This window comes from Lepisma saccharinum, chromosome 12 (assembly GCF_977018435.1).
Source record: "Lepisma saccharinum chromosome 12, izLepSacc3.1, whole genome shotgun sequence".
In the NCBI taxonomy this organism is placed as follows: Eukaryota; Metazoa; Arthropoda; class Insecta; order Zygentoma; family Lepismatidae; genus Lepisma; species Lepisma saccharinum.
Genome location: NC_139240.1, coordinates 63809110 through 63948206, shown reverse-complemented (window position 1 = coordinate 63948206; position 139097 = coordinate 63809110). Strand labels below are relative to the sequence as shown.

Sequence of the window (139097 nt, the reverse complement as noted above, 5' to 3'; positions counted from 1 at the left end):
TTTGGAATTCTTTTAGCATGAAATCAGTCACCTACTATTAAGCATAGTTCCAAATAGGCGGGAAATACGTTCAAATCAGAATTAGAGGCAAAAGAATGTGCTAGAACCAAGGGGGGCAAAAGAACCGAGGAGTTAAAAAGGAGACGTTAGAACCAATGGAGCAATATTACATGTTAGAACTGAGAGCTGGTAAAAACCTATCGAGATTTGGGAAAATGTGGGAATAATAATGGAGTGCATGAACTTAGGTGAGGTAGGAAATAATGCATATAAGTTGAAAGTGATGGTGTTGGATCTATTGGTGCCTGAAGATTGAAACCATATTGTACCCTTTGAGAATATGTTACAGTGTTTGAATCAATAGGGACGTTAAACCAGAGTAATTGATAAGAGAAATGACTACTAGTCAGAAAGGATAAAGTGTTGTTATTGGAGAAGGTGACACTGTTTTGAAAATTTCTCACAAATCTCAGGGTTCAGTTTCAGTGTATTGTTTATCGGATCATTTCTTTGTCGCTGAGTGAAGGCTTCAGGGGCTGACAGCGAAAATAGTTCTACTAAAGTTTTTTTATTTCCTGCATTTGGGTCAGTAGCTATCAGCAGCTGGTAATTCCTATAGCGCTTTTCTTCTTTTTGTGATTTCTTCCGCTTTCTCTTTTGTATCCTGTCCTTCACATTGCCACACTGCCATTCACTAATTGTAGGTGGCAGCACGATTGCGCTTCAGACAGGCAAATGTTCTCCAATTTAAATACATGGGGAAATCGATGCTGAACGTGAGTAGTAATGGCAGCACTATGTTCCTACGCGTCAGCAAAAATTCGATGCGGATGGTGTTATGTTACATCCGGTGGTAGCGGGGTACGAGCGATTTTAATGTTGAGTCAGCAGAACGTGACTGTTGACATTGAAGACATCGGAAGCGGTGGGGGGAGGGGGGTCAATGGATTTGTCACGTTGTTTCTTGATGTATGCTAACCTAGCACGTGCGTATGTTTGTGTGTGTGTGGAGGAAATGCGCGCGCAACCATTGCGTATGATTCAAAGACATGAAGAAATGATTTAAAGATGGCGCCGAAGGTGCTTTACCCCGAAAGCTTAGCGGCTAAGGTTATTGCTCTGTAAAACAAGAGGCATCGAGGGTTCGATTCCTGGTAGAGTCAATATTGATTGATTGATAGATTGAGTTAGTTTTTTAAGTCCGTTTTATGCACGGCAAAACTAATCAGGATTGGAGCTACAGTTGAAAAGTGGTGATTCGGACCACTATGTGCCTCCACCGAGTATCGAATCTGGGACCCCTTGATTACAAGTCGACGATGTCAATATTGAATGGTCTCGATTAGCCTGGGTGTAAATAAAGGCAACAAAATGTTTGAGTTCGAAAATCGAGTTGGGTTAGTGGTTAATGTTGTCACCTGGCAATGAAGAGGTCGCGGGTTCGATTCTCTAGGTAGTTAAATTAGGCCAATTGTTTAGTCCCGCCATTATAGGTCCCCGATTAGTCCATCTGTGCATAAATAGTGTTTGAATAAAATCAATATGGCGGCCTTGGGTTAGTGGTTAATGTTGTCGCCTGGTAATGAAGAGGTCGCGGGTTCGATTCTCAAGGTAGTTAAATGAAGCCAATTGTTTTGTCCCGCCATTATAGGTCCCGATTAGTCCATCTGTGCATAAATAGTATTTGAATAAAATCAAAATGGCGGCCGCGTTTTGTGTTTAGCGGCGGCGGCGGCGACCGGGGCGCGGCGCGGCGCGGGGGGCGGGGCGGCGCGGCGCGGGGCGGGGCGGGGCGGGGCGGGGCGGCGCGGGGCGGGTGGTGTTTTTTACTCCGCGAGATGTTTTAACCAAGTGGTTGAGGGTTCGATTCCCAATGTTAGTGAAAATTGGATATTCAATTGTATTTGTTTAAAAGTTCCGATTAGCTTTTTTGTGCACAAAGAGAAAATGAACTAATTGGAAATAGGATGTTTATGCTGTAATGAAAAGGTCCCGGGTTCGATTCACAATGTCAAATTGGCTGATAATGATGTTTTTTTTTTAAAAAAAAAAGAAGTGTGTTGAGTCCCCATTAGTATTTAGGCAGGAACAGATATTAAAAATCAAAACAAAATGCCTTTTGATTACAACGCAAAGACTTTACCGCTAATGTATAAATATAAATTAGAATCTGTTGTTTTGCCGTGTGGGGCCCCAGTACCGATTAGCTTAAATGCATAAAGAGTAGGTAAAATAAGCAAGATGGCCGTCACTATTGTTTTGTGATCAAAGAGGAGTCACAGGTTCGATTCAATCAAAGGAGGCAAGATTCTATGTTTCAATTCCATGTAAAAGTCTAAAGTTATGTTTCGATTAACCTCAATGCATAAAGAGGAATTAAACAAAAACAAGCAAAATGGCGACAGATGTGATAAAAGAAAAATTGAATTAGTTTTTTATAGTGACAAGAAAAAATAGCGAATCATTGTTAGAAATAGAATGAAAATAAAGATACTTGCCTTTGCGTGTCCAGCGCTGTGCAGAAAAGCTCTCATGCTTTATCTCCGACAAGTCCACAATACACATTTTTTTTATTGTATAGTTAATTATTAATGTTGTTATTAACACAGATTCTTACCAGTGTGAAGAAAAGCTCTCATGCTTTATCTCCGACAAATTCACAATACACACTTTTTTCATTATATAGTTAATTATTATTGTTGTTATTAACACCGAGTTTTACCAGTGTGAAGAAAAGCTCTCATGCTTTATCTTCGACAAGTCCACAATACACACTTTTTCATTATATAGTTAATTATTAATGTTGTTATTAACGATTGTTACCAGTAAAAAATATAAACCATGAGGATTTTTAAAAGGGTGATAAGTGAAAAAAGCCAAGACATATATTTTATCCCTGTTTATTACCAATATTTACAAAATTCAAAAGAGCCGCACACACACACACACACACATACATATGTAAAATGTTTATATTGTGTCACCAGTTTATCAGCATGTTATTTAACAAGTTTTTATTCTTCAAGTTTGTTCACTCACCCACATAAGGAATTGTGTCACTATCATATCCATTTTCTGCTGCAACCACTGAATTAAAATGTTTCACTATTTTTTCCACAAGCATGTTCTCGCAAAAAACAAACACTTCTTTGGAAAGTCTTTTTCCGTCGATGTTTTGTATAGACAAAGGCTCAGGTTTTGTACATCCATGTAGATGGGAAAGCACAAACTTCTCCTTATGACATGCATGGACAGGGGAAATATCTGTGCAACCGAAACATTGTTCGCGAAGGTCGAGAATGCAAGATTCCACACAGTTTCCAAAATATGATTTCAGATACGGCGACACTGTTTCACACATAACTTTCGCATGCTCGATGCACACAAATATCTTCATAAAGTTCCGCCACGAACTTTCTGCGATGAACACTATCTCCAGGGAACCGTAAGCTGGTTTCTTCCTTATAATGATCTGACGGCGATTGTACAGTGTGGTTATCAGCAATTCATGTTGCTCACTTAGTGGGTAGGAAACACGAGGCTGCTCACCTGGAATAGCGATGTAATTGTCGATTACTGGAAACAATTCCTGAAGAGCGTGCCACTCCTGCAACTGTAGTTCAACACCTGCCGCCCCGCTTCTGTGTAGCCTGACCACAGGTTGGAAATCCAGATGAGAGGAAAGTCCGATTGAGATAACTTTTGTTTTCGAAGCATTCAAATAGTAGACGTGATCAAATAATAGCGACTGGCGTATAAGACTAGTTACTTGTTTTTGTTCTTCAGGTAAATGCTGATCGCTCTCTTTCTGAAGAACCCCCTTGAAATTAGTGTACGGTTGAAATCTTTTTTTCAGCGGCATCGAAATAGAGGATTCCATGACTAAGAACTGCGAGATACTGCATGTCGCAGCGTGCAGGTATACATTTGAAGAAATGCGTGGGTGTGTTTTTGAGACGCATGCGCGCGTAGCAAACCAAGCATGTGCTGGACAAAAAAGGTGGAGGGGGCGGGGCATTACAAAGATCAATGGTGAGAGAAAAATCAGCAGAATATCATAAACGTCATATTGAGAAAATATTGGATAACAAATATTAATTAATTTAATTAAAACATCAACCGCATTGTCGATCTGAAATTAGGTTTATAGACAGGGGGAAAAATGGAAAATATCGACGATGTTCTAGTATTGGATTGTTTCTGTATTTCCATCGGTATAATCCTCCACCACATTTGAAGCATACTGTTTTATCCTCTTTTTGAATGTAAAATAATCCTGCTTCGGACAGAGCTTCTACAAACGGGAATTCTTTTGATTGCCAGTTTCTGAAAGAGGACAATCTAGCATTGAAAGATCCCATCTCTGGATATTGCGTCATTGTTCTGTAAAGACACAAAACAAGATAAATATTATAAGTAAGCTGTTGTAAACTGTAACGCTACAAAATTATTAATATACTATTAGGACTATATGTAACTTGTATAAAATTTCAAACAGTATTTACTGTCAATATTTTCTAGTATACGTACCGAGTATTATAAATTTAATTTACGAGTCAGCAAATAAGTTGTTATAATATTGTCGTTTTTTATCGGTACTGGGAATAAAATTTGAAATTTATGCATGGGTTTACCAGAGGCTCTATGGAATAAATACAGAAAACAGTAATGCCCACAGTACACAGACCCGTAACTTTGTATCTGATGAGTGTTGTACGTATAGAATTTAGAGTTATTTTCCAAAAATCGCAAATGGTTATGCACATGTGGAGGTTTTCCGTAACTATCAAAAAATTCCCCCCGGGAGTTACTGTCTATGTAAATTGCTACCCAGTGCTTCCCGGGGCTATCTTTGGGATCTGTATTTACAATCAACGCTGCTGGTAGTTCCACATGTACAGGTAATTCATTAGCTGCGAAAACACCAACATGATGATTGTCAAAGGCTCTATTTGATATTAACCCGTGAAGCAAATTTAAAGTCGACAGCATTGCTGGACACTAAATAGTAATATTGTGCAACTCACCTTGTTATACAATTAATCCAGATGAATATCTCTTTGATTATTAATTTCCATGAGAGCGTCAAATTCAGAGTAGATAACACAAGTCACAGTAGATTCCAAAGCCGATTTGAAGTGGACTTCCAAGCTAACAGCCCCTTGCCGTTGAAGACTGCAGTGGGATATGGCACTTGCAGCTGCGTCTGGTGTTATATCGAAAACAAGTAATGCGTATCCCTGGGGGTATTCCTCACGCGATATATTGTTTCCTTCATCCATATAGTGTATCCCTGTTCCAGAGAATAATGTGTGATATGCTGTTATGTACTTGTTGTTTTCAAAGTCTGGTTGAAGTGGTTTGCCGGGAATTTGGACTCCATCAACATATAAAGTAAAGAAGTTGTAATTGAAATGTTGAAAATTGAATGGGTTTGTAGACAGTGTGCCGTTGAATGCATCGTTGGTAACAAACCCCACAACTAATCGTTTCGGAAGACGTCCAAGTATCACATTGTCAATTGTTTTTGAAACAATATCTTTTGGAATAGTTACAGCTTTAAGTTGTACTCTTGTTAGAGGGTATTTTGCTGTATGTTTTTGCAATATGCGATTGTGACTAAGTTTGATGGATGAACTGACCGATACTTTTCTCACATATAGTGTAGCATCCAGAATTTCCACTTTGCCTTCACTGTCATCTAATCCCATCAAGCAGAAAGTGTTTTTCGAAGGAATCAGTTTTATTCGCATTTCCACTCCATTGATCAAAAATTTCTCTTGATTGAAAATATCAGAATGTAAGTAACCAAACATATCAAATGTTTTACTCTGTTTTGTTAGTTGGTTACGTTTTGTAAAGCCTTTGTTGTCTTCCGAAACGTTATCAAAAGCGCCTGCTGTATCCTTGTACCACAATGCACTTTGGAGATGAGATGATTTTGCAGATATGTCATAATTCAGTGCTTTTTCAAAATAAGACCTGTATGGGTGCATGTGAGATGGAAACGAGATGAGTTTGTTATTTAAGTAGATTTGTACTTCGCTGAACATTGCATTGAGAAAATCATTGACAGGTCCAATTGTTTTATCTGTGGGTAGCAATAACTGACCATTCGCTTTTACAATTCTGGCATCTATATTCAACATTGTGTGTGCTAAATCCATATAATCATCACCATGTCCAGGTATTACAAACTCGGTGGGGGCATTATCTGCCAGAGAACTAACAGGTTTGTATCCGATGGTGTGGTGTTCTAAGATGCTTGTCTGAGTAGGTTTTACCGAGAAAATATCCAATTCACTTTTAAAACACTCACATGATTTCTCCCTAATTAGCGCCATATCTAATCAAAAATATCTGATGTTATTTGAATTTTTTTACGGTTGCGCTTGGTTGTTTTCTTGGTGTTTGTATTGGCACTGGATCTCTTTTTTCTCTGAGCGATCCTTCCAGTTCGCTGTCCCGAAGCAGAGTGATTCCTTTTGAAATGTTTATGCCCCTGATAACCTGAACCAATCATTTCCTTTAGCTTTGTTTCAGCTTTTCTTTTAAGATTTGATCTGGCATCCGAAATTCTGGATTGTAGTGACTGTTTTAGGGGTGTTTTGTCTACAACATCACCTAACACATTTACCCCTGTTTTTAACATTTCTTTCCCTACAGCTTTCGCTCCTTTTTTGATAAGAGGCAAAGCTGACCGAAAAAGTCCTCCAAGAAAACTTCCAATGCCATGTCCTTTTTGATAGGCAGCACCGTAATATATGTTACCCACACCAGATCCAGCTTGTTGATGGTAGTATTGAAAATATGGGTCATTCATAATCAGAGCTTTTCACCACAACGTCTAAAATGAAGTTTCAAACACACTAGTCCGAAGGAGAATGGGATGTGTGCACCAGTGCTATCCCTTAAGTCAATTTCTATTTGTTCGAAATTATGTTTCTGCACTGGGATGTAATGTGGTGAATCGAAAATTTGCACACCATCACTTCCAAAAGTATGTTCCATAGGATTAATGTTTATAATACGTAATAGAGGGGCGACAGCATCTCCCACCATATGTGATTCCGCAATATCTGTGTAAATATACATCTGGGAAGGAATTTCTCTCACAACATTTGGAGGCGAGCGTCCAATTTTTACTTCTGATAGATCATCGGTCGGTTTAAAACCTAATATCCGAGCCAGTTGAGGTGACAATCGTACATTTATGTTTCTCTGCTTGGTAGATATATCAACAGTCACATGTTTGTACGCAGGATGATTTCGGAGACTAAAATTTAATGTTTCAGAATATTTATTGATTTCTGCAACAATGCTGTTTATAGATGCGTAATAGCCTTCGGATATTCGAAGTTCGTTCCATTTGACATCATCCATAGATTTATATTGAATATAGTTGTTAAATCTTGTAATGTTTAGTATTGAATAAGGATAATGCACTTCTACCAATGCCATCTCCCATTTGTTGGTGTCCAACTCCACACGGTTCTGAAGCTTTGTGGTGTAATTAGTTAGAGTATTACTTGGGAAATATTTCATGGAACTGTTACTAGGCAAAGTAAGGTAGAAAGCGTTTGCTTTTCTCATGATGTGTTATGAAGGTTATTTGTACCACTGATGAGAATACCTACAAAAATTTATGCCTCTCTCGCTCTTTTTTTGACTCCAAAAACGATGCGCTAATCCAACTGTCAAATAATCTGGAGTAACCTTTCCAATGAACTAACAACTTTTTACTGGCTCCTTTACCTTTGGTCGCAAGGATTTTATCAATTTCATGCATATCCGGTAAGCGGACCAATTGCAACTCTTCCGTATAAAATGTTCCATCGATTTTATGTCCTTGTAGATCTTTTAATTCATACACTTGAGGATTTCTTTTCAAAATACGTTCCACCACAAATATTTCTCTTGTCCAATTTTCCATGTAACCTTTGTCAAAGCGTTTTTTGGTTTTTGTTATTCTCACTGTATCTCCTATTTTGAATGGCATCTTCAATGACAATAGTGGAGATGAATCAGATTTGAGTTTTTTGTCATACATATTGTGACATACTTTCAAAACCTTCTCAGGAGTAACATCTGCTGGTGCCATTTTAATACTCGAGTGAATTTTATGATTATAAGCTTTCAAAAGCTTTGGGAGTACATTAACATAACAGCTGGTTCTTTGCTTAGTAAAATACTTCCACATGCGTTCCTTTAAAGTTCTGTTGAATCTTTCAACAATACTAGCTTTAATATCAGGATTCTTTGTTGTAAAATAAATTACATTTTGTTTTTTGAGATATTCCTGCACAATACTGTTGGTAAACTCACGGCCTTTGTCAGTTTGTAATTTCAAAGGTTTTCTTTTGCTTTGTTTGAAAATTTGCTGGAAAGCCTTTTTTATACATACACCAGTTTTATTTTTTACAGGGACAGCCCAAGCATGCCTGCTAAAAATATCGATAACTGTGAGTATATATCTGTACCCTTTGTTGTGATTCCGCAAACTCTGCATGTCATTCAAGTCAGCCTGCCATTGGTCATCGATATTATGCACAAAATAAAAGTTTCTCGGAAATCGACGCTTTACAGGTCTATGCAAAGTGTATGCAGTTTGCTTTGTCAACCAATGTTTGATTGTTGACAATGGTATGGATTTTTTTACAGCTTTCCATAGTGTTGAAGCTGTAGAATAGGATGCTGGATGAGATGGATTGTACCAGATATTCTCTAATATTTTTTCGCTCATGGTTTGTATCTTGACCAAACTGGAACAGTACGTTTACGTTTGTGCCCTGGAAATGATGATACAAAAGAAATTGGTTCCTTTTCTTCTTCTTCTTCTTCTGCTTCTGTTAATTCTTGTGCCTCTTCTTGGTTAGCTCCGGACAGCGGAATATGGCGTCCGGGGTTGCCAAAAACAATCTGTTGAATAAACTCCTGTCTCCGGGGGTTACCTATATATTCTTGAGGAATATTAGATAACGCCAGAGCTCTATTGAATAGTTGCCACCCAACAGGATTGCTTGTTTTTCGTGAGTAGTGGTATTTGTGGTAGGGACAGTGCGGGAAAGTATGAACCCCCCTCAAGCAGATTTGCTTACACTTAAAACTAGCTCAACATGCCCATATGAGCTTTTTGCTCAAGTATGGAACCCCGCCTAATCCAAGATTTTTGTAAAAATGCCCTCATGGATTCCATGAGAAAGTATGACCCCCCTCAGATTGATTTGTTTACACTTACAAAAGGCACTTCTGTGAGATTGTTGTCCATAAACCTGTCAAAAATATGCCCTCTTGATATTTTTTTTGGCCACACTTAAAATTAGGCCACCCACACCCACCCATACCCACCCACACCCACCCACACCCTCATATATTCACTTCCGGTCTACTTCCGGTCCACTTCCGGTCTACTTCCGGTCCACTTCCGGTCCACTTCCGGTCCACTTCCGGTTTAAGTTTAATTGGACACCAGGCTTATCTTGCATATCTAGTACTAAGACAATGCAATATGCAGACTCCTCTAGAATTGCTCCGTGACTCTTTCATTTCTTACATCATAAACATATGATTTTTCCCCTATGAGAATAACACTACATATGGTGTCATCAGGTAATGCCTCATGAAATTCACAGATAATTTTAATGTTTGTCCTGTTATTAACCACAACTTGTTTCCTTTTTGAAGTGTTGATGACAAACATGGGTCTCTGTGTTTTGAATTCATCTGGAGTGTAATACATGTCAGTATTGCCTGTAGTGACCCTTTTGAAAGCCGAAAAAGCCTCATATAATTTGAGAAAATCATCCTTGGAAATGTCTAAATTGTAATTTTCTCTAGGAAATACCTCATTTCTGCCATTTTTAAGATATATGTTCTTGATGTTGCAGTTATCAAATTTACTTGAATTTTTTTCCTGATTATTGTGTCTCCCAGTCTGAAACAGAACCACCACAAAATCAGGCATGTCGTATTGAATACTGGAGAATGAATTTGTGGCATCAAACTCATAATAAGAACCAGATGCGGGCTTCTGTACACATTGATATGTATAAAATTGCAGAGGAACGTGTGGATTTTTTAGGATGTCAGCTTTGTATTTAAGAGCATAGCTGGCTTCATATTCAACAACAGGGATTCTTAACTCCATAGTCTGAATAATGCATTTGCCTGCATCTGGTAAGGTATTAGGCAAAGCTTCTCCTGTAGAGTTTATCGCACTGTACCTCATCAAAGCATTGTTATCATTGGCAGCTCTTCTAAATGTAATTCTTAAACCACCCTTCCACATGATATCTTTGTAATCTGAGAAGAATCCTGGCAACAGGCGCATAGGGAACAGCACTGTGTGGTTCTTGGTTAATATCTTATCACCAGCTTCAAATCCACCTATTTTGTAGTATGAAGCCTCTGTTTTGGATAATTTTAGTGTGGCCAAAGCTGTGGAGGTAATGCCGGGATAATCCACTCTGTTTATAACAACACCATGTTTTCTGATCTCAATTTCAGAGAACAGATGCGGCACAAAATTATCCACCAATCTTATGTTTGAATTTGCCTGATAATCTGTTCCATCGAGCTTTACAACATCAAATTTGATGTATAGATCTGCTCTGTGGGGGTGTATAAAGCCATCCCCTACATCAAGATCAACCTCGATTTCTGTGTTGGGTTGATTTAAATTTGCAAATGTCCTCCTGTTTGGGGGGAATGATTGTAGCTCATAACTCTCAATATTTTCCATTGTATGTATTTTTATTTAAATATTAATCTCTATGATTGCAGTTGTTGTGGCTCCAGCAAAATCAACTAATTCTTCTTTTTCATTAGTGACCATCAATTCAATGTAATCTATTCTATTATGGCACACAGGAAAATATAATGTTGGGGATGGATTGTAGATGATTGGCTCCATGAATTCGGAATTAGGTTTGAATGTTGCAATGATGCCGGTTTGTTTGTGAGTGCCTATGCCATTTGATTTGGTGATCATACCCTCAGCCACATTACAGTGAATATTCAGAGTCTCTATGGCTAAGAATTTAGGTATATTCATAGCAGTGTGTTTGATGGCTGCTTCAAGTTTTGTGTTGTTCTCAAAGCCTAACAGTTCTCCTATAGTACCCAGATCCACTGTTCCTGTAGCAGATACAATCTCTACTCTGTGAGTGACAGAATTTTGACTTAACACTACACCTCTGGGTAATTGAGCATTTAGAGTGGACAGATTATACTGCCCTGGAGTGATGACAATTTTTTGATCCCCTACTGCAATTGTGTTGTTGTGGTGAGTAATATTAGGTATCAAGTACATGCCGTAAAATGCTCTGAGAGCTATTGTTTTGGGATACACTATGTCATCATGCAATTTGAGTTTCAATATTGAATTTTGGCTGGTGAGATGGAATACCCCCATGATGTTTCAGATACCACAAGGCCTTTTGAAAATTTTCAATTGATGGTTTATTTATTTGAGACATATATCTGAGAACAGATAAACACAGATGTCCGCAATTAACATCTTTGAAGTTTTGAATACGGGCATTATTGTAATAAAGATTAGCTGATTTTAAATATTTTATTAAATTTTCAGGTGGAACACCTCCAAATGAATCAAACACAAATGCCTCATTGTTTAAATATTTAAGATAGCAAATCCAGTGAGTGCCCTGATTTTTGTACTTATCCAAATTAACAATGCCACACTCTTTGTTGAGTGGTTGTTCTGGCAAAGAATCAGACATGTACACACCTCTAAAATTTTTGATGCCCAGTGGCTTGATTAAAGCTTCAATATCTTGGTTTGTAAGCGGCTCTTGTTTTTTTTAAACTTATTCATGGCTCTCTTAACACCTTTGCCTTGTTTCTCCATGGCCAGGTTATGGCGCCTCTGCTCATCTAATTCTGCCCTATTTTTCTTGGCATCTATTACTGTTTTTGCTATGGCAGCTGATCCCCCAGCCAAGCTCCCAACAGCCCCGAGAGCAGCTAAGATGGCAGGGATAGTAAATATGAATCCCCCCACATGTGATTTTTTTCTTGATTGCTGTAATTTTTTTAATTGGGGGGTACTAAGCAACAATTTCATACCATGGCCCTTTGCAATACAAGAGCTTTTTTTCTTGCGCTGCTTTTTGGTCAAAAGGCTATCAATAGGCCCAAGAGATTTGAGACCTGCATAAGGTATTTGATACATAACACCCTTGGCCTTCATTGTAGGTTTATTATATACATATTCACAACCCCCACCCCAGTTTTTGTTTGGTGCTCATAGCTATGGTGGTTCCCAATGCTGCTATTTTTTCACTCAAAGAAGCATCCTTGCTTACAAATCTACCAAATGCAGCCTCTTCTAATTTTTTGTCTGCAACATGTCTCTTGTCAAGATCAGAATCTGTGTTGTATGCTATGTCATGGTCTCTACAAGCAGCATCTAGGGGATTTACACCAGGGTCCCCTCTGTTTAATCTATGGTCTAATTTTGTACCGGGACCACAATACTGATAGCCTGGAATGTGTAGTTCAAATGGCAACTTGTTTATAATGTCATTAACCAGGCCCCGACCCTCAGAAATATTCCAAAATTTAGGTGGTAGAGTATTAATAATTTTTATAAGATATCCAATCCCCTTAGTGTCATTCACTATAAAATTAGACACTTTTGTGCTTATCATGTCCATAATTCCAACCTTTTCATTGTAAAAATTGTGGTTCCCAGCATTTTCCTCCCCAGCTATCACCAATAACCTATCTACAAGTTTCCTGACATCATCAACCCACACAAATTCTTTAGGCAGGGTGTTGTATTGTTTGATTCCACTGCCAGTCTTAATTTGTGACCATATGGGCTTGATCAAATTGTTGTATTTTGCTCCACTGCTAGACTTGACTCTTTTTTGTGTGGGATCATTGTTCTGGTATAGAGCATCTGATTTTATTAATATTTCTTTGTAATAATCATAATCTTGATCTGTATAGCTGCCAGGCCTTTTCCTAGTCATCAGTTCCCACAATCCAGGTGTGCCGGTGTACTTAACAAAAGCACCTTTTTCTCCAAGTCGAGATTCAGAATATACAATTATATCATCCCCCATAAAAGTTACTCTGAAATTGCCAATTCTATGTATGATACTGCCATCAAGCTCTGTGTCAGCATATAAGCCAAAAACCTCATCTTTGTTGTCTTTAGGTGTGGTTAAATATTTTTGAGCAAGAAGACCCAATTCAATAGGATCCTGAGTAGCTTCAATTCTTCTAGGAGCAACAGGACTAGGTGTATGAATGCTGGAAAGTGGGGTGAATGGATAATCTAATATGTTCCTAGCAGCTACAGGTACAAGCTCTGTGATCAAATTTTGATTCTGCTCTGTAACAGTTTTGATATTTTTACCTAAATTATTAATAGCATCAATTACAGGCTGTTCTGCTTGTTTGTGTTTTTCATAAATTCCACGGTTCTCTGATTTCCATCCCTTAAATCTTTTTACAAGATAATCTCTTAACTTAAGATCATCAATGATTGGCCTTTTCATGGTTATTTATATATGTCTCAACGTCTAGAAAATCGTTGATTTTATTTCTGTATTTTCCAGTATTAGGTGTTCTTGTCATATCAATAGTGACAAACCCATAACTGTCCTGGTTCCAGCACCTGCTGCAAAACTTGGAAAAATCATTGTAGCTCAAGTCCCCACCTACATATTCATCATGTATGTGTTTGAGGTTGGTATGATCTTGATGAAACACACATATAAAATTGTTGTTGTCTCGGATCAGCTGCTTCGGTATTTTAGAAAAAGTCTGTGCCAGGTAGAAGCATTCAATGTTTTTGTGTCGGCCCTGTGTAAAGAAATTTCTAACCTTGTTTTGATTATCCAGTATAATGTCATCAAACACAACAACAGAATTATCGAGACATTCATGAAGTGGCTTAACATCTGATTCAAAAGTGGCAATATCCAATCCATCATATAGCTTCATCAGCTGCTGATATTTTAATTGTTCCAAGCTCTTAGAGAAGACATACAAGTGCCTGTTTTTCCAGTCTAACCAGTTGGGTGCCAATAAAAAATTATCAATCATTAGTGTAGTTTTACCATAAGCAGATGGCCCAACAATAAGACATCTAATATTTTCAGGCAGCAACTTGCCATTTCTCTTAATCTGTTGTTCAGGTTCTGGCAGCCTCTTTATAACATCCCAGGTGCTCATATTATTATTTTGTCTGCATCGATCCAGCTGTTTTCCGGATGACCCAGCCATTTGACAAGTAACTTGTTGCCTTTTCTGCGGATGATTTTTTCTATGAGATATGTGTCAGGCTGTTTAGTTTTGCTGAGCTCTTGTTCATAAAACCTGCCTTTGAGAATTTCTCCTCGATGATCTTTTATTATATATGTGTTAAGAGTCCCGGGTTTAATTTGAACCACTGTAAATAATTCAGTGCTCCAGTTTCTTGTAAAGCCTCTTTTGAATAAGTGCTTATATTTGTTGATTCTTACTTGATCGCCCACCCTGTATTTGGCCTTTCTTGTTGTTGGCTGGTATCTAGGATAATAAACAGTCCTGATCAATTTTTGCTCATCAGATGAAGTTACTTCAGAGGGTTTCATGTTGATTGTGGAATGGACCGAGTTGTTATATTTATGTAGAGGTTCTGGAAGAATATTAATCCATTTATAATTACCTTGAAGTGTAAATTGTTTATACATAAGATTTTTTAGGGTTTTGTTGAATCTCTCTACAATTGAGGCCTTGAGATCACTGTAACTCGAGTAATGTTTTATTGCCTGGCTTTTAATAAATTGTTGAAACACTGAATTATAAAATTCTTTGCCATTATCTGTTTGCAAATAGCGCGGTGATCTTCCACTCTGATTGATGATTGTCCTGAAGGCTTCTGTAACACATTTTCCAGTCTTGGATTTGAGTGGCACAGCCCAGGCAAATTTTGAAAATGTGTCTATGACAGTGAGTAGATACTTGTAGCCCTTGTTGATTTTGTCTAAGTTTTTCAACTGCCCACTTGCCATTTCAATCAAGTCGCTCTGCCATAAATCATCTATGCCTTTTGTGACTACTGGAAGTCTCTTAAAATTATGTCGGGCCTGTCTGTGTAATTCATCAACAATAATTTGTCTAGACATAATATGTAAACAAGAATATTGCAACTATAGGGTGTTCAGCAGCTGATACTGCAGGATTTTCTAAATATAATTTGTCCCCTATTTGTATTTTAAATTCCAGAGTGCCATCATCTTCAGTATAGGCTGTTTCTAATGTATTGGGGTCTGTAAAATCCTCTAACTCTACACTGGTGATTTTTGGTTTGTTCTCAGCATTTGTTATTGATAATGTGGGGTAGTGGTGTGCCTGTGGCTGATGCCAATATTTGATCTTGATTGGTCTCAGTGTGCCCCCAACAAAAAATTGGTAATAAAATTGTGCAGGGGACAGCATATATATTTTGCCACCTGGTGTAAATGGTGAATCATATTCTTTGTTGGGGATGCTGTACAATTCAAGAATTACTGTATGTTTTGGATTCTCGATTATGCCTGTTATTTCCTTTTCTGCTGTGAGCAATCTGCTTGTTACAGATTCAAGGTGCTCATTGATGGTCCTAACAACATCATCATGGCCTGACTTGATCTTTATGTCCACAACAAGTTTCTTGTATTGTTGCACAATCTCTTGTAGCTGGGTGGCAAAAACAGACAGAGCACTTGCTTGATTGGATTCCATGGTTCCTAGCTGGTGCTTGATATTAGCTACAATTTGTTGCAAATTTTCAACAACTGCCAATTTTGAATTTTGAGCAGTAAGATCATGGACCTGTCTTCTGATATCCTCAAACAGGGCATGCAGTTCATTAATATGTTGATTGGTTGGTAGAGTGGCCACTGTCTGAGTGAGTTGTTTGATCTCTGCCTGGATATTCTTGATATCTTCTGATTTCAATATGCGATTCACAGCTCTCTTAATATTTTTAAGTTCCTGTGATGTAGGAAGATTTGAAACAGTATTCTGCAAAAATTCAAGTGCCAATTTTACATTGTTTAATTCAGAAGCATCAGCCACATTTTGCATAGCATTTTGGAGCAGGGCTATATCTGTCTGAGAGGGTGTGGATTGCTTTAAAATTTCAAGTTTTGTTTGGATATCATCGATCAAGTGATGAAAATGAGATAGTTCAGATTCAGTGTTGAGGTTTTCAAGCTTTGTGATCTGTTGCTGGACACTGACAAGGGTATCTACAATTCCAGGCAGGCGGGATTCTAGTACATTTGCCAAATCATTTTGCACTGCTGCTATTGTACCTTCAAGATGGGTTATGGTACTTTGAATTTTTCCAAAATCTTCATATGTTTCAAGTTGCAGCTTGATGTTTGCAACACTCCGAGTTATTGCACTCAAAGCATCAGAAGATGGCAAGTTGTTCATAAAATTTTCAAGTGTCTCAATTTTTTCTTTAACCTCGGCTATGGCATTGTGCAAGGGGTCCAGATTAGGTATTCGGAGTGATTGAATCTGTTCTTTTAGAGTGGAAATCACTAGATCAAAATCTTCTTGTGATTTTATGCTTTTGACAATTGTTTGGAGCTGTACCTGGACATTATTTATCTGCTCTTCCAATTGTTGTTTCAATTGCTCGGAGTTGGTAGCCTGGGTCTTAAATTTGGCTTGAAGAGCTGCTACAGCTTCTTCCAAACTTTGAAAATTATCCAATGTCGCCAGGTCAGTATATTTCTGAAGCAATAATTTGAGTTCAGAATCAATTTTAAGAAGAGGGTCCATGCATTGTGATTGTAAATTTGTAATTTCTAATTGAAGACTGGCATTGAGTGTGGTTTGTAAAGCTTGTAAATCACTTCTTAATTTCTTGACTCTGACATCAAGCATCAAAATCTCATCACTGTGATCTTCATGTCTTGTATGGCCAAATATATCATTAGGCATTTTTATTTTAATGGTTATTTATTATAGAGTATCTGATTCTTAATTCTATAAAAAAGGGTATAAGCTTGTCATAGGATCCAGGGACCTCAATATATAAGCAGTCACCAGCAGAAACAGTATAAACAGTGCCAGAAATCATGTTTGAGTGCTTAATTCTATAAATATTTCTCCCCACTGAAATCTTGACATCACCCTCAGGGGTTGTAATAAATTGCAATTGACCACCTACAGGTAATTGGTAATGATTTAAATTATTGTTAAATATGTACAATGTTTTACCTGTTTCATCATCAACATCTGTAAATATGCTGTTGAGATGAATAATTAACAAAGCACTTAGTTTAGACAGCATATCAGAAGAGGGTTGTGGTGTTGGCAGATCCATAATAGCCTGTTTTTTGAACCCAAATAAGTTCATAGGCATGTTTATTTATTTCAAATCATGCTCTGTAATTGGGCATTGATTCCCATTTTTCAAATCACAATGCCCCCATGGTAAAGTATGTATGCCACATGATAAAATGCATCTCTTATTATCATGTGGGTCCAGGGCTACTTTTCTTACAATATTTGAAGTCAGCAAGTGATCCACACTCTGGATTCTGGATTCTGATGTTTTGATTAAACTCTGGGATTTGATGCAATTTTTATAATCTTCAAATTCAAGATCTTTTTCAACAGCTACTTTGCCAATGCCCTTGGCCTTTTTGACAACAGCACTACATGTTTTAAAACTATACACCTTGGCACTTAACCCAGCAAATTCTACAATAGCATCACCACATGTCTCATCTTTTAACTTGCCAGGCACCTTTTTGTTGTGGGGTTGAATTATTGTATGTTCACTGGTATCAAAATATTGAAACAATTCAGGCTGTGACATATCTTGATAAACATCTTCTGTTTTAATATCAAGAATAAAACTATCCGTATCCATGAACATCAGTTTTACACGATCACCATAAAAAGGTTTCAACACATCATAATACAATGTTAACATATGTAATTTGGACAATTCCAATATCACAGCCCCTACATAAATAGGTTTATCAAACTTGATCTTTGTTTTTTTCATGTTGAAAAGTGCCATGTGCTCATCATAAATTCTTCTGTAATTGAAGTTGGGCTTTGCAATCAATTTTTTGCTCAGGCTGGGGTCAGTAATTATTTTAACATCGGTATGTTTTCTGACATTTTCAATAGTTTTGCCATATACAGAATTCACCATCAATTTAAACAAGGTCTTATCAAATTGGCTCTTTGCAGATGTTCGAAGCTCTGTATTTGTATCAATGTATGGTTGCAACCATTCTGAGTGCCTGAACCTCAAAACTTTTCCAACTTTGGTCACTTGGACACCATGTTTCATCAGGAACTGGAGGTTTTTGTAATATATGACATAACCCTGTTTCGGCTCCAGAGTCATCATCAATTTCTTTTGTTTAGAGCCAGGTGAGCACTGAACCTCGGAAATTGGGGGCAGATCAGAAAATTTATTGTGCAAATCATCAGGAATTATCAGATCAGCCTCTAAGAATAGGCCATAGTCACTGTCATCAAAATCCTGAAGATCTTCAATGTTGAAATCTTCAACCCACTCAAGCCCTGCATATGGCAGTTTTTGCATCATGGCATGACCATAGAGGCTGTTGGCATCTACATACAGTATATAATTTGATGGCCGTGCTGGATCATAATCAGGAATATATTTGTTATTTGCTCTGGCATATCTCTGAGAACATTGCACCATCCCCCCTCTTTTACATTCCTCCATAAACAGATACTTATCTTGATCGTGGATCAGATCCAAATGCATTTTAGTGTTCAAAAACGTTGCAGACCATGCTAGGCCCGGGGCACTGTAAAAATATATTGGGTCCAGTCCATAATTTTGCATAGAAGATTTTCTGAATGCCTGCATTATACGTATCAGCTGAGAGGGTCACATCAAGTTTTAAATATGCCATGTGATAATCACCAAATGTCTGGCATTTTAAATTGTTCCACATCAATTGGGCATGGTGATAATCTTCATCAGTGATTCCAGATCCTCTGATTCTGCTGTAAAACTCTTCTTGTGGTGGCAGGGAACACTCATCAAATTTAGAAAAATCTGTAACATAGTCATATGGATATACACCCTTCCGCCTAATTAATTTCAGGTCCAGATTTGGAAACGAGGCACTTGTGATTTTGAATTTATCATCAGATAATTGATTTGCCAGTGTAGCCAGGCTAGCAGGTAAAAATCTGTAAGAATCAAGAAATCTTATGTGAATAGGAACACCATCAACTTTAATTATCTTGCTAATAGATATATATTTCTCATCATTTTCAGCTAAAATATTTAAATTCCCCTTGTCAAACCCCTCATATCTGATCAGATGATGAAAATCATAATTGGATGCTCCATGGCAAAATATGGGGATAAATCTTGGTCTCTTGATCTTAATATTGCAGCTTTTACACAGGGCCATTAAGAATTTACCATCTGTATGAGAATGGTGATGAACCTTGATATTTGTATCTGAAAATTCACAATCACATACCGGGCATTTTTCTGCATTGTTGAAATCTTCAATCTGTTCCTCTGTTAAAGGCAACATAGGCTTTGATTTTAATAAGAAATTAGATGCTATGTCACGGCACACATTTTTTATTCTATGTGCAAATATTTTGATGGCATCTGGTCCCATGTATGAATATTCTTTAATAACAACACCATCCTGTACAACCACACAACAAAAACTGGAAGGTTCATGTCGCTGGTACGGTGTAATTGAAGATTCTTCTGGATCTGGATTGCAGAATGCAAGAGGTTTGAGGTTCGATTCAAAATCACAGGCAATATATGCGGGGTGTTCCGACAAGGCTTCAAACTTTTTGAATTTGCAATTTTCACTTGGATTGGGCATCACCATATGAACAGGTTTATGGTTCCCACAGTATTTCAGATGCTCAATTAACTTGTTTTTAGCAATTTCTGCATTCTCTTCACAAACACCATTCACCATTTTTCTACCATCAAATACAGTTAAACATCTTCTGCACAACTTGAATATTGTATTGGATTTGTCTAGTTGTGTTCTCACTAAAGCTTCAAGATTTTTTATCAGAGTGTAATGATATGTGCCATCCCCTTCAATTAAGAGCAGATCAATCGGAACAGCAGATTCATCATCAAGTGTACTGATTCTGAGAGGTGCTATCGGGCAATTGCCAGTGGAACAAATAAATACATTAATAGATAATTGTTTGCCATTGATGTGCTTGGTTCTTTTTTCAAATTTATCAATATTCTGAACAGACATTGGATATTCTAAACCCTCCATTGCATCGTCAAAATCATGTTCATGCTGTTTGTAATAAGTTATTCTCTCAGGATTTCTTGAAACTGGATACAGAGCAGCTAAAATACACCACAAAAAGCATTTCTGGTCATTATTTTTTATATTAACCACGGCTCTTTTGTTTTTGATATTGGCAGGTAATGGCAAATATGTAGATCCTCGCAATGGGCTGAATTCAGAAATATTAACATATAACTTGTGCGGAGAGCCGCATAGGCTCCATCCAGACTCTTTTGCTGCAAATTCAGAGTGTTTAATATTCAATTGATCCATCAATCTGCTTATTATTGTGTCTGCATTTGAATTTGAATATACAGGTACAGTTTCTGTTATGTGGGGCTGTGTAAATTTTGTGCCATTTGGCTTCTTATATTGTACAAACAATTTGAGGGACAGCTTATAAGACCCATTTTGTGCATTTAGAATTGCCTGCACATTAGGATTTATACTGTTCAAAAAATTCTCAATTCCACATCTTGGCTCTGATTCAAACCGGTGATCCCTTAATTGACCGTTAAAACTGCTACGGATGGGTGCATAGCGTGGCTGCTTTGCAGGTCCAGCATTAACAGGTGCTTCGTGCTTCCTTTTCAGACCAGAAGTAGATGGTTGTGTTGATGATTGTGCAGAGCAAGTACCTTTATGTGTATATGTGAAATATTCCATGCTGTATTTTCTTTTGCATTTGGGGCAAATTTTTGTGGGAGTTCTGTATTTGTCCGGGTTACAAATTTTTTGGTGCTTGGCCCAATTGGGGCTGGATATATTTTTATTGCATTGATTACAATATTTTTGACTTGGCATTTTTGTTGTTGTTTATTATATACAATTTCCTGGGATTCAATTCAAAACTTTATACTGAATAAAAAATATCAGGTGGATTCAACACTGTGCTGTGTGTGTGTGTGTATGTGTGCATACACTTAATATTTTTGGCTTTGGTATTTATATACAATTTCTTGGGGTTCAAATCAAAACTCTATGCTGGATAAAAATATCAGTTGGATTCAACACTGTGCTGTGTGTGTGTGTGTATGTGTGTATGTGTGTATACACTTAATATTTTTGGCTTTGGTATTTATATACAATTTCTTGGGGTTCAAATCAAAACTCTATGCTGGATAAAAAATATCAGTTGGGTTCAGCACTGTGCTGTGTGTATGTGTGTATGTGTGTATACACTTAATATTTTTGGCTTTGGTATTTATATACAATTTCTTGGGGTTCAAATCAAAACTCTATGCTGGATAAAAAAAAGCAGAAATAGGGCACAACTTGGCCACAAGTGGACCGGAAGTGGACTGGAAGTAGGCAAACCGGAAGTGGACCGGAAGTGGACCGGAAGTAGACCGGAAGTGGACCGGAAGTAGACCGGAAGTGGACCGGAAGTAGACCGGAAGTGAATATATGAGGGTGTGGGTGGGTGTGGGTGGGTATGGGTGGGTGTGGGTGGGTGTGGGTGGCCTAATTTTAAGTGTGGCCAAAAAAATATCAAGAGGGGCATATTTTTGACAGGTTTATGGACAACAATCTCACAGAAGTGCCTTTTGTAAGTGTAAACAAATCAATCTGAGGGGGGTCATACTTTCTCATGGAATCCATGAGGGCATTTTTACAAAAATCTTGGATTAGGCTGGGTTCCACACTTGAGCAAAAAGCTCATATGGGCATGTTGAGCTAGTTTTAAGTGTAAGCAAATCTGCTTGAGGGGGGTTCATACTTTCCCGCACTGTCCCTACCACAAATACCACTACTTTCGTGGTCGAATTATATCCGATACTAGATCGACAATATTTGAGCCTTCAATTTTATTATTGTTAATAAAAACTGCCCCATATTTATCCCAATCAATATTACTATTATGTAAAAGACGTTCATACAACAGTTCGGCTTTTCTACGATACATGCTAGGTGTAGCAGCTAGAATTTCTTCTTTCATATCAGTCAACTTCTCAGTAGATTCTGTAATCGGTAGCGACACAGGTTCTCTTTGTTTTCGAGTAATAGACAGAAATTTTTGGAGCACAATACTGTAACGATTCCATTTTTCATCATCCGAAAGACCTTTGAGATTCAAAATTACTTGCATATCCTGATCCAATTGCGATAAGGATGTAGACGGTGCAGACATAACAGGATGTCTCATGTTATCCATAAATTCTTGAGGTATTATAACCATTTTTTTGGCATGCTCCATGTTCAGATTTTTTTTTCACTTAAATAAACTTGATAACACACCTCCTATTAAAGGGGCTAATAACGCAGGTAAAAATCCTCCGTGTTGCACTAGTATCTGTTTCTTCTGCTTTGTAGAGTGTCCTTTGGCAGAGAGATTACGTATCACCTTCTTGTACCGGCTCAATCTTGTTTTCTGAGGTGTTGAAAGAGGAACATTCCCTTTTAGAACATTGTAACAACACTCACAGATTGAATTAACTAAGGAAGAATCAGCAGCTTGTAATATCGCTGTGCGAAGAGCTGGTTTAGCATCCGACAAAACTTGGAGCACTTTAGCGTGTTTCACTCTTGGAGCTATGATGACAGAATAAACGACTAGTGATTATGCTTGCTTTTTTTGTAGGAATATATACATAATTGATATCATCGTCGGGAAATATCCGCGACCGAAAACGTACTTCTTCCGGAGTGTTCTGCTTCAGATCAAACAGCAAATATCCATGGGGTTCAGCGGTGGCATTGTAATATGCATCTTTTATAAAATTTGGATTCTCCGGGTATACTTGTCTAGATAAATAATTAATTTGGGCTCTGTCTCTTGGATTTTTGAAGCATACAATATAATGACTATTTAAAGATATATCCCTATTCCCTTTTCCCTGATGGAATAGTTTTTGAGTGATAAAGAAAAGACTAATATCACGATGATGACACCCTTTTGTAAATAAATCTGTGACTCTTTGATCGCATTCCCTCATCTGATCATCGATAATAATAAGATGAGGTCCAGAATTTGGCACAAATTGGTCAATATTAGGCATTCCTTCCCGAAATTGTACAAAACCAGGGAAATCATTGTATGCAGATTGCCATTCCCCGTAGCACACCAAAATATTGTTGAATTTTACATTTACCATTTGGGGTAAACACTGGAGAAAATGCTTCACAAAATATGTCTTTCCACATCCTGATGGACCAGCCAATATTGCAGAGAACGGGTGTTTCCACAAGCACTCCATTTCTCAAACTGTGAAGAATGTTTTAAATTACATATAATATAAAAGTCGAATGTTATGAATATTTTTCTAGTTGTTAGATTTTACTGATATGTTCTATCTTCAAATTACATATATATATATTATATTGTATTGTATTATATATATATATATATACACTTCATCAATAAATAAATATGCGTGTGTGTCTGTATATATATATATATATATATATATATATATATATATATATACACACACACATACAGACAATTTTCTTATAGTACAAAATTCATTTTACAACAGCACATCAAATGCCAGATAGCATTGTACGCATGCGCGTTTGTAAACCCCGCCTACATATTCCGAGCATCAGCGTTGTGTTAGATAGCTCTCCATTGTTTCAACAACGATAAACAGCTTGGTGGCCCAGATCAAATTGGTTCTGGAATCTACTGTGACGTGTACCGTCTACTTTGAAGTATAAAAAGGTGAGTTGCACAATATTACTATTTAGTGTCCAGCAATGCTGTCGACTTTAAATTTGCTTCACGGGTTAATATCAAATAGAGCCTTTGACAATCATCATGTTGGTGTTTTCGCAGCTAATGAATTACCTGTACATGTGGAACTACCAGCAGCGTTGATTGTAAATACAGATCCCAAAGATAGCCCCGGGAAGCACTGGGTAGCAATTTACATAGACAGTAACTCCCGGGGGGAATTTTTTGATAGTTACGGAAAACCTCCACATGTGCATAACCATTTGCGATTTTTGGAAAATAACTCTAAATTCTATACGTACAACACTCATCAGATACAAAGTTACGGGTCTGTGTACTGTGGGCATTACTGTTTTCTGTATTTATTCCATAGAGCCTCTGGTAAACCCATGCATAAATTTCAAATTTTATTCCCAGTACCGATAAAAAACGACAATATTATAACAACTTATTTGCTGACTCGTAAATTAAATTTATAATACTCGGTACGTATACTAGAAAATATTGACAGTAAATACTGTTTGAAATTTTATACAAGTTACATATAGTCCTAATAGTATATTAATAATTTTGTAGCGTTACAGTTTACAACAGCTTACTTATAATATTTATCTTGTTTTGTGTCTTTACAGAACAATGACGCAATATCCAGAGATGGGATCTTTCAATGCTAGATTGTCCTCTTTCAGAAACTGGCAATCAAAAGAATTCCCGTTTGTAGAAGCTCTGTCCGAAGCAGGATTATTTTACATTCAAAAAGAGGATAAAACAGTATGCTTCAAATGTGGTGGAGGATTATACCGATGGAAATACAGAAACAATCCAATACTAGAACATCGTCGATATTTTCCATTTTGCCCCCTGTCTATAAACCTAATTTCAGATCGACAATGCGGTTGATGCTTTAATTAAATTAATTAATATTTGTTATTCAATATTTTCTCAATATGACGTTTATGATATTCTGCTGATTTTTCTCTCACCATTGATCTTTGTAATGCCCCGCCCCCTCCACCTTTTTTGTCCAGCACATGCTTGGTTTGCTACGCGCGCATGCGTCTCAAAAACACACCCACGCATTTCTTCAAATGTATACCTGCACGCTGCGACATGCAGTATCTCGCAGTTCTTAGTCATGGAATCCTCTGTTTCGATGCCGTTGAAAAAAAGATTTCAACCGTACACTAATTTCAAAGGGGTTCTTCAGAAAGAGAGCGATCAGCATTTACCTGAAGAACAAAAACAAGTAACTAATCTTATACGCCAGTCGATATTATTCGATCACGTCTACTATTTGAATGCTTCGAAAACAAAAGTTATCTCAATCGGACTTTCCTCTCATCTGGATTTCCAACCTGTGGTCAGGCTACACAGAAGCGGGGCGGCAGGTGTTGAACTACAGTTGCAGGAGTGGCACGCTCTTCAGGAATTGTTTCCAGTAATCGACAATTACATCGCTATTCCAGGTGAGCAGCCTCGTGTTTCCTACCCACTAAGTGAGCAACATGAATTGCTGATAACCACACTGTACAATCGCCGTCAGATCATTATAAGGAAGAAACCAGCTTACGGTTCCCTGGAGATAGTGTTCATCGCAGAAAGTTCGTGGCGGAACTTTATGAAGATATTTGTGTGCATCGAGCATGCGAAAGTTATGTGTGAAACAGTGTCGCCGTATCTGAAATCATATTTTGGAAACTGTGTGGAATCTTGCATTCTCGACCTTCGCGAACAATGTTTCGGTTGCACAGATATTTCCCCTGTCCATGCATGTCATAAGGAGAAGTTTGTGCTTTCCCATCTACATGGATGTACAAAACCTGAGCCTTTGTCTATACAAAACATCGACGGAAAAAGACTTTCCAAAGAAGTGTTTGTTTTTTGCGAGAACATGCTTGTGGAAAAAATAGTGAAACATTTTAATTCAGTGGTTGCAGCAGAAAATGGATATGATAGTGACACAATTCCTTATGTGGGTGAGTGAACAAACTTGAAGAATAAAAACTTGTTAAATAACATGCTGATAAACTGGTGACACAATATAAACATTTTACATATGTATGTGTGTGTGTGTGTGTGTGCGGCTCTTTTGAATTTTGTAAATATTGGTAATAAACAGGGATAAAATATATGTCTTGGCTTTTTTCACTTATCACCCTTTTAAAAATCCTCATGGTTTATATTTTTTACTGGTAACAATCGTTAATAACAACATTAATAATTAACTATATAATGAAAAAGTGTGTATTGTGGACTTGTCGAAGATAAAGCATGAGAGCTTTTCTTCACACTGGTAAAACTCGGTGTTAATAACAACAATAATAATTAACTATATAATGAAAAAAGTGTGTATTGTGAATTTGTCGGAGATAAAGCATGAGAGCTTTTCTTCACACTGGTAAGAATCTGTGTTAATAACAACATTAATAATTAACTATACAATAAAAAAAATGTGTATTGTGGACTTGTCGGAGATAAAGCATGAGAGCTTTTCTGCACAGCGCTGGACACGCAAAGGCAAGTATCTTTATTTTCATTCTATTTCTAACAATGATTCGCTATTTTTTCTTGTCACTATAAAAAACTAATTCAATTTTTCTTTTATCACATCTGTCGCCATTTTGCTTGTTTTTGTTTAATTCCTCTTTATGCATTGAGGTTAATCGAAACATAACTTTAGACTTTTACATGGAATTGAAACATAGAATCTTGCCTCCTTTGATTGAATCGAACCTGTGACTCCTCTTTGATCACAAAACAATAGTGACGGCCATCTTGCTTATTTTACCTACTCTTTATGCATTTAAGCTAATCGGTACTGGGGCCCCACACGGCAAAACAACAGATTCTAATTTATATTTATACATTAGCGGTAAAGTCTTTGCGTTGTAATCAAAAGGCATTTTGTTTTGATTTTTAATATCTGTTCCTGCCTAAATACTAATGGGGACTCAACACACTTCTTTTTTTTTTTAAAAAAAAAACATCATTATCAGCCAATTTGACATTGTGAATCGAACCCGGGACCTTTTCATTACAGCATAAACATCCTATTTCCAATTAGTTCATTTTCTCTTTGTGCACAAAAAAGCTAATCGGAACTTTTAAACAAATACAATTGAATATCCAATTTTCACTAACATTGGGAATCGAACCCTCAACCACTTGGTTAAAACATCTCGCGGAATAAAAAACACCACCCGCGCCGCCCCGCCCCGCGCCGCTCCGCCCCGCCCCGCCCCGCCCCGCGCCGCGCCGCCCCGCCCCCCGCGCCGCGCCGCGCCCCGGTCGCCGCCGCCGCCGCTAAACACAAAACGCGGCCGCCATTTTGATTTTATTCAAATACTATTTATGCACAGATGGACTAATCGGGACCTATAATGGCGGGACAAAACAATTGGCTTCATTTAACTACCTAGAGAATCGAACCCGCGACCTCTTCATTACCAGGCGACAACATTAACCACTAACCCAAGGCCGCCATATTGATTTTATTCAAACACTATTTATGCACAGATGGACTAATCGGGGACCTATAATGGCGGGACTAAACAATTGGCCTAATTTAACTACCTAGAGAATCGAACCCGCGACCTCTTCATTGCCAGGTGACAACATTAACCACTAACCCAACTCGATTTTCGAACTCAAACATTTTGTTGCCTTTATTTACACCCAGGCTAATCGAGACCATTCAATATTGACATCGTCGACTTGTAATCAAGGGGTCCCAGATTCGATACTCGGTGGAGGCACATAGTGGTCCGAATCACCACTTTTCAACTGTAGCTCCAATCCTGATTAGTTTTGCCGTGCATAAAACGGACTTAAAAAACTAACTCAATCTATCAATCAATCAATATTGACTCTACCAGGAATCGAACCCTCGATGCCTCTTGTTTTACAGAGCAATAACCTTAGCCGCTAAGCTTTCGGGGTAAAGCACCTTCGGCGCCATCTTTAAATCATTTCTTCATGTCTTTGAATCATACGCAATGGTTGCGCGCGCATTTCCTCCACACACACACAAACATACGCACGTGCTAGGTTAGCATACATCAAGAAACAACGTGACAAATCCATTGACCCCCCTCCCCCCACCGCTTCCGATGTCTTCAATGTCAACAGTCACGTTCTGCTGACTCAACATTAAAATCGCTCGTACCCCGCTACCACCGGATGTAACATAACACCATCCGCATCGAATTTTTGCTGACGCGTAGGAACTTAGTGCTGCCATTACTACTACGTGTTGTCAGTATTTTAATTGCAAGTTTAATTTAATCTTAACCTCTGAAATTATGTCGAAAGACGACAGATGAGCAATCAGTACTGTAAAACTAGGATTTTAGGTGCCAACTGATGCCACCAGGTTAGAGGAGCATCTCACCAAGTGTCATCGAAGTAGTGTCCTTGACATTTAAATGTGTATCTCTGACCATTTTATGTTCCTCAGGGATACCGATATAAAATCCGACACAGAGCAACGAATCCAGATAATAAAGTTCGAACTGAACACGTATATTTGCTAAAATATCTCTCGGCAGTATTTTCACTGCTGGCGTAGAAAATAAGCTTCCCATTTCATTCGCTGTTAAATCTTCACTCAGTGACTTTTCACTAATTTAGTGCGCCGTAAGGTCATTACATAGGTTCGGTGGATGCACATGGTTGCGATACCACTATAAACTTTCGGTCCATCCTCGATTAGCCATTCGGTGCATAAAAGGACTTAAAACCAAAAGCTAAAAGCCCATCGCCTACACAGAGCATGTACCGACGTGTATGTATACTTTCTCTTCAGATTGTCTTAAGTTCATGTTATATCTCTAATAGAAGCAGGAAAATTACCGATTTAGTTAGCTTGATGAACATACCTTATATGATTTGATTTGGTGTTTTAAGTCCACTTTATGCACAGCAAGGCTAATCGGGACTGGTCCTACAGTTTAAAGCGAGATCCGAACCGCTATGTACCTCCACCGGGTATCGAACGCGGGACCTCTTGATTACAAGGCGACGACGTTACCACTGCGCCATCGCGGATGTCCTCAACACACCTTATCATCTAAATTGTTATCACACAGAAGAACTTGCCAATTATCGTTGAAGCGAACTGAGCATGCTGTATTAAGAAACAAACTCTCACACAAAAACTAACTTTTTACTTACGAAACTCACACGAATTGAATAGAAATACCAAATCAAGTACTCAACTTAAATTATATTATGCATAGAATTAAGTAAGCATTTCTTCAGAATTTAGGTGGCCGCTAGATTCGTTTTCATATGTAAGTGATTGATTGTGATCAATTAGATGTAACCTTCGACTACTGAAGTGGTCGAATTTGTAAATATCTATCTAGGTATGTATGTAATTGAAAAAGAGCAAAACGGTAATACATGGCACCGTATACATTTAGTGATGAATGAAATGAGCATTAGGCACATCATGTGCAAAGGCAGCAAAATGTGTATCGACAAGCCAAAGTTTACTTCAGCAGGGACACACTTTCCTAGAGTATAAGTAGTAGACATGGGAAATCTAGGAGTGTTTTTCATAGCGTTAGGTAAGTGTACTAATTCCTAGTGTGTTTGTACTAATTAGGAAAATAAATTAGTTATCAAGCTGGTTTCCCTGTTTAACAAGTGCAGTTTTGATGCGCTAGTTTCTTGCAACTTAAAGCCGAATCACACGGAACTGGATTTTCAGTAGGAATGAACTACTTGGCGTTGGACTGGCTACCTTGTTGCTGCTTGTTACCGTACATAGGACATTACGCAGAGCAGAGAATCTAAAAAGATGAAAGAGCAATTTGAATAACGTTGTAGGAGAATTGCTGTTGTATTAAAAATTTTAAAAAGAAAAGGATGGACTAGAAATTGGCTCGAATGAAAAGATGGTAATTAATGCGTACTGAACAAGCTTTTCAATGAACTCGGGTATGGATATTCATACATGAGATTCGCAGGATTCATTCATAAAAGAAATATATATTTTGTTCAACTAAATATATCAAACATTTAATACACTTGTAATATTCAGGATTTTCATTATCGGCTAATCATGGGTGCGTTCCGAAAGTCTTAACGAAACGAACGCATTCAACGAAAATAACTGGGCTCGTGAATCTGGTGACACCAGTTATTTTACAGACTTATGGGACACTCTAGGCGAAAGCGCAGGCGCGGAGTTTGTTTAGAGAAAGTTTCCACATGGCGTCAGCGGAAGGAATGTCCTTATGGCAAAAATAAACTCTACTGTGGGCATTGTTACTCATTTTAATCACATTATAAGAACGGTTATAGACACTCATCTTGTGCATGTTGCTTCATTTCTGTTAAAATTATATACATTTTCCGAACTATTGCAGTTTGAATCCATCAGCGCCGTTGTCTGGAAGCAGCAGACGATTCTCACGGAACAAACCAGCCTCCTGGCCGTGCGTTTGGTGAATTCTCGTTCTTGCACGAATGCGACTTTTGGGAGAGCATAATGAAACTCACGAAACGCACGGAAACACTTACGGGACAGCCAGTTACCATAACTCGTTTAACGCGTTAAACTCGTGCGACTCTCGGACTTTTGTCTAGTACAACTCATCGCCTTGCATAAATATCTAAATATTAATGAACTGAACACGAATGCTCATCATCTCTGTTACTTTTTCTTTTATCGAGAAGAGAACAAAAACAATCAACAATCGGAAACCACAGACAAAAACTTTCCTTTTGCGAACTCACAGATTATCTTCACATGGTTAAACTTTCGCTCTGATTGGCTGTTCCACAGAATCCAGTCGAGGCAAGCCAGTTGCAATTAGAACATGTCCTATTCTTCAAAACCACTCAAAGAGCCAGCCCGGCGGCCATGATTTCCACCTACCAGGTGGCCAGTTCAGCGCCAACTATGACATTCCTACTGGATATCCAGTAACGTGGGATTTGGCGTTTAGTTGAGTTATGGTAAGTTTCACAAAACTTCAAACCTGGTCGAAATATGCTGCACAAGTAAGTTCAAACCATGATTTTCAATTTGCACCAGATCAGAGTGTCATCTCACCAAGTGGCATCAAAGTGGAGTCCTTGATTTTTAAGTGTGTATCTCTGACCATTTTTTGTTCCTCAGGGATACCGATACAACACTCGATACACAGCAATGAATGTATCCGGACAATAAAGTTCGAACCGAAAACGTACATTTGGACTGGACCTACAGTTTAAAGTGGGATCCGAACCACTTGTGCCTCCACCGGGTATCGAACCCGGGACCCCTTGATTACAAGGCGACGACGCTACCACTGCGCCTTCGGGGAGGCCATGGGGAACTTGAGACAAGTTGACGATGTTAATATATTTTGCCTCATAACTCCGACATTATTGTATGGAAATGGACCTAATTTTCCAGATACATACAGAGTGTCCAAAAATGGTGTTCACACTCTTTAAACAAATATAACAGAGTGTTTCTTAAAGTTAACATGACGGGACCTTTTGTATTTGAAACTGCAATGTCTACGTTGATTGTGTGATAACGCATGTAGGCATTCTGTGTTTTTTTGTTCCGTCACAGCCTGCGAGGCAGTAGGCATTAGTGCATACAGAGTGGCAGAGGTGAGCAAATCTTCTCTGGAGCAACGTAAGTGTCGAATATCCACCCAAATCTCCCGATTTAACACCGTTAGATTTGTACCTCTGTGAAACTGTGAAGCCACGGACAGAGACCTGGGACAGACCCGTTTGCGAGAGATCGCTCCTAACACGTCAAACATTCTGCTCAACACTCGCTCGAGCACGTTGCCTTACCACCTGCCCACATGGCACTTGCCAGGTATTGCAGACCCGTCAGGTACCCGAACTCCTGGGCTGCCTTGCAAGTTCCTTCAATCAAATGCACGCCCCTCTCACTGCGTGACGTACTTTCATCGCGTAGAAACTGTAGTGTTGCCAAGTGAAATGAATTTCCACTACATAGAAAGAGGAATCAAAGCTCCGTAAGCAGAAATGATTAAACGATTAACACATTCCCAAATCCGTTTTTGTGAGAATTATTCCCATCTGTCACTTCGGTGGCCGAGAACGTTGAATACTGGACTCAAGATATCATCACCTACAATCCCACATTCTAATGCCTTCCTGCGCATGGGCGTTCTTTGAGTGCGTCCCTTCCTCAATTTCATCATCATCACTCATCCTCATCGTCTCGATTAGCCAAAATGTGGCAGAAAAACGACGCAAATTAAAAAGAACAAAAAAATTAACCAATACGCCGCCACAAGTGTCTTTATTGGTAATAAATTTCAGTACCCTTTGACATGATGAATAAGGTTAACTCTAAGAAAATCCCAGGCCAGGACTCAAACATGTCACGTTCGATGCCGATATCATGAGTCGACCATTTAACGCGCTTGACCACCAAGGATTCAAAATACATCCTTATTATCTCGCTACCAACACTCTGTTGTTCTGTGAAACAGGTTAAGACACCGTGTAATAGAAGCAGTTTCGATACGGAGTTTTCTGCATGCTCGATCTTTCAGTAAATGAAGCTGTAAATGTGATGTGCATTTCCTGGCAATTAAATAACTAAGTAACTTTATCTTCCTCCGATGAGATAGCTCCTCTTAGCACTTAGTAATTTAGGAGCTACGTACAGTGGCGTACGCAAGGGGGGGTTACGGGGTTTAAACCCCCCCCTTCAGCTTGTGAAATATTATGAAAAATGCTGTGGAAAAAAAATTAAATGACCAATTTTCACAGTCAAAGATCTGGGACAATAATATTACTATTACTACTTTAATAATGATAATTTGCATTATTATTTCCATGCACCATGGAGAAAAGCACAGCATTCCAAACACACGCGTCTTTCAGAGTGATGCTTTGAAAATAAACACGAGTTTATGAGGTTAGGTTAGGGTAACTATGATTTAAAAGAGAAAAAAGTTGTTTTGTATCTCAGTTGCAACAATGTTCAATACACTGCCGTACGCAGGATTTTTATTTTCGGGAGGGACTGGAATAGTAAATGTGGATAGCTCATGGCTTCGTTTTGGAGGGCAGGATGCATAATAAAATATTTCGTATTTTTGGAGCTTTTCAGTCTATTAAAATTGTATTCAAATACAAAAATGGTAATCGGGATTCACTTTAAAAGAGGTTTCGCATTTACACATTTCGATATTTTAAAGTTCTTAACGGATTTTTATTTGAAAATTCTGATTTTCTCAAAATTTCGGTAGGGGCTGGAACACCATCGGCCACCCCTCTACGTACGCCAGTGTTCAACGAACATGTATTTTTTTTGTGTGTGTGAACAATGAGAATTAACTAAATAAAGTTATTGGTACGTTGTAAGAGGCTAATGTATAGACAAAGGCTAGGCGGACAAGAATACAGTCACCAGTCCGCCTTCCCATTGTATTGTTTACCGCAGCACGTTTGATGTCTTATCTCTTTAAAATGTCTCACCTTGTTGACTAGTTATTCAAACGACAATAAGCTTAACTATTACAAAACGTTTTGTTGGTAAGAACAGCGAGATAATTCAGATGTGAATTATCAGGGACATTTATGCGGGAAAGAAGCCGGAAAAATTCCGACTAATTCCGGGAATCGAACCCGGATCTCTCGCGTGGTTGTCAGATGCTCTACCAACCCGACCATCGCAGCTCCTTGGATGAGTTCCATACCTTGAATATTTCAATTTATTTTAATATATTTTCTTGTTTTTATGGATTTTCTTCACACTTAAAATGTCTCACCTCGTTGACCAGACAATTATTTCGTAACAAAGAAACAAAAAAAAATGCTCCCAGGATTTGATAAAAATCGAATGACGAGAAAGTAATTTCGTTCTAATGTTTTCATAAATACTATATTTATGTAGATCTCTACTACTTAATAGTAGTAGTAGTGGTATTAGTAGTATTATTAGTATTAATTTACCTAATTAATTAATTATAAGTATTATTAATTAATTGTGATTATTATTATTTAATTAAAGTATAATAAAACAATGGCAATGTGAATTTGGAAAAAAGTTTTAGAAATAACACCCCCCTTGATGAAATCCTGCGTACGCTACTGGCTACGTAAGTAGGCAAAACTGGCTGCAGGTGTCCAAGTGGAGAAGAATCGTCCAAAGCAACACTTTTCGCAGGCCTTCGGGTCTTGTCGAATGCCCAGTTATCTTGTAAGCGCAAAGAGGAACCCGGATAAAGACGCAAGTCGACTCGTTGGCGCAGGCAAGCCAGCAGGTAAACTTGTTCTAAGAGGCGGGTAAGAGTGGGTAGGAGAAAGAGCAAAGATTGTGCTCTCCACGGACATTGGATAACATGTGACATGCGAGTGTGGCTTCTCATGCCGTGAAAACCATATCTGCTGTTTGTCGACCTGGCCATCTCTGCTCCGGTATCCCTTTCTACACCCTCGATTTCAGGCACATTTCAAATATTTTCTTGAAAATATTTAGTTCCTCATAACAAACAGTGTTTACAAATAACGCGGAAGATAATTTTTTCCTTCTACGTGCTACGAAACTTACGTTTCTTTTAAAAAAAAAAATTCCTTGCGTAACGTCAAAAAGGTTTTTCAGAGCTTCCATGGTGGCGGATGATGGATTCATGTCACAGGCGCAAGTCTGAAGATTTCGGATCATGGATTCATGTCACAGGCGCAAGTCTGAAGATTTCGGATCATGGATTCATGTCACAGGCGCACGTCTGATTTTCTTCCATTTTCTTCTTATGATTGACTTGTGCAATGGGAACATTTGAGATTGCTATATGTTATTTGTGTGATATATTGGCGGGTTGGACATTTCAGACATTGGATTTCATTTATGCGACTTCAGAAATTGGAATTAATTATTTCTCTTTGGCAACTGCAGGCCGTAAAGGGGAGGGTTGTTTTTTTATAAATGACTTGTGGGATGGGATAATTTGCGACTTCTTATTTTTATGATGGGAAGGGAGTAGAGGGTGGTATTCTGTGGAAAAGGACAACAAGGACTTTCAACTTAGGAGTTACTTCATTTTTGGTCTTACAAATTTAACTTCGACCCGCAATTCAGTGCCTGGCCTTGGTAAAAAGAGGTAAGTTACCTTCTTAGGTTTAATTTTAGCCTTCATTTTTGGTATCTTCTTGTGTCAATGCGGAAAACAGTGTGAAATAGTGTGGGGGGCAGGTGACTGCGGCCAATTTCTAGCATGCCTTTAAAAGAGACTCTATAGATAAAGGCGGGGCCGCGGTAGCGGTACGGGGCGAGAGGTCAATCGCCCCAGGGGTGGAGCCCGGAATCGATGGAAATTTAGACTCAACAATTTCAAACGACAATATCTCAACTTCAAACGGCTGTACATTCGTAAATACTTGTTTCCGCGCTCCAAAGTTTTGTTCTTCATAATTAGCATCACATAATCTTCATGATGATATTAAAAAATAAGCCTAAGAAATCGAGGGTGTAGAATGGGATACCGGTCCCGCCATCTCGTCTGTAGCGTTGCAGACGATGTAATTATGCCAATGATAGTCTATAACTTTAAGATATGTGACATAAAAAAGTTCATACTTCCTGTTATTTACATTCAAAGAGTGTAAACACTATTTTGGGACACTGTATAGCTAGAACTTGTGCTACAAGAATAGAGTACACCCGATCATGGCAACAATGTTATGTAAAGCACACTCAAAGTGGGTGGTTAAGTTGACGAACTATGCGGGGCAAAATGAAGAACAGCCAACTCTGAGCCAATCAGCTGCTGCTATAATCTGTTACGTTCCCGGTCTTTATCATTAAATATACTTACTATTACTCCTTTTTGGAGAACACAAGACGTTCCGGCCTACTATGAGGCCACCTCAGACGTGGGAAGCAATTAAGGGTTCTTTAAAAAATCTTAATCTTACACAATCAGGATTCCATTAAACTTCTGCTGATCTTAATTTCACACAGCCGCACTCACTAAATTCGTCGTGAAAAAACTATAATAATCTTCAAAACATTGCTTGAGTACACTAACTAAATCATACATTTTTTAAAAAAAAATTACTTACATCAGCCATAAAAATCAATAGTTCACATGTTTTTAGGTTAGTTAATAACCATCGGAACAGACTACAAACTTGCGCCAAACAAATTATGACGTCATACTGTGACACATGTGGTTGCAAGCGTTTCTTTTTATAATTAACATATCAAACATTGAATTTTGTAAATTATGTGCGAGTGTAACAAATCAGACACATTTTTTTTTCTGCTGAAAGTTTTTCTGTTCGATTTGTTGAGAAATACAAAAGGCAATTTTATATTTCTTCAGATAGTAGGTAACATATAAATAGCTTCTTCTTTATATGTACGTCAGTATCAATTGCCTTCATCCTCGATTCTGTTATCTAACCGGAAGAAGCTGTGACCTTCAATATTCTAGGCACTATTGAAATCGTCAAATTTGCATTTTTTTTTTCAATCTATGTAATTGAAAAAGGGCAAAACGGATATGCATACATTCAATTGCTACCGGATGCTTTTAAGGATGAAAAATATGCATTAAAAACAACAAAATGTTCACCACTTGAATTACGAGAGCACCAAGAAAAGCACTCAGCAGCCACATCCTTTACTAATGTTAATGGTGTTTGTAGGCAAGTCTTCTTTTCTTGAGGAGTGACATAGTTTCTCAGTTGTAGCCATGGGAAAACCAGGGGCGTTATTCCTAGAGTCAGGTAAATATATGAGCTGCTAGTGTATTTGTACTAACTATAGTTAGTACATAGTATAGTTTCTATAGTTAACGAATACAAGACAAGCTGTTATCCATGTTTAACTAGTGTACACTCCAGTCATTTTCGGTTCTGCTGAGGTTCTTTTCTTGCAACATAGTAGTTATGAGACCATTACATAAAGTGTACCCCTGATCTAGATATGCTGTACAAGCAAGTTTTTAAACATTTATCTATGACTTCATTATTGGTGTAGATTGGAAAGAGAGAAGACTTCTAAGCAACTTATAGATGAATCAACGAGTTAAAGTGAGAACAGGAGACGAAATGACAGAAGGCTGTGAAATTGGAAGAGGAGTACGACAAGGATGCTGCCTATCGCCTACTTTGTTTAATATCTATTTAGAAGATATAGTGAAAAATTGTTTCCAAGGCACAGGAGGTGTCAAATTGGGAGGAAGAAGAATAAACTGCATAAGATTTGCTGATGACATGGCATTATTCGCTAAGGATGAAAGAACCATAAATACAGTGCTCAAAAAAAGTTTTGCATATTATGATTGCATGCAGTTTGAGTCACGATATCCCCAAAAGGTATACAATGTTCATTATGTGAGCAATGCCCAAGACAGAAATCGACATAATGCTCCAAGTGAGTTCGATATTCAGCATATAGAGGGCAGTAGTAGTTATTCACCCCCGTTGAAGTCGATAAATCAATTGATTGGAAAAGATCGATCAAAGATCAATTGATGACCAAGCCGTGTGGGCAAGCAAGGGTGTTGGTTTTGAGTGATGACGTCATAAATGGGTGGGGTTTATTTTGTTAGGAGTGATTTGATTGGTGTGACGTCATTGAATGGGTTGTGATTAATTTGTGAGGAGTGTTTTGATTGGGGGGAGAAGGAAAAGTCGGTTGGGAATTGATAAGATGGTTTCCTGTTAATGATGAGGTGACGGTTTGGGGGGAGGAGGAAAAGTCGGTTGGGGAATTGATAAGATGGTTTCCTGTTGTTAATAATGAGGTGACTGTTTTCTGGGAATGTTGATATGGGTTGAGGTTTCCTGTTGTTAATCAGGAGGTGACTACGGTTAGTTTTCTGGGAATGATGATAAGGGTTTCCGTTTCGGTTGGGGGGTGAGAAGATAAAGGAGTTGGAAAGGAAATGTGTTGGGATGTTGAAGTGATATGGAGAGATTGTGGAACACGTGTTGGGACATGTCGGATGTTTCTTGGAATGGGCGTGTGAAAGTTTGTGGGAACGCTGATAAGGTATGACTGTGTGCAGGATACGTTAGTAGGTGGCGGAATGGAGAGCGGGCAAATAGAAAAAAAAGTTTCCGAGAGGCAGCACGTGAATAGAATAAAAAAAGTTGTGTTCTCGGAGGAGGTGGAGATTCATAGTATACCGGGAAAAGAGGAGGACCGACGAGGCACGTGGGCGTTGGATGCCTTGCGCGAGAGAATGCGCAGAGAATATCAGGGAATTTGAGGAGGGGTAGGTAGGTATATAAGAAGTTTTACCGTGTTTCACTTACACAGTTCGACAGACTGTACGCTATCAGGTAGTAATCATCTGCGATTTTGCTGATACTTGTTCCTGGACGCCCTTGCTGCCACTTGTTTCTGGACGAGCTAGGTATAAAATCTGTATTCCGAGGTGAGTACGATGGGTTTCGTATCCTGGATGCTGTCATTTGTCGGTGGGATGATTGGAAAGTCATCCCCACCTGAACCGGTAACGGATGGTAGGCAGCTACCTACTTCTCAATGTTCACCAGAGCCGCCGATACGTCCAGGTGTGAGTACGGAAAAGAATACGGATGTGCCGAGCTGGATCAGTGAGGAAGAATTTCGTAAATCGTGGGAAGAAAAAAATGCGGCACATCATACATACGAGAAAGTAAAAAAACAGCGTAAGCGAAACTGTATCGACGGTGCTGGTGAACCTTTGAGAAAAAGGAAGCAGTCTGTGTTCAAGAATCTAACGTGCAATCCCTTATATGGATATACGGAACGTCCTCCAGGTGAGACGATGTGTCTGGCATATCCTGTTACGGTTTCTGGTCGAGGAAAAATGAAGTCTGGTAAACCAGAGAAGGCTGTAAATAACGGTGCAAAATTATTAATTTTCGATGCTCCTGTAAGGTACAGGGAGTCTCTATTGGTTACTTTTTATAATAAAGATTTACCATCGGAAACATATATGGAAATGGAAAGTGACGGTTTTCCGATCAACATGTATTTTTGCAAGAACCGTAGACATGGATTATGCGAGACACATTTTATTTACGAAAAAGCACCGGTATATTGCCACCTACCATACGGTGTGTGGTCGAACCGTGTGGTAGATGAGATAGTTGCTCACGGGTACAATGCAGGACCTTTCGCCGTATTGTCAGGAATTTCGTCATTTGACTGTATATGCCAAGAGAACGAATCGGAATTAAATTCGGAACATGTAAATATAGATTATCTACATGTTCCTCCAAAATGTGAGGTAAAAAAATATCTGATGATGGCGGATGAGAGACTGAATCGTGTTGTTTCAGGAATCGAATTGGTTCGATATGAAAATTTGGAAGAATTGTTAAATGACGAAATTCCACGTCTCTATCGGGTAGGATGCCACAGCCTGTACATGATTGTAGATTACTGCGATGTTTCGACGTTGATGCAGATGTTCCGAAAACATTATCGAGAGTCTGTGTTGACGTTGAACGAAATTTTTAAATGGTTCAAGAGTGGCATAGGTTTGGAAGACCCGACAGGCGTAATGTTGGGGGTGAAAGGTCGTGTTCTGGACCCTGAGGAGCTATCAGAGTACAGTGTTAATCCTGTAAGAAGAAGTGACCTAAGCAGAAAATATGATTTTCTTTCTAGCATCTTCAAGGTTGAAGATCAATTCAGTCGAAGTTTGAGTCCTCCGACACGTCGATTTCCGACCATCATAGAGGAGACGGATATCTGCGACGGCCTGTTCCATTTCGGTTCTTGTAACATGTCTCAAATAATTTATTATGAAATTCATCCATTGTTGCTGAAAAGAAAGATATTTCGATGTAAATTGTATAATACTGACGTGTGCATAAATAACAGTTTTTCTTTTATTTTCAGATGGCATTGTTACCTTTTGATTTCGACCTTTTGTATGCTGACCTTAAGAACGAGAATCAGAAGGGAGAAAGAAGAAGCCTATGGAATAAGAACCAGGCTAAGCATGCGGAGAAACATATTGCGTGTTACGTCGACTTTTGCGAAGAAAACAACTTAGCGGAAGATCTGTTAAAAAATCTGGAAGAAGTGTGCAAAGATATGGAAGTAAGAATCGACAATCTCATAAAAATGTTTTCATGTATAATCGGGAAAAAAGAAAAATCTGCGGCATTCGGGGATTTCGTCGAAAATATAAAACGTGGGCAGTATGTACCTTCCCATCTATCTCTTCGAGTGTGCTTTGAATTGATGGAGTTATTTAAAGGTGTCAGACAGCAGAAAGAAGAGGAGAAAATGGGGGACGAGGAGAAAGGAATGGAGAAGAGAATGGTGGAGCTTTTGAAAAAGAGAAAATTGAACAGCTAGAACTAACATTACTAATACACTAACACACTGTTCAATTTTCTGCGGTGGAATGCGAAGAGATAGATGGGAAGTTTATTGATTTGTTGCAATACAATTATTCACCTGTAGAGTTTCATTATGTGTAACAATTTCTGTGTATATATTTTGTAAACTGATGATCGGCACTATTGATTTGTTGCAACACTGATATTATATAATTACTCACCTGTAGAGTTTCATTACGTGTAAAAATTTCTGTGTATATATTTTGTAAACTGATGATCGACACCAATAAAGATTGCGATGTGTAAATATGAACTTATTATTTGACAAAATGAAATTAATATAAGGTACTTACATCGTCCCCGTTCTCCATTCTGATTCTTCGTTAACAATTTCAAAGTGTGAAATGATCGTAGAGAAACATATGCAGCTGCCGCAAACACAGATTCCAGTATCATATCGCCTTTCAAGATAGTAAGTTGATTGCTGAATCTGGCTAATTGGTATATCCGGTAAACTCTGATTGCATTATCATATCAAATTGGTGTCAACACTTGCGAGATGAAGTCACTGCTGGCTAATTGGCATATCCGGGAAATTTGGACCGCAGTATCATATCAAGTTGGTGTCAACAGTTGCGAGATATCTAATCGCTGCATGTGGTTAATTCCTTGGCAGACTCTGATAGAAAAATAATAAGGGTCTAATTAAATATACAGCTCTCTGACAGCCCTGTCGAGAAGTGTTGAGATAAACTGTTCTAATATAAAGTTCCTTCTTTCTGTTTCCCCAATGTAATGTTATGAACCGATCGGCAGGAAAAGTCTACAAATATGGATGTTATTAGTTGAGGCAGGTGTCTCCCATAATAAAGATGTATTTTATAATATTGGTTATATATGTTTCATAATGGGTTTGGGGGTATAAGTCCACTTTATGCACAGTAAAGCTAATCGGGATCGGACCTACAGTTTTAAAGGGGGACCCGAATTTCTATAAGCTTTCACAGGAAAATGCACAGTAAGGCTAATCGGGATCGGACCTACAGTTTGAAAGTGGGATCCGAACTTCTATAAGCTTTCACAGGGAATATATATATAAGTATAACATATATATATAATATATGACATATATAATTTTTGAACTTGACCTCGATCTTTGACCTTGACCTTAACCTTCGACCTTAACCTTAACCTTAACCTTGGCCTTAAGCTTTGACCTTGACCTTGGGATTGACCTTGACCTTTGACCTGACCTTGACCTTGAAAATTTCAAATTCGAATATCTCGGCTTCTAATTGAGGTAGAGGGATAATTCAAACGCTATTTTACTCAGAAAAACATGCTCTTTCAGATGAACCAGGTTTCATTCTCCGCCAGTTTTCTATTTTCTTTATTTACGGTCGGAGACTTTTGATGTTACAATCAAATGAAAGGTCTTGCCGTGCAGATTCCGAATATGTCATAACTTCCGGTCTAGCTGAATTAGGACCGCCAGGACGACTGTTTAAATTTTATTTCCGGTCGGAGATCTTTGATGTTACATTCAGATGAAAGGGCTTGCGGTGCAGATTACGAATATGTCATAACTTCCGGTCTAGCTCAATTAGGACCGGCAGGACGGCTGTTTAAATTTTTCGCATTTATATAAGTAGTTATGCACCCATGTTGAGTACGATATTTCAAATTTGAATAGCTCGGCCCCTAATCGAGATAGAAGGATGATTGATATGTTGTCGGACTCGGAGTGAAGTCCTCTTTCCGGTGAACCAGGTTTCATTGTTCTAGGACCAGCGGTTTCCTAGTTTCTTTATTTTCAATCGTAGACCCCCCTTCCGACCACTCTAATGAAAGGTCTCGACGTGCAGATTACGAATATGTAATCAGATTCGCTCTACGTCAATTAGGGGAGGAGGTAGAGCCTTTTGAAAAATTCCGTTTTTTTTTTTTTTTTTTTTTTTTTTTTTTTTTTTTTTTTTTTTTTTTTTTTGCGAAAACTTAAAATCGCTGTAACTCGGCTCCTAATTGAGCTAGGAGGATGATTGATAGCTTGTCGGACTCGGATTGAAGTCCTCTTTCCGGTGAACCAGGTTTCATTGTTCTAGGACCAGCGGTTTCCTAGTTTCTTTATTTTCAATCGTAGACCCCCCTTCCGACCACTCTAATGAAAGGTCTCGACGTGCAGATTACGAATATGTAATCAGATTCGCTCTACGTCAATTAGGGGAGGAGCTAGAGCCTTTTGAAAAATTCCGTTTTTTTTTTTTTTTTTTTTTTTTTTTTTTTTTTTTTTTTTTTTTTTTTTTTGCGAAAACTTAAAATCGCTGTAACTCGGCTCCTAATTGAGCTAGGAGGATGATTGATAGCTTGTCGGACTCGGAATGAAGTCCTCTTTCCGGTGAACCAGGTTTCATTGTTCTAGGACCAGCGGTTTCCTAGTTTCTTTATTTTCAATCGTAGACCCCCCTTCCGACCACTCTAATGAAAGGTCTCGACGTGCAGATTACGAATATGTAATCAGATTCGCTCTACGTCAATTAGGGGAGGAGCTAGAGCCTTTTGAAAAATTCCGTTTTTTTTTTTTTTTTTTTTTTTTTTTTTTTTTTTTTTTTTTTTTTTTTTTTTTTTTTTTTTTTTTGCGAAAACTTAAAATCGCTGTAACTCGGCTCCTAATTGAGCTAGGAGGATGATTGATAGCTTGTCGGACTCGGAATGAAGTCCTCTTTCCGGTGAACCAGGTTTCATTGTTCTAGGACCAGCGGTTTCCTAGTTTCTTTATTTTCAATCGTAGACCCCCCTTCCGACCACTCTAATGAAAGGTCTCGACGTGCAGATTACGAATATGTAATCAGATTCGCTCTACGTCAATTAGGGGAGGAGCTAGAGCCTTTTGAAAAATTCCGTTTTTTTTTTTTTTTTTTTTTTTTTTTCGAAAACTTAAAATCGCTGTAACTCGGCTCCTAATTGAGGTAGGAGGATGATTGATAGCTTGTCGGACTCGGAATGAAGTCCTCTTTCCGGTGAACCAGGTTTCATTGTTCTAGGACCAGCGGTTTCCTAGTTTCTTTATTTTCAATCGTAGACCCCCCTTCCGACCACTCTAATGAAAGGTCTCGACGTGCAGATTACGAAATTGTCATCACTTCCGGTCTAGCTCAATTAGGAGCCGAGCTATTTCCTTATCTACGTCCTTCTTCCTTTGTCGATAGATAAACATTTCACACGTTCCTTCGTTAAGAATTTATCTACATCCTGTTTCCTCTGTTTACAGATAAACAAGAAAACCGTTACATAGTGATATCAACGAGGAAAACATGTGGTGAAGACTGTTAATCATTTCCGGGATAACCACATAGGGTCAGTAGAACCGTTAGGATCGGAGATAACTGTTGCGTCATGTTTGCGTATATAAAGAACAGCGTTCTCTCCACAAAACAGTCTTCGTGAAATAATCATTGTACGATCATGGACGTACACTTATCCGCTGACGATCTGTTAGTGCTATATCGTGACGGATATTACACAACATCTGCACAATTACGGGAAGTGTTGGCGATTATTGCGCAGAAAATCATCGCGGGAGAAAATATCTCTTTGGTCGAGGAGTATGACCACTTACTAAGGACAGTGACAACATCCGCACCCGATCTTTCAGGAGGAGGATGGACAGATATTCCCGAAGAGTCCCCCGGCCCCCCGTCGACACCTGATTCTGTATCCCGAGTCACCAAGAAGGCGCAGGCATCCGACACAGGAACTTCTACAAACGCTGCATCCAGATCACACCCGGAGCCTTTGCCAGGACCGTCATGGAGACCGGACCCACCAGCAGAACAGCCATCAAATGGGAAAGGTAAGAAAAGGAAACGTGCTTCAGTGTCTCGTGAACAGATAGGGAATATAACATTACATAACATTCAAGAACGTGAATATCCTAAATTCCGTTCCAAGGGACGACGTGTTGAATTCAGTTTCTCACACCCGCCAGAAAATGTCGATCCTCACACTTGGATTCGCGAAGGTGTTCAAAATCTTCTCACCTACGTTAAAAAAGACAGCAAGGATGAAGACAAAATAGGTTTAACTTTGTCTAACATATCTGACCCAACTGTGAAAGATATTTACATCGGGTGGCATAGATGTGATCAGTTGCATAGTGATATGGTGTGGAACATTATGTACAAAATACTACAAAGTGCAAAAACCTTCACTGCTACAGATCGCTTAATTTTACGAGCAGACCATGTCAATATACCTGTTGGAGGTGGGGGTAATCGAACATATTGTTTACCTAATTATATGTTAAGCACTCAAAAAAGAAGTATCGTCGGTGTGCCGAATAGAAAAAAACCACTCTGTTTAGCTGAAGCTCTGGTCATAGGGAAAGCCCATGCTGATAAAGACCCGTCCTATACTCAATATAGAAGAAACAGAAATCTTCTTAAACCTGTTTTCGAACTGATGCGAAAAGCAGATGTAGATCTGACAGACAATACGTGTACTGGAAGTGGAATTCCGGAACTGAGAAAATTTCAGCAAGTTCTCCCTGAATATAAGATTATTGTATACAACAATCTTCGTGATGTTAAAGATGTTTTGTTTGAAGGACTGGTTGAAAACGCTTCCAAATTTATATACCTTCTCTATGATAATACCAGACAGCATTATGATGTAATAGTGAACCGTGTTGGAGCATTTGCGGCAAAACAAGAATGTCGCGGGTGTAACGAACTCATATTTCAAAAAGCTCATAACCATCTGTGTAAACAATTGTGTTGTATGTGCCGTTCAACTCCACCGTGTGTACCTGAACAGGGGGTTCGCAGAATATGCCAGACATGTCACAGAATTTTCAAAAATGAGAACTGCTTCACAAATCATGTTTCTACACCGTTCCGAAACGGTACTGTCTGCAGCGAAATCCAACAGTGTCCCCGATGTTTCAGAATTATTCTCACGAACAGTAGATATGAGAAAGTACATAGATGCAACATGAAATATTGTACGGTATGTAATTGTGTGAAACCTGTAAATCATTTCTGTTACATGTCTATACCGAAACCTAAACAGAACTCAAAATTTCTATTTGTGTTTTACGACTTTGAATGCTACACTGACATTCCTTATTTTGAGAAAGAAAAAACTTTTCTTCACGTTCCGAATCTTATCGTGGTGCAGACGGCCTGTCACGCATGTTACAAAAAAGAGGATTTAACAGTTCCGTGTTCTGTTTGTGGAACAAGAGAGTTTATATTCTGGGATGACCCTGTAGACACATTTCTGTCCTATTTGGAATTGCAGCATAAGTTTTCCGACATAATCATCTGTGCACATAATGCACGAGGTTACGATTGTACATTTTTATTACGGAGAATGTTGGAGAGAGAAATGAAACCTCGTGTCATCTTAGATGGTACCAAAATCATCAGCATGACATACCAAAATCTTCATTTTGTGGACAGTCTCAACTACGTTCAGACAAATCTTGCAGGCTTTTCGAAACTTTTCGGTTTGCCTGTTCAGAAAGGATATTATCCGCATTTGTGGAACACCTACAAGAACAGAAATTACATTGGACCGATGCCTCCTCCTTCTGCATACGGTTATGAATACATGAAAACAGTTGAAGATCAACACCGTTTCATGTCTTGGTATGACGTCGAATGCATGCGAAACATACCTTTCAACAACAGAAACCAACTTCTCCAATACTGCATCAAGGATGTTACCCTGTTGAGACAAGGATGTCTGAAGCTGAGACAGAATTTCCTAGACATATGCAAAATAGACATTTTCAAGGATTGCCTCACAATAGCATCAGCCTGTTCACTAATTTACAGACAGAAATTTATGCCTGCTAACACTATAGGAATAATTCCTAAAGGAGGTTACCATCATGCAGATCAGATGTCGAAGTTTGCATTGAAATGGCTAACCTACGTTGAAGAACAGAATGATGTAATACTTCTTCACGGCGGACGTACTCGTGAAAAATATGTCATAGGAGGACGTTACAGAGTGGACGGTTATCACGAGGAGACGAAAACAGTGTATGAGGCCCTGGGCTGTTACTGGCATGGTTGTCAACGTTGCATATCCGTTAACAGGGATATGTATCCGAAAGATGACGATGAAACCGATCAGGATAGTAACAGTCAGAAACACAGTGACATGTTGAACACTGCAGCCTTCAGATACGAGACAACATGTCGTAAACTTGCGGCTTTACGTTCTGAAGGATACCATGTCGTCACTATGTGGGAATGCGATTTCAACAAAATATTGAAAGCAGATCCTGAACTGAATAGATATCTATCGACACATCCTATTGTTTGCTGCATTCCTTTGAATCCACGAGACGCCTTATATGGAGGAAGAGTTGAAACAGTCAGGACTTATTACAAAATCAAGGAAAACGAGAAATTGCAGTACAACGATTTTACAAGTTTGTACCCTTATGTTAACAAATACTGTGCCTATCCTGTCGGACATCCTACAATATTTCTAGGAAATTCTATTCCTCCGGTAAATGAGGTTTTGAACATGGAGGGACTCATCAAATGTACTATTCTGCCACCGAAAACCCTTTTACATCCTGTTTTACCTACAAAAATGCACGGAAAACTGATGTTTGTATTGTGCAAGGAATGTGCTTTTAGATTAAAATGTGAAGGTACATGCAGCCATTCCGATGATCAGCGTATACTTTCAGGAACTTGGGTCATAGCCGAGGTGCGTAAAGCTTGCAGTTTAGGCTACAAAGTGCTGACCGTGTCGGAAGTGTGGAAGTATGAAACATCCATGTACGACCCTGTCACACAAACTGGAGGACTTTTTTCTGGTTATGTCAACACCTTCTTGAAAATAAAACAGGAAGCGAGCGGTTGGCCTTCATGGTGTAAAAACGACGAGGATAAGCAGAAATACATACAGGAATATTTCGATAAGGAGGGTATTCTCTTGGAAGAAAACAGAATAGAAGTTAATCCTGGAAAACGTACTCTGGCTAAACTCTGCCTTAATTCCTTATGGGGCAAGTTCTGCCAACGGGACAATCTTTCCCAGACAGCCATCATCAAGGAATCGAAGGATTTCCTCGATAAAATGACAGACCCAAATATCATAATCGGAGGAGTCGTATTCATCAATCAGGACACAGTTTTAGTGAACTGGAAATATGTTGAAGAAGCAGTCAGTCAGAACAGGAAAGTAAACGTTCCTATCGCTGCTTTCACAACATGTCATGCTCGTCTGAAACTTTATGAACTTCTAGAAAAATTGGGTGACAGGGTATGTTATTGTGATACCGATTCAGTAATTTACATAGATAGTGCTGAAATGGAATACCATCCCCAGACAGGTGACGCACTAGGAGAACTCACAGATGAATTGGCAGATTTCGGCACCGATGCGGTTTGTGAACAGTTTGTTTCAACGGGACCGAAAAGTTACAGCATGAAAATAACAAAACCGTTCTCCGAAGCACAGTATATCTGTAAAGTGAAAGGGATTACATTGAATACCTCCACATCAGAATTGATTAATTTCGATACCATGTGCGACATGATAAACAATGAGAAACCTGAAGTTATGGTCGAAAATATTTTCAGAATCAGAAGAACAAAACAGTTCCAAGTCATCAGTACAAATGAAAAAAAGCTGTTTCAGCCAGTATTGTTGAAACGACAATTCGACCATGAACATTTATCGTTTCCTTTCGGATACTGTGCACACTAAAATATGTCTGTAACGGTCCAGAGTTCGAACCCTTCGGGGCTGATATAAAACGTGTTCGCAGACTGACAGACCTTCATTTTTCTTCAGAATCTGTAAGACGTTTCTTCAGCATGATTCCTAAACTTTCTCATCCTTTCACCATGATGGTTTGCGGAGCATCAGGAAGCGGAAAAACTACTTTTGTGACAAACATGGTCGATTCCATCGTTCATCTTGTAGAAGGATCCGTCAAGAAAATCATATGGTGTTACGATCAGGAGAACAGTATTCCACAAAGTCTTCGAGATGTGCAATATCATAAAGGTATCGTCGATTGGCAGTCGTGGAACGGAAAAACTCCTACACTCATAATCCTGGATGATCTTATGATGGTTGCACAAGGGGAAAAAGTCGCCGACCTTTTCACAAAAGGCAGCCATCACAAAAACATTTCGGTGGTGTTCATAACACAGAATCTTTTTCACCAAGGAAAAAATTGCAGGGACATTTCGTTGAACGTGAAGCACTTTGTTATTTTTAAAAATCCTCGAGATATGAACCAATTCACTGTTTTTGCAAGACAACTTCATCCTCATCGCATGAAGGAACTCGAAAAAGTATATATAGATGCTACCACGCAACCTTACAGTTATTTGTATATTGATCTCTCACAGTCAACACCGGATCCTTTACGTTATCAAACAGACGTTTTCAACCAGAATTACTCAACTGTATATCTTCCTCAGGAATGTTTAAAACATCGAGATGAGGAAAACGAGGAAGACACGTACCAACTCACGTTCTAACAGGAATAGACATTCCACTTCTTTCAAGAAACATTCACCTTTCTTGCACGTGTTGAAAAATTCGCCGCCCAAAATCCGTAAATCATTATTGAAAAGTGCTCCGAAAAAAACGATACGTTTCATCAGCGAATGCTGCCTGAACGTTTTAAAAGGAAACGTGAAAATTAAACCGTCCGCAAAACGTCGTCTGACACCTTACAAGTCGGTCATACGCAATCTAGTGAAACCGAAAGTGAACATCGAGAAACGCAGAAAGCTTCTTGTTCAGAAAGGAGGATTTCTACCTTTACTTCTAGGCTCCTTGTTGTCGGGTCTTCTCGGTACTCTCATTCCTCATTGAGAAATGACATCTTCTTACAAAAAAATGATCGTACTTTCACCGGAACAGTTAGCACGTATTCGTGGTTCCGAATTGTCTGTGACTCAAAAATTATCCGTTCTAGATAAGAAGATGAATGATATTCTAAAAATGAAAAATATATCAGACGATCAAAAATGGCGTCTTTACAGAAAGGAACTGGACGAGTATTTATGGTTGAGTCGAAAATCCAAAGAACCATTACAGATTCCTATTGTGCAAGATAACGACGGTTCTTCTACTATTTCACCAGAATCGACGTATTTTCCTCAGAATCTGGCAGAGACATTACCCCGTAATACACGTCATCAGTTACAGAATATCATCGATGAGTACCAATCCACGGCACAACATTTGATAGACGAACGTCAGGAAAAAACACTTCCGGATCCGAAAACATTGAACTTCTCATCGTCGCCAACGGAAAGCCCTGGACCGTCTCATCGACAGAAGAAGAAGAAGAAGAAAGTGACCGTCCGTGTTTCCAGGAAAACTACACCTTTTCTGAGAACACCTGACGCTTACAAACTGGTTCCTCTGAGAAAAAGCCGTAGACAGAGAGATCGGTCATGGGAGTCTCTAAGTTGAAACACAATAAAATTCTCACCAAAATATATTACGATCCCCGACACCATGCTTCATTCTCATCTGTAGATCGTCTGTGGAAAGCGGTACGGGATAAAAATATATCCCGCGATACGGTGAAAAAATGGTTGATGCATCAGGAAACCTACACTCTCCACAAACCTGCGAGAAAAAAGTTTCCTCGAAATCATTACAACGTATGGAACATAGACATGCTTTGGGAAGCCGATCTCAACGACATGACATCGATACAAAAACATAACGACGGATACAAATATCTTCTGACAGTGATCGACGTATTTTCAAAATATGCCTTTGCATTACCGCTAAAAAATAAAACAAGCAATTCGGTAACCGAAGCTTTCAAAACTATTTTCGAAGAAAACAAACGGAAACCTGTTACACTACAGACTGACCAAGGAACGGAATTTACAAATTCTACATTCCAGAAATTTTTAAAAAATGAACATGTACAGTTCTCGACAGCAACAAATTATCCTGTGAAAGCGAGTGTAGTGGAACGTTTCAACAGAACATTAAAAGAACGGATGTGGAAATATTTCACCTCAAAACAGACAAGACGTTATGTAGATATTTTACCGCAACTTCTCGAAGGTTACAATACAGCAATCCACAGTTCCATAGGAATGGCCCCTCGAGATGTCAACGAAACAAACGTTTACATTGTGTGGAAACGTCTCAACAAACCTGACAAACATGTTTCACAACCGTCTTCAGATCTTAATGTAGGTGATATTGTACGAATTTCTGTCGTCAAAGGACATTTTGAGAAAGGATACGAACAAACGTGGTCACGAGAACTTTTCAAAATCCATTCCCTTGTTCAGCGAACACCTGTACCTGTATACATATTAGACGACTTAAATGAAGAACCAGTAAAAGGTACATTTTACAAACATGAACTGCAGAAAGTTTATTCGGATCCTGACGAAGAGTATAAAATTGATAAAATTTTGAACACCCGGGGAAAAGGAAAAAATTTGGAATACCTGGTTCGTTGGCTCGGATATCCGCCTAGTTTCGATTCATGGATCAAGGCATCTTCCGTAAAACAGTTATCGGGAAAATAATTTCCAAAACATATTTATATAAAAATATAACGGTACTGCGATCCAGTGAGTCTTCTGTGTTCGGCGAGAATGGATGATAATTTCTACGTTTACCTCCTATCATCTGCATCGGAGGAATATTTTCCAGACAACACACTCACCCATTTCACCGTAAAACTTGCTAAACGGATCGATCTGTCTCCAGAATTGTGGGAAGTCGGATTGGCAGAACTACATTATTCAACTCTATACGACAATGTTTTGGAAACTGATTCTGGAATGTTAACTCTTCCTGTTCGGACATATGCAAGTGCTGAGGACCTAGTCTCTACCATCATCGAATCTCTCCCCGACGACCTGGAAATAAGGAGATCCGTTCTCGAGAAATTCTGGCATTTTTTGACGGAACCGCAATGGGGAACATTTGGATCTACTACCTGTACGGATAACACACTCTATATTAACGAACAACCATTTTATTTTCCTGCAACAACATATACGATAGAGGATCTGATTTATTTCCTGAAAACAGACCCTGCTAATGTAGCTGTTCCTACTCATCTCAGGTTTTTCTTCAAACAGGCCGTGTACAAACATCTATCCGTGATAGGGGTTCCGAAGCCTGAACCTGACGATGCTCCAACAAATACCGTTACACCCATAGACGAAACTGATGACTATGCTAAATTTCGATATGACATATTGAAATCTATTTATTCTACGCACGCAATGTCCAATAGTGTTGTGGATAAAAACCCATACATATTTATTTACTCTGATCTGGTGAAACAACAATTGGTCGGGGGAGAAATGGTACGTCTCTTGCGTCTTACCCGAAAACAGTGTTCGGACACAAATACCTCTTGCACAGTACCCGTAGCCCATCAAACATTCGACCCGATTCATTACGTTCCTCTGGATAAAGCCTCTTTCGAAACAATAGAAATTGCGTTGTACGATAGAAAAGGAAATTTCTTACCTTTGAGAACTGGGTCCGTACCCACAATCGCTGTTTTACATTTTCGTAGAAAAGCAAAGTCCTTTTAAAAAACAGTAGACAGCTATTTCTCTCAGTCTTTGTCGAAAAGCGAATGAATCACCATGAATTCGCAGACCGAATATTATAGTAACCAAATCCGTGGAGGAATTGGGCCCATCTACCGTTCAACTAGAAATCAGAAAGGGAGAGGATTGGGGTCACTTTTCGCAGGACTGTTTAGAATGGTGAAACCTCTACTCTGGAGCGGTGCAAAGACGATCGGAAGAGAAGCTTTAAAAACAGGAGCTAACATTATCACCGACATTGCAACAACCCAACAAACTCCGAAAACTATTGTTCGTCAACGGGTACGTGAAGCAGGTCAAAATCTTCAAAGTAAAGCACGACGGAAAATCGACTCTCTGGTAGGTTCTGGTATAAGAACCAAACCTGCAACAAGAATTGCTCAGTTGATGTTAAAACGTTCAGCCACCCGTATTAGAACATCTACGATCCGTAAAAAACGAGCATCCAAAAAACGAAGAAAAACATCTGCAAAATCTAGGAGAACACGTAAAAGAAAAATCAAACAGAAGGTCTCAGGGAAAGATATTTTTGGATAATGATGGCGGATAACATGTGCATGATCTCGCAGTTCGACCTCTTCCGGAAAAAACCTATTCAGCAAAATGTGGAAAAAACGTACACAGCCACCTACAAACCTATCGCTTCCATCGATAATCAGAATATAATTCAGTTTGTCATACCGGCGGCAGGAACTGATTTTCTCGATCTTTCATCTGCCTATCTTCGTCTGCAAACGCAAATGGTTAAACAGGATGGAAGTCCCATGAGTGCTTCCGAAACAGAAAATGCCCTCACAAAAAACTGCGGGGTCGTGAATTATCTTCTCCATTCACTCTTTTCCCAATGTACAGTGACTCTCAACGGCATTGCTGTAACAACCGCCGATAACAATTACGCATATAAAGCGATCTTCGAAGCAGCTATCAATTACGGAAGCGATGCCGCAAACACGCATCTCACGAATGCCCTATGGTATTTGGACACACCTGAACATCAAGATAAAATCACTGCCGACAACACAGGTTTCACCACAAGAAAAAAATTTTTCCAGTATGTTCCGACGATCGGAAATCCTACGGAAGTGACAGCCGTGGTCGACCTTATGGGAAAACTTCACATAGATTTCTTCCACCAGTCTAAATACCTGATCAACGGTGTTGAAGTACGCATCGATCTAGCTAGATCACGTGACGCTTTTTACATCTGGGGAGACCAGACATCACCTACAGTAAGAATAAAAATTTTAAAGGCTGTTCTCGAAATAAATCACATCATTCCTACTCCTACCACCAGTTTGGCCATAGACAGAGCACTCACTTACGCTCCTGCTCATTATCCGTTCACCAGAAGTGTCATCAAAGCTTATTCTTACGTCGCCGGAACGCAACAGATTTCGATCGATAATGCTTTTCAAGGTCCTTTTCCGAATGTTGTTCTTTTTGCTATGGTATCCACCGCCAGCTTTCTCGGAGACAGTAAGAAAAATCCGTTCGACTTTAGAAGTTTTAACCTATCTTCTTTCCATCTTGTGAAAAATGGAGAACTCGTACCTTCCGAACCTTTACAAATCACCACAGGAGGAAACAGCGGATTGATAACACGTGCCTATCAAACTCTATTTTCCGGTACAGGCATTCACCACGCCAATTACGGACACCAGATCACACGGAAAATGTTCGAGAACGGATTCTTTTTCCTGATTTACGACATAACGCCTGACTCTTCAGGAAACGACACGCACACCAGTCTTCAGGAACAAGGCATCATCGGAGCCGAGATGCAGTTTTCTCCTCAGCTGTCGGAAAATATAACATGCCTTTTGTATGCTGAATTTGAATCTGCAGTAGATATACCTAAAGATAGAAGTGTCATCCTCCATCAGTGAGACCGAATTTTCCATAAATATGTGTGCCTGTGTTTCTGACTCACAGTGTTACCGAAATAGCTCTTATGTAAACATTATACTGCTTGTGATGGAAAAACCCACCAAAGTGATAACCCGTACTATTAAGCATAGTAGTGTTTCTTCGAAAGTGACAACTTCAAAACCTGTGAACATACAATTGTTTCCCGAACTATTTGACAACAGCCCAGGAAGCATAGAAATGACCAAAGACAGACACATTATTATACATTATTGAAAACATAAGCAGCATGAACACGTCGCAGATCAGACAGATTCTATCTCGAAACTGTTCCACCAGAAACATTTTTTACGGTGTTTACCCGAGAGATCTTTTACCTCGGACGTTTCCTAAGCCGGCCTTGGTCATTGCAAACACTGACAAGTCCGTCTCCCGGGGTACACACTGGGTGGCCTTCTATTTCGACAAAAACAATGTGGCCGAGTATTTCGATTCATACGGATTTCATCCTTTCTATCAAGAATTCGTAACTTTCCTGAACAGTCATTCCTCGGTCTGGACTTACAACAGTATTCCCTTACAGGGGATATTGGCCACAACATGCGGTCATTACTGTTGCGTGTATGCTTATTACAAAGCACGTCACGTTACAACCAAGGATTTCATCCAGACATTTCCACCAGGTATCAGTAAAGATGGATATATCCTACACCGTTTTCGTCAGATCTTCAAATGTCTACCACATTCCAAGTGTCCCAGAGGGGAACAAGCGTGTTGTTCTATCCACACGATCCAGACTCGTGTCATGAAGAAATCTATTTAAAATGTGTGCTGCGTATCTTTCTCTCAGTGCCATCGAGACAGTTCTAGTGAACACATCATGGAACCTCCTGCTGTTTCTATAATGGAGAAACACGACAAACTTGTGACGCGCATGACTAATCAGGATGATGTTTCCAAACGTAAACCTCGAAAACGTGTGCAACCCATTAAATTAGAAACCATTACTATCAAGAACGAGGCGGCTGACGAAGGAATGGATGTGACTACGGACTGTGATTTCATAAAGAGACGTAGGGAAATTGGTTTTTCCACAGACAAAATCGAGTGTCCTAAACTACATGACGTAGATGCATGTTTAGATCTCTATCTTGCAAACACATATTTTCTGAACAAGGAAAAAAACAAATACGTAGCCATAGGATTCGAAAAGGAATCCCCTTTCAATCTGGTGTGGGAGTTTTCGCAACAGGGGAGATCGCCCGTTCGCATCCATTCTAAACAGATTAGAGAACTGTGTGCTTCAAAATCTGACTTACTGAATTACGTCGACACTGGTCGACGATTCAATTATTTGGTTACTGGAAATATCACCGTTAGTGGTGTAAATTTTTTCGGGAAACGTTGCATCTCGATGTATCAACATCATTCACCGGATGCTTTCATTTTCACAGCCTCTGAACTACATTTATTTATGTGTAATCTTTTCAGACCTCTGCAAAAATTAATGAACGAACGTTATCATAAATTACAACCCGAAATGGAGGCTTTTGTATATTGTATAAAAAAGAATATGGTTTCAGAAAAAAAAGAAGTACCCGATGTATTGAACTATTTTTATGTACTTTGGTACAACGAACTGATGATTGAAATATATCTTGAGAACAATCTTGGACACACATTGGTATTGTAAATAAAATCTGTTATATATTTGCTGTTGTAAACTATCCATTGTATTTCATATTGTAAATAAACCATTGTTACTTTTATGTATTATGTAAAATTACCATTATCGATGTCCATATGTAAATATATTTCACATCGTGTTCGAATCATATTGTTAACCTATATCTACAATTATAAATAAAACATTTGTAAATGTTCAAAAAATCTTTTATTTCTTGTATTTATTACAATAGAAACTGTACATCTTCCAGACATTTTCAACTGCACAATTTTTTTTCACGTTCTCACATTTACTATGTTCTCTGCATTTTCCTGCAGTCTTTTTCACACTATCCAACTTTGGACATTCAAGTTCTTCGATGTTGCGCACAGATATTTTACCCATACGTTTTTCTCCAAGTAATTTTTCCAACCATTTAATTTTCTCCATACCTTTGACGTACACTTCCTGATTCACAAGCATAAAATATAAAACGTCTCCTAATTTCTCATACGGTAGCCACCCATCTCCCCAGTTCAGACCGTGTTTGTTGGTACGGAGCCAGTAATTCACCCGGCGATACTTTTCACTCAACAAGTGAAAACCATATGGAGATTTCACTAAACAGTCAAATGCGCTGTCGAAAGGAAATTTTAAAATCCCCACTTCTTTCCACACAAATTCTCCTCCTGCTGCGCGAAGACCTTGAATGTCCAAAAAACAGGCATCCATTTTGTTCAACAGGTGAAAACAGTTAAGGTATCTTCAATGCTGCCCCGGCATACGGCACACTTGTCCAATTGAGAGGCACAGAGACCACAGGCTACAAAATGTCGACACGGAAGAATTACCACACTGCAAGAGTTTTCAAAACATATTTTACAGAGTAGCACAGAATCCACACTCTGATTATCGGATGTTTTTTCAGTAGTTTCCACACTGTCGCAATATTTGCAACTTTTCGAATCACTGTGTAACGCTGCAACACTCTGTATGTAACTACAGGCTGGTATTGCCCGGTAATGTTCTAGAATCGGGCAATCTTCGGATGTCCAATCACACACTCCGTACCCACAATGGAAACATATTACCCTATCACTGAATCCTGAATAATAAAAACCTGCAGTGACTAATTCTTCAGCAGTCTGACGTAATCCTATTGGCCACTTTCTGTAAGTCTTGTATCTCGCATTCACCGACATATAATCGGTGGTAAAAGGACCGCCTGCTATCAGACGAGTATGGTAAGTATACACTCTCATATGTCGAACAAAGAAAACTCGTATGATACTGTAGGTATCGGGTATGAAGGTTCAGCCAGAATATTCTCAAAATCAGATACTGTAGGTGACGGGGTCCTCGGTATCGGCGATAAAGGTTCAGCCAGAATATCCTCAGGATCGTCGGGGAACAGCCGTCTGCGAAAATCGAAACCTTCGGGAGGAACCACAGGGAAACAAGGATGACCTTCTAAGTTAAGTAACAATGGACGATCACAGCCAGAACACCACACGGAATTTCTGTCTGCCAGCAAAGAAAGCCACTCTTTCACTCTCTTCTTCAAAGCTTCGCCCAACTCTTCCTTCCTGCGACGTAGTTCGCAGATACACCCGTGACTCGGAAATCCTGTTCTCTCGTAACCTCTTCTTTTCCTCTCTTCTATCTCCTTCAAAGTCTCGCAGCGACGGTGAAGTCTTTTTCCTGAACCGTTGACCACGTGACATCCACACCAGGGAGATTCAGGTATCGCTACATACATAAACGGGAAATAACTCAGCAACCGATCCAGGGTCGTTCGATCGCTGTCCAGATCGCCGCAAGACCGAACAAGTTCCCAGAACTCTTCGTAGCTGATCTCGTAGAAATTCACACCATTATCAGACAAACGTGTACCGCTTACATCCATCCTCACATGACACTAAGATCCTCTTTCCTTTCTATTTATACCCTTTTCCCTCCTACGTCACCATTTCCGTTAAACAAACTTCAAACTACAAGGCTACGCCCAAAACATGTTCGGGCATGTTCACACAGAACCGTTACACCACCCAGAAATTGCAAATTCATCCAAACCTACGCCCGAAACATGTTCGGGCATGTTCTATTCAGACAGAAAAACCACATCAATCACTCATTAACAACACATCAACGCCATCTGTTTTCAAACACCGGAAACACGTACTCTAATTTATATATGACGTCACACGCCAAAATAGCGTAACAAAAAACAAAATGGCGTCACAGAAATTAAAACAATTCATAATAATAATATTATAATATTTAAATTAATAATAATTTAATAATATAATCTGGTCACGTGACTTCCATTTTGTGACGTCACAGTCACGTGACTCTCAGAAATTGCAAATTCATTCAAACCTACGCCCAAAACATGTTCGGACATGTTCTATTCAGACAGAAAAACCGTTACACCCATTTCCAGGAATCTCAGACTTATCAACGGTCTCAAACGGGAAACGCCCCCCAAAAATAGCCACCTATCTCATCAACACCGGAAACCCTTATCAAGTCCTCAATAACAACAGGAAACCCGCAATCTTATCAACGCCCCGAAAACCCCACTTATCAATCTTCTCATTAACAACAGGAAGTCCATATCATTAAGCCCCGCCCCTTTTCCCTCATCAACCAATCAAAACGCTCAAAACCCCCACCCTTGCTTGCCCACACGGCTTGGTCATCAATTGATCTTTGATCGATCTTTTCCAATCAATTGATTTATCGACTTCAACGGGGGTGAATAACTACTGCAGTATTTGCCATATGATCCCTGAGCAGATTTGAAAGCAACCCGATGGGAGGCATTGTCCGTGTCTTATCCGCACTTGTGAGTTGGAAACTGCACAGAGAGTGGGTGGAAAACGAAGGGCAACATGCCTCGAGCAACCGTTTCTGCTATGGACCGGATTCGAATTGTAACGCTGCTGCAAGATGAATATCGCCAAGTAGACGTCGCTGCATTGTTGAAGTGAGCCAAGGTGATGTCTCTCGAGTATGGAAGAAGTTCAGGGAGTCACAATCAGTTGCTGATCGACCAAGGACATGGCGACCACGCAAAACAACATGCAGGGGAGATCGCTACGTGGTGATTTCGGCACGTCATAGACCCGCTGCAACTGCTACCAGTTTGTGCCAAGATCTGCGGAGGGCCTCAGGAGAGAATGTTTCCAATCAGACAGTGCGGAATCGACTTCATGAGGAAGGATTGACGTCAAGAAGACTCATACCCAAGGTTCCTCTTAATCCACACCATAAGAGAGACTGTGTAAGGTGGGCAACAATGCACAGTGAATGGAGTCAGGAACAGTGGGAGCTCACGCTCTTTACAGACGAGGTCACCATCAGTCTGCGCCCGTTAAGCAAAGCATAAGGGTTTGGAGACGATTAGATGAGAGATTGAACCAACCCTTCATCCAGGAATGTCACCAGCAGCAGTTGTGCTCGATCATGTTTTGGGGTGGTATCATGTTTGGTCGATGTACGCCCCTAATTCCTCTCCAGTGTCACGTGACTGCTCTGATGTACAGAAACGCTATTCTCGAACCCGTGGTAGCAGGTTTCTCTACAACTATGGGCGATGGCTTCACGCTGGTGGATGATAACACTCGACCACATCGAACCAGAGTGGTTCAAGAGTTCCTTGATGTGCATGGCATTCGACGCATGGTGTGGCCTGCATATTCTCCAGACATGAACTGTGTGGAACATGCATGGGGACATCTGAAGCGAGCAATTGTCAGCCACGAAAATCCTCCTGTGAACAAGGTGCAATTGTGGGAGGCTGCCATTCAAGAGTGGGACAGTCTTCCTCAGAAGAAGTTGAATGCTCTTATCCTTCGCATGCCCCGTTGTGTTCAAGCAGGTCTTCGGGCTCAAGGTGGCTATACACGGTACTGAACTCTCATCTGTTGATCCCAAGCATGCCTGCGAGCGGTAGGTACACGGTATTGCACTGCCTTTCTTTTGTGTTTCGCATCCCACATTTTCAATCTTTTGCTTGTGTTGTGATTCTGGTATGATTTTGTTTCTTCTGCATGACTGCACTGTTTTCTTTCTGTCTGTATGTCTCCCCTGTACTCTTGAATATGATTCCATATATCTAGTACAATAAAATGATCACAAACCCTGAATATGCAAAACTTTTTTGAGCACTGTAGTATGTTAGAAGAGTTAAACATCAGCTGTGAGCAGTATGGGATGAAGATTAATGTAAAGAAGACAAAGGCAATGGTTATAGGACGGAAACCAAGGAATATTAATGTGAGAGCAAACAGTGAAAGAATCCAGCAAGTGGATAGCTTCAAGTACCTCGGATGCACTATAAGCAGTGACATGAGCTGCAACCAAGAAGTGAAAATGAGAATCTCAACAGCAAAAGAAGCTTTCAATAGAAGAAGAAATGTTTTTGTGGACCCTTGGACATAGGTCTAAGGAAGATATTAGTGAATTTTTTTGTGTGGAGTGTAGCACTATATGGTGCAGAAACCTGGACGTTGAGAAGAAATGAAGAAAAAACACTCGAAGCTTTTGAAATGTGAACATGGCGAAAAATGGAGCGTGTAAAATGGACGGACAAGGTAACAAAAGAAGCCGTACTGAAAAGAGTTGGTGAAAAAATATCTATATTGGAGACCATCAAAAAGAGGAAAAGAAACTGGTTAGGACACTGTCTAAGAAGGAACTACCTGCTAAGGAATGCCTTGGAGGGAATGGTTGAAGGAGGAAAAGTCCGCGGAAGAAAGAGATATCAGCTTATAGATGATATTAAATTAACTGGGTCGTATGCTATTACGAAGCATAAGACAGAGAATAGGGAAAGCTGGAGATTGCAGTGAAAAACCTGCCAATTAGGAAGAAAACAATGAATGAATGAGAGTGTATTTGTAGAGTAATATGGACGTGGCAAGGAAAATGCACCATGAAACATGGAGATTTAGCCCAACACTTCAAACAACTATATTAAAGTTAACAGTTAAAATGCAAAAATCAACATCCCGTTTCTTCCTACGTAGGTGGTCATAGAAAAACCAGAGATGGCCAGAAAATCCGGATAGTACGGATACCCGGATAATCTTAATATTCGGATAATTCGGATATCCGGATAGCACAGATAATATGTGGATAGCCCGTAAAACGGATAATCGATAAAAATGCCCAGATTATCCGGATAAACATGCCCACTTGCTTTGGCGAAATACCTAGCAACGTTATAAAATATTTTTCTTGCAAAATATATTTTTACTCTTTTGTTGGAAGTTATATAAATGAGCAAAGGAAAAAACAATCATATATATTTCGTTACATTTGTATTATGATTAATAATTCCCGTACCCTTTCACAAAATATACACCACACAATAAAGTTGACGTTACAGTATCAAATGTAGTAAAATTAAGATAATATGGTTGTGAAAAACGTCCAAGGTTCCCATTTTGATAGACGTGGATCCCATTGTTGATGATTGGATATTGAAATGGGTGAGCTAGCTGTAATAATTTCGCTCTATTCGCGAAATGCAGAACGCGAGACTCATAACAACATGAACACCTAATTCGAATCAGTGAACGTAACTGAAAATAACAAGTGCTCTTAGTTTTGATATGGAAGGAGACTCTTGTCAAAGTAAAATATATTTCAGAACTAAAATTAAACAAAAACTTGATACTAAACGACAATGTATAGATATGCAAAGCCTCCTTAGACGAGGAAAACAGTTTCAAAAATTCACTCTAGTGGACGAGAGAATGCATGGCATTAGAGTGTGTTCTGAAAAAGTCGATCCTTATACTCCACCAACATAAGGGCAGAACTTTCTGTTCTAAGTGCAAAGGGCATTGCTTTCGGACTATATATTCCCTATGTATTTATAATGTAATTGAATATGTACTAACACACGGCAGAATGTTGTGCTGAGCCCATAAGCACAACACATCTCGAAAAGAGAACTTTCACGTTCAGGCACATAGACTTTCTCTATCAAACAAAGCACCTCAAGTAGCAGGAATAAAATATTATAATTAACTCCCCATACGCATCGAATTACTGATACAAAGCAATACGACAGTACTTAACAGACATAGATAGCTCTGTACAATCTTCATGAATTGAAGTAGTAAACTCTATCATTGTACTATTTCGTTTCCATGTTTAAATTTTGTATTGTACTTTTTCTTTTTACAAAATTAGCATTGTAATCCTGTATTGTATGACGTTTTCCATACCTATGAATATAGGTCAACGGAAATTATTATTATTATTGACATTGGCATCACTTTCCTTTGCAGTGTAAAATAATTACAGATAGTAACATTAAATGTCGAAAATATATGTTCTCTCTTTAGTTGTAGCAGCATCGTTGGCACCCCGAGTACACGATCTAGCAGAGTTTCCATCCCCCAGATTGAGAAGAAGCCCAACCAAAACAGAAGACGATTTTGTTATTTAGCGTCTTCTTCCACTTTTGGCTAATCGCGACGAACAGGATGAGTGATGATTAGTTTAAATTGATGAAGGGACACTCGCAGCAGGCATATATCCTAGGGAAGACTTAGGGGGCTCGAGCCCCCACCGAAAGTTTTCGGTTTACAATAGATAAAATGAGGTTTTTTGTTTCTTGTGGTGTGAAATAAAATAATGTGACGTTTAACAAGAGAAATAATTATCGAGTCAAGCACGTATCCAAGGTGGAAATCAGGGGTATCCAGCAATTAGGTTCATTGCTTCTTGAATAAATGATTGATTGATTGATTTAGTTTATTTTACTTCGCGTTTTTTGCCTCTTGGCAAATTTGTGAAGATGGGGATGAGTGATGAAATGATGAAATTGATGAATGGACATTCACAAACAACCAAGCCCGAGCGGGATTCCAACCCGGGACCCTTGGCATCGCAGCGCGATCTGCTAACTACTCTGCCACGGATGCTGGCTATTAAATCTACATGGAAAGAGTTTCTGCAGTATGTTTGAGTTGAGTCAAACAAATTTCATAATGTGTATTCTCGCGGCATGTATTCAAATGTGTACTAATACAGGGCTAAGGCCTAACTACCGACCGCCGGCCTCACTTCCACCTGCCGAGGCGGGAGATCATCGAATCTGTTACGAGGTGACGTGTGGTCAGCACGACGACCCACCACAGTCATTTTTGTAAGTTCCCATGACCGGATTACGCTACTCATTTGTAGCTCTCCAATTTCCTCAGGTGGGTGGTCACCGGTCCCATACACAGTCCGAAACATAAGAAGGAAAGTTGTTACGCTTCCCCTAGGAGACTCGAACCTGCGCGTTCCGTAGCCAAAGCCCAAAGCATGAAGTCTTAGACCGAACGGCCACGGTGTGCCACTAAATATCCACTAAGTTTTAAAAGCAAAAGTACCTTCTGCGCGTTGCAACATGCCATGAATGAATATAGGGATTATGATTCACTATCCCGTGTGAAGGTGGTGTTAGCATCACGCTCCGTCCCCCAAAATACTATTTCTCTTAGACCCCTGGTGATCCTCAACGCAGTTTTCATGCAAGGACGTTGCTGAGAAAATTCCCCTCGAGACCAACCACCCTGGGAACAGAATCCTCGTCTTCATCGTGACAGTCAGGTTATTTACCGACTGAACGAACGAGATTTTTTAAAGCACATATAGAATAAATTAAAGCCAGCAAAATAGTATTATATTTGTACGATATCTTTAAATTATAGTAGAACAGACGTGTATACAACATACTATATTGACAAATACAAAAATCATTGATAAAATTTTCCTTGCTTTGATAAGTATGCTTTACATTGAATAGCTTCTTTGGGCGTTAGTTACATGACAGCTGTTCTCATTGATTGACGAGAAGATTGAAAGGATGTGCAGGGGAGAAACGTCTGTCCTGTAAGTCGTACATTATACAGGGTGTCCCACGAACGGCGCAACTGGGAATTAAGAGTGGCGTTACTTTGTAACCGAAACCTGTACATACATAAGTCATACACCAAATGTTAGCCCTGTCCAAGTAGATATTTTTAAACATAGAAACAACAAACGGGGTGCAGTGTTGCCAAATGTAAGTGAAAGTGTAAATTTATTTTTCCACAAAGCATGGAAAATTGCATGTCAAACATTCGTACGGAAATTTGGACGTCAATTTTCACCTTGGTTAGGTGGACTATTTCGCCATCTATAGTTCAGAGAAGAAAACCGATCGTTTTCGCGTATAGCCAATCCTGAAATGCCTCGTAAAGGCGTACCGGTCCAAATGGGTGTTTTAAAAAAAATATGAGGTATAGTGGCAACACTGTTGATGTTTGAAGGCAACAAAAGGTGTGTTTAGTGATGGTCTATGACATGGAAATACTGGAAACAGGAAAAAAAGAAAATGAAAATTATGGTGAAAAAAGTGTTACTTACCTACTCCTGGCAACCATGCAATGCGCGTAACAGGCAGTGTAGCTTTACAAAAGATGTTGAAAATGACAACCATTTTCCCTGAGGCATTCATCAACACGTTTTATCATGTTGGAAGCAACTTTATGCAAGGTTGATTGGTTTATATCGTTAATGGCTTTGCAAATGTTTATTTTTAGATCATCAAGTGTTCTTGGGTTATTAATGGAAACGGTTTGTTTCAAATAACCCCACAGAAAAAAATCTGGAGACGTCAGATCCGGGGAGCGACTGGGCCATAAGTTTTTGCTTATAATGTGATCGCAAAAAACTCTGCCAACATGTCTAAAATTTCATTAGACGTCTGACATGTTGCGGAGTCTTGTTGAAACCAACAATCACGTTCATCACGATCCAACAGAGAAATAAACTGTGTGATAAGGTCACGATAAACTATTCCGTCAACTGTTGTGTTGAAAAAGAATGGACCGATTATTTTTCTCCGCGAAATCGCGCACCACACACCGATCTTTTGTGGATGAAGTGATAGTAGAATGACAGCATTTTGTTCCTACGCGTCAGCAAAAATTTGATGCGCCTGGTGTTACGTTACATCCGGTTGTAGCGGGCCACGAGTGATTTTATTGTTGAGTCAGCAGAACGTGTCTGATCACGTTGAAGACATCGGAAGCCGTGGGGGGAGGGGGGTCAATGGGTTTGTCACGTTGTTTCTTGATGTATGCTAACTTAACACGTGCGTATGTTTGTGTGTGTGTGGAGGAAATGCGCGCGCAACCATTGCGTATGATTCAAAGACATGAAGAAATGATTTAAAGATGGCGCCGAAGGTGCTTTACCCCCGAAAGTTTAGCGGCTAAGGTTATTGCTCTGTAAAACAAGAGGCGTCGAGGGTTCGATTCCTGGTAGAGTCAATATTGATTGGTTGATAGATTGAGTTAGTTTTTTTAAGTCCGTTTTATGCACGGCAAAACTAATCAGGATTGGAGCTACAGTTGAAAAGTGGTGATTCGGACCACTATGTGCCTCCACCGAGTATCGAACCTGGGACCCGTTGATTAAAAGGCGACGATGTCAATATTGAATGGTCTCGATTAGCCTGAGTGTAAATAAAGGCAACAAAATGGTTGAGTTCGAAAATCGAGTTGGGTTAGTGGTTAATGTTGTCACCTGGCAATGAAGAGGTCGCGGGTTCGATTCTCTAGGTAGTTAAATTAGGCCAATTGTTTTGCCCCGCCATTATAGGTCCCGATTAGTCCATCTGTGCATAAATAGTATTTGAATAAAATCAAAATGGCGGCCGCGTTTTGTGTTTAGCGGCGGCGGCGACCGGGGCGCGGGGCGGCGCGGCGCGGGGGGTGTTTTTTATTCCGCGAGATGTTTTAACCAAGTGGTTGAGGGTTCGATTCCCAATGTTGGTGAAAATTGGATATTCAATTGTATTTGTTTAAAAGTTACGATTAGCTTTTTGTGCACAAAGAGAAAATGAACTAATTGGAAATAGGATGTTTATGCTGTAATGAAAAGGTCCCCGGGTTCGATTCACAATGTCAAATTGGCAGATAATGATGTTGTTTAAAAAAAAAAAAAAAGAAGTGTGTTGAGTCCCCATTAGTATTTAGGCAGGAACAGATATTAAAAATCAAAACAAAATGCCTTTTGATTACAACGCAAAGACTTTACCGCTAATGTATAAATATAAATTAGAATCTGTTGTTTTGCCGTGTGGGGCCCCAGTACCGATTAGCTTAAATGCATAAAGAGTAGGTAAAATAACCAAGATGGCCGTCACTATTGTTTTGTGATCAAAGAGGAGTCACAGGTTCGATTCAATCAAAGGAGGCAAGATTCTATGTTTCAATTCCATGTAAAAGTCTAAAGTTATGTTTCGATTAACCTCAATGCATAAAGAGGAATTAAACAAAAACAAGCAAAATGGCGACAGATGTGATAAAAGAAAAATTGAATTAGTTTTTTATAGTGACAAGAAAAAATAGCGAATCATTGTTAGAAATAGAATGAAAATAAAGATACTTGCCTTTGCGTGTCCAGCGCTGTGCAGTAAAGCTCTCATGCTTTATCTCCGACAAGTCCACAATACACATTTTTTTTATTGTATAGTTAATTATTAATGTTGTTATTAACACAGATTCTTACCAGTGTGAAGAAAAGCTCTCATGCTTTATCTCCGACAAATCCACAATACACACTTTTTCATTATATAGTTAATTATTAATGTTGTTATTAACACCGAGTTTTACCAGTGTGAAGAAAAGCTCTCATGCTTTATCTTCGACAAGTCCACAATACACATTTTTTCATTATATAGTTAATTATTAATGTTGTTATTAACGATTGTTACCAGTAAAAATATAAACCATGAGGATTTTTAAAGGGGGTGCTAAGTGAAAAAAAAGCCAAGACATATATTTTATCCCTGTTTATTACCAATATTTACAAAATTCAAAAGAGCCGCACACACACACACACACACATACATATGTAAAATGTTTATATTGTGTCACCAGTTTATCAGCATGTTATTTAACAAGTTTTTATTCTTCAAGTTTGTTCACTCACCCACATAAGGAATTGTGTCACTATCATATCCATTTTCTGCTGCAACCACTGAATTAAAATGTTTCACTATTTTTTCCACAAGCATGTTCTCGCAAAAAACAAACACTTCTTTGGAAAGTCTTTTTCCGTCGATGTTTTGTATAGACAAAGGCTCAGGTTTTGTACATCCATGTAGATGGGAAAGCACAAACTTCTCCTTATGACATGCAAGGACAGGGGAAATATCTGTGCAACCGAAACATTGTTCGCGAAGGTCGAGAATGCAAGATTCCACACAGTTTCCAAAATATGATTTCAGATACGGCGACACTGTTTCACACATAACTTTCGCATGCTCGATGCACACAAATATCTTCATAAAGTTCCGCCACGAACTTTCTGCGATGAACACTATCTCCAGGGAACCGTAAGCTGGTTTCTTCCTTATAATGATCTGACGGCGATTGTACAGTGTGGTTATCAGCAATTCATGTTGCTCACTTAGTGGGTAGGAAACACGAGGCTGCTCACCTGGAATAGCGATGTAATTGTCGATTACTGGAAACAATTCCTGAAGAGCGTGCCACTCCTGCAACTGTAGTTCAACACCTGCCGCCCCGCTTCTGTGTAGCCTGACCACAGGTTGGAAATCCAGATGAGAGGAAAGTCCGATTGAGATAACTTTTGTTTTCGAAGCATTCAAATAGTAGACGTGATCAAATAATAGCGACTGGCGTATAAGACTAGTTACTTGTTTTTGTTCTTCAGGTAAATGCTGATCGCTCTCTTTCTGAAGAACCCCCTTGAAATTAGTGTACGGTTGAAATCTTTTTTTCAGCGGCATCGAAATAGAGGATTCCATGACTAAGAACTGCGAGATACTGCATGTCGCAGCGTGCAGGTATACATTTGAAGAAATGCGTGGGTGTGTTTTTGAGACGCATGCGCGCGTAGCAAACCAAGCATGTGCTGGACAAAAAAGGTGGAGGGGGCGGGGCATTACAAAGATCAATGGTGAGAGAAAAATCAGCAGAATATCATAAACGTCATATTGAGAAAATATTGGATAACAAATATTAATTAATTTAATTAAAACATCAACCGCATTGTCGATCTGAAATTAGGTTTATAGACAGGGGGAAAAATGGAAAATATCGACGATGTTCTAGTATTGGATTGTTTCTGTATTTCCATCGGTATAATCCTCCACCACATTTGAAGCATACTGTTTTATCCTCTTTTTGAATGTAAAATAATCCTGCTTCGGACAGAGCTTCTACAAACGGGAATTCTTTTGATTGCCAGTTTCTGAAAGAGGACAATCTAGCATTGAAAGATCCCATCTCTGGATATTGCGTCATTGTTCTGTAAAGACACAAAACAAGATAAATATTATAAGTAAGCTGTTGTAAACTGTAACGCTACAAAATTATTAATATACTATTAGGACTATATGTAACTTGTATAAAATTTCAAACAGTATTTACTGTCAATATTTTCTAGTATACGTACCGAGTATTATAAATTTAATTTACGAGTCAGCAAATAAGTTGTTATAATATTGTCGTTTTTTATCGGTACTGGGAATAAAATTTGAAATTTATGCATGGGTTTACCAGAGGCTCTATGGAATAAATACAGAAAACAGTAATGCCCACAGTACACAGACCCGTAACTTTGTATCTGATGAGTGTTGTACGTATAGAATTTAGAGTTATTTTCCAAAAATCGCAAATGGTTATGCACATGTGGAGGTTTTCCGTAACTATCAAAAAATTCCCCCCGGGAGTTACTGTCTATGTAAATTGCTACCCAGTGCTTCCCGGGGCTATCTTTGGGATCTGTATTTACAATCAACGCTGCTGGTAGTTCCACATGTACAGGTAATTCATTAGCTGCGAAAACACCAACATGATGATTGTCAAAGGCTCTATTTGATATTAACCCGTGAAGCAAATTTAAAGTCGACAGCATTGCTGGACACTAAATAGTAATATTGTGCAACTCACCTTTTTATACTTCAAAGTAGACGGTACACGTCACAGTAGATTCCAGAACCAATTTGATCTGGGTCACCAAGCTGTTTATCGTTGTTGAAACAATGGAGAGCTATCTAACACAACGCAGATGCTCGGAATATGTAGGCGGGGTTTACAAAGGCGCATGCGTACAATGCTATCTGGCATTTGATGTGCTGTTGTAAAATGAATTTTGTACTATAAGAAAATTGTCTGTATGTGTGTGTGTATATTTATATATATATACACACAGACACACACGCATATTTATTTATTGATGAAGTGTGTGTATGTATATATATATATATATATATATATATATATATATATATATATATATATATATATATATAATACAATACAAGTAGATATAAAACGGGCATTTAAAAACAAACCGGTTATAACCGGTTATACAAGTGTCATGTGCCATCGGGCACTTAACAAGTGCAATCAGGTGACCCTGTGTCGGGATGTGTCATGTGCCCATCTTGCATCTTGGAACATGCATGTTAGAACATGTTATTTCCCAGTAGGGAACAGTGCATCTTGGGCTAAACTGGTTATAACTGGTTATACAAGTGTAACTTGTCATCGGGCACTTAAGAAGTGCAACTTAAGGCTATGCCTACCCCTCTGCAAGAGGCACTTACACTCACTTCCGGTCTACTTCCGGTCCACTTCCGGTCCACTTCCGGTTTACTTCCGGTCCACTTCCGGTCCACTTCCGGTCTCTACTTCCGGTTTACTTCCGGTTTGACTACTTCCGGTCCACTTGTGGCCAAGTTGTGGCCTATTTCTGGTTTATATATATTGCATCATGCTGTGCAACAAATTATTATCCAATAAATTATTAGATACGTGTTGTTTTCTGATTGGCTGCTTATGACATAATGTGATTATGTGTTATATTCTGATTGGTTTAAATAAGCAGTGTTTCTATTGGCTCTGTAAATCTATATAAGCCAGGGCACAGTGCAGATTCTTCACCATTGCTGGATCGGCAGTGGAACCCACAAGTGGGGGGCAGAACCTGAACAGGCTCCACCAAAGTATAGGAGACTTGAAGCATATAATTTGGCGGAATAACCCAAGTAAGGTCATAGAAACAATATACACTGATACAATAAAAGCCAATTTTTGGCAGGGGGGCCAAAGTGGTTCCTAAATACAAAATCTCAAGAACTAATTGACATAGAGCTATGCAGTTTTTTTTGTCTGCCTGGTACTCAAGTGCTCTATCATTGTAGACTATAGTCGAGAGCCCCAACTCAATTTTCTTCTCTGATTCTTGTTGTTCTATAGCTGGTCTAGGAGGTTTTTAAGTGCTAAAGGTGTGTGAATATAAAGCTCTGTTCTTAAACATTGTATATTAATAATTTATTGCCTGAAATTATACAATTTGAAAAAGAAACCTATAAAAATAAACATATACCCCAGTATAAACTCTATTTCATGATATTTGTTGTTTTTTCTATAATTTTTATTAACATAAAATTATAACAATTTTAGTTAAGTGTGAGTTATTCCAACAAATTTTTCTAATTGTATATAAATAAACAATAGGTAAAAAAAATGAGTAACAAAAGAATTAGATCAAACCAAAAACAAGAAATATTGTATAGAAATGAATATACTACAACAGACATAGATGATGATCTCTCAGATATTCCAAATTTTCTGGCTAAACTGAAGCAAAAAATTATAGATGCAATTCAAAGCATGCTTTTGAAATGTTCCCTCAAAATATACTTCACTCTATCCTCACTGTATATAAATCCTCGTGGTGAACAAGAACAATATTCTCATTGTACCCGTGTGTCAATTTTACACCGTGATGATATCACTTGTTTGAATGATATTTATGATAAAATGTGTGAACAACTTAAACTAAAACAACAAGAATTTGAAGGCAGAGGTTCAGGATGGCGATTGTGTAATACTGATCATAAACTTGAAATTAAATTAGCTCGATATACTCCCCTTGGTGGTGGGTCTAGTTATATTGAGCTGCCCAAAAAGATTAGAAACAAACATGCTGTGTTAAATATTCAAAATGAAGATGATATGTGTTTTCTTTGGTGTATTATAGCACATTTTTATCCAGCACCAAATAATAAACATCGTGTCTCTCACTATATGAAATATTTTGATGAGTTTGAACAAATAATGTTTGGTATCCAATATCCAGTAGGTATTTCAGCTATCCAGCAATTTGAAAAACAATATGAACAGCACCACAATCAACCATTAGCTGTGTTTGTTTATGGCTATGATGAAAAATTCCACATTAATGTACTTAGACACCATCCACCAGCTAATGATGCACATATTATTAGATTGCTGTATGTTTCTGAGGGAAATCAAAAGCATTATTGTTTGATACAGGATCTCCCAAAATTAGTGAGAAACCAAATAACATTACATCATAATAGAATTACCATATGTGATTGTTGCCTATCAATATTTCATGGCACAAGTATGAAAACAAGAGAAGAACAATTAAAGGAACATATTGAAAAATGTTACCTCTACCCCTGTGTGACTTATAAGTTTCCACTCAAAACTATAAAATTCAAAAAATTTAAATCACTAGTGCAGCATCCATTTGTGATCTATGCTGATTTTGAGACAATACAGAAACCAATGGCAGTATGCCTCCCAGATTCAAATTCATCATACACAACACATATTGCTAAACATGTCGCTTGTGGTTTTGCTCTGAAATTGGTAAACACATATCACACAAACAGTCCACCCCCTTATATTTATCGAGGTGAAAATGCAGCCCAAAAATTTATCCAAACTCTTCGAGAGTGGGTGCAAACACTTGCTCCAATTTTACATAACACAGAACCGATGAATGATCTTACACCAGAGCAACAAGACCAACATAATAATGCAACACAGTGTGCATACTGTAACAATAAGTTTGATTCACATTGCCCAAAAATTCAACATCACAATCACTATAGTGGGGATTTCATTGCCAGTATTTGCAATCCATGTAACTTGAAAATACAGAGATACAAATTTATTCCAGTATTTATTCACAATTTGCAAAATTTTGATGCACACTTGTTTATCTCAGAATTGGGATATGATGCAGAGGATATTAATATTATACCACGCAGTAAAGACAAATATATCACCATAGAGAAAACTATTAGATTAAAAAATGGAAAAATTGTTTCTCTCAGGTTTCTTGATTCATACCAATTTCTATCTAGTAGCTTGGCAACTCTGGTGAAACAATTAACCGATAGTGAATTTGTTCACACGAAGAAATATTTTGGTGATGATAACATGAAATTGCTGAGAAGAAAGGGTGTCTACCCTTATCAATACATGGATAATTTTGATAAATTTAATGAGACACAGTTACCACCACGAGAACAATTTTATAATCATCTTCAAGATGAGGAGTGTAGTGAGGAAGATTATCAATATGCCCAGAAAATTTGGAATACACTAGATTGTAGAACAATGGGAGATTATCATGACAAATATTTGATTCTGGATACCCTCCTATTATCTGATGTGTTCGAGGCTTTTAGAAGTAGGTGTTTCCACATATATCAACTAGATCCTGTATATTATTACACAACACCTGGTCTATCCTGGCAGGCTATGTTTAAGTATACAGGAGTTGAAATTGGTCTTGTTGACAATATTGAGCAGTTCATGTTTATTGAGTCTGGTAAACGTGGTGGTATAGTACAGTGTCCTTTGAGGTATGCAAAAGCCAACAATAAATATCTAGCTGATTACAATCCTGGCAAATCTTCTACATACATACTATACATTGACATGAACAATTTATATGGTTATGTCATGACCCAATCACTCCCAATTGGGAATTATCAATGGATGACTAATGCAGAACTTGAAAACCAGGATTTTCTAAATTGGGGTGAAGATCATCCAGTGGGTTGTCTATTAGAAGTTGATTTAGAATATCCATCTGATCTTCATGATGAACACCATGGATTTGCTATGGTTCCAGTTTCTCAGAAGATTCCGGGTACAGGGGAAACAAAATTGGTGTTATCTTTTGAAAACAAATATAATTATGTGCTTCATTATCGACTGTTACAATATTATGTCAAGCATGGTTTGAAACTCACCAAAATCCACAAGGGATTGAAATTTGAGCAACAAAAATGGTTAGCCCCTTATATTCAAGAAAATACAAATCGTCGCATACAGACAAATTCCAAGGTTGAGAAAAATTTGTATAAATTAATAAACAACTCTATTTATGGGAAATGTCTAGAGGATAAAAGAAATAGGGTGAGATGCTCTTTGGTGTCTGATCCTAAAAAAATCCAGAAGCTTATTAATGACCCCACATACAAGAGCTTTAACAGCATCACTGATGATCTAACTCTTATTGAGAGGAACCCTGTCAGTGTAATATGTGATGCACCAATAGCTGTGGGTGTTGCTGTTCTAGAATTAGCTAAATTGGAGATGTATAAGTTCCATTATGATGTTATGAGGCCCAAAAATAATATTCAGATAGCCTACATGGATACTGATGCTTTTGTATATGTAATAAAAATAGATGATTTATACAGTGATCTGTTTTCTATGAGAGAACATTTTGATTTTAGTAACTATCCAAAAGATCATCCACTGTACAGTGTTGAAAATCAGATGATCCCAGGAAAAATGAAAGATGAGGTGGAAGGGTCCATAATATCAGAATTTGCTGGCCTCAGGCCAAAAATGTACTTCTTAAAGATAGATGGCAAAAATGAAATAAAAAAGCCAAGGGTGTGAGTCTAAGCTGTACTGCTAAACTCACAATAGAAGATTTCAAACAGTGCCTATTGAAATATGAAACCTTATTAATGTCAGCTCATCATCTTACTAGTAGATTAGATGGTGTCCATACCACTATAAAAAACAAAATAGCACTCAATGGCAATGATAATAAATTGCAAATATTAGATTGCAATGTTCATACAAGAGAGTATGGACACTATAATACAAGCAAATCTTGCAACAAATGTTCATCATAGATAGACGTAACTTAAAAATTGTTATATCTCCATCCCTAATTGAGCTAGGAGGATGGTTGATAACTTGTTAAACATATAGAAATTAAAATTGTTCTATTATTCTTTCATTCTTCACATCATATATGTATGACTTCTCTACAATTAAAATTGCACTGCATGTAGTGTTCTCTGGTAGTGCATCATGAAATTCACATACTATTTTAATATTAGTTCTATCATTTATAACTACTAATTTTCTTTTTGAAGCATTTATTAGAAACATTGGCCTATGAGCTATGAATTCATCTGGATCATAATACATATTCATATTTCCTTCAGTAACTCTCTTAAAAGCAGAGTATCCTTCATACAATTTTAAATAATCTCGATTTGCTATGTTCAAATTGTAATTTTCACGGGGGAACACTTCATTTCTACCATTCTTTAAATATATGTTTTTAATTTTACAGTCATCAAACTGGCTGCTGTCTTTTTCTTGATTGTCATCTCTTGCTGTTTGGAACAGTACAGCTACAAACTCTGGCATGTCATATCTTAAAGATTGAAACTGTGTTGTAATATCATATTCAAAAACTTGCCTTCTACAGCTTTAGATATGCACTGGTAAGTATAAAAAACTAAAGGAATTTTTGGATTCTTCAAGATGTTGGATTTATACTTGAGAGAATAATTTGCTTCATATTCAACAATTGGCATTCTTAGTTCCATGGACTGTATAACACATTTTGCAGCCTCTGGCAAGCTAGCATCATTTGCTGTACCATCTGAATTTAAAGTTTTGTACCTCATCATGGCATTGTTATCATTGGGTGCTCTACGACATATGATGCTAAGACCTCCTTTCCACATGATCTCTTTGTAATCACTAAAGAATCCAAATAGCAATCTCATAGGGAACAACACTGTGTGAGATTTTGTTAGAATTTTTGTACCTGCTTCGAATCCAGCAGCTTTGTAGTAAGCACTTTCTGCTTTAGATAGTTTCAAAGTTCCTATTGTAGTGGATGTAATACCAGGGTAATCAATTCTGTCTATGACTGTGCCATGCTTCTTGACTTCAACTTGTGAGAACAAGAAGGGTACAAAGTTATTTATAAGTTTCACATTAGCAGTAGGAGGAAATTCTTCACCAGTGCTCTTCTTAACAATATCAAATTTTATATACAAATCTGATCTGTGTGGATGAATAAACCCATCCCCTGCTGTGATTTCAAACTCGATCTCTTTGTTGGGTTCATTGAGGTTTGCAAAGGTCCTCCTGTTTGGAGGGAAGGACTGTAATTCATAACTTTCAATATTTTCCATTTTGGGTATTTATTTATATATTTATTTATTAAATATTTATTTCAATTACTGCAGTGGTATTGGCACCAGCAAAATCAACTATCTCATTCTTCTCATTTGTAATTGTTATCTCTATGTAATTAACTTTGTCATGTGAAACTGGAAAATAGATTGGTGGGATGGGGGAATAGAAAATTGGCTCCATGAATTCAGAATTTGGTTTGAATGTAGCTATGATACCTGTTTCCTTGTGTCTACCAACTGAATTTTCTTCAGCTTTGATAATCATCCCTTTAGCAATGTTGCAGTGAATGTTCAATGTCTCTATAGCCAAGAATTTTGGTATGAATTTACCTATGTGTCTAATACCTGGTTATAGTTTGGTGTTGTTGGGAAATCCTAAAATCTCACCCATGCTAGACAGGTCTACCGTTTCTCGCGCAGACACAATCTCCACTCTGTGTGTTACAGAATTCTGAGATAGGAGTACACTGTTGCCAAGTTCTGATTGTAAAGTAGATAAATTATACTGTCCAGGGGGAATAACAATTTTCTCATTGCCCACAACTATAGAATTATTATAATTTGTTACATTTGGAATAAGATACATGCTGTAGAAAGCTCTGAGAGCTATGGATTTTGGATATATGATATCATCATGGAGATGTAGTTTCAAGATCGATGTCTCACTAGAAAGATGAAAAATTCCCATGCTTAATGTACGACACAGCTTTTTGAAAATCTTCTAATTTGATGTTATGTATTTTATTCAAAATTCTGAGCATGGTAACACAAACATGACCACATATAATTTGATTGAAATTTTGTATACGCTCATCATTGTAATAAATGTTTACATGTTTTAAATAATTAATTAATTCTGTGGGGGCACCCCACCAAAGGAGTCAAATATGTAAGCATTGTTATCCTGTTTATAATAGCATATCCAGTGTGTACCAATATTTTTGGACATATCCAAGTTAACCACACCACATTCTCGAGCCCCCCAAGAGGGGGGAGAACTATTTTTAGGGAGAGCGTCACTCATGAAAACACCTCTGAAATACTTAATTTTAAATATTTTAACTAAAGATTCAATATCTTGGTTGGTGAGTGCTTCTTCTTTTTTTAAAATTTTCTGAGAGCTTTGGATTTCATACCACTGAGTACCCTAGACTTTACACCACTACCCCCTCGTAGGGGGCTCTCCATAGCTAGATTATGTCTTTTCTGTTCTTCTAGTTATGCTTTATTCTTTTTTGAATCTATTACAGTTTTGGCAATAGCAGCGCTCCCGCCAGCCAAGCTCCCGATAGCCCCTAGAGCAGCTAAGATGGCAGGGATGCTAAATATGAACCCACCACTATGTGATTTTTTTCTTCTATTTTGCAACCTTTTTAATTGTGATGAGCTAAGTAATAATTTCATTCCATTCCCTTTGGCTATACATTGTCTCTTCTTCTCTTGTTGTTTTTTAGTTAAAATTGGATTAATTTTTAAATTTTTAAGATTATGATATGGAATCTGGTAGACAACACCTTTAGGTTTCATGTTGTTTATTATTATTATTTAAGGGTATTTATATATATTTATATTACAAACCCCACCCTAACTTTTGTTTTGTATTCATAGCAATTGTTGTACCCAATGCAGTTATTTTTTCACCCAACGAAGCATCTCTGCTGGTTAATCTTCCAAATGCTGCTTCTTCTAATTTTTGATCAGCCACATGTCGAGTATCAAGATCTGCATGTCTATTGTAAGCAATGTCATGTTCCTTGCAGGCTGCATCGAGAGGATTAACTCCCTTGTCTCCCCTCTTCAATCGCTTGTCAAGTTTGGTACCTGGACCACAGTACTGATAGCCAGGAACATGTACCTCAAATGGCAGTTTATTAATAATATCATTAACTAAGCCTTTACCCTCTGCCATGTTCCAGAATTTAGGTGGTAGAGTATTGATAATTTTAATCAAGTATCCTATGCCTTTAGGATCATTTGCAATAAAAGTAGCTAGCTTGTTACTAATCATATCTACAATACCCATCTTCTCATTGTAAAAATTGTTGTTTCCAGCATTCTCTTCCCCTGCTATCACCAACAGCCTGTCTATAAGTTTTCTTACATCATTAATCCACACAAACTCTTTAGCTAAAGTGTTATATTGCTTGATACCACTTCCAGTCTTGAGTTGGTTCCAGATGGGCTTGATAAGGTTCTTGTACTTGTCTCCACTACTTGATTTAACTCTGTTCTGACTAGCATCGTTGTTTTGATACAAGGCATCAGATAGTATAAGAATATCTGAATAACTTTGATAGTCTTCTTCAGTAAAATGTTTTGGTTGCTTCTTGGTTAAGAGCTCCCATAGACCAGGGGTACCAGGGTACCTTGACCAACTGTTTTCATCACCCAAATTGACTTTTATGTTGTCCCCCTCGAATGTCACTCTAGACTTCCCTATTTTCCAAACTGCTCCTTCATTAGGTTTCATAGTAGGGTACAGTCCAAAGACCTCATCTTTCTCAAACTTGCCTGTACTCAAATAATCCCTTGCCAAGGGCCCCAACTCAATTTTCTTCTCTGATTCTTGTTGTATAGCTGGTCTAGGAGGTTCTTTAAGTGCTAAAGGTGTGTGAATGCTAGATAAGGGGGTAGGAGGGAAGTCTGCATAGTTTTTAGCAGTGAGAGGCACCAAATCATTGATGAGATCTTTATTTTGCTCTGTGATGCTTTTAATTTCCTTACCAAGACCACTGATAGCATCTATAATAGGCTGATCTTGATGCTTGCGCTGCTCATAAAAGCCTCTGTTCTCATCCTTCCACCCCTTGAAGCGTTTAGCAAGATACTCATGTAATTTTAAATTATCTTCAATTTTATGTTTTGACATATTTATATTTTTGATTGATGGTTATTTATAATGTTTCGACGTTCAAAAAGTCGTTGATTTTATTTCTAAATTTCCCATTGCTAGGTTTTCTTGTCATGTCGATCGTAGCAAATCCAAAATCATCGGTGTTCCAGCATGAAGAGCAGAATTTTGAAAATTGATTATAATTTAAATCTCCCCCAACATAGTCATCGTAAACATGTTTCAGATTAGTATGATCTTGGCGAAATAAACAAATTAAATTTGTATTATCTCTTAATAACTGCTTGGGAATCTTGGAGTAAGTTTGAGCTAAGTAAAAGCAATCTATTTCCCTATGTCTACCCTGTGTAAAGAAATTTCTTATCTCATTCTGATTCAAAAACAACAACAGAATTCTTCAAACAGTGATCGAGAGGTTTTACTTTTGAATCAAATGTAGATATGTTAAGTCCCTCATACACCTTCATGAGTTGCTGGTATTTTGGTTGTTCTAAACTTCTTGAAAATACATACAAGTGTCTATTTTTCCAGTGTAACCAGTTAGGGGCCAGCAAAAAATTATCTACAAGCAAGGTAGTCTTCCCACAACCTGAAGGCCCTACTATGAGGCATCTTATGTGATCAGGCAGCAACTCACCATTTCTCTTAGTAGTTTTTGCTATATCTGGCAATCGCTGTACAACATTCCATGTTGGTGTCAAAGAATAACTTTGTCTGCATCTATCCAACTTTTCTCTGCTAATCCAAGCCATTTAACATAAAGTTTATTATTCTTTTTAAGTAATACTTTTTCAATTAGATATGTGTCTGGATATTTTGTTTTACTGAGCTCCTCTTCATAAAATCTCCCTTTTAGTATTTTATTGCTACTATCTTTTATCATATAGGTATTTCTATTCCCTGGCAAAACTTGAACTATAGTGAATAACTCTGTAGACCAATTCTTAGTAAATCCCTTCTCGAATAAATGTTTAAATTTACTAATTCTTACTTGTTCTCCTATTCTGAATTTTGGTTTCTTAATTGTATGTTTATATTTATTACAGTAAACAGTAGAAATCAATCTTGCCTCATCAGCTTTAGTTACCTCAGCTGGTTTCATGTGAATAGTACTGTGTACTGAGTTATTATAATTATGAACTAGGCTAGGTAAAATATCTATCCACTTGTAATTACCCTGTAGAGTAAATTGCCTCCACATTAGATGTTTTAATGTTCTATTGAACCTTTCCACTATACTTGCTTTGAGATCACTATATGTAGAATAATGTTTAATATTATACTGTTCCATTAACTTGCTAAATGTAGAATTATAAAATTCTTTTCCTCTATCTGTCTGTAGATATTTTGGTGTCCTGCCTTTGCTAAATATCAATTTAAAAGCTTCAACAACACAAGCACCTGTTTTGGATTTTAGGGGAATTGCCCATGCATACTTACTAAATGTATCGATAACTGTAAGCATGTGCTTGTAATTATGATTTATCTTATGTAAATTTTTCAAAGTTCCTGTTGACATTTCTATCAGATCTGCTTGAAACAGATCATCTATACCCTTTTTCACCACACTCAATCGCTTGTAGTTGCGACGAGCTGGTTTATGTAATTCATAAACTATATCTTGTCTTGACATCTAATGGTATAAGAGAATATGACATAAAATGGATTATCCTCTGGGTATAATTGTTTCAATTCAAATAATAATTGATCACCTGCTTCTACATTAAAAACAGATAATTGTTCATCCTCATGTACTTTATATCTTTTTGCAGATTCATCCCAGTATGCAACAGGTATCTGAAGTGCTCTATGAACACCATCTTTTCTTTGTATGGTGAACTGTGGTACTTCAAAATGCTTACCACTCTTCAAGTAACCAAATTTGAGAAATTTAATATTACCATCGAGGAAAAATTCATGAGACTGATTGTAAGGGTACAATTTGTAAACATTGCCTGCATTGACATATGTCCAGCGACCTCTAGTATTTGGAATACTCTGTAGTCTAACAATATCAACAGTAAAAAAATGTTTTAATTCTTGTTCCTCCAACCTGCTTAATATTTGTTCCAGGTGTTCCTCTATGGTTTGTACTACTTCACTGTAGCTAGGTTTGATTCTCACATCAACATGCAATCGTTTGAACTCTTCCTTGAGGTTGTAGAGTTGTGTGGTAAAATTAGATAATGCTGATTCTTGAGTAGATTCCAGAGTAGCAAGCTGTAGCTTGATGTTTGATATAATCTCTTGTAAACTCTCTACAAGTTTCAATTTGGTACTCTGGCTTGCAAGATCGTGCACTTGATTTTTGATTTCCACAAATAATGCATGAAGTTCATTGATTATCTGGTTGGTAGGTAAAGTATTAATAGTATTTTGAATTACACCAATCTCTTCCTGTATGTTTTTGATGTCCTCTGACTTGAGAATTCTATTCACTGCTCTTTTTACAGATCTTAACTCTTGGGAAGTGGGCAAATTAGCTACAGTGTTTTGAAGTGTGGTCAAGGCTTCTTTCACAATATTTAACTCGCTGGCATCTGCAACACTGCTCAAGGCATCCTGAAGATGCTTTAAGTCATCTTGGGTTGGTGTAGATTGCTGTAATATTTGCAATTTGTTCTGAATGTTATCTATGAGATGGTGAAAATGCGATAATTCAGTTTCGGTATTCAGATTTTCCAATTTGGTGATTTGTTCTTGAATAATGTTTAAAGTTTCGGTTATACTTGGCAACTTGAATTCTAGAGTTTCTTGTACATTTGTTAATTCATTTCTCATAGTAGTCAAAGTATCCTCAATGTGAGCTATGGTACCCTGTATCTTACCAAAATCTTCATAAGTTTCTAACTGTAGCTTGATATTGGCAACGCTGTGTGCGATAGCATTTAATTCTGAAGATGAAGGAAGATTATCGATAAAATTTTCTAATGTTTGTAGTTTCGCTTGAACTTCTGCTATAGCTGTATGCAACTGATCTGTTTGGAGTTCAGTTTTAATATTTTCCAGTGAAGGGGTCTCAAAAGATTGAAACTGCTCTTGTAATTCTGCAATACTGGCATTGAGCTGTTCATATTCCCCCTGAGTTTTGATATTTTGAATAATAGAAAGCAGTTCTGTGCGAAGAGTATTCGCTTGATTGTTTAATTCTTGTTTTAATTGCTCTGTAGCAGTTGTTTGTATTTGTCTAAATTTCTCAAGTTCAATTTTCAATTTGCCTACACTCTCCCCCAAGCTTTGAAGGTTGTCTATGGATGCTAAATTTGTATATTTTTCAAGTAGGGATTTGAGTTCACTATCAATTTTCACTATGGGGTTAATCAATTGAGTTTGGAGATTAGTAATCTCTGTTTGTATGTTTAAACTTAGTGAATTCTGTAAGATTAACAAGTCAGCTTTAAGCTTTTTTAATCTTTCATCTAGTCTGGCAATGTCACTTGAATTATCTGGTATTTCTTGTCTTCTTCTGTTTCCAAATATATCCATTATGTATATTAATTTTCGAATATGTGTTATTTAATTTTATTTTTTGTTCACGGTATTTTTATATATTCATGAGAGAATAAATTAATTTAATTTCCATGAAGAAGGGGATTAGCTTGTCATACTCGCCAATAATTTCTGCATAGAGATAATCATCTTTCTCTACATCGTATGTGCTGTCGGGGTTCATATTATTGTGTTTAATTCTATACAGATTTCTACCTATATGTATATTTACCCCCGTAGGGGGCCTCCCTTCCCCCGTGCTAAAAGAAACAGATATTTGAATTTTACCTGTGACAGGAATTCTGTAAGATGGAAGATTATTATTGAACACAAGCATTTGTTTCCCTGTATCCTCATCAACCTGATACCAGATACTATTCAGATGGATGATAATTATTCCTTTTAATTGGCGATGAATTTCTTTAATTACATCCATGTTTACAGCTGTTTTCTCTACAGGTTGAATATGTTTCTTAAATCCAAACAGGTTCATTGGCATTATTTTTCATTGGGTTATTTATTATCATGAAATAAGTATCAGAACTTTATGCCCAAGATGCAAAAATAGGTATGGGTAAACTTGGACCAAGATGCAAGAAAGATCATGCAACACACCCTTGACACAGAGTCGCATGATTGCACTTGATGTTAAGTGCCCGATAGGGGCAAGTTACACTGTATAACCGGAAGTGAACCGGAAGTGGACCGGAAGTGAACCGGAAGTGGACCGGAAGTGGACCGGAAGTGAGTGTAAGTGGCCTCTTGCAGAGGGGTGGCCTCTTGCAGAGGGGTAGGCATAGCCTTAAGTTGCACTTCTTAAGTGCCCGATGACAAGTTACACTTGTATAACCAGTTATAACCAGTTTAGCCCAAGATGCACTGTTCCCTACTGGGGAAATAACATGTTCTAACATGCATGTTCCAAGATGCAAGATGGGCACATGACACATCCCGACACAGGGTCACCTGATTGCACTTGTTAAGTGCCCGATGGCACATGACACTTGTATAACCGGTTATAACCGGTTTGTTTTTAAATGCCCGTTTTATATGTAATTTGAAGATACAACATATCAGTAAAATCTAACAACTAGCAAAATATTCATAACATTCGACTTTTATATTATATGTAATTTAAAACATTCTTCACAGTTTGAGAAATGGAGTGCTTGTGGAAACACCCGTTCTCTGCAATATTGGCTGGTCCATCAGGATGTGGAAAGACATATTTTGTGAAGCATTTTCTCCAGTGTTTACCCCAAATGGTAAATGTAAAATTCAACAATATTTTGGTGTGCTACGGGGAATGGCAATCTGCATACAATGATTTCCCTGGTTTTGTACAATTTCGGGAAGGAATGCCTAATATTGACCAATTTGTGCCAAATTCTGGACCTCATCTTATTATTATCGATGATCAGATGAGGGAATGCGATCAAAGAGTCACAGATTTATTTACAAAAGGGTGTCATCATCGTGATATTAGTCTTTTCTTTATCACTCAAAAACTATTCCATCAGGGAAAAGGGAATAGGGATATATCTTTAAATAGTCATTATATTGTATGCTTCAAAAATCCAAGAGACAGAGCCCAAATTAATTATTTATCTAGACAAGTATACCCGGAGAATCCAAATTTTATAAAAGATGCATATTACAATGCCACCGCTGAACCCCATGGATATTTGCTGTTTGATCTGAAGCAGAACACTCCGGAAGAAGTACGTTTTCGGTCGCGGATATTTCCCGACGATGATATCAATTATGTATATATTCCTACAAAAAAAGCAAGCATAATCACTAGTCGTTTATTCTGTCATCATGGCTCCAAGAGTGAAACACGCTAAAGTGCTCCAAGTTTTGTCGGATGCTAAACCAGCTCTTCGCACAGCTATATTACAAGCTGCTGATTCTTCCTTAGTTAATTCAATCTGTGAGTGTTGTTACAATGTTCTAAAAGGGAATGTTCCTCTTTCAACACCTCAGAAAACAAGATTGAGCCGGTACAAGAAGGTGATACGTAATCTCTCTGCCAAAGGACACTCTACAAAGCAGAAGAAACAGATACTAGTGCAACACGGAGGATTTCTACCTGCGTTATTAGCCCCTTTAATAGGAGGTGTGTTATCAAGTTTATTTAAGTGAAAAAAAATCTGAACATGGAGCATGCCAAAAAAATGGTTATAATACCTCAAGAATTTATGGATAACATGAGACATCCTGTTATGTCTGCACCGTCTACATCCTTATCGCAATTGGATCAGGATATGCAAGTAATTTTGAATCTCAAAGGTCTTTCGGATGATGAAAAGTGGAATCGTTACAGTATTGTGCCCCAAAAATTTCTGTCTATTACTCGAAAACAAAGAGTACCTGTGTCGCTAACGATTACAGAATCTACTGAGAAGTTGACTGATATGAAAGAAGAAATTCTAGCTGCTACACCTAGCATGTATCGTAGAAAAGCCGAACTGTTGTATGAACGTCTTTTACATAATAGTAATATTGATTGGGATAAATATGGGGCAGTTTTTATTAACAATAATAAAATTGAAGGCTCAAATATTGTCGATCTAGTATCGGATATAATTCGACCACGAAAAACAAGCAATCCTGTTGGGTGGCAACTATTCAATAGAGCTCTGGCGTTATCTAATATCCCTCAAGAATATATTGGAAACCCCCGGAGACAGGAGTTTATTCAACAGATTGTTTTTGGCAACCCCGGACGCCATGTTCCGCTGTCCGGAGCTAACCAAGAAGAGGCACAAGAATTAACAGAAGCAGAAGAAGAAGAAGAAGAAAAGGAACCAATTTCTTTTGTATCATCATTTCCAGGGCACAAACGTAAACGTACTGTTCCAGTTTGGTCAAGATACAAACCATGAGCGAAAAAATATTAGAGAATATCTGGTACAATCCATCTCATCCAGCATCCTATTCTACAGCTTCAACACTATGGAAAGCTGTAAAAAAATCCATACCATTGTCAACAATCAAACATTGGCTGACAAAGCAAACTGCATACACTTTGCATAGACCTGTAAAGCGTCGATTTCCGAGAAACTTTTATTTTGTGCATAATATCGATGACCAATGGCAGGCTGACTTGAATGACATGCAGAGTTTGCGGAATCACAACAAAGGGTACAGATATATACTCACAGTTATCGATATTTTTAGCAGGCATGCTTGGGCTGTCCCTGTAAAAAATAAAACTGGTGTATGTATAAAAAAGGCTTTCCAGCAAATTTTCAAACAAAGCAAAAGAAAACCTTTGCAATTACAAACTGACAAAGGCCGTGAGTTTACCAACAGTATTGTGCAGGAATATCTCAAAAAACAAAATGTAATTTATTTTACAACAAAGAATCCTGATATTAAAGCTAGTATTGTTGAAAGATTCAACAGAACTTTAAAGGAACGCATGTGGAAGTATTTTACTAAGCAAAGAACCAGCTGTTATGTTAATGTACTCCCAAAGCTTTTGAAAGCTTATAATCATAAAATTCACTCGAGTATTAAAATGGCACCAGCAGATGTTACTCCTGAGAAGGTTTTGAAAGTATGGCACAATATGTATGACAAAAAACTCAAATCTGATTCATCTCCACTATTGTCATTGAAGATGCCATTCAAAATAGGAGATACAGTGAGAATAACAAAAACCAAAAAACGCTTTGACAAAGGTTACATGGAAAATTGGACAAAAGAAATATTTGTGGTGGAACGTATTTTGAAAAGAAATCCTCAAGTGTATGAATTAAAAGATCTACAAGGACATAAAATCGATGGAACATTTTATACGGAAGAGTTGCAATTGGTCCGCTTACCGGATATGCATGAAATTGATAAAATCCTTGCGACCAAAGGTAAAGGAGCCAGTAAAAAGTTGTTAGTTCATTGGAAAGGTTACTCCAGATTATTTGACAGTTGGATTAGCGCATCGTTTTTGGAGTCAAAAAAAGAGAGAGAGAGGCATAAATTTTTGTAGGTATTCTCATCAGTGGTACAAATAACCTTCATAACACATCATGAGAAAAGCAAACGCTTTCTACCTTACTTTGCCTAGTAACAGTTCCATGAAATATTTCCCAAGTAATACTCTAACTAATTACACCACAAAGCTTCAGAACCGTGTGGAGTTGGACACCAACAAATGGGAGATGGCATTGGTAGAAGTGCATTATCCTTATTCAATACTAAACATTACAAGATTTAACAACTATATTCAATATAAATCTATGGATGATGTCAAATGGAACGAACTTCGAATATCCGAAGGCTATTACGCATCTATAAACAGCATTGTTGCAGAAATCAATAAATATTCTGAAACATTAAATTTTAGTCTCCGAAATCATCCTGCGTACAAACATGTGACTGTTGATATATCTACCAAGCAGAGAAACATAAATGTACGATTGTCACCTCAACTGGCTCGGATATTAGGTTTTAAACCGACCGATGATCTATCAGAAGTAAAAATTGGACGCTCGCCTCCAAATGTTGTGAGAGAAATTCCTTCCCAGATGTATATTTACACAGATATTGCGGAATCACATATGGTGGGAGATGCTGTCGCCCCTCTATTACGTATTATAAACATTAATCCTATGGAACATACTTTTGGAAGTGATGGTGTGCAAATTTTCGATTCACCACATTACATCCCAGTGCAGAAACATAATTTCGAACAAATAGAAATTGACTTAAGGGATAGCACTGGTGCACACATCCCATTCTCCTTCGGACTAGTGTGTTTGAAACTTCATTTTAGACGTTGTGGTGAAAAGCTCTGATTATGAATGACCCATATTTTCAATACTACCATCAACAAGCTGGATCTGGTGTGGGTAACATATATTACGGTGCTGCCTATCAAAAAGGACATGGCATTGGAAGTTTTCTTGGAGGACTTTTTCGGTCAGCTTTGCCTCTTATCAAAAAAGGAGCGAAAGCTGTAGGGAAAGAAATGTTAAAAACAGGGGTAAATGTGTTAGGTGATGTTGTAGACAAAACACCCCTAAAACAGTCACTACAATCCAGAATTTCGGATGCCAGATCAAATCTTAAAAGAAAAGCTGAAACAAAGCTAAAGGAAATGATTGGTTCAGGTTATCAGGGGCATAAACATTTCAAAAGGAATCACTCTGCTTCGGGACAGCGAACTGGAAGGATCGCTCAGAGAAAAAAGAGATCCAGTGCCAATACAAACACCAAGAAAACAACCAAGCGCAACCGTAAAAAAATTCAAATAACATCAGATATTTTTGATTAGATATGGCGCTAATTAGGGAGAAATCATGTGAGTGTTTTAAAAGTGAATTGGATATTTTCTCGGTAAAACCTACTCAGACAAGCATCTTAGAACACCACACCATCGGATACAAACCTGTTAGTTCTCTGGCAGATAATGCCCCCACCGAGTTTGTAATACCTGGACATGGTGATGATTATATGGATTTAGCACACACAATGTTGAATATAGATGCCAGAATTGTAAAAGCGAATGGTCAGTTATTGCTACCCACAGATAAAACAATTGGACCTGTCAATGATTTTCTCAATGCAATGTTCAGCGAAGTACAAATCTACTTAAATAACAAACTCATCTCGTTTCCATCTCACATGCACCCATACAGGTCTTATTTTGAAAAAGCACTGAACTATGACATATCTGCAAAATCATCTCATCTCCAAAGTGCATTGTGGTACAAAGATACAGCAGGCGCTTTTGATAACGTTTCGGAAGACAACAAAGGCTTTACAAAACGTAACCAACTAACAAAACAGAGTAAAACATTTGATATGTTTGGTTACTTGCATTCTGATATTTTCAATCAAGAGAAATTTTTGATCAATGGAGTGGAAATGCGAATAAAACTGATTCCTTCGAAAAACACTTTCTGCTTGATGGGATTAGATGACAGTGAAGGCAAAGTGGAAATTCTGGATGCTACACTATATGTGAGAAAAGTATCGGTCAGTTCATCCATCAAACTTAGTCACAATCGCATATTGCAAAAACATACAGCAAAATACCCTCTAACAAGAGTACAACTTAAAGCTGTAACTATTCCAAAAGATATTGTTTCAAAAACAATTGACAATGTGATACTTGGACGTCTTCCGAAACGATTAGTTGTGGGGTTTGTTACCAACGATGCATTCAACGGCACACTGTCTACAAACCCATTCAATTTTCAACATTTCAATTACAACTTCTTTACTTTATATGTTGATGGAGTCCAAATTCCCGGCAAACCACTTCAACCAGACTTTGAAAACAACAAGTACATAACAGCATATCACACATTATTCTCTGGAACAGGGATACACTATATGGATGAAGGAAACAATATATCGCGTGAGGAATACCCCCAGGGATACGCATTACTTGTTTTCGATATAACACCAGACGCAGCTGCAAGTGCCATATCCCACTGCAGTCTTCAACGGCAAGGGGCTGTTAGCTTGGAAGTCCACTTCAAATCGGCTTTGGAATCTACTGTGACTTGTGTCATCTACTCTGAATTTGACGCTCTCATGGAAATTAATAATCAAAGAGATATTCATCTGGATTAATTGTATAACAAGGTGAGTTGCACAATATTACTATTTAGTGTCCAGCAATGCTGTCGACTTTAAATTTGCTTCACGGGTTAATATCAAATAGAGCCTTTGACAATCATCATGTTGGTGTTTTCGCAGCTAATGAATTACCTGTACATGTGGAACTACCAGCAGCGTTGATTGTAAATACAGATCCCAAAGATAGCCCCGGGAAGCACTGGGTAGCAATTTACATAGACAGTAACTCCCGGGGGGAATTTTTTGATAGTTACGGAAAACCTCCACATGTGCATAACCATTTGCGATTTTTGGAAAATAACTCTAAATTCTATACGTACAACACTCATCAGATACAAAGTTACGGGTCTGTGTACTGTGGGCATTACTGTTTTCTGTATTTATTCCATAGAGCCTCTGGTAAACCCATGCATAAATTTCAAATTTTATTCCCAGTACCGATAAAAAACGACAATATTATATCAACTTATTTGCTGACTCGTAAATTAAATTTATAATACTCGGTACGTATACTAGAAAATATTGACAGTAAATACTGTTTGAAATTTTATACAAGTTACATATAGTCCTAATAGTATATTAATAATTTTGTAGCGTTACAGTTTACAACAGCTTACTTATAATATTTATCTTGTTTTGTGTCTTTACAGAACAATGACGCAATATCCAGAGATGGGATCTTTCAATGCTAGATTGTCCTCTTTCAGAAACTGGCAATCAAAAGAATTCCCGTTTGTAGAAGCTCTGTCCGAAGCAGGATTATTTTACATTCAAAAAGAGGATAAAACAGTATGCTTCAAATGTGGTGGAGGATTATACCGATGGAAATACAGAAACAATCCAATACTAGAACATCGTCGATATTTTCCATTTTTCCCCCTGTCTATAAACCTAATTTCAGATCGACAATGCGGTTGATGTTTTAATTAAATTAATTAATATTTGTTATCCAATATTTTCTCAATATGACGTTTATGATATTCTGCTGATTTTTCTCTCACCATTGATCTTTGTAATGCCCCGCCCCCTCCACCTTTTTTGTCCAGCACATGCTTGGTTTGCTACGCGCGCATGCGTCTCAAAAACACACCCACGCATTTCTTCAAATGTATACCTGCACGCTGCGACATGCAGTATCTCGCAGTTCTTAGTCATGGAATCCTCTATTTCGATGCCGCTGAAAAAAAGATTTCAACCGTACACTAATTTCAAGGGGGTTCTTCAGAAAGAGAGCGATCAGCATTTACCTGAAGAACAAAAACAAGTAACTAGTCTTATACGCCAGTCGCTATTATTTGATCACGTCTACTATTTGAATGCTTCGAAAACAAAAGTTATCTCAATCGGACTTTCCTCTCATCTGGATTTCCAACCTGTGGTCAGGCTACACAGAAGCGGGGCGGCAGGTGTTGAACTACAGTTGCAGGAGTGGCACGCTCTTCAGGAATTGTTTCCAGTAATCGACAATTACATCGCTATTCCAGGTGAGCAGCCTCGTGTTTCCTACCCACTAAGTGAGCAACATGAATTGCTGATAACCACACTGTACAATCGCCGTCAGATCATTATAAGGAAGAAACCAGCTTACGGTTCCCTGGAGATAGTGTTCATCGCAGAAAGTTCGTGGCGGAACTTTATGAAGATATTTGTGTGCATCGAGCATGCGAAAGTTATGTGTGAAACAGTGTCGCCGTATCTGAAATCATATTTTGGAAACTGTGTGGAATCTTGCATTCCCGACCTTCGCGAACAATGTTTCGGTTGCACAGATATTTCCCCTGTCCATGCATGTCATAAGGAGAAGTTTGTGCTTTCCCATCTACATGGATGTACAAAACCTGAGCCTTTGTCTATACAAAACATCGACGGAAAAAGACTTTCCAAAGAAGTGTTTGTTTTTTGCGAGAACATGCTTGTGGAAAAAATAGTGAAACATTTTAATTCAGTGGTTGCAGCAGAAAATGGATATGATAGTGACACAATTCCTTATGTGGGTGAGTGAACAAACTTGAAGAATAAAAACTTGTTAAATAACATGCTGATAAACTGGTGACACAATATAAACATTTTACATATGTATGTGTGTGTGTGTGTGTGTGCGGCTCTTTTGAATTTTGTAAATATTGGTAATAAACAGGGATAAAATATATGTCTTGGCTTTTTTTTCACTTAGCACCCCCTTTAAAAATCCTCATGGTTTATATTTCTACTGGTAACAATCGTTAATAACAACATTAATAATTAACTATATAATGAAAAAATGTGTATTGTGGACTTGTCGAAGATAAAGCATGAGAGCTTTTCTTCACACTGGTAAAACTCGGTGTTAATAACAACATTAATAATTAACTATATAATGAAAAAGTGTGTATTGTGGATTTGTCGGAGATAAAGCATGAGAGCTTTTCTTCACACTGGTAAGAATCTGTGTTAATAACAACATTAATAATTAACTATACAATAAAAAAAATGTGTATTGTGGACTTGTCGGAGATAAAGCATGAGAGCTTTTCTGCACAGCGCTGGACACGCAAAGGCAAGTATCTTTATTTTCATTCTATTTCTAACAATGATTCGCTATTTTTTCTTGTCACTATAAAAAACTAATTCAATTTTTCTTTTATCACATCTGTCGCCATTTTGCTTGTTTTTGTTTAATTCCTCTTTATGCATTGAGGTTAATCGAAACATAACTTTAGACTTTTACATGGAATTGAAACATAGAATCTTGCCTCCTTTGATTGAATCGAACCTGTGACTCCTCTTTGATCACAAAACAATAGTGACGGCCATCTTGCTTATTTTACCTACTCTTTATGCATTTAAGCTAATCGGTACTGGGGCCCCACACGGCAAAACAACAGATTCTAATTTATATTTATACATTAGCGGTAAAGTCTTTGCGTTGTAATCAAAAGGCATTTTGTTTTGATTTTTAATATCTGTTCCTGCCTAAATACTAATGGGGACTCAACACACTTCTTTTTTTTTAAACAACATCATTATCTGCCAATTTGACATTGTGAATCGAACCCGGGGACCTTTTCATTACAGCATAAACATCCTATTTCCAATTAGTTCATTTTCTCTTTGTGCACAAAAAGCTAATCGGAACTTTTAAACAAATACAATTGAATATCCAATTTTCACCAACATTGGGAATCGAACCCTCAACCACTTGGTTAAAACATCTCGCGGAATAAAAAACACCCCCGCGCCGCGCCGCCCCGCGCCGCCCCGCGCCGCCCCGCGCCCCGGTCGCCGCCGCCGCTAAACACAAAACGCGGCCGCCATTTTGATTTTATTCAAATACTATTTATGCACAGATGGACTAATCGGGACCTATAATGGCGGGGCAAAACAATTGGCCTAATTTAACTACCTAGAGAATCGAACCCGCGACCTCTTCATTGCCAGGTGACAACATTAACCACTAACCCAACTCGATTTTCGAACTCAACCATTTTGTTGCCTTTATTTACACTCAGGCTAATCGAGACCATTCAATATTGACATCGTCGCCTTGTAATCAACGGGTCCCAAGTTCGATACTCGGTGGAGGCACATAGTGGTCCGAATCACCACTTTTCAACTGTAGCTCCAATCCTGATTAGTTTTGCCGTGCATAAAACGGACTTAAAAAAACTAACTCAATCTATCAACCAATCAATATTGACTCTACCAGGAATCGAACCCTCGACGCCTCTTGTTTTACAGAGCAATAACCTTAGCCGCTAAACTTTCGGGGGTAAAGCGCCTTCGGCGCCATCTTTAAATCATTTCTTCATGTCTTTGAATCATACGCAATGGTTGCGCGCGCATTTCCTCCACACACACACAAATATACGCACGTGTTAAGTTAGCATACATCAAGAAACAACGTGACAAACCCATTGACCCCCCTCCCCCCACCGCTTCCGATGTCTTCAACGTGATCAGACACGTTCTGCTGACTCAACAATAAAATCACTCGTGGCCCGCTACAACCGGATGTAACGTAACACCAGGCGCATCAAATTTTTGCTGACGCGTAGGAACAAAATGCTGTCATTCTACTGTGATTGTTCATGTAACAAATGGGGATTGTTACTTGACCAGTGTCGAGAATTTTGACTGTTGACATATCCATTTAAGTGGAACCATGCTTCATCCGTGAAAAAAACCTTATCCAAAATATTCACACCATTGTCTCTAATAAAATTTCTAAACCACTGGCAGTATCTTACACGTGCACCTTTGTCTGCTTCCTTCAGTTCTTGCACAGCCTGTACCTTATATGCACGTAGGTGCAATTGTTTTAACGCTCGGTGAGTTGTTGTTTTTGATACACCTGACTGTGCAGCAAGTTTACGAACAGATTTCCTGGGAGATTGTGATATTCTCTGCTCCACATCCTGCAACACACCTTGTGTCAAAACTGGTGGTTGTCTGTGGTAGGGTTTGTCATTAACTGATCCTGTTTCATGAAATCTGGAAAAAGTCGATATAATGTCGAATTTTCTGGAACACTGTTATTCGGATATTTCTCGCGAAACACAGTTTTTACATTAGCGTACGATTCTGAACAAAAATAATGTTCCACAATGAACACCCTCTCTTCCAAAGAGTACTTCATTTCACAGAACAATTCTAATCTTCCCCTACGAACAATGCGAAATGCACGGCTCAAACAGTTCTGAGTACACAACTAACTGATTCTTTTGTTCTCGTTCGGTGGGCGCTCTTATCGCATTGCATGGTTGCCAGGAGTTGGTAAGTAACACCTTTTTCACCATAATTTTCATTTTCTTTTTTTCCTGTTTCCAGTATTTCCATGTCATAGACCATCACTAAACACACCTTTTGTTGCCTTCAAACATCAACAGTGTTGCCACTGTACCTCATATTTTTTTTAAAACACCCATTTGGACCGGTACGCCTTTACGAGGCATTTCAGGATTGGCTATACGCGAAAACGATCGGTTTTCTTCTGTGAACTATAGATAACGAAATAGTCCACCTACCCAAGGTGGAAATTGACGTCCAAATTTCCGTACGAATGTTTGACATGCAATTTTCCATGCTTTGTGGAAAAATAAATTTACACTTTCACTTACATTTGGCAACACTGCACCCCGTTTGTTGTTTCTATGTTTAAAAATATCTACTTGGACAGGGCTAACATTTGGTGTATGACTTATGTATGTACAGGTTTCGGTTACAAAGTAACGCCACTCTTAATTCCCAGTTGCGCCGTTCGTGGGACACCCTGTATTTTCAGCACAATTTCTCAACAAACGCACATAAAGTAAAGTAACAGAGTGCAATTGTTAATTAGTGTTGCCTACCTACGAGATGTTCAAAGTATTATTTTCGCGGGCGATGTTTCAACTTCAAAGCTAATAAATCTTATCTTGCACTCAATATTCAATGAAGCAATACTTATCAACTGAGTTCGGATTGTGAAAAGGTTTTGAAAGTTGCATATGTGATGATTCCGAAAGCAATGTGAAAGTAAGGCCAGAGGCGCAACCACGATTATTTGTCAGGAAGGGGCAAGTACCAGGATAAACGTACCAATAATAATAATAGTAATAATAATAGTATTAATAATGGCATTATTATTACTAGTGGAAGTATTAGTATCAAGGACGTTATTATCCTCATAAACTACGAAAAAGGGTAATGTCTGTTAGGGTGCTCCATAAAATCCAACTTCTAAAATATTACAGGTGCACCACGGCATTCCTTTCTCCTACTTGAAAGATGAGACCCAGTAAAATTTTATTACATTTCATTAGGTTTTAGAGGTATCTAGCTCGGATCAAAGTTTAGTCATAATTAGTAACTTTCACTTGGGGCGAACACATCTAACTGCTACTCTGACATCACAGAGCCATTATAGCTTGGCTCTGTTACATAACACTTTGCTCATTTTCTCTTCCTGGCTCTCCTATAATAAAGCTAACGTAATGGCAATGTGCGATCACATTATTACCCCTCCCCCCAAAAACTACTGTTGCGCTCTCGAAACTTGTTTCCTTTTCCTCAGTTATAATGAATTTCTAAAATCTCAAGTAAAGATGTTTCAGTGGAACATCGTGATTGCCCAGCGACAGAAAGGGCACCCTGGTAAAATTGGAGCCTTAGCTAAAGCACTCGGAAATAAAGAAGCTGAGGCTGAAAAGAAAAAGGATCATATGAAAAATAATGCTGGAGAGAGAGGAGCAGAGTATTAAATCAATCACTAAGCAAAATCTAGTCTTGCTGTCATCTTCAAGTGAAAATGAAAGCGATTTATCGGATTCATCTTCAGTTCCATGTCCCTCAACCTCCGAAGAAACGAAGTAGAAAAAACTTCTTGACACTAATTTAACTGTTAGTCTCGATGTTGCAAAATTAAGCGACCGAAAAGCAGCTGTCGTCCTGACAACTACTCTTAAACATGTTGGATGTGATCCTTTCAAATACAGTTTTAAGAAGTCTTGCATTCGTTGAGTAAGAATAAAGTTTCGACATAAGATTGCTGAGTCTTTAAAAATGTGTTCAAGCCAAACGCCCCACTTACTATTCACTGGGACGGAAAAATGATAGATATTTGTGGACATGGAACTGTAGATCTTCTTCCAATTCTAGTGTCAGGTAAGAGCATCGATCAGCTACTTGCAGTGCCAAAACTTGCTTCTGGGACAGGAGAAGCAACCGCTTCAGCAGTTTATGAGACCTTATTGGTAACAGTATTTTGTTGGAGCAGAAGATGGGAAAGGACATGTTATGGTTGGCTTGTCGCCACCACATTATGGAAATTATGCTAGAAGCAATAGTTCTTCAGGCGCTTGGCACATCCACTGGTCCAGAAATATTAATTTTAAAAAGATTTAAGAAAACTTGGAGCACACAGTGAAAACTGACTTTAAAACTGTTACCACTGACACTTCTGCCATAAAACAGATTAGAAATATTACCACAGATATGATCTTCTTTGCCCAGAATCAGCTTGAACAGTTTCAGTCGCGAGATGACTACAAGGAACTATGAAGCCTTACGATTATATTCCTTGGAGGGATCCCTAAAGAATGAATATCTTTTAGAGCACCTGCGGGAATACATCATGCGAGATGGATGGCTAATACGATCTATTCCTTGAAGATTTATTTACATATATAGAGACCAGTTCAAGCTTACAAGAAAAGAAGAGCAGGTAGTTCGTGATATTTGTGTATTTACAGTAAAAATTTACCTGAGATACTGGTTTCAAGCTGCCTCTAGTTGTTGCGCACCTAGAAATGACCTGCAGCTTCTAAAATATTTAAAACAGTACGAAAAAATCAATCAAGGAATGGCCAAAGTTGCTCTAAAGAAGTTTACAGGCCATCTGTGGTACTTGTCAAAAGAGTTGGTTGCGCTTGTTTTTTTCGATGATGAAGTTACTCTCGCAACGAAAGAGAAGATGTTGGATGCCTTGCATGGCGAAGGACTCGTTCATCGTCCAAAGCGTATAACACTACATGTCGATCTCATAGATATTGCAGAGCAGGAGTGGCATTGATGGAAGAATACAATAAATTGCATAAAACAGATGAAGAACAAAAACAGTACTTGTTGTTGCTGGTGAAACAGTACAGACAAAAATACCCTGATGCGCGTAAATCCACCTAGCTATTATAATGTATGTGCATCTACATATTATGGTTATATACATATATTTTAAGTTTAGAGTTTTGTACGTAACAGTTCCAGTAAGTTTAAGTTTAGATTCTGATGTTTTTACTGATTTAGCTTACAAATAATCTTTAATATTGTTGTTAAGTTGCTTATAATAAAGTTACGAATAGCCGTATTACGTCCTTTGTAATACAAAACTTCATGATGTGGTAGCGACCCCTAAAACTTTTATAAAAATTATGAAAAACATACCGTACTACTTTCTCTTGACAAAGAACCTAACCACAGGGTGCCCTACTGAAAAACTATTTTTTTTTTGCTCCCGATAAGGAGCACCCTAATGTCTGTGCTAAAGCATTTATTTGGAACAAGCGATTTGAAATATTTTTTCAACACCAGCAATTTTACATTAGCTAATAATTGATAACAAGCACACAAACTGTATTTTTGAATGTCAGAAAATGAATGATAAATGCATTTCGAAGATATTTTTTTGTACATGTAACGTGTATAACTTTCATGTACAACATATGTTTTACACATATGCAACATGAAGCGACATAAAATAAGAAAATACATACCTATGCTAACACTAAATTATGTACGTATTCAAAGTTTATTCAATACCTATATACAAAACATATTATTCAAATACATTACATTACAGAAAACAATTATATTGGAGCGAAGCGAAAAAGCAAATTATTAGATCCAATTTTTGTAATTTAAAACAATATTGATTTAATAGGGAGCAAATAATATCACATGGCGACAAGGCATTCTCTCTTTCACAACTTTTTTTTTTTTAATTTAGATCATTTGGCGCCCATGGCCGACTCCCGCCGCCCCCTAGCTACTGTTCTGAACTTGACGAGACTGAGAAAAGCAGGAGGCATTGCAAGCGAAGCGAGCAAGAAAATTTTACGAAATGTATTTTTATTTGCATAAAATTTGAAATAGAAGGGGGAAATTGCTCCTCTGTGCACCCTGCAGGCCATCAATGTTTGCCCCTCCTAGAATTGACTTCCGTCGAAGGTTGGGGGGCAATGCCCCCTGCTCCCCCCCTGTGGTTGCACCACTGAGAAAGTACGAAATTTAGAGGACCAAATTGAATCAATCCTGCTGCAGCAACTTGTTTTTTGGGAAGCGATGATCACTTTATTCCAGGCGATTTTCTTCTATTATTATTGCACGTGGCAAGAGCACAAACAGGGTGATTTGTACTCATTCTACCGGCATTCAAGAAAAGGTGTGTATAAGTAAAAAAAAATCGGCCCATTTACCTCAAGCTTCCGTATGCGCTAACGTGTGAGGAGAAAAACTAGCAAATGGGTAGCCATTCCTACTGGATATCCGGTTCCGTGTGACTCGAGCTTCAGAGAAGTGTCAACTATTCAGTACCGGATCTATAAAACGACAAAACCCTGCGGTGCGGTGTGGAGGCTGGTATGAGCAACCCTTTGAAGGGGCCTCGCCATGCCGTTAACATACTCCAATACAGGGATGGACAAAATAAACGTTGTAATTTTGGCCTGTAAAAGTTATTTAATTTTATATCAAGAGAAATTTAAGTGTGTTTATAGTTTACATATTACATTTCCTTTTGTATAAACTTTATCTCAACAGTGCATATATTTTCTTTACTTTCTTAGAGCCTAATAAACACCATTAAGTGATTACGAGTTTAACGTATTTTCACCAAAAGTTACTCTGATATCTACAAAATTCTTATGTACATTATTCCATAAATAATTTCTTTAAAGTGATTTAAATCAGTGTTTTATATGCTTTAATGAAACTGTTCAATTATTTTACAGGGCCGTTTTCTAGAAAAAATCTTTCTAATGTAAAAACAACAACATATATCTGTATGCATGGTGCCAAAAACCATACAAGCAATTTTAAGAGTGTTCTTTTTAAAAGTAAAAAAAAATAGATTTCAATAAAAAAAATCCCAAATAAATAATCATGAAAAATGATTTTTAAAATAAAAATCATGAGGTGAAGAAGTTCTAGAAGTCCAACAGGGCAGAGGAAGGGACGAAAAATCAATGGATAGAACGAAATTACTACTTGCTTTGGGGACACTTAAACCTGATTTATTTGCTTAACCATCCCTGCACACAGCAAACGAATTGCGCACACTTTAGAGCGATAATTGCGCACAAATCTCACTGACCTCTTTTGCCCACAGATATTGATCCAAAGTTGCCACTGAAAAAAAACTGTTTTTTTTTCTTTAGACAAGAAAAGAGAGAAATTAGGTTAAGTTAGGTTAGGTTAGGTTAAACACAACAGAAGTGAGAACGACTTGAGAACATATTACATCTGACAACATCGCCTCATTTTTTTGTGTGCAATCCTGTACATTGTGACAGCTTGTCAACGGCTTATCATATACCACTGACAAAACCGGAAAAGTGTGCGGAATCCCGTTGTAGCCTCCCTGCATACCAAACCCAACACATGACGAAATGATAGCAAAAGCAGAGCTGAATTGTTTTCGCCCTAGACAGCTCTCAAAAGTGATTTGGGCCTACCCGATGGCGCAGTGGTAGCGTCGTTGCCTTGTAATCAAGGGGTCCCGGGTTCGATGCCCGGTGAAGATACAAGTGGTTCGGATCCCACTTTAAACTGTAGGTCCAGTCCCGATTAGCCTTTCTGTGCATAAAGTGGATTTAAAACAACAAATCAACCAATCAAAAGTGATTTATCAGAAAGTTTCATCAGCTCAAGATTTTTCAAAACATATGTATTAAAACTACAATATAATTGTACCTAGCTCACCAGAGGTATAGCGACCTTGGTGGTTAGCATAGCGCGGTACTACGTCAGGGGTAACTGATTAGAATCCCTGTCTGAACATGGGTGCTCTTTGTGAGTGTTCCATCATCAATTTCATGCTATCTTCAATCACCCTATTGATTTTTGGTGATTATCCAAAAGTGACAGAAATGTGGCGCTACATAACAAAAAATTAAATGAAATCTTCCCAGAGGTGTGTATGTGTGACTGTACACAGAATTTAGAATTTAGGTGACCGCTAAGTTCATCATATGTAAGTGATTGATTGTGATCAATTGCTTTCATCAGAGATTTTTGTTATGTAACCGGAAGTAGCTGTAACCTTCGACTACTAAAGTGGTCAAATTTGTAAATATCTATCTAGAGCAAAACGGTAATGCTTGACACCGGATACATGTAGTGATGAATGAAATGTGCATTAGGCACTACAAAATATTCATTATGTGGAAAGGCAGCAAGAAAAATCACTTTACAGCCATTTCCTTCGCTAATATTAAAAACGTGTATCTACAAGCCAACTTCTGCTTCAGAGTATAAGCAATAGACATGAGATACCTAGGTGTATGTTTCCTAGTGTCAGGTAAGTATATTCATTCCTAGTGTGTTTGCACTAAACGCACAGCCATGAAAATAGGCGACTGGGCAGAATTGCGCTGGTGCCACATACGGGAAAAGCAAAGCGAGAGCGGGACAAAAGTCGCTGGTTCCCTCGCACTGTGTGGCAACGTCAACCCGGCTGCTTTCCTAGTTCGAGCGTCAGAGCGACCTCTCTCAGAGGCATACAGTTGTCATGCCTGACCTTTCGAGAAAATACTGTCAGTTTGAATCACGTGGATTACAAAGACCAACTCTACAACGAGATCTTTCATTCCCTTAAACCTCTGAACGCAAGGGGTTTTGCTCCCACGTGGCAACAGCGCGAAATTCGGCCACCCGCCTAATTTCATGGCCGTGCGTTTAACTTGCAAACTAACATAGGAAAAGATAAAATTACATAGTTATCAAGCTTGTTTCCCTGTTCAACTAGTGTAATATTGTCGCGTTAGTTTCAGATACATATTTAGGGCCTTCCCCATGGCGCATTGGTAGCGTCATTGCCTTGCAATGAAGGGGTCCCGGGTTTGATACCCGGTGGAGGCACAAGTGGTTTGGATCCCACTTTAAACTGTAAGTCCAGTCCCGATTAGCCTTACTGTGCATAAAGTGGACTTAAAGCACCAACTCAAACCAAAGTTTCAGATATAGTTCTTTTCTCGCAACTTAGTTATTATAAGTTTCACATAACTTCCAACCTGGTCGAAATTTGTTACACAAGCAAGTTCGAATTTTGATTTCCAATTGGATTGCAATCAAGTCAATATTTTAGTTGAAAAATGCACTAGGGAACATTGGGATACTGCCAAACATTACTATACTGTAACCAAAATAAACTTAAAACGTAAGAAGCAAGGTCTAAAAAACTTGACTCTTCATACAAAAGAAGCTCCAACAACTGATCATGCGTTAGAAATACCAGGTTAAGAGGCATCCACGTTTTGGCTAAATGTGAGTTAAGTTCAAAATGTTTGGTTAAGTACACTTCTTACACACACACACACATATATATATATATATATATATATATATATATATATATATATATATTATTCCGCTTGTAGCTTAAGCGTGGAGCCCTATGAGTTAACTGCAGCTTAAGCTGATGTTACTATGACTCACAAGGAATTCAAATGAAAGAAACAAGCAAAACAAGCCAATTTCATACCATTTTAATTTTTGTAATTACTAATGATGACACACTTTTGCAAATTATACATCCTACATATCAGCCACAATAAGTTGAAGTTACAGTCTCAAATGGACTAAAATTAAGGTATGTTTGGAATTGTGACAGAAATGTCCAAATTATCATCTCCAGAAGTGTACAGTGATGGAAAAAATACTTCCCCCATACAGCTTTATAGTGTACATCCGGTTGTTGATCATTGACTCTTAAAACGAAAAATAAAACACACTTGATAATAGACGAGGATGTATAGAAACATTGTGCACACAAGAGAATATAAAATATCCTTAGATGCGAATAAGGCAGTTGCAAAAGTGTCTCGTGGGTACGATGCAATGCATTGTATTTGATTGTCTTTTGAGAAAGTCATTCTTTAAGTATAGGAAGCTTGATTTTCCGGTGTTATTTTCTTCCCCAAAAGTGGTGTCACTCGGTGATATTTTCCCCGAAATTCGCTTTTAATCATATCACCGTTTTCTGAAAAATATACCTAAAATTATACCTTTATTGTAATTTTCAGGTAGAGTATTAATTTGAAAGTCGCATGACGTACAGCTGTTTGTCACAGTTTGATACATTTGAAACGATTTTTCAGGAAGTTATTTTCCATTACTTCTTACGCGACAAATACAAACGTTGCGGCTTCGTTGGTGGTAGGTGGTCGCTCGATTTCTCGCAGAACCTAGTGATGCAAAACGTCCCTATCACAGGTGAAACATCTATTTACGCGTGGTTTCTTGTATTAATCCATGTATAACACGCACCATAGTTTGTGGAGGAATAGAATGTTGATAATATGCACCTTATACACGCTTATATATGGAACATTCTATTTTTTAAGCCTAAAATACAAGAAAATTTGCGACGTATTTTTCGTTTTAATAGCACAAAGTATGTTGCAATTCAAGAAAACCGGTCACAATATGCCATTTTATCGATTCGCGTTATTTCGTGAATGATTGATTGATTAAAGTAGGTTATTTCATGTCTCATTTCTTCAGTTTTGGCTAATCGCGAACGATGGAGATGAATGATGATATGAAGACTAAAATTGGTAAACGCCACAATAATTCAAACACCGTTTTCCACGTTAAGCTGTGAAATGTGCCATGCTTTATAATGTGGTAAACGTGAAAAGTGACTGGTAGCCGTCTAAGTAGTTCAAAGGGTAGTGTAAAGAGGTCACTAGTGTGCACGTTCTTACGGGCTGATGTGCGGAACGATGCGATTTCCCAACACTTTCGCTTGTGGCACTTACAACGTTTATCACTTTTAGTCCTCATATGATGAAACTGATGAATGGACACTCACAAAGAACACCCAAGTAGTGTAAAATACAATAATACTGGGGCGATAAATGATGAACCCCCCTCAGGCAGATTTGGCTACACTTAAAACTAGCTCAAGATGTGCATATGAGCTTATTGCTCAAGTGTGGTACTCTGTCTAATCCAAGATTTTTGTAAAAATGCCCTCGGGAATTTCCCGTGAAATGATGAGCCCCCTCAGATTGATTTGCCTACACTTACAAAAGCTACATCTGTTAGATTGTTGTCCATAAGCTTGTTAAAAATATGCCTCTCTTGATATTGTTTTGGCTACACTTAAAACTAAGCCAAAAATGCTCATAAGAGCTACCCACACCCACCCACATACACCCACACCCACCCACACCAACAAATATTTACTTCCGGTCCATTTCCGGTCCACTTCCGGTCATTTCCAGTCACTTCCGGTCCACTTCCGGTCATTTCCGGCCACATCCGGTGCACTTCCGGTTTACTTCCGATCATTTCCGGTCCACTTCCGGTTCACTTCCGGTCCACTTCCGGTCCACTTGTGGTCTTCTTCTGGTTTATTTCTATTGAATCATGTTGTGCAACAAATTATTACCCAATATTATGCAATAAATTATTAGGCATGTGTTGTTTTCTGATTGGTTGGTTATGACATAATGTGATGATGTGTTATATTCTGATTGGCTTATTGTTTCAGATGTTTTCAATGCGGTCCGTGCTTAGGCTATATAAAGAGATTTTGCATTGCATATCAGCCAGTATTGTGAGAGTTGTTGAAGAGTAAGGGTATGTTGTTGCAGTGCTCCTCATATTTTTTAAACACAAAAATATTGCAAATTTATATAAATTGAATTACAAATCTATTTGATTTAATATACAGAATTTTTTATTATTCATATCAAACATATTTGTAATATATTGAACAAAGGGTTTATATCTGCCCCAGTTTGTTATACATGACACATGGTATTAGGTCATTGTTTTTCTAGGACATGCCTGTGTAGACATGCATTTGTGCTAGGGCAGTGCTTCTGTACTTATTCTATTTTTGTGCATGTAGGCTATCAGCTATACAACCTGTCATAGGTTTATTAAGTATAGAGTTTTGATTTGAACCCCAAGAAATTTTATATAAATACCAAAGCCAAAAATATTAACACACATACACACACACACACAAAGTATACAAAGCACACTGCTGAACCCAACTGATATTTTTTATTAAGCATAGAATTTTGATTTGAATCCCAAGAAATTTTATATAATAAACCAACAACAAAAATGCCAAATCAAAAATATTGTAATCAATGCAATAAGAATATATCCAGCCCCAATTGGGCTAGGCACCAAAATAATTGTGATCCAGATAAATGCAGAACTCCCAAAAAAATATGCCCAAAATGCCATAGAAAATATAGCATGGAATATTTCACATATAAACATATAGATACTTGTTCTGCACAGTCATCAACATTGCCCCCACAACCATCTTCATCTGGTCTGAAAAGGAAGCATGAAACACCTGTTAATGCTAGACCGGCAAAGCAGCCACGCTATGAACCCATCCATAGCAGTTTTGCTGGCCAACTTAGGGATTACCGGTTTGTATCAGAGCAAGGTTCGGTCGGTGATAAAGTTCCTGAATGCACAAAGCATTGCGCCAATTGACATTCATCGTCAGCTCTGTGAGGTCTATAGGCCGAACATTATGAGTAAGCAGATGATGCGTCGCTGGTGTCGGCAGTTTTCGGAAGATCGTCAAAGTGTCCGTGATGAAGAGCGCAGTGGGCGTCCGTCCCTCATCACTGATGATCTGGTTGAGCTGGTGTGGCAGTGCATCGTAGAGAACCGTCGCTTCACGATTACGGAGTTGCTGCTGTTCAAAAAATTGTGTGCCAGGTGGGTGCCGAAAAACCTGACACCCGAACACAAAATGAAACGTTCAGGAGCAGCACTGACATTCCTGCAACGGTACCATGATGACGGCGATGATTTCCTCGACAGGAGTGTCACGGGCGATGAGACATGGATTTCGCACTTCACCCCGGAAACCAAGCAGCAGTCAATGCATTGGCAGCATAGTGGATCTCCGGTCAAGAAGAAATTCAAACAGACGCTGTCGGTACAGAAAGTGATGTGCACCGTGTTTTGGGACAGGAGGGGCATTTTGCTCATTGACTTCCTCCCCAGAGGTGAAACGGTGAACGCTGACCATTACTGTGAAACACTAAGGAAATTGCGTCGAGCCATTCAAAACAAGAGGCGTGGCATGCTTACTGCAGGTGTTGTGCTCCTCCTGACAATGCTCGTCCACATACGGCTCGGCGCACAGCAGCTGTTTTGACGGAATTTGGCTGGGAGTTGTTTGATCATCCACCTTACAGTCCTGACTGGCTCCCAGCGATTTTCACGTTTTCTTGTACCTCAAGAAATTCCTGTCCTCCGGTGAGCGTTTTGGCAACGACGAAGAGCTGAAGACGTCTGTTACACGCTGGTTCCATTCACAGGCGGCAGAGTTCTACGACAGTGGGATCCAAAAGTTGATACCATGATACGACAAGTGTCTCAATTCTGGTGGTTGCTATGTTGAAAAATAGCTGAACGTTTGCTGTACCTGTTCCCAATAAATGGTTTCCTGAAACTGTGTTGTTTTTTTAAAAAAAAAAAATAGTGAAACTTACTTTCTGGATGCGCCTCGTATTATATCATTACATTACATTGTATTATTGGACTCGCGCACTTTATACGTGGCCAGGCCACGTCTTGTGCGCTCGCATACGCGACCTTCGGAAACTTTTTGGGTTCCTCAATGCTCTTGACTTTGAAAATATTGGAGTATATTATTGGAGGAAGGGAAACGAGTATGTTCTCTTATTTGAAGAGGTTAGAACATAACGATATATATGTACCTACAGGCTTTAATATTGTACAAATATACAAAATATTCAAAATTGTCTATTTTCTTAATAACAAACTAAGTAAGCAATAACCGTTTAAAGATAGTTAGTTGAATGTTTTGTGTAAACAAATTCAATTGCGAGACTAAATTGGAAAAGCAATATTTACGTACTTTGTCATTTTTCACATTTTTAAACGTAATTGAAAAATAATTGTTTTCCGTCATTCCTCTCAAATTCCTACCTTGCCTCTGTAATAAATCCTGATGCTCATATTTTGAAATTCGAAACGTCTGGCATAATTCAGTTAGAGTAGTTCTCGGAGTGAAAATAAACTTTCTTTAAGTTCCCTAGCAACGTCCGTTTGCATGGTAAACAACAAGCACGGCAAGCTCTAAAGAATTGTTTGTTATTATACCTATAAACATTTAGTTAAAACAAGCACGATCTAGATATTTCCGTATTGAGAATACCAATATCTAATTGTATCTGGACTGAATCTGATGTCGCTTTTGTTCGAAGCACAAAACCAGTACAGAGCGACCACAAGGGAATATTGGGCCGAACTCCTTCGCGCACCTACCCCTCTATCGGTTCAACTCGGGCCATAACGAAGCATGCTCCACTCTGCCCCTCCCCTCCACGCGGGAGTACGATGCTGCCACGTCCCAAGAGTAGCACCAGTCTGGCTTAGGCCAGCGTAAAACATGAGATACTCAGGGCAACTAAAACTGACTAATAACCTTAAGGAATTAAAGGAAACGACTTATTTAACTCACTACTGAGAGTACAATACACCGTATATTCTTGTATCCTTAAATTACATTTGTCTGATACACGTACTCATATTTAAGCTGTCTATATATTTATATATATATATATATATATATATATCTTCGAGGGTATATCGACGTCTATCTTCCAAAATCTTCTATTTCTTATCTACAGATAAAACTTCTCCTGTTGATGACGGTTCTTCTTCTTCTAATGTAAAAAATACAGGAAGACTTCTTCTTCTTATAGTACAGGAATCAAAATAGGAAGGTTTCTTCTAATAATAATACAGGAATCAACATAGGAAGGCTTCTTCTTCTTATAATACCATCATCAATATAGGAAGGCTTCTTCTTATAATACAAGAGTCAGTACAGGAAGGCTTCTTCTTCTACCAGTACAGGAAATACTTCTTCTTATAATACAATAATCAATATAGGAAATAATTTCCTCTTCTTCCAAATATGGGAAAGACTTCTGCTTCTCAATGTATGTATACGGATCAATACATGAAGGCTGCTTCTACTTCCAATGCCTGAATAGCTCTTCTTGTAGTACGTATATATATATATATATATATATATATATATATATATATATATATATATATATATCTTCTTATAATTGTCACATCCGCTCAGATTCTGCGGATGTATCCGGCTAATCTCTGAAAGAAGCGCGCCAGGTCTTGACTGACTCCTCCCTATGGCCCTGAAGCGAGCCCCCCGGAAAGCGGTAGTTGCTCTAACCAGGATCACGAACGCCATCTTGCAAACAGCACACTTTCCTTCCCAATAGAAAATATCGAGAGTCACCATGATCCCCAAACCCGGGAAAAATCCACGCCAACCAACCAGCTATCGCCCAATTAGCCTCCTTTCACATCTGAGTAAGGTGTGTGAAAGGGCGATTAAGCTGAGACTGCAGGAAATCACCAAGGAGAAGAACATCCTGCCCTACTTCCAGTTCGGCTCTAGGCCGGGGCACTCCACTACGTCGCAGTTAACCAGGGTGGTGGATCATGTGACTACCATGCGAACCAGGAAGCACTACATTCTGGGCGTCTTTCTGGATATTCAAAGTGCTTTAAAACGTTTCCCGACTTCTTTAATCTTCTGGTCGTAACGTATGTGATTGTTACTGTTATAATTTATTCTTATTCCCTTTTGATAATTCATTATTGTCATATTACCACAAATCAAGCCTCAATTATATATTAACAATACATACATCAAGTGTCATCTTCCCTTTGTCTTATTTACATCATTAAAGCGAAACGAAATCCACACTTTTCATAGTGCTGCCATCTGTTAGTTACCGTTCCAAATATTTACCATATGTTTTACCTATGCGGGCACAGGAGTCGCGGGTCTGCGCAGGCTCCTTTGCCTATGGTTCCACATACAAAAATTCCTTACATCGGACACGGCGGCCGCCATTGCATCTGGAATTCTGACTAACAAGTAGGGTTGCTAAAAGGTCCAAAAACCCTTAAATTCAAATGGGTTCTATCGGGTTCCGTTACAGGACTGCAACATTTTTTTCGCACAATTAAAATTCAGTTCAAGTTGCGTATTGCTTCATTTCAATACGGAACTTGGACCGGATTTAAATTGATCCGGAAGAAGGTTCCTGAACCGGAATTGAGTGTGTTTGAAATTCCTGAACCTTTAGCAAGCCTGCTTAGAATGTCGAATTGCTACTCGAGATGCTAAGAAAATTAGGACCGATTTTATCTGTGAAATATACCCCGGAATATCATATAGCATCAAAATGCTATATCTTCACTTTACACGACAGAATTCGATCGCAGCAGACATGATTTAAAAAATGCAAAGAGATATGCTTTCGTCTAAAGTGGACTTTAGAATTAACTAGATGTATTTTTGAAGGTGAACCGTGGGCAAGTCTGGCTGCGCAATAACAGAGAGAGAAGCTAAGGGCTGCCTTACCACTGTGAGTCATTCTTCTGGAAATCGACAAATCAAACGGCGAGTATGTGGCAACTATGGAAATAATCCCTCAGCCCCCCCCCCCTCTCTCTGCGTGGAGTAGTCAAAGTAAACCGCAAACATTCATATTTAACTACTAACAGTTTTCAACCATAAATTCTTTGATTTTGATAATTGTTATTGTTATTTTCAGTTATCATAAAACTGCACTACGGATCATGTACACCCGATGACGACCCTTGCCTAAGTATGGTTGAAATGGAATATAACGTAGGCATCAAAACCCCACAGTGTGGCACAGATGGCACAACATATCTTAACGGACTAGCGTTCTGGTGCGCCAAGAAGCAAAAGCCTGGTATGTGCATACACCAACATCTACCACTGAACCACGTTCTTGCTATTGCAACTGTAATATAATATTTAAATTTAGCCCCTTACTGCATGATTTTTTGTTTTATTGCAAAAAAAAACATTTGTTGTGATAAACGTTTCACAAGAACTTAAAATACAACATAAAACTTGAATTTTAAATTTTGCACTTCATGCCATGGAGAATTAAGTGCGTGCCATAAGTGGCACAACATGCAGTAAGGTAAACTTTCATCCAAGTATACATAAAATAAATTGTGCCATATGTGTCACATCATGCACTAATGTCTACATTTATCTTTCAGTTATCCATTATTATTATATTATTGCTGTATTGTACTAGATTAAATGGCAATAATGGAATGCAACAATAATGTGAAATATACACAAATACTTATTTCTAAACAAAAATGTTTGAGAAAAAATTCTTATAAATGTGATTTCAGTTAAACCTCATTTTTATTGCATATTTTTACATTGTAATTGTGATTACATACTCTGTAAAATAACATGTTTTGTAAATATTATTCCTTATAATATTTTGATTAGTCTGTTGTTTGTATGCTAATTATTTCAACTCGGAATTTGAAATTGTGAATAATATTAGGGCAATATTGCAACCTATTTCTGTTTGACACTTTCTAAAAAAAAAAATTAACAATTGATATTTTCCTAAATATCTACTGCACTAACTAAAGTGCTTACAATGACCATTACTTATTTGAATTTCAAAAAATCCCTGCATAGTCACTTACATCATTCTAGATGCCGAAAAATAAATGAAATGAGTTCTTGTTTCTTATGGGCATTCTACTGTGTATGAAATCTGAAGAAACAATTTCTGTCTTTGTATAGACACAAGTTGACTTTACATTTTTGGCACACAATAAAAGATTTGCTGACACACTGAGGAAATTTGCATCGTTGTCTCTCTTCCATCCAAATTGGGAAGTGACCCATGCCATCCTGCCTAACGTCAAGAATTGGGACAACAACTGTTTTGCCTTTTTTCTTCTTCTCATTCAACTGCTTCTCAACTTCATTGCTGGGTCTCCCACGTTTCCTTGAAACTGACTTGTTACTCTTGCACAAAGCATCTGCTACCGACAATTTGAAGTCCACCAGGGGCATCACATCTCCTGTTTTTCTCCTCCAAAGAAGCCAACTGTTGACGCAAACTAAATCGAATGTGTGAAACAATATTTTATGGTACCACTTCGTGGACCTATTTATTTATCCTGTAGTATCGAAGCATTGAGTCCAGAAGATCAACATCCCCCATATAACTGTTATAAACTGAGATAGAGTATGGACATGCAACCATCTTGTAGGTCTTCTCTTTTCTGAAATATCTCCGTTTCTCCCCTGTTGGTCTGCTCCCTGCATATGTCGACAAGGTATTTACGACTTTGTTGTCGTACCACGTCACAATTGAAAGTTCGACATCATCCACTATAGCCACTTTTTCCTTCATGGATCCCCGTCCTTCTCGCTTCATTTCAGATTCTGTAGGAATATCGCAATTTGGAATACGAGTTGCACGCACTGTTCCTAGTGATAGGATGCCTTCCTTCTTGAGATAAACTTTTAGTGGTACACTCGTGAACCAATTATCAAAGAATATTTTGTAATTTACATTACGAGGTACACTTTGACACAATCTAACCACAACATTACTACTAGCACCTAAATCTGGTGTACCAGCAGGGACAACATTGCTTTGAGCCCCAGAAAATATTTCAAAATCGTAACTATACCCAGAAATACCACTGAGAACAAATGCTTTATAACCCCATTTGTGAGGCTTCTTGGCATTATATTGTTTGATAGATGACCTGCACTTCGTTGGAATGATTTGCTCATCCACTGCCAAAAATTCTTCTTGAGGTACGAGAACTAGAAGTGGTCTGATTTTGTGAAGTTTGTCATGGCCAGGATGTCCCGCAGGAACAAACGTCGTATTGTCGTTAAAGTGAATAAATCGTTTGATTTCTTCCCACCGATTACAGTCCATCACTTCACTTACACATTGATGACCAAGTCTCCAGCTCCAGTAATGCCTAGTAGCTGGAAGTTGAATCACAGACATATAGAGAGTCATGCCAATAAACTGTTCAAGTTCATTTATGGTTAGACACAATGGTTTTGTTGGTCGAGATTGAGTTGCGTATAGATTGGATTGTTCAACTACATACTGAAGTATCTCATATGTAAAAAAATACTTGAAATAATCAATAGGTGTTGATAATTGTTGTATTTCTTCAGGTAGATCCTGATGTCCTTCGAACTTTACTTCTTCTTTGGACTTTTCCATATTTCTTTGCCTCCACTTCAAATTTTTTAAATCTCCTAATGATGTAGACCTTTTATCATGAGAGTTGCGAATGAGGCAGAGAGGAACATCATCTGCATCTGAATCTAGTGCATCATCTGAATCTGGTATCACGATCCTTTCAGTAGGACGAGAAACTGAATCTTCATCCGAGTCTGGAGCCAAAACAGTTTGTGAACGAAGTGCTGATTCGTCGTCAGATAAATCAGACGCCTCACTGTCATTACCGTTAGGCAGTTCCCTAACACCTACTGACGAAGACCCATAAAAAAGCCTTGCATCCATTGCTGTAATAGAATTGAAGAAATACTGCAGTTCACTTTTACACTTCACAAGAAGACAAAAGTACCCGTAAACGCATGGCGTGACACATGTGGCACATACCGTTTTTTTCGCATAACTTCAAGACAAACCAACAAAATGATGAATATAAAAGCAACATATATTTTTCATGCACTTACCTTAATTATGATATTTTTTGTTCACCGAAATTGCACTCACTTCATCGGACAAAACAACTTTTTTTTTTTACAACGTAAACTCACTCGTCCACAAAATGCACATGCCAACTACTTCCTGCTCAATTCAACTCGCAAAACAAACACCAGAGGGCAGAAAAACTGCTTGGTTATACGTCATCACTTCGGCCAGCAGACAAAACACAAACTTGACGTGTTCGATAATTCACTGTTGTTCCGCATAGAAAAAATAGTATGTTCCATATATGGCACGTGATGCAGTAAGGGGTTAGGTTCATTTCCACATTCAGTAAAGCATTACTTGCATTACTTGGACATTGATCACCAGAACACGATTTTGAAAAGCCACATACAATGTTGGAACTGCCGTAAAATTAAGAATATTCTGCCGTTAAAATTTAACATTCTGCCTTTTAATTTACAAAATCTGGAGCAACCCTTTATTTTATCAGCGCAGGCGCACATAACCTGCCTGTGCTATGGCTGGAATGAGATGTAAACATGGGTACGGAACCAACTTGGAAAGTGAAAATTAGATTGCTGCAGGAAGAGGATTTCGCTCCATCTCCAAATAGTTTGCACGAACGACTCTAGATAGCTTACCGAATTGAGAGAACTTCTTCGCTCGAGCGAATAACGCTCGAACAGCCAACACGAGCGGAATACCCTCAAATATGGACCATGATGTGAAAGACGCGATGAAATTGAAACTTAAGTGAAAATGCTCATCTCCATTCCAAGATGTAGTTTAGTCTATCTTAACAATACAAAAATGAAATAAATGATTATGGGCTGAAACTACCAGGACGGATAATTTCCATATATGATTATTGTCACATTAATATGATATTCGGGTGTGACACTCGAACGAGCTATAGTAACAGCATTGAGACACAAAAGAAAATGCCTATCAAATTTCAATTTGATTATCTTATCTTCCATTGAGATAGATAGTGATTATAAATTTCAGCTGAATGCACTATTAATATATTCTTATAAACTGAATCATCAAAATTTCGTTTCCTATATATATATATATATATATATATATATAACCCAAAATTGCACTGACACATATAGAGACGCTGTCACCCTCCAAAGCCAATCGCACCCTCACCATATAAATGCTGGATAGCACTTCCCAGGGGGTGCTCGTTGCTATGTGAAGTACGTATGCATTACGTCATCTGGGAGGATCGGGTTTGACGGTGCTCGTTGCTATGTGCAGTAAGTTTGGTGCGGGGTACATTTAGCTACTACGTCGCAAAAATCGGAACAAGCAGGTTGTTGATTTTGTAGCGTTCGATTTATTTTTATTGTATTTTTGTACTTGTAGACTGCAATCATGTCTAATTGTGCTGTAGCAAGCTATGAAAACTATAACTAGAAAACTAAAGGAACTGACATAAAATATCATAGATTTCCAGTCGATAATTGCGTAAGTAAACAGTGGATTCATGCTTGTAGACGAAATGTAAAAAATGCAAGTGTGCAGTGCCAATTATTGTGAAGAAGACTATGTGCGAGATCTAAAAGCAGAATTTCTGTAGTTTCCACCAAAGAACGTGCTGTAGCCAACTGCAGTGCCATAGCTAAAATTACATCCAATTACTTTAGTACCAAATAATCGAGGAAATGGTGTAGTTCTCCTAAACACTTATTTTCACAATATGCTTCGCTTGTAGGACGTGCTGATAAGGTTTGCAGAGCTGTACGCTACGAAAGACACGCAATAAGGAAACGTGCCCTAAACAGGCTAAAGACTATGCTGCCAAAAAAGTGAAAAATATATAGACGTTGGTATATACACAAACTGCAAGCAATGTTTCGTTGTTGGAAAACATATTCGATCTATTACAAAGGAGAAATACACATCTGCATAATGAAGCAAATAAATTAAAGATTACAAACAACCTCTTTCAACCGCTTTAACCAAATAAAAAAGTTCAAAATCTAGAACGTAACCTAACCGACAGTACTACAAGAGAAGTCATCAATATCTTGAAAATGTGTTCAACTAGTGCGAAGTACGTAGTGAGCCTAACTGATTTGTTAAGTACATTTTATGTAAGTCGGATTTATAATTATTAACAATTTCATTTAACACAGACCGATGTTGATTGTGATTTGTATGTTCACATTATTGTGAAAAACGTTGTCGGAAATGGACATTTCGAAGATCGTGTACTAACTTTCACGCTATTCGAAATGAAATTCACTTAGTACATCTTCAATTCGAGTTACATAGCGTTGTATACACGATGGTAAATATTGCATACGTGAATATTACACCCATCATTAAAATGTTTGCAACTTTGTTCAATTTTGGTATTTCATAAATATATTGTGAATAATTTTGTACCCTTGTACTCAATATAAACCAATGGATGTTACATTATTTCTTTGTAGTACATTTCTGTCAAAAAGAGCAAGATCTAAGATTAGTGTAATGCAAGTTACTTCGTTAATGTACAAATGTGTGTCGCATATCAGCCTTGGAGTATATTTTCCGGTTATACAACTCAGACACACATGGGAATGAAAATGGAAAATCTGCGGACAAAGTCCTTTAACGAATAATAATTCGTACACTTGCACGGTCAATCATTGTGAGTTCATGTAACTTTTCTCTACGATATTTTCATCGATATTCTCAAAGCGTTTCATTTACCGTGTGATCATAAATCTATTTCTATAGGCTTGAATTAGAAGGTTAAGACATTTATGTTTGATGTTCCTAGTACTCATCAAGTAGTTCGAGTAGGTTAACTTAGTTAAATTAGTACTTGTACACTTTGACTCATCTTCTGCACGCGTTTGTATGTAAAGTTCTTAATACGAAAAAATACTTTTGAGAACTATGACAACGATAACTTGCAGCCAAATTTGAACCAGAGAAATTAAAAATATCTGCAAATTACAAACTGGAACTGCGTTTTCAAAGTCTGAAACTACTATCTTACAAACTATTTCGTCATTCTTCCTTCACATAAAACTTTTCAAAAAATTTTTGCATGTGGAACTTTGATCCGTACGTAAATTATTGTACAGTAAATAAATATATGAAGAAGGTTGGGAATTCTTTCGAATTTAGAGTAAGTATCAAATGCAGAGTAAAATTTTATCTAGATTGTATATTGCTTCTTTCACTTGATAACTTCAAAAATAAAGTTACATTATGGTGAATGGTAAAGATTGGATTTTAAGTATATCAGTATAATTTTAATACTTTCTGATGTTATGTAAAATTTGAAATGTTCCTGGAAATGATTGCAACGTTCTGAATGAATAAGAAGGAACTATTTAGTCAGAAAACTAAATAATAGGCATTTGTACTTCGGTGTGTTAAATGTTGTAAATATATTATACCGGACTACTATCGGATTAGAAATTACGGTTATTCAAGTTTGGACTCCAATTAAAAGTTAATCAGTAGAACCAATTAAAAACGAGTTACATCAAAATTCAGCTTATTCAATTCTGTGTCAATCTATAGTTACCTATTTATTTTTTATTATGCCTTCTATTTTTATTATCGTGAGAACAAGATAGGATTATTTTTTAGTTTGGCAAACTATCGCTCTCTTTGAGATTCTATAAATAAAGAACGGGCGTTTTTTATTTATAGATTATATATTATATAATTTATTTATTTATTATCCAAACTCTAATATCCATAATTTATAATCCGATAGTACTCCTGTGACGTTCTGTGAGCCCGTAGTACCTCGGAGGCCTCTGTCGATCTCCTTGGCGTAGTGCTTAGCACATCGCGCTTCGACGCCAGGGATCCCGGATTCGAATCCAATCGGGCAAGATATTGATTTGTCCTTAATGGGAAAATTGAGAATTTAGTAAATGTGATAGTATATGTGAAAACAAATATTGATTGATTGATTTGTTTAATTTTACTTCGCTTCTTGTGCCACTTTTGGGTAATTTGCGAAGATAGGGATGAGTGATGAAATGATGAATGAACACTCACAAACATCCATGCCCAAGCCAGGATTCGAACCCAAATCTCTGGCGTTGAAGTGCGATGTGCTAACCACTACGCCAAGGAGGCCGGCTTGTTGAAACAAAGAAAGAGATCCTCTTATGGGTTTTCCTTTCATATTTAAAAAAAGACAGAAAAGCAAAAATAAACCAAATCTGTCAATCAATTCTTTCTTTGTAACTCTTTCACTATGCAATTCTTCTTTAGCATGCAGCGTTTCTTATTAAAATCATAATACGATTTATGAAATGATGAAATCTGAAATTCTAATTAGAACACGGACAACATTCTTTGTAATATATCGATCATGTTTCAGAAAAATGAATTTTTACAATACTTTTGCATGTGCAATTTTCCCCTCTTTTAAAAGTAGGGTGTTTTAATTATGTTACTAATCATTAAAGGAATACCTCAATACCATCCCGAAGTATGATAATTAATATTTACCCCTCAAAGTAATGAAACACTTTCCCTCTCTGAAACTCGCATAGAAATGATAGCGGCCGTTTGCTTCTGCCAAGCCCCGAACGAACATAACCGAAGGGGCACCGAGCATAACCGATCCTCCCACATGACGTCACGCGTTCGTGCATGATCGACAATTTTCGGATGGCGCTACCTTATAGTATATTAAGTTACCTTGAGCACTTCCCAATCACTTATCAAGTTGGAAGATGGTATTCCTATTGTTTTCTGTTTTCTGAATGAAAGCATTTACACTTACGCAATACTTATTTATCATCAGCGATTATTTTTCTGGGAAGAAAGTTTCCGGTACTCCAAGTTAGTTTGTTTATTGTGTTCATCAGAACTCCTCAAATATTGTGGTATGATGTTCAGGAATGATCACCGATAGAAAGGTGCCCCAAGAAAAGCACAGTTTACCATCATTATTTCCATAAAATTCTTAAAATCATTAATATCTTGCAGTACACCACGTCGTATTCAGGTACAATCTCATTCTTCCTGATTAAATACATAACACTACGTTTGTATCGTGAGTGGTTTTAATACATAAGATGATTTACTTTTTCAGACTTGAAGAAGAACTACATGGGAGAGTGTATTGATAGACAAACACCTGCATAACACACTTTTGCCGAAGCAAGCAAGGAATCAGCACAAAATTATAATCATATGAGTGAGCACAAATAAACAACATTATACTGTAATCTAAAACTTGTAATTTTCGGTGACCGCTGTTTGCAAACACTGAAGTAATAAACAATGTTTTAAACACCTTAATACATTTTCTTACTATGCAAAGTTCCTAGTTCGTGAAGAAAGTTTTTCAGAGGGTGTGAACGAGAGTTTCATTCTGTTCTGTTCTCCAGCCCTGACTGTGTGAGGAGTGTAATCTTGCTTCAGAAGTGGATGAATGTCGAGATGATATATCGGAATCTGATGATGGTTGGTAGATAGCAGGTGGATTCTTCTTGCTGCTTTCCTGACAAGGGTAAAGAAAGGTGCAAGGTGAATTGGAGAACTGACAACTATACCTGGCTTGTAGAACAGAAGAGTTGAAATAAAATACTTTCATGAATGAAGCAAGATGCTCAGTCGTGGCTTGAAGCTAAGGCGAGGATGTGAAGGTAGTCGAGACATGCAATGAATCTAACGACGTGATTGTTGATTTGGGTGTGGTGAGTCAATTCCTCTTCATGCGCTAGTCATAGATTTCTCCATATACGGGAAAAGAATTTTGTATTATATTATACAAGGGAGAGTCAAATGATAACCTTAAAAAATTCTTGTTTCTTATCTAGTAGATTTCTGTATGTAGTGTTGCACAAGTTTGCTACACAGACCTATTGCTCATCAATTTGAGTTAGTGCCTGTATACCTTAAGAAGAATAAGGGGTGTCTTTGGGCTGTCCAGGTGCAGACAATTATGATGAGCCACTGCCAAGCCCTTTCTACCCATCTGCCTGCGAACTGAGGCCACTGTCGAACTTTCTCCTCCATTACTAAACTTGCTGGTGTGGTAAGCATGCACAGAGATATTGCATTTTCATGTGCCGAGAAATATCTGTAAGTTTTAGGCTGACAGAGGGCAAGAAACCACTCCTCTTCAATGGTGAAAGTGTGTCTAGGAGGGGCCATCTTTAAAATAAACAAACATGGCGTTTTGTAGCTCACTTAATTAGTGTTGCAACCTTGAGGTTGCATTGTAAATATCAGTTTATACCCCATGTTAATTTGAGCTATATAAAGTCTGCCCTACAATTTTTATGGGACTTTTAAGGTTTTCATTTGACTCTTGTAATATATTATGATGTCCCGTTATTACTCGTAAGGCTCAGTTAAGGTTATCAGCATTTTGCCACTTAAGCATACTGAACTCGAGCATAGTAGGCCGTAACATATCATCGCATTGTAAACGTGCCACATGTTTCTTGTTACAGGTTCCATGTATTTGAAAAGGGAACATATCGAAGACACCTGCCTTATGCACCGTGTAAAATTCCAAAGAAATGCACATTTGCAAATTCTTAAGAACACCGAATTAGGTAGCAATCTTTAAAATACACAACTAACCCTGACATATTGTTTTGTTCTGTTTCTCGTCCCTTTCTGCCAGCGTGATTTCTCATTGTGTAGACTTTACACAAAATATATATAACGTATTCTGAACATCTCTTGTTCCACTTGACTACATCAATCAGCAAAAGTGAGTTGCAGAACTGAGCCTACAACATTCTGTAATGACCCCGAGTTTGCCATTACTTCGTGGTTTTATATTATTATTATTATATATTATTATTATTTCATGCTTATTATAGTTGGTATTATACAGTTCATAATTCATATATATATTCATAAATATATTAATGCCTCAGCCAATTTTCTAATATGGCCGCCTTTATAATCAAAATTATACACATATCTACAAGTATGTATAGCGGCAAATTTAAGCAATTTACATAGTTTCAACATTAATCGTTTCATTTGCTTTTAAATATTCTAAAGATTGTTGTAAGTTTCATTTTAATCAAGTTAGTGAAGCCTAAGTTAATAATTTCTGAGTTAAATTCTTTATATCTATTTGTTGTTTCATGTTTCTGGCAAACGCCGTTCGTTTCTCTTATATTTTGAAAGCCATTGTTGATTTATTTAAACTCTTGTGGTGTGAGAAGATCACGCGCTTTTCATTGCATTGTTGTCACCACATACCTAAATTCACTGTGCCAGATTACTGTACATTTCTAATATATTACTGTTTGCTTTTATCAACTTCCTAGTATTAAAAGGTTATTGTGTCTGGTAACACTGTGTAACTGAGGAGGTGTTTTCGCCTTCCAGAAAAACGGTTAGGAGTCTCGCGGAGAGATTTGAAGTAGCAAGAGGTGCTTCGCGTTACGGGAAAGATAGGCTTACGCATCTCGTGCTGTACCGTTCAAAAGTATTTGAATTGTAATTTTAGTATTACATTATATACGTGCGTGTCTATAATAAACGTAAAGTTGAACATATTCCGGTTTTTCTTTATTTCGAAAGTGTATTTCGTACTTGTGGATACCTGCATCAGGAGGACAACCTCGTGGGTTGTCATTGGACTTCACCTGTGGATCCAAGGGGAAGGAACGCAGTAACCTAGCCCGAACCCTCGGATTATCCAGCATGCTCTGCTGAGCTTATAAGGTAAGTGTACTTTTGAAGTGCACCGCTACGCGGGACGTAGCAATTCCCACCCTTATGATTTTAATTTTAAACATTTTTATGGCATTAAGATAGAAGAATTTGCAATCAAATTTATATACATTACAAGGCATATTACTCCAGATGATAGAGTTGCACATTTATTCCTCCAGATGGCGTAGTGGTAACGTCCTGGTCCTCAATGAAAGGATCTTGGGTTCAATACCTGGTGGAGGTACAGATTGGTTTAGATCTCGCATTAAACGATAAGTCCAATCCCGATGTTCCTATGTGCATAAAGTAGACTTAAAACAAACACTAAAAAAACAAGACACCCCTTCATTTAGGTGGTAATCATAATCGCTAAAGTTCTCCCCTTGTAATTTTCTAGCTAACTGGAAGCTAAGGTCGGCTGCAACTAACAGGTACTAACTCAGGTAGTCAATTTTTGAAACATTCGCTGAATCTCCCTTGTACTAGGTTATTGAAAAAGATCTCCCTGGTTTCGTGAGTTTATTGTGGAGAATTTATGGAACATATTTTCATTGTATGGCTGTGCATCTGTGCCTAATGCCCACACGTTTTATTCGAATAGTTTCACACTTTTCCCCTAGGAGCGCGCAATGGAATATGGCTGCATTTGAACATGAGAAGGCAATCTGTGTCCCGAGATCTATAAGCCAGTCATCATGAACCTCGTGTAGCGCTGGGATAAATCCCCGAACCAGGGAGCGACTATGTGGAGAAGTTGTGTATGAAGTATCCTTTCTCTTTTTTTGGATTATCCCTCGTACATGCATCCGTCTCTTATTACGGCCAAATTAGTCGATCAAACCAGTATTTTAAATCCATGAACTAAAAATGGAGATGAAATTGCTATCAAGGTCACATTTAGAAATCACTACACCATTGTGAAAGCTGAAATAGGACACAGACGAACAAGCCACAAACAAAACATAGTCTGTAGAGGAATAGGAACTGTTGGTTCAGGAACCATAAATACTTCAATCTCTAGAAATCAGTTTCCAGGGTAACTTAAATTGAAACTTTTGAGCCCTTGTTCAACAGATCACGCGCTATTACACCTCTTGAGTGAAAAAACAAATTCCAAGTATTGCCCGGGGAAGGACAAATATGCAATTATTATGAATGAATTCCACACTAAAGGACAAGTTGTAGATGAACTTATGAACAACACATGAGAAAGAAAACTGTCGATGGCACATTTGTCTCGCGCGGTTCTGTGGTACAACGCACGCTCAGAGCAATGAAAAACAGGTGCAAACAAGAAAAAGCAAATGGAAGAACAAACAAAAGAAAACGAATCTAGTGCAAAATTTCGAAAATATGCGGAGAGTGCAGGAGAAAGTACGTAAATACCGTCCTCAGCCCTTTCTCGTCATGTGAGTTCTGCCAACTAACTTGAGTCAATGGAGCATGTGTTTGACAACACCATTAGCAGAATGCATGCTATGAGAACTGGACAGCTGCCGACTTATCCAAGATTTATTTGTTAATAATTTTAGTTACGTGCAAAGAATTAAATTGCTCAAATAGAACAGCCATTATCGTCGCTCAACGTATGTCATTTTACGTTTACCATCCTTTATTCAGTATGTTATACGGTTATTTTTAAGCGTGACGTATTGAAAGAAGCCAAGGAGAAACAATTTACAAAGAAGCAATCGCCATCTTTCCAGCGAGCATGTGTCCTTTATTCCATTCTGCTCTGTAGAGTCCGCAATTTCGTCTCTCAAGCGATATTTAGTATTATATCTCGTATACCCTTATTTTCAGCCGAGGACTGCAATACGTGGAAGGAAAGTAAAAAAACTGAGAATTTTTTAAATATTAAAAATTCTGAACTGAAATTAACAACGTTTCCAAGTGTTTCACTTTGTCTGTGTAATTAGTTGCGCGTTTCGAATAGTTTCTGTCCAGATATGATTAGAATTATTAAATGAAGAAGAGTTAGGTGGGCAGGCCATGTGGCACGAATGGGAGAGGAAAGAAGAGCTTACAGGATTTTTGTTGGGAAACCTGAAGGTAAGATACCTGTAGATAAAGATGGAGGGATAACGTTGAGATGGACCTAAAGGATATAGGTAAGGATGGAAAGGATTGGATTTATCTTGCCGAGGATAGGGACAGATGGAAGGCTTGTGTTGCTGCAGCCATAAACCTTCGGGTTTAAGAATGCTAGGGAGTTAGTAAGTTCGAATAGTTCCTTTGTTTCTAATTATTCAATGTTGTGCAATACAGAGAAAAATAGAACAAAATAAACTTTGTGATTTGCTTCCTCTCAAGCACTTACATAAACTTTGTGTTCATTGGTGTGAAGTGAAACTGGAGAGAAGATATTGGCAAACCTTTCTTTAAGCTTGCGAAATTCTATGTTTGTATTCATAATTATAATTTTATCAAACATTAATTGTTTTGAGTTGTGATTCAAGACTTTGAACAGTAGCTATGTTGTAGCGTTTTCCAAAACTCCTTCCAACAGAACCTAAATTAAATATCACACTACTTCAATTGCAGTGTTCACGATGCTTACACATATGGAGGAAGAAGGCGCAGAGTTGTTGGTGCCCAAAAGGATGATGAAGTACTTCCCACAGATAGAGGACACCGCAGTGACTGTCGACAACTGCTCTTCCGAAATCAAGAACAATCAATCAATGAGATTCGTATGTGGTTCAGACAACACCACTTATTACAACAAACACCATTTGTTCTGTGAAATGGAAGCACATCCTGAAACAAGTTGAGTAAGCGATTTTTGATGATTCTCTTTTTTTAAAAATTAAATCGATTTATATTTTTTAAAAAAAAACATGTTTAAAATTGCATGCATGTTTTTTGGCATCATACATGTAGATATAAGTTTTATTATAGAAAGGTTTTTTTCCAGTAAAAGGCCTTGTAAAATATTTGAACACTTTGATTAAAGTACTTTAAAATATATGTAAATATACATATTTTCTATTTCGGATACTGCACATATGAACCTACTATGGAAATGTTTGTTTAATATGTTAATGAAACAATAATAATTTCAGTAACTTTTATTCCAGTGAAAGTAAAACATTCTGGATGTACTCTATAATTGTAACTTAAAATATTTTCTCTAGTGTTCGTAGATGAATTTTGGTGATTTTTTTAACGATAGTTTGCAAAATATCAGCTGCCATGTTTAATTATAGTTTAATGATAATTACATTATTTACGCTTTAACGTGATTAGTATTTTGTATATTTTTCTCCACAAAATGTGTACTTTTCTTGCCTATAAAAATTATTGAATTTTAAATCAAGAGAAATTTAAGTGTGTTTACATTTCACATATTACATTTCCTTTCATATAAACTTCACCCTAACAGTACATATATTTTGTTTCCTTTCTTTTCCTTTCCTAGAGTCTAATAAACACCATTAAATGATTACGACATTAATGTACTTTCACCAAAAGTGACTCTGGTAACTACAAAATCCTTGTACATTATTCAATAAATTATTTATTTAAAGTGATTTAAATCAGCGATTTAAAAAAAATCAACTGATTTAAATATTCATTTAAATCAATCTGATTGAAACCAATCACACGTTGCTTGTGGGATATCGACCAACACTAGTATCTACTACAACTACACAATTCACAAATATTATTATGCTATATGGGTCAGCCAAGGCCCTTCATGGGCTGTTACGCACAGGATTATTATGTGGGTCATATTGTTTGTCTGTCAGACATGCTCTAAATCAAAGAGAAATCTAATGATCTTTCCTCTGTTCTATTTCTAGATTTGACCATGCGCTTGAATCTTGCTTGCATATGCGTGAAGGCGACGACAAACACTACTGCCTGAGTCTGTTCCGACAAGGGATACACGTTCGCCAACAAATTGTTGTTCCAGTGCTATCGTTATGTATACTACCTGCGTAGTAAGCGGTCCTATTTTCATTTGATTCATGTGCGCGATGTATTCTCGATAAGGATCCAACATTGATTCATTTCTCATTTTCAGATATTTATTTATTTACTTAAAGTTTCAGATACAGTACTGAAAGACCTTTTTATACTGAAACTGTAGCAACAAGAAAAAAATAACAACAACAAAACAAGACAATACAAGATGCCAGGGGGCGGGGGGAAATATTACAGGTTAGCAATTGTCGGAAATTGTGTTCTGACAAGAAAATATCAATATTTACAGGCAGGATATTATATAAGTGGGGGAGCCTATAGTGAAGAGACCGCTGTTCAAGAGAGAGTCGTGTAGTGGGAATGTAAAAGAGTTGGCCGTGTAGATAAATTGTTTGACTAGGAATTCGGTTTTAATTTCGCCATTAATGATATAATGCAAACATTTCATGCCTGCTAGTGGTGGCAATATTCAAATTAGACATAATAATGTCTGGTTTATGGAAGTGTCTGAGATAAGGTATTCTATGGCGAGGAAAAAAGTTGAAGACAGAATCAAGCCTGGAAAGATTAATTTTAGAAGCCACAGTATAGTCCAGATGAGATAGCAGTATTCAAGATTCGGGGAGATAAAAGTAAAGTACTATAAATAAATACGAGCCATTCATCTCCTTGGCATTCTGTATAGGTTCCCTGAAATCCAAAACCAATCATCTTTGTTACCAATGCCGGATCTACACATTTTGGGCCCTCCTGCAAAATATTACCAAAGGCCCCTCCACATATCTACTTATATGTGTGAGAGTGAAGAAAAGGAGACTGATTGATTTGCTCAATTTTACTTCGCTTTTTGTGCCACTTTTGACTAATTTGCGAAGATGGGGATGAGTGATGATATGATGAAATTGATGAATGGACACTCACATTCATGCTCATGCCAGGATTCGAATCCGGTACCCTTGGTGTCGTAGCGCGATGTTATAACCACTCTTCCACGGGGGCCGGCGGGTATTTTCAGAAGTCTATATAGGCCTAGTCCTAGGTAAGATAGCTAAGATGCTACAGTGACGGGTAGAGTAAGATCACAGCAGTGAACACCTCTTAAAAGCTAGGCAGAATTTCATTGTACTTGTCATACAGAAACTTTGCAAAATTATGTACAGATGAAACCTTTCATAAGTAACTTGTGAGAAGAGAAGAGACAACAATTAATTTGGGAATGGTGGATCAATATGTTTCGCAATATTCCTGTAATTCCTCTGATTTTGATATCAGTTCAACATGCAATGAATGAATGAATGAATTAAAATGATTGGGTGCGTCGAGTTCATCATGCGTTGCTTTGGGTATGCAGTGGGGGTTAGGTAAGCAAATTAGGTTTGATGGCCCCTAAAGTCAATGGGATCATTACAAATCAGAAGTGGCTGTAACTGTACGTAACAGTCTCAACTAGTAGCCCCGCACCACAGAGCTAAGGATGAAAAACCCGTGGTCAGACAGCAATTAACATTTAGTTTATTGTATGGAGCATTGAGTTGAAGTTACTAACCGAAATACTACTAGTGCATGCTAATGAACCAAAAATGAATAGCAAATCCTTTCATATTTAGGTGAATTATATTTCCTTACTCTGCAGTGCTAGACAAATTACTGCCGTTACATACACATACTTCTCTACGAACCCTATATTACATACATGGCAAGGGTCACCTACCAGGCTGTCCCAGAAGTCCTGCACCATCAGCACACTGAGCTCCAAGAGGTGAAGTTTGCGAGGGTAGGTGGCGCCACCAGTGAAAGGCTGTTGGCAGGCATAGAGGACAGGTTCGTGGGATCAAGTGAAGGCACGCACTGCATGTGTAGCGAGTGTTCCCGTGAAGTTAAAGTGGGCAATATGAGTGAGGACCAAATTGCACTTCGTGTAGTGCTACGATGGAAAAAACGACTAACAGCAAAAGCGGCAGCGGAGAAAATTTGTCGTGTGGAGAACGAAGAAGTGGTGAATCGGTCGACAGCTTCCCATTGGTTTAAAAAAATCCCTTCAGATGATCTACGCCTCGCGGACAAGGCCCGCACGGGGTGACCTCCGATGGACATTAACGAGCCTCTGCAGGATGCTGTGAATGCTACACCACAATCCAGCACATGTGTGTTAGCAAGAGTGGTTGGGGCATCCAAATCGACAGTAACCGTCGCTTGCATGACATGGATTACACCAATAAACAGCTCCGACAAAGTCCTCAAGAGCTGACAGAGGTGCATGCCCAGCGCAGAGTTGCAATTTGCCAGACATTGCTACAAAACCCGCATGATTTCGTTTTTGGAGGAGAATTGTGACAGGAGACGAGAAGTGGGTGTTTCTGAAAACCCTGATACACGTAAAGAGTGGTGAAAAGAAGACAGGAAGCCATCGCCCATGTGAAACAGGACAGATTTGGGAAAAAGCTCATGCTGAGTGTGTGGTGGAATATTGACGGGATTGTCCATTATGAGTTTGTTCCACAAGGTCATGCTGTAACAGGTGAACTGTATTCTGAACGATTACGCCGAGTGTATGCCATTCTGAACGGGAAATACCCGGCATTAACGAGGAGGAAGAGGTTACTGCTGCAAAATGACAATGCTCCCAGTCACCGGTTTCGAAGAGTGACCAACACACTAGATGAGCTTGAAGGATTTGAGTTGTTACCTCACCCCGCCTATAGTCCGGATGTTGCACCATCGGATTACGGTTTGTTTCGCTCTCTCTCACATTTCCTGTGTGGTCGGCACTTCAATTCATATGATGAGGTAAATTCTGGCTTTCTCGAGATTTTCAATTCTAAACCTGCCACCTGGTATCACCATCAGATTGAACTGTTGTCGCAGAGATGAGTGAAGGTCATTGAACATGGAGGCCTGTACTTTGCTGAATAAAGTCTGTATTTGTTTCTGATATTCTGTTTCATTTTTGCCCTTGTATGGTGCAGGACTTCTGGGACAGCCTGGTAAAAGATTGATCACCTCTGTACCCCTCCCCCCGCCCCAGTACTTCGGGGTTTTTATTGTTACCGATCCAATTAATCACAGACTTATACAATTATCTTGTAACCAAATTGCAATGATATTCCATGAAATCTATAAACTAACACACAGCTAACGATACGCCTAGCTTCTGGAATTCTTATCGTCAATTGTTTGAAGCAATTTTTTTCCCGCTTCGAGGACATTTCGTTAGATGTAATCGATCAGCACCAATTTCAAATGGGAAACACGTTTCCAAAAAAAAAAAAAAAAAAAAAAAAAAAACAGATTAGGTGAGAAATGGGCTTCCCGCAATCGCAGAAAGAGTAAAACATCGAAACAAATCGTAACCCTCATCCCTAATACGTATAATGTATGTGTAATAGGTATGATGGTCACATGAGAAACTGGTCCAAATCTCTCACTTAATTCCTACTGATAGCTAAAGGAAACGCCACATACTTTGTGACGATCTACCACCACTATAGCAATACTTAATGATTCAGTTTTTCTGTAATTTAATAAGGACTACTTCAATAATATATTTCGCCCCTATTTTAGCACGTAACGAGAGACAACTCTCTTTAGTGGTTCGTGATATTCAGTGTTGCTCTTCTTCGACTTTTAGTTAATCGCGAGATGAGGATGAGTGATGATATGATAAATTGATTAAAGAAAAAACACCCAGGCAGGGATTTCAACCCGGGACCCTCGCAGCCCGCTGTAAATTTTTTTCATAAGATTTCTGCTACAAAAAAAGTTTTCATGTTTTGTAATAATTACAATGTTGACTAAAGCAATCACAACAAATCCAAACAGAAAACATAACATCTAGCTTAGCAATAGATCATAACTTATTGGATGTCAAAAACGACCACTTTACCATGTCTCATGTTAATGTCCGAAAGTGAACAATTATTCCGCTAAGGAGGAAGATAGCATTTTATATTAGTTGTTTTCTGGGTTGATTCATTAAGTAACTGTATAAACTTAATTTGCATAGAATGTAATCAATTCATATTTAATGCTGAATTGTTATTAATAATTTTTACCCTACGTGGAAAATTCTTGAGAATTTAAGTTTTGTAGGTGACGAAGAATACACTTCAACTTGCAATTCGATTTCGAATAGTCAATCAGCAGTTGTAAAATGGCATACTGATTGCTTACGTTATAAATTATACATATTTTTATTATGTATGTACAGTCATCGGAAAAAATGGGATAACTAAATCCTGTAATACACACTTCCCTGCAAGGCGTTATGTGGTATAAGTTGCCATTGAAAATTTGCTATTAAAATGCACTTATCTCCTTAGAGTTAGGCAACTCGTCTTGCAGGGAAGCAAGTATTTCAGGATTTAGGTATCCCATTTTTATTGGCGGTGAATGTACATAGTTAATGTTTTGCCTCCACTGCAATTTATTTGCTATCCTTATTCCCACCAAGGAAAACCTACGATTGAGAGAGAAGGAACATGTGAAGGGCAACCCTTCGACTACTGTACCAACAAATAACGTTTTTTTCTACGACTTAGTTTGTGGATCGAACAACATAACCTATTGGAATGTATGGCAGATGATGTGCGATGCCAAGGAACAAGGAAAGGGTATGTTGCTAAGTTCTAAATTCTTTCACAACAAATTATAGCCACAAACAAATTTCATTTATTCCTTTTATTTCTTTACATGTTCTTCCTTAATTACAACATCATCCCGAAGGGATCAGTGTATGCATTCGTGACTATAAACTTATTCAGAATAATTGGTTGAGTAATATGGATCATTTTAATTTAATATTCCTGGTTTATTAGGGTACATCAAATCGCGAGAGAAGTATTGAGACTTTATTCGAATGCGGGTTGGAAAAGATATTGGTTGCAATATTAGTGTATTCTTCATACCCCTGTTCATTACATTAGAGAAACATAAGGCAATTGTGTGACAAGATCACTATTTTGATAATAATATCGATAATTGTTGTGGGAGTAAAGTTTCAAGATTAATCCTTATGAACAAAATATTAGGTTCTGACACTAAAAATGCTTGTGAAAAATCGCTGCATGTGATTTCAGCTTGATATGGCTATAAATTGATTAAATACATTAACATACAGAAAGGAAGATGAAAATACTAACCTAATTCGTCCTATATCGTCTTTAAAAGGGTTGCATTGTTGAAGAAGCCAATTGCGTCTTTCTTGTCACCCTCACAATTTGCACATTACTTCTTTGGTAAATATCTAAATAGGCTGATCTTTGTTAGATAGATATGGGCGCCATCTATAAAGAGAAAATAAAAACAGAGTATCAACAATTGCAAATAATCAATGCTAGACAATATGTATGCAATCACCGAATTGGTTAAAATGGTAGCCCTCCCAATCTATTAACTCAATAAAAAGCTCTCAGTTAACGCAATTAGACTCCTACAGCTAGCTAAATAACCAATTAACGTTAGAGTCATCAAAGCATCATCTCTCCCACCCCGTTCATCTCATGAACCAATAAAAAAGCAATCAAGCTTAAATAAAATCAGACGTGAACAACCACCCAACCTTTTGGTCTCTCGATCTAGCAATAACATAAGAGAAAAATGAGGCATATGAAACAAACCATAAATATGTATCTAGCACGTGAATATCTGCGTACAATCCCCAGTCGTTACAGAAAGGTAGAAATCATAACTTTCATCTTCAATTAACCATAAGTAGGTGAAACTACCACGTGGCAGATAAAAATGGGCCCCCCAGTTTAATCAGCCACTAGAATAAACGCCCCTCTACACGATGTTTAAAACTAACACCACGTGTGAGAAAAAAAGGTACAAGAAAGAAGTAACGCAACTTACACAAAGAATAATAGAGGTCACACGTATCTACGATACCTTTTGCAGCTCCTCTTTCGACTTAGTTTTCAGTTTTATCTCCACACTAAACGCTTTTTGAAAACGAATTCTTCAGAGATGAAGCTGTAAAACCTAAGCGTCAGCCCATGTAGATATATGTCAAGACTACAGCAGTTGCCAGTAATTCACCAATGTTGTTCTGTAAGATAATATAATTTTAAACATTGATTAAGTAATAAACGCATGCAAGAAAGATACAGCCAGAAGATGTAACGTATACTCACCTTTTCCATTTCTCTGTTCCCATGGTTGTCGATTCATTTCTTCTATTCTCTCGGAATAAAAGCCGTTGCCTAAGCTGGAATAATGCACGAATATAAAAATATCGTATAAACGTACCCGATACGCGTTTTTCGTACTTTTTCGCGAATTCGGATGACGAGGCAAAGAAAGCAACACAGCAAACATGCACAGAACGAAAGAAAGCATCAAGGTACTCACCGTATCCGTTCCACGTCCATCCAGTGGAGCTGTGGTGCATCTTCAAGTGGTTCGGTTTTTGGCGGCGTCATCTCACTCGTGGGTTCGTCCCCACCAACTCACGCGCTGCCGGCCCGCCTGTTCGCCAGGTGAAGCGAACAGAGCACCGAAACCAGCCACTCCCGGCGAACAACACTTAATCGCGCACTAATTAAAGCTCTTCCGCTACTGAAAGGCAATATACATGGACAGGTTATGATACACTGTACCTACCTTTCGCACTTACCTTACAATACGATATTCCAACATTTCCGTCAAAAGGTCCGGTACCCAGGAGTGAGCTTCAGAGTTGCTACGATACTTCAGAGAGGCTCCAATATTTTTAGAAGAAGTGCGACGTTTACTCCCTTCAAATGTCTTCCTTTTTGCTCGTTTTGGCCTTGTTGCCTCAGCTTTTCGTGCCTCAGCCTCCATGCTCCCAATAGCTGCGGCTCTGATTCTTTCTCCAACAAGAAACATCTCGTAAAGCCCGCCCCAAAGAGGGGAGTACAAAATTGTTAATTTTGGTATTTTTTTTCCTTCTAGAGTTTCAATTCAGTTCTTGAACCTCTCATTGCTGAAAAGAGTAAATAAAGTATATTGAGTACAATTATTACAACATACAGAGAATCGTTAATACGAGGGCATAAGTCATAGCAACTACTTTTCTTCTCGAGAATGTAGGACCGGCACAAAAATTCGAAATATACAAATGGAAGAGGACACTGAAATTGAACAATGTATGAACAAGGCAGGTCATGTGTACCAGGAGTTAGTATGAAAGTCCAAAAAAAAAAAAAAAAAAGTTTCGTTCTATATGAATGTATTAGTAACAAAGCTACATTGTTAGTACATTGTCAAAAACTATAAATTTGATAACACAAGCAACAACATTAAAACAAAACAATGAAACGTATTAATGGGAAAAGAGCAAACAAGTAAAGGTGTAGCTACTTAAAAATCAACAATGTGTAAAAAGGCATTCTTCTTCTCCTATGGCGCTGCAGCCCGATATCGAGCCCTGGCCTCCATAATAGAGCCCCTTCATGCTTCTCTGTCCAATGCTTTCCTCCTCCAATTTCTCATTCCTAACATTCCTTTCACATCTTCCTCCACCGCCTCCATCCATCTTCTCCTGGGTTTCCCTACAGATCTTCTACCTCCTATTGTACTATAAGCCACTATCTTGGGTATGCGATGTGCATCCATTCTTTGGACATGTCCTGCCCACTCTAGTCTCTTAAATTTAATGAAGTGGGATATATATAATTCTTTGTGTATATATGGTACAATTCATTGTTATATCTTAGTCTCCATCCATCTCTGTCTCTTACTGGTCCTCATATTCTTCTCATAATTTTCCTTTTAAAAGCAACCAGGTCCATCTCGGATTTCTTATTGAACGTCCAGCTCTCGCTTCCATAGTACAATGTTGGTCTAATTATAGATTTACATAGTTTAACCTTAGTTATTCTGTGTACTTCCCTGGTTTTGAATATCGGCAATAGGGAAAAATAAATTTTGTTTCCCTGATTTATTCTCCTTTTGATTTCATAGCTTTCATTTCCATCTTTATGTATTTTTGCTCCCAAATATACAAATTCTTCTACTAGGTCTATATCGTCATCACCTACTGATACTGTTTTTCTTGCATCATATGCCTTGGTCTTTCGACTCTGAATCATCATTTTTGTTTTATTTAAGTTTATTTGTAGGCCAACTGTTTAAAATCTATAAAAATCATATATAGATCCACATTGTATTCCCAGCATCTCTCAGTAATCTGTCTTAATGTGTAAATCTGGTCTGTTGTTGATCTTCCTATTCGAAAACCTGCTTGGTATTCTCCTATGCATTTTTCTGCTTCAATCTTTCTTCCTGCTATCCCAACATGTCATTTGTCTATGCCTGCCTGCTTATTTGCTTCTATTTCAATCTACCTTTTCTCTCTCTCCTTCTTTGTAGCCCTTCTATGAATGATTTAGAAAATTGGCATTTCAACTTATATCCTTGTCACTTTCCACAGAAATTCACATAAAACACAATGGTGATTGTTCGTGTAAGAAATCGTTGTACTACAAACCAATGTGTGGTTCCAATAGGAGAACGTACGATAATTTGGAAGAATTGCAGTGTTCAGAAAGACATAACTGGTCTAAAGGTAAGTGTGTTGGGTCAGTAGGTAATATCAGGTGCGTTCATATGGTTTAACTAACACTTAGTAATTTTTCTACAAGTTCAATTGGAATAATGTATCTCACTGTTACTTTTTATTCATTACTATACGTAGATTATATTTATTTAATATTTCCCATATATTTATTTTGTATCTCTCTCTCTCTCTCCAATCAATCTCTCTGCTTACCACCCTTCCCCTAGAACCTCTGTACACACACACACACCTGAGAAGGGACAAGATAAAGATGCATGAAAACACACACACACACACACACACACACACACACACACACACACAAATGCGGAGTGTCGCCGGGAGAACTTACACAGTAAAGTACTGCATGGAACTACTTTCGTTCGCTCATACTCGTATAATGGAATATCATATGAATGTGACAATCTTCGTACACATACAGTACATGTAAAATATCCGTCCTGGCAGTTTCAGTCCACAATCATCTATTTCATTTTCATATATCACTGTGTATTAGTAAGATAGACTAAACTTCGTTTTAACATGGAGATGATGACTATGTTCACTAAATTCCAATTTCACTGCGTCTTTCCCTTCACGATCCATATTTGAGGGCCCACTACCACAGACAAATTACGGTTACACGTGTACTACTGGGCTTCGAGAGTATACCACTCGTCTTGCCTGTTCGATCGTTATTCGTTCGAGCGAAGCAGTTCTCGATCCGTACGCTATCTAGCGTAGTTCGTGCGAACTATTTGGCGCTAGAACGAAACCCTCTTCCTGCAGCACTCTATTACACAGCCCGTAGAGGACATCAGAGCAGACAACTTTTCTCAAACATTTTCCGCCATTAAGAGCATTTGGTGGATGCTTTCCCAGGGGTGGTACAGTGGGATCCATGAGTATTACCGTACAAATTGTACATCACCATGTTCGTGCACTTTATTTCACACAATAAGAGCTTCAAAAGTTAAAAGAAAACTCAAAACAAGCTGTTGACAACTTCTGCACCAGCATACATAAAAATTCACAGGATGCGAGAGGAAAAATTAATGAAAATAGCCATCGACATTTTGCACGGTAATACTCATGGATCTCACTGTACTTGATTGATTGATTGATTTAGTGTTTTAAGTCCACTTTATGCACAGTAAGGCTAATCGGGACTGGACCTACAGTTTAAAGTGGGATCCGAACCACTTGTGCCTCCACCGGGTATCGAACCCGGGACCCCTTGATTACAAGGCGACGACGCTACCACTGCGCCATCTGGGAAGCCCTATAGAAACTGCAAGAAAAATATTGCTTAACTATCAGTAGAATAGTTAGTTTAATATCAAAAATTCAGTCCGCGTGTTCCACCCGTGAGAATGGAATGCCCCATAGGTAAAGCAAGGTAAAGTTTCCCGTGTGTATAGCACCGTGCCATGAAAGCACACCAGGGTGCGAAATCTGGGGGGGACGGGGGGGTGTCCCCCACCAACAATCTTGGCCTCAAAAACCGCCCCCACCAAAAATTTCCGCCGGGGAGAGTTTTTGTTATAACAAACAAAAGATAATTTCAAATATACTTTACTAAGAATAATATCCAAAAGACACAAATTAGTGTAGTTGTGAGTATTGAATGCATTCTCTCTCAAGAGATCATTAACAAATCTACAACAATACGCACAATAAAAGTAAAACAAGAATGCAAAACAATAATTACTATGAAATCTAATTGATTTATGTTAACATAAAGCACAAACTAAATAAAAACTTACACATAATAAAACCACTTGAACTATTTCATAATTTATTAACATCCAGTTGGTAAAGGAATTAGTTAGCTACTTTGCAATATCTGATATGTATAAAAGTAACAAATTAATTTCATTTATGTAATCCATAATAATAGTAATAATAATATATTTTAATTGAGTAATTTATTTTTACTTTTAATAACATTACAAATATGTATGTATAATTTACACATATGTTTGTGGGGGAGGGGGGTTGTAGATGAAGAACTATCTCCCCCCACCAGTTTCCAATCTTTTCCATCCTTACCGTTTTCTTTTAGGTTCATCTCAACGTTATCCTTCCATCTTCGTCTTTGCCTTCCTACTGGTCTCTTACCATCAGGTGTGCCAACAAGAATCATGCAGTGACGAAGGGTCATAAGAGGCCCGGAGGCCGGGCCTACCCTAATATAATTGGCTATTACGGATTATTTTATTACTTATAATTTCATTCAACAACGCCTTAATACAAGAAAACTGAAATTCTAGGCCTTACGATAATTTCCACAAATTTCCATCCCTGCCAGAGACTATATCGTCGCATGTTGATCCACTTCTCCGAGGGCCTCAGCTGGTCCCGTAACATTCTATGTGATACATGCGGGAAAGCATAATTTCAGGGGCTCGTTCGACCGAAATGGACACACTGAGTCCGGCCTCATGCAGTGATGCCAACCCTAGCATAATTGTGCTAAACGTAGTACAATTTGAACTCCATTGGCACCTAGTACCCTGTGTTTGGAATAATGGTAAAATATAGCATCATCTATAAACATGCGCCCCTGGGAGACAGATACATTGAATTCAGAGGAATATATTTTGATAAAATAAATTTAATAAAAACCACAAATCTTATTTGTTTCAATCAAAAGGTAGCATGCCGATCCAGCCACATCTGGTCCACCGTCTTCTTTTCATCATTTCTTTATCTTTCCTTACTTAGCTCACGAGGAACATTTTATTGAAGGAAATTGCTAGAAAGTTGGGGTAACAGATAAAACAAGCCGCCGCCTTTTGTAGTCGTCGAATTTTCTCAAACTTTTTCAAGCCCTATATTGAACCAATTATATTGGTTAAACATTGTAAGTAATTTAATGGAGGAAATTACCAATATTGTTTAACTAATAAAAAACGCATGTTCGCATCACAACTGCCCCAAAAATAGATGCATAAAATGAACTGAAGACCTAAGTCATCAGCACACTTAATCAGCACACTTTTCCTGATTGGGGGGGGGGGGGGTTGATAACGATGGACACACGGTACAAACTGTCCAGCGCGGGGTGTCCAACGAGGGGAAAGGGGAGGTGAGGGTAGAATGGCAAAGATAACTTGTTCCGAGGGTAAAAAAAATGTTTCTATCCCAGTGTTCTGCATTTTCGTTAGTTTCTCGATTTACTTCTGTTGCGTTGTTGTTTTTTTGTTATATTTTATCTTGTTTTTCCTTTTCGCTCATTTATTTCTCACTATTCTTTCATTGATTTTTTTACTTCGCTTTTTGTTCCACTTTTGGCTAATTTGCGAAGATGGCGAAGAGTGTTGAGATGATGAAATTGACCAGAAATACCCATGCGCAGGCCGAGATTCGAACCCAGGACCCCTGGCGCCGTAGCGCGATGTGCTCCGCCAGGGGGGTCGGATTTCATTGTTGTGAGCGTGAAGTGAGAAAGCGGAATAATGACTTGTATTACTCTGGAATGCTACAAAAACAAGCATAAAAGCCTATTACCTGGCATAGGAAGAAAGAAGGGCCATCGGAACATTGAGTGCTGCCACTCGAATGATATCTGAAACATCAATTTACAATAAAATCAAGAAATACGATTTACGAGTTAGTACACATCAAGCGTTACTATTCAGGTACGTTGATAGATGCAAGAATATGTTGTTACATTTTCAAAAATAACTTTTAGGTATATTTTAAAAAAGTCGCACCCATAACAACACGAACACCACGCTTCGCCACTGGAATCATGTAAAGTATTCTTTCCTCTGCCATTCGTGTCAAATGGCCTCCCCATTTAAGTTTTCTTGATTAAAGTATTCTAATAATAATAATTAAAAAGTCGAAATAATTTATTGTGCTGCTGGAGGAACGCTAAGATGATGTTTTTATTTGCTTATTTGGAGATTATTTTAACCATACCCAGGCCGGGATTTATATACGTATGTGGAGGCTTACAACACAAACACCTCTACCCAGTTTCAGTTACGTAACTGAAGTTACATGGTGTGGTGTGGTTTGTTATGTTATTATATTTTTTACTACATCCGAAGTACCTAATTTTTTCATTATGCGGTACTTTTCAAGGCAGTCTTTCCCAGTGAAGGCCCGGAGCTGCAGTCCTCAAGTTCACCCTAATCTTGAATCTTGATCATACCCTGCATAATATTGAGCCTCCTAAGCCTGCCTACTAGCTGCTTTTAATCATAGAAGTATTCATTTGATCACAGTTTTTGTTTCAATAGCTTTAGTTATTACTTTCACTTTCTAATGAGAAAATTGGCTTTTTATGGGTTGATAATATGTGAACATTTCTAGCATACTAGATAATATTCACAAGTAAAATATACATGTTATGAACACCAGAATACACTTCTTTATTGAATCATTCATAAATACCCAAGTATATGTACTTATTGAATTTGATTGGGTGGGCAATAGGGTGGGCACAGGAATTTTTGGGTGGGCGCTTGCCCACCCGTGCACACCCCTGTCGCCGTCCCTGGGTTCTAGATGCGAGATTGGATTAAAATATTCATATTGAACTGATTTCATGGAAATATGAAGTATTTTGTGGTGTCTGCTAACAAATGAAAAAATAGTTGAGCATGATAACATACGCTGAATGCATCAAAAGCATTAACGAAAGTGTTTGACGATTTAAAAATGTAGCAAAGTTTGACTTCATTTGTCTGTGAAACATATAGGCTACAGATGCGACTAAATTTCTGTTGGTGAAATGTGCAAATTATATACACTCACAAACATCTAAACCTTAATTTTATTAAAAAACAACAATGATATTCATATAAATTCATTTTGTTCATTACATGGAGTAGCACCACTTTTCGTGGAATGGCCCATCTAATTTTTACTTTTTTTCAGATCTGGAAGAAGGGTTCCTTGGGGAGTGCATAGACTGATGAAAGATGCAGGAATCCAGCATCAAATCACGTTACGCATAATTGAAACGTGTATAATCGTTGTTACGAACTGCACTGTATTACAATACATTCAATTAACGTATATGTAATGAAAACCGAAGCAAATATAGCTTCATAAATTCCTATTTTTCGGTTGCACAATGTACGTACAATCGGAATCATTGAAATACACGCCGAATTTTCAACAATTTATACCTAGTTTTGAGGAGATAAAAACTTTCACATTGTATTACCCTTATAATTTTAATAATTACCTGTCAGCAGGGCTGGGGAATTATGGGTAAGAAATGTGTTCTACTTGACGTGTAAGGTACGTGGAATACTCAAAAACTGCAAATACTTGCAAAGTATGCAATACACGTTTAAAAAAAACCTCCAAATACAAAGATTTAAGTTACTGTCTGAAAAAGATACAACAGGCAATATGCTATACATTATTCACAACCCATTAGTCTATTAATACGTATATTCTTTAACTACACAATTATAAAACAAAGGCAGTCAGGTGCAATTAGCAGATAAAATGCAAATTATGATTAAAATTCTTCTTCTCATTCTCCCACAACTTCTCTCTCTACGTTACTTGTTTACATTCGAAGTTTTCAATAATTTGCATTGAAAACTTACTCTTCCATCAAATAAAAGTATTAATTCTATTTTTTTGTTTTCTTTTTGTTTCTTCATGTCACGATCATTTGCTAATCTAGTTTTACGTGCGAAAGACATCAACAGTATTTTAGTGATGAATGTATAATTATATTTATACACGCACACAAACACACAAACACTTTCTCTCACTCTATTGAGTGTCGCCAATAAGATATATTCTCGAATTTTAGAAACAAGACTGTGGAAAGAAATAGAAGATAATTTGGTGTGAAACGCAACGTGGATTTAGGCCAGGAATAAGTGTGCAGGACCATATATTTACATTACGACAGTTCATCGAAGAAGTTATCGATATGACTTGGATTGATTGATTGATTGATATGTTGTTTTAAGTCCACATTGTGCACAGTAAGGCTAATCGGGACTGGACCTACAGTTTAAAGTTGGATCCGAACCACTTGTGCCTCTACCGGGTATCGAACCCGGGACCCCTTGATTACAAGGTGACGACGCTACCACTGCGCCATCGGGGAGGCTCTGATATGACTTGGAGAAAGACTTTGATAAGAGCCCCTCGCCAATTGTTATGGGCAGTATTAAGAAAAAGGGAATAAACCCAGAACTAATAAAAAGTCATACAAAGTTTTTACAAAGAATGCAGAGATAATGTAAGGACAAGCAATTACAAATCAGGAGTTGGAAGTTACAGCCGGAGTAAGATAAAGTGATATACTATCACCTTACTTGTTTATAATTTTAATAGACGACATGCTTAAAGAAATTAAAACAAAAATGACGATGTTCCAAGTAGGTTATAGGAGAATGAAAGCAGTAAATATTTTAGAGTTGCTGTATGCAGATGATATAGTTCTCTTTGCTAACTCACAAGCAAACTTGCAAAGAAACTTGAACATTATAAATAATAGCCTATTAAATAAATAAATCAATGAAAATAAATAAAGATAAGACAAAAATGTGAGAATAGCAAAGAAGAGAAACCATGCATAATAGAATTTCAAAACAAAGAACTGGAACAGGTGAAGAGTTTTAAATACCTCGGAATTACCATCAACAGCGATGGAAGAATAAATATAATAAATGGAGAATACAAAGCACAAACAAACTATATTATGCTATCAATCAAGGGTTTCTACGAAAGAAAGAAATCAGCCAGAAAACAAAAATGGCAATACCAACTATGCTATATGGGAGAGAATCGTGGGCACTGACAATTAGGCAGTTACAGACAGTGGAAATGAAATATTTAAGACAAGTTGTTAGGAAAACAAGAAAATATAGAATTAGGAATCAAACAATCAGGATAACACAAAACTCCAAACCAGTGGAACAAAATGTCATTGAGGCACAACTGAGATGGTTTGACCATCTAAATAGAATGAAGGATTGGAGAATACCTAGGGAAACATGGGAGGCAAGAGCAAGAGGAATGGGAAAGAAAAGGCTACAAGGAAGACCAAAGCAAACATGGAAAAAGAACATTGATCAGACTCTGACCAGAAGAGGCATTACATGGGATGAAGCAAGGAAGCTAGCAATGGATCGTAACCAATGGAAAGCTGCCTGACCCTGTGGCTGAGGGATTAGCACATCGCGCTGCGACGCCAACGGTCTTGGGTTCGAATCCCGCTCGGGCATGGTTGTTTGTGAATGTCCATTCATCAATTTCATCTTTCATCACTCATCCCCATTTTCGCAAATTAGCCAAGAGGCACAAAACGCGAAGTAAAATTAAATTAAATCAAATCAAACCAATGGAAAGCTCTCTGCAAAACATTGACACCTTTGGGTAGAAGAGGATCGGATGGAGTGGGTGAGTGAGTGAGTGAGTGAGTGAGTAAGTAAGTGAGTGAGTAAGTAAGTGAGTAAGTAAGTAAGTAAGTAAGTAAGTAAGTGAGTTAGTAAGTAAGTGAGTGAGTAAGTAAGTAAGTAAGTAAGTAAGTGAGTAAGTAAGTAAGTAAGTGAGTAAGTGAGTGAGTAAGTAAGTAAGTAAGTAAGTGAGTAAGTAAGTAAGTAAGTAAGTAATAAGTAAGTGAGTAAGTAAGTAAGTAAGTAAGTGAGTAAGTAAGTAAGTGAGTGAGTGAGTGAGTGAGTGAGTGAGTGAGTGAGTGAGTGAGTGAGTGAGTAAGTAAGTAAGTGAGTAAGTAAGTAAGTTAGTAAGTAAGTGAGTAAGTAAGTGAGTAAGTAAGTTAGTAAGTAAGTGAGTGAGTGAGTGAGTGAGTGAGTGAGTGAGTGAGTAAGTAAGTAAGTAAGTAAGTAAGTAAGTAAGTGAGTAAGTAAGTAAGTGAGTGAGTGAGTGAGTGAGTGAGTGAGTGAGTATTAGCATGTACTTAATAATGTAGTACTACAAACAATTACACAGAGAAAAGTTACAGGAAAAGTGTAGGGTATGCTAATTATTACACTGTTTATTATGGTTATGTAGGACATTATTGTTTCAGACTGAAGGATAAAGGTCTCTGATTTTCCAGACCTGTCGAGAATTTATTTTCAATATTTAAAACTTAGTTTCCTGGTTCAAATCCCGTCATGGGCACAAGTGTTCTTTGTGTGTATGTCCCTTCATCAATTCATCAGATCATTGCTCATCCTCATCGTTGCAATTAGTCATAAAGTAACAGCAAAGCGACGTTAAATAACAAAAATACGGCAGTTTAAATTGAAAAATTATTTCGATGGTACTTTTAGGCCCTACTAGTTCTTTTTTTCTATAAAATGAGAATTTAAGGCTGATTGACCAACATACCTTTATTTACCACTATCTGAGAAAACGGATACTTTTGTCAAGGTGATTACTATCCTTAATGAAAATAATATGATATTAAAATGAAGCCCGTTGCAAGAGAAACAATTTAGAAGAAACCGTATTTTCCTAGAGCAAGCAGTTTGCACGCAATAATCATTTCTATCAACATTTGCTGGGAATCCAATATGGCGAAATGGACGCCAAATCGAAAGATATGTTTTAGAATTTTCTTGCAGGATACGCGTCAATTCAAATTCCAACCGTCCCACTCCCCCCCCCCCCCATAGTTATGTTCGGTGAGTTTTGAGGTAGCTGATCTAGAGTTCTAGGATAAGGACACAGGGACGTCTTAAGGAGCGGGTCGGGTGAATACTCGTGGCGTTTCCCCTGGGGCGCCAAACCGTGGTGTTGTCCGTGAGAAGCACCAAACTTTACTTCTATACAGTGCATTCGTTTTGGCTCTGGGCCGAGATAGCGCGTGAACAACTTTGAACAACTCTGATAACACAAGTTAGTACTCGTTATACCGGGTGGCCAGAATTAAAGTTACTCAAAGCCCTCTGCAGCCTGTTTGAGGCATCGTAGAACTCTGAAATTTGGTGAATCCACTATGCAGACCATGGGGAAGAGGATGGTGATAAAAAAATAGTTCAATTTTCCGCCACCAGTTTGAAATGTGGCGCTGTAATAATGAATGGTCCCCTT

General features: G+C 38.0%; 1 long non-coding RNA gene across 2 annotated transcripts; it reads left to right on the top strand.

Moving 5' to 3' along the window:
• The first annotated feature begins 36586 nt into the window (after positions 1–36586).
• LOC145996513 (uncharacterized) lies at positions 36587–115231 on the top strand. Of its 2 annotated transcripts, none has more exons than XR_014442788.1 (3): positions 36587–36708; positions 107000–107164; positions 115023–115231. It is a non-coding gene; the product is annotated as an uncharacterized LOC145996513 (long non-coding RNA). The 2 variants fall into 2 exon arrangements; XR_014442787.1 differs by lacking the exon at positions 36587–36708 and adding an exon at positions 98599–98682.
• Positions 115232–139097: the final 23866 nt, after the last annotated feature.